We start from the raw sequence: 144,179 nt of genomic DNA on the forward strand, positions 1-144,179 counted from the left end.
GCTTTTAGGAGGCTTAAATAGAAACAAACTAAATTTTGGGAGTTTCTAAGATTCTCTTAAGGGTTCTAGAGTTTCAAAGTTTTAGAGATTTAGAAGATCAATTGGAAAGCTTGGAGGAGGCATAGAGACATGGCTTGCTTGGAGAAAAAGGCTACGACTTTGAGAGCTCTTGGAGGGGAATTTCTTCAATAGTTTTTATTCTCTTTTCTTTTCTCTTTAATTGTGAATCTTATTATTTTTAGTAATTATGGATGTTGAATTTATTTTTTCCATGAACTAATTTTCATAGCTAAAGCTATGATGTAGCCCTAATTATGAAGGTTTAATTACTTTAATATATGTTGAGTTTTATTTAATTAGTAATATGTTTTGTTAATAAATCATTGGTATGCTTAATGCTTTCATAGGCCGGAAGGAATTGATGAGTTTAATAATATTTGAGCTTGAAAAAGGATAATATTATGTATCTCCAATGATTTACATGAATGCGTAATTGATTTGAAAATAGTTATGTCTCATGCCATATTATTTGCTTAATCTATGCTTGATGAATTTGCATGATTTAATTTATAGGCCGAAGGAATAAATTAGGTTATGTGAATATTATCAATTGTGAGTGGAAACTACTTTTGATTAATTTTGTGATTAAGTGTGGTGAACAAAATTACTAGTTAATTAAATTCACATATTTAAGTAATTAAATTGGAATAGTTAGTGGTGAAATCAAATGCCCTAGTATTCATAATTATTAATTTAACTCTCTCTTTACTTGAAATTGATAAAATTTTAGTTGATTGCTTTTCTTTAATTTAGTTTATTTATTTTCAATTGCCATCTTAAATTTTAGTTTAAATATTACCAAAATCTAATTATCTTTGGTACTTAATTCTTAATCCCTTGGGTACGACAACCTTATTTTTCCACTTTATTACTTGAAATCGATTCGTGCACTTGTGAGTTGATTTTACATATCATAAATCTTAGTGAGTGGCATAGTATAATAGAAAAATAATTATTTATTTATGTGAAACTTTCTCTAAAGAACTCTTGGTCCACTCGTTTTTAAGGTTCCCCATTTAAAAATCATTTCTTAAAACCCCAACTTTTATCCCAATTCGTTGTCATACTTGTATTATACTTGTGAACCGTCAACTTTTACCGATGCTCGAATATATAAAGTGAACAATCATTATAATATTATAAAATGCCTTCATCAAGATATAAATATTGAGCATAAAATATTTTAAACACAATTTTGCAAAAATAATTATGAAAGGATAGTAATAACCACAATGTTAGAAAACCAATAATATACTCAGAACATATACAATGTACCATATGATATATAGCAAATCGTAAATCATGAGAGTCTAAATTCTTCTTTTGAAAACATTGAGGGTAAAGTAATGGTGTTGCCAAAATAGAAAGGTTATCTGTAAAAGTTATAGAACCCAGACATACCTTTGTAGACTCTTTCTTCTTCAAATCACCATTGAAAGAGAACTCCTCATCAACTTCCTTTGCTTGATCATCCTTAACTTCCTCAACTTTAGATGTCTCTTTTTCAACCACTTTTTCTTGAGAGACATTACTATAACATGTAGGTCCTTGGCACACTTTTCCACTTTTGAGTGTAATGGCCCGCATTCTCTTAGATTTGCTCCTGTATCACTTGGAAATTTACCAATGGACTTTCCCTTTATTTCATTGGCCAATTGCCCAATTTGATGTTCAATTGTCTTCATAGTCTCTCCCATAGTAGCACAATGAGTCTCAATAGAATCAAGCTTAGCCTTATCCTTGTTAAGCCTTTCTCTTGCCACCGAGACAAATGAGTTCATTGAGGTGTTTACAACCTAAGGAAGCAAGTTCATTATTAAAAATGAACTAAAATTGGTTCATATGATTGGGATGGTGGATGCCAACGTGAAAGAGAGCTTAACGCATGGACTCCTACAACATGGTGATGTGGCACATTTTGATGACATGGATGGTGATGTGGCATCATATGGTGACATAAGTCATGAATAAAGATCAGATTACAATTTTGATTCAAAGTGAGAGTGATTCTCTTGGTTTGATGTTTAGGTGATTTTTGTGATTGTTTTTTATATGGTGATATTTAGGATTGTTAGGGTCTTTGTTTTGAAGGAAGAAGAAGAAGATGAAGAAGAAGAGAAGATGTTAGAGTAGGCCACACAAAACTCTACAGCACTCTAATTCATTTTTGCTTTTGATTCGTTTGTTGAATATATAGATACAAAACTTATCTCATACATGTGAGGTGTGTGTGGGACCAAATTGAAGTCTTTAAAATTCAAAATTTACACATTTTCCACTCAAAACTATGATACATAACCTGATATGAACTTAGGACGACCTGCTCCTAAACCAGTAACAAAGATTGATTTTGATACGAACCTAGGATGACCTGCTCCTAAACCTATATTATATTAGCCCAAATCTAATTATGTTTAAGTTCTAATGGTCAGCTTGTCCCCTAACTAACCGGTGATTAGAAACCTTGGTATATAATGAAGACCCCACAATAGGTGATGGAAGGTCTATTGATAAGTCAAACTAAAACATTCATTCACTAATGGTGTTTTAAATGTTCAAAAGAACAAAGAGAATTCAATCTCACAAATAATTTTCTGTATAAAATTCAATCTTGATTTCTCATTGAAAATAAGCCTTTAAATAGGATAAGATTGCAAAGCAAAAGCCCTAAAAAATTAATTCAAAACCAAACACAAAGTGTTGAGAAAAATAGAGTAGAAAAAAAGGAAAGTGCCTAATTTTTCTTAGTTTCTTAAACTAATTTGGAATAATTAATTCTTTTATTTTGAATTAGGAATTAATTAATTTTCAATTGAAATACTAAAATAATAGCTTTCCTAAACTTATTTGTCCAGCAAATAAATAAATAAAAATCCAAATAAAATACTAATTCCAAAAACGAAAAGTCAAAATCAAATTAGGAAACTAGTTGACTGGTTTGATTACTAAGATATCTTTGACCAATCTCCAGCTTGTTTGGGCCCAAAATCAGCTTCCATATGCCATGTAGGATGCCAAATATGATTAATAATGACTCCCACACATTGCTTCTTGATTGGAATAAGTCAAACAAGAAGAAAAGTCAAAGCTAGCGACAAAACAACATATTTTCGACCAAATTGAGATACTGTCCGTACAAGTCCTTTTTAGATGCTTTTGATTGTGGCTTGGCTGGATTCCATATTCTCTTAATGATATTTATTGAGTTCACAAAGTTTGTCCTTAAATCTCTAAATTTATGATGTGTAAAATCAACCTCCAATTGTACGAATCATTTTTAAGTAATAAAATGGAAAAAATAGGGTTATCGTACCCAAAGGATTAAGAATTAAGTACCAAAGATAATTAGGTTTTGGTAATATTTGAACTAACAATTAAGATAGCAATTGAAAACTCAATAAACTTAATTGAACAAAAGCAATTAATTAAAATTAGATCAATTTCAAGTAAAAGAGAGAATTAAATAATTATGAATACTAGGGCATTTGATTTCATCACTAACTATTCCAATTTAATTACTTAAATATGTTAATTTAATTAACTAGTAATTTTATTAACCACACTTAATCACAAAATTAATCAAAAATAGTTTCCATTCACAATTGATAATATTCACATAACCTAATTTATTCCTTCCAGTTTATAAATTAAATCATGCAAATTCATCAAGCAAATAAGAAGTAAATAATATGGCATGTGATATAACTATTTTCCAATCAATTATGCATTAAGGTAAATCATTGGAGATCTACAATATTATCCTTTTCCAAGCTCAAATATTATTAAAATCATTCATTCCTTCCGACCTATGAAAGCAGTAAGCATACCAATGATTTATTAACAAAATTTATCACTAATTAAATAAAACTCAACACATATTAAAATAATTAAACATTCATAGTTAGGGTTACATCATAGCCCTAGCAATGAAATTAGTTCATGGTAAAAATATTTTCAACATCCATAAGCACATAGAAAAATACAATAATGTCCACAGTTAAAAAGAAAGAAATGAGAATAAAATCTATTGAAGAAATTCTCCTCCAAAAGCTCTCCTAGTCGTAGCCTTGTTCTCCAAGTAAGCTCACGTCTCTATGCCTCCTCCAAGCTCTCCAATTGATCACCCAAAATTCCAAAACTTTAAAACCCTGTAACCCTTATGAGAACTTAAGAAACTTCCAAAATTTAGTTTATTTCTATTAAAATTAAAGCCTTCTAAAAGCTCTTAATTAACTCTCTAAACTTGTATATCTTCCTTCAATGTGGCGGGGGCTATATATATAGAACATTGAGAACCTTTTTCTCTCTTTATTTTCAATGTGGGAGTCTTGGAAGGTACATTCTTTAGACCATGAAGAGAATTGAACGAATTTCGTGTGTAAAAAAGAAACTTGATATTACTTGCTTTCTACTACTTTCTTTTTCTCTAATTCCTCCTAAAAAAATAGTTAATTAGTCTAATTTACCCTTAATGAAGCATGTGACATGACATCTGCCTCATTAATAATAAATTAACCAATTATTGTCACTTGTCTTTATTTTGGCCCTCTAACTGCCTTGATTTCCTTTTTTAATCAATGGTGGAGATTTAACTAGAATATTCCTTTTTATAAATTCCAAACTTTGAATGACAATAACTTTTTATTCGCGCCTTGAAATTTGAAAATAATGAGACATTTCAGATTGTTAGATCGTGATGATTCATATGATATCCACTTCCACCACGAAATTCCCAACATAATCTTTATGGAATCTTTAAGGAATCTTTTCAATTCTTGGTCTATTTGATCTTTATTCTTGCTTCCCACCATAATTCAACCCAAGGAATCCATTTTTATTGTTGTTTTCTTGAAATTATTTCTCATTCACCTAGATTAAGAAAAATACATAATTGAGTATCTTTTCGCAATAAATTAACACAAACTAACAAATATGAAGCTATAAATATGGCGTAAAATTATCAATATTTTAGGCCTAACAAATACCCCCAAACTTAAGAATTTCTAGTCCCTAACAAAGAAAAAGAATAAGAAAATGAAACGTTTTAAAGAACATAAGATACTTTAATGGGTTGCCTCAAAGATTGTATAATATATGAATTTTCAAATGGTTTCAAAGTAATTATGTAACTCAATACCTTATCTTCCATCCAACATATATGGTGCTTCTAATGTGTGTGTGTGGAAATCAATTTATACACTTAATATCATGCATTTGAATAAATTTACAAGAATTAGAGATTGGTAACAAAGTATGAACTACCATATGCTTGACTTAATTATCACTCTCCACTAATATAGGTTAATGCACCACTTTAAATCTTTAGGAGTTCAGGATTTTATTGCTAAGGCTAAAAGGGTATGGCTTAACAAAAAGAAAATGATATGATATAATAAATTAATGAAAGAAAGCTAAAATTTAATATCAATGAATACATTACTTGTAAAATTTGTTTCCTTCTTAGATTTTTTTTTCTTTTAACTTCAATTTCAATATCCTTTTTCTCCTTTTTATTGCATTATTTTCTTCAAATCACACATATTGTTTTTTTTTTTTCTTTTCTTTTCCACGAAACTTCCAAACTTATTTTTCTTCTTATTACACATTCAAACCTCCAATTTGCACACATTTACGTACTACAGCCCAATTCACCATATACTTAACCTCGAAACTTCACATTTTCGTTTTTCTTTAGCACTCAAACAAACTCACAAGCATATGTTCATATTAATTCAATTACAACTCTCTTTATAGTATGTTCAAGATAGGAAAAAGCAATTTAAGGCTAAACAAAAAAAGGTAAGTAAATGTGCTTTAATGAACAAAAGGCTCTAATACATCTTTATGCATCCTAACGACTAAAATAAGGTACAAATGGAAAATAATATTTTTGGTAGGCTTGCAAGGTTCAAACTTAAACAAAGATGGCCTAAATCATGTTCTTAGTAATGCATTCACTTAGGATTTCACTTCAAGCAATAATCAAGCAAGTTCTAGAGTTCAATTAATAATAAAGTACTCTAATTCATGCAAACCTTCTTCAAAACACAATCTAAATTATGTTTAAATGTGAATATAACATCAAGTATTTAAGCATACACAAAAACAAATCCACCATCTAAAAATCAATTTATTTTCAATCATAGTCTTATCTGGGCTCATTAAAGTACTTAAGAAAACACCACAAAAGCAATTTTTGTTTTAATAATGAAAGAAAATAAAAACTAAAACTAACATGTTTGAAAACTAATAAAAACACTTAAATGACAAGATTTAAAAGATGCAAAGCATGCGTTTCACCCCCAAACTTAAAATGAACAATGTCCTCATTGTGAAAAACATAAAATAAAGCAAAAGTAAATAGAACGTAAAGAATACTCCCCTATGAAGACATGGAATGTTTCTCGTAATGTGAAAACTTAAGAAAAACCTACATGTTGCATTTCCCCTACATACCATGATACGAACCTAGACCGACCTGCCTCTAAACCCGTTACCTATATTTGAGGTAAGAACCTTGGTATAGTGAAGACGCCACGATAGGGTGCGGAATAACCTATTGATAAGTCAAATTTGAACTCCACAAACAAAGCTTGAAAAAGTTCAATATAGTTCTTAGAGAACCAAGAGAATCACTCTCACTTTGAATCGAAATTGTAATCCCCTCTTTATTCATGACTTATGTGCCTTTAAATAGGCAAACAAATTACAAAGCTTTCCTAAATTTGCTAAAAGTAAAGGTGGAATAATAATGGATGAAAATTAGGTTTAGGAAACCTAATTTTGATAGGTTTAGGAGACCTAATGTGATTAGGTTTAGGAAACCTAATTTTGATAGGTTTAGGAGACCTAATGTGATTAGGTTTAGGAAACCTAATTTGGTTACGTTTAGGAAACCTAATGTGGTTAGGTTTAGGAAACCTAATTTAGCTTCTAATTTCCTAATTTGAATGGTTTGTAATTCTTTGACCAATTCAACTCTAATAAATTAGGAAAGTAATTTAAAAACCTAATAAAAACTAAATTAGGAAAGTAAATAGGCAACATGCCAAATTCCAATCAAAACATAAATAAAAATTAACATTTTCCTAATTATAAACTTTAGCCAATGCCATGTAGGTGCATATCATCCTCCACGTGGCAAAAGTGCCATGTCACCATATGATGCCACGTCACCATCCATGTCATCAAATCGTGCCACATCACCATATTGTTGGATTCCATACGTTAGGCTTTCTTTCATGTTGGCATCCTCTGTTCCAATCATATGGACCAATTTTGGTTCATTTTCAGTAATGACCTTGCTTCCTTGGGTTGTGAACACCTCTTGGATTAAACCATTTAGTGCTTCTTTAAATCTTTTTGCTCTTCCCTGGTTATTGGTCCCGTAGAGATTTGCAGTGGCTCTGGACCCCATCTTTGGGTGCTCCTAGTCATGTCCTCATCATTCCCCTCCTCTTGAAAAGGATTTTTCCTCAAATCATCACCTGCACAAAAAGGAGACAAATCAGCGACATTAAAGGTAGCTCTTACATTGCACTCACCTGGAAGATCTGATTTATAAGCGTTGTCATCAATCCGCACTAGAACTCGAAAATGTTGATCCCCACGTGACATAAATTTTGAATTTTGTAGCTCTAGAAACCTCTTCTTTCTCAACTGCAACAAAACCCAATCTCCTGGGTCAAACACTATCACAACAATTCCTAGACATACACGCTCATTTTGACAAAAATCACACTTTTTAATATTTGCAAATAATCTTTCTTTCCTAAGCATATCTAAAACTAATCTAAGATGCCCTACATGCTCTTCTAAACTCCTACTATGTACAAGGATATTATCAAAGTACACAACCACAAATTTTCCAATGTATGCACGCAAAACATGATTCATAAGTCTCATGAAAGTACTAAGGGCATTAGTTAACCCAAATGGCATAACCAACCACTCATACAAACCATACTTTATTTTAAATGGTTTTTTCCATTCATCACCCTCCTTCATGCGAATTTGATGATAACCACTCTTAAAATCAATTTTTGAAAACACGCATGCACCATACAATTCATCAAGCATATCATCTAACCTAAGAATAGGGTGATGATATTTGATAGTTATATTGTTAATAGTCGTACAATCTACACACATTCTCCATGTTCCATCTTTCTTAGGGACTAATAACACAGGGACAGCACATGGACTCATGCTCTCTCTAACATACCTCTTTTCAAGCAATTCACTTACCTGCCTTTGAAGTTCCTTTGTCTCCTCTCGATTACTCCTATAAGCCGGCCGGTTTGGAATTGTTGATCCTGGAAAAAAAAATCAATTTGATGTTCGATCCCTCTAATTGGTGGTAATCCACTTGGAATTTCCTCGGGAAAGACATCATCGAACTGCTGCAAAAGAAAAACAATTGAACTAGGAAAAACAGATTCATCAGGGTTAGTTAAATGATTCATATATGCTTCTTCGTACATCATTACAATCATAGGCTTTCTAAAATAAAAAAGCTTTTTCAACTCACTTTGTTTTGCATAAAAAATCTCTTTTTTCTTCCCACTCTTTTTCTTTTCCTTTTCACTCACACTCTCATCCTCACCACTCTTTTTCTTCTCTTGGTGGTTGGATACAATTTGATTGTGTTGTTGTTCAGCTTCTCTTCACCTTTGTAAAGCCAATTGATCATCAAAAACTTGTTTAGGAGTCATCGGCATAAGCTTCACTAGTTCACCCTTGAAATTGAAGACAACCTTATTAGTTCGATCATGATGATTAGTATCTCTATCAAATTGCCACGGACGTCCTAAAAGCAAATGACCAGCTTACATTGGTACCACATCACAAATAACCTCATCTTTATAATCACCAATAGAGAATGCAATCTTCACTTATCTATCCACCTTCAACTCTCCACAATCATTAAGCCATTGTAGCTTATATGATTCTGGATGCTTCATAGTGGGTAAACCTAGCTTTTCAACCATAGTAACACTAGCAACATTGGTACAACTTCCTCCATCAATAATCATACTACATACCTTATCCTTGACTTTGCACCTGGTATGAAAGATGTTCTCTCGTTGCACTTCCTTCTCATCTTTATACATAGTTAAAGCTCTTCTAGCAACCAATGACAAGTACCCTCCAACTGGATACTTATAATCTTCTTCATCTTCATCACCAATGTCCTCCAATGGTGGCATGGATTCATTGTCCGACTCTTCTTCTTCAGTTTCAATGTCTCCACTTTCCCGAATCACCACGACCCTCTTATTAGGACATTGACTTGCAATATGACCCCTGCCTTAACATGTGAAGCACATGATATCTTGATTTCTAGTTGAAGATGAATCGGATTACTTGCTTGCTTAGATGAGGATGGTTCGACCTTAATTTTAAATTTAGGCCGTGTGGTGGCTTTATCTTCAAACTTGGGCTGATTTGGTTTCCATGTGGATGGGCTTGCTTTCCAAGTATGTTGAGTAATACTAGGTCTTGTGGTACCCCTCCTCTTGAGTTGTTTCTCTACTTTGATGGCCATGTGCAGCATCTCCTCAATCTCCACAAAATGGTGCAAGTCCACTTGATTTGCTATTTCCATATTCAAACCACCCAAGAAACGTGCCATTGTAGCCTTCCTATCCTCCTCAACATTAGCCCTCATCATAAGGGTTTCCATCTCCTTATAATAGTCCTCCACACTTCTATTTCCTTGAGATAAGATTTGTAATTTCTGAAAAATGCTCCTATAGTAATGGCTAGGTACAAAACGCTTCCTCATCAAAGCCTTCATCTCCTCCCATGTATCTATAGGTCTTTGTCCTGCTCGCCTCCTAGAAATTGACTCTTTGTCCCACCATCCGACAGCATAGTCCATGAATTCAACAGCGGCTAATTTCACCTTTTTTGCCTCCGAGTAATTCTGACAATCAAATACCATCCCAATCCTCTTCTCCCACTCGAGATATGCTTCTGGATCACTTTTACCTTGGAATAATGGTATTTTAATCTTAATTCCTCCATAGTGACTGCCTCGGTCTAACCTTTCTCTCCCATGGAGTTGGTTGGTTCCCAAACCAATGTCCATGAACAAACTTTTGTGGAGGTTGTGGCTGCGGTGTTTGGATTGATGATTCCATCCTATCCAACCTATCATGGATCTACCCCATCTCCAATCGTAGTGAAGTTCTCCCACCATGGCTTGAATGTATAACTTCGGATCAACCACACCTGGAGCTTCATCCATGCTTTCTTTGCTTTTGTCTTGTGACATGATTTTTCTGCAAAATTTGTTAGTAAAAAAGAAAGGCCTCACAACACTCCCTCACGTGTCTCACTCAAATTCAAGGTCACTCGTGTTTGTACTCTAGTTATAGTTCGGCTTTTACCCTCTATAATTCTCACCTCTCTTGCCTTTTACCTCTCTAGTAATTCTGTTTGGTTTTTTGTAAACTAATTTCAAACTAAAACAAACTAGCAAGTAACGATCCAATTAGTCCTACCAAATAGTTATGAAAATAAGGCTACAAGACAAATAGAATGAAAAGTAACAAGAAAAAAGACAACGATGAAAGCTCAACAAGAAATTTAGCGAGAACAAAAGAAACTAGAATGTGAGGAACAAATTGGAATGAGATTTACAAAATGGAATTAGTGAATATTCAACAAACCTTATCTTCGGTATTGATTTTGGCTTGTTTTTTATGCTCCTCAAATCAGCTAAAAAGAAAAATTTCACTACCTGGTTTCTCTTGAAATCTCAATAATTCAATGCCACAAACCACAAGAACAATATTTTTTATTTTTTATTTTTTTTATTTTTTCTTTTTTCACTCATAAAACATAAAACAATTGCAATAGCAAAGATCAATACCAAAAATCACAATTCCACGCCAAACACGTGGCCTCCAACAAAAACAAAAGTGCAGTTTTTTTTTTTTTTTTTTTTTAAGATGCAAACCATGTATGATGATAGAAGCAACCTCAACCTAATGCTAAGACTGTAGAATAATAATAAAAAAAAACCAAGAAAAACAATGAAAAAAAAGAAAAGAAATAGATAGATCAAACCTGTAATTAGAAACTATCTCTTATACCAAATTGATACGAACCTAGAACGACCTGCCTCTAAACTCGTAACAAAGATTGAATTAGACCGTCTAATTACAAGTTATCAATGGAAGACCTCGATCCGTTACCTATGTTTGAGGTAAGAACCTTAGTATGGTGAAGATGCCACAATTGGGTGCAGAATAACCTATTGATAAGTCGAATTTGAACTCCACAAACAAAGTTTGAAAAAGTTCGATATAGTTCTTAGAGAACCAAGAGAATCACTCACTTTGGATCAAAATTGTAATCTCCCCTTTATTCATGACTTATGTGCCTTTAAATCGGCAAACTAAATTATAAAGCTTTCCTAAATTTGCTAGAAGTAAAGGTGGAATAATAATGGATGAAAATTAGGTGTACGAAACCTAATTTTGATAGGTTTAGGAAACCTAATGTGATTAGGTTTAGAAAACCTAATTTGGTTAGGTTTAGAAAACCTAATGTGGTTAGGTTTAGGAAACCTTAGCTCCTAGTTTCCTAATTTGAATGGCCTTTAATTCTTTGACCAATTCAACTCTAATAAAATAAAGAAAGTAATTTAAAAACCTAATAAAAACTAAATTAGGATAGTAAATAGGCAACATACAAAATCCAATTAAAACATAAATAAAAATTAACATTTTCCTAATTATAAAATTTGGCCAATGCCATGTAGGCGCATGTCATTGTTAGGTCTAAAATATTGATGATTTTATTATACCATATTTATAGCTTAATATTTGTTAATTTGTGTTAATTTGTTATGGAAAGATACTTAATTATGTATTTTTCTTAATCTAGGTAAAAGAAGAAGAATTTTAAGAAAACAACCATAAAAATGGATTTCTTGGGTCGAATTATGGTGGGAAACAAGATTTCAGCTCGAACGGACTAAGCATTAAAAAGATTCCAAAAAGATACCTTGAAGATTCCATAAAGATTCTATCGAGAATTTCATGGTGGAAGTGGATGTCATATGAATCATCAAGATCTGAGGATTTCAAATGTCTCGTTAGTTTTGGATTTCGAGGTACGAGCAAAGAGTTATCATCATTTAAAGTTTGGAATTTATAAAAAGGAATATTCTAGTTAAATCTCCACCATTGATCAAAAGAGGGAATCAAGGCAATTTGAGGGCCAAGATAAAAACAAGTGGTAATAATTGATTAATTTATCATTAATGAGGCACATGTCATGTCACATGCTTCATTAAGGGTAAATTATACTAATTAACTATTTTTTTCGGAGGAATTAGATAAAAGGAAAGTAGTAGAGAGCAAGTAATATCAAGTTTCCTTTTTACACATGAAATTCGTCCAACCCTTTTCATGGCCTAAAAAAGGTATCTTCCAAGACTCCCACATTGAAAATAAAGAGAGAAAAAGATTCCCAAGGTCCTATATATATAGCCCCCACCACATTGAAGGAAGATATACAAGTTTAGAGAATTATTTAAGAGCTTTTAGGAGGCTTAAATAGAAACAAACCAAATTTTGGGAGTTTCTAAGATTCTCTTAAGAGTTTTAAAGTTTTAGAGTTTTAGAAGATCAATTAGAGAGCTTGGAGGAGGCAGAGAGACGTGGGCTTGCTTGGAGAAGAAGGCTACGACTTTGAGAGCTCTTGGAGGAGAATTTCTTCAATAGTTTTTATTCTCTTTTCCTTTCTCTTTAATTGTGAATCTTATTATTTTTAATAATTATGGATGTTGAAATTATTTTTACCATGAGCTAATTTTCATAGCTAGGGCTATGATGTAGCCCTAACTATGAAGGTTTAATTATTTTAATATATGTTGAGTTTTATTTAATTAGTAATATGTTTTGTTAATAAATCATTGGTATACTTAATGCTTTCATAGGCCGGAAGGAATGAATGATTTTAATAATATTTGAGCTTGGAAAAGGATAATATTATGGATCTCCAATGATTTACATGAATGCATAATTGATTGGAAAATATGAATTTGCATGATTTAATTTATAGGTCGGAAGGAATAAATTAGGTTATGTGAATATTATCAATTGTGAGTGGAAACTACTTTTGATTAATTTTGTGATTAAATGTGGTCAACAAAATTACTAGTTAATTAAATTCACATATTTAAGTAATTAAATTGGAAGAGTTAGTGGTGAAATCAAATACCCTAGTATTCATAATTATTCTCTCTCTTACTTGAAATTGATCTAATTTTAATTGATTGCTTTTGTTTAATTTAGTTTATTTAGTTTTCAATTGCCATCTTAAATTTTAGTTCAAATATTGTCAAAACCTAATTATCTTTGGTACTTAATACTTAATCCCTTGGGTACGACAACCCTATTTTTCCACTTTATTACTTGAAAACGATTCGTGCACTTGCGAGTTGATTTTACACATCAGTCATCCTTCATGTGGCGAAAGTGCGATGGCGCCATATGATGCCACGTCACCATCCATGTCATCAACTCGTGCCACATCACCATATTGTTGGATTCCATGGGTTAGGCTTTCTTTCATGTTGGCATCCTCTGTTCCGATCATATGGACCAATTTTTGTTCATCTTCAGTAATGAACTTGCTTCCTTGGGATGCGAACACCTCTTGGATTAAACCATTTAGTGCTTCTTTAAATTTCTTTGCTGTTGCCCTGGTTATTGGTCTCGTAGAGATTTGAAGTGGCTTTGGACTCCATCTTTGGGTGCTCCTAGTCATGTCCTCATCATCCAAACTGGGTGGCATAACATTAGTAACCAAATAATTAACAATGTCAGCATACCAAGGTACAACAAACACATCATCAACCCTAAACATTCTCTCATCTGAAAAAGACTCTTCCATGTCTCTTTCTTCTTTTTCCTCACTCCATTCCAACCTAGACAAGTGATCGGCTACTTGTTTTTCTACTCCTTTTTTATCCAAAATTTTTAAATCAAACTCTTGAAGTGACAAAACCCATCTAATTAACCTAGGTTTAGACTTTTTTACTCATAAGGTACTTAATTGCACTATGATCGGTATAGACAATGATCTTAGAACTTAACAAATATGCTCTAAACTTATCAAAAGCAAAGACAGTGGCAAGCGTATCTTTCTCAGTAGTTGATACGAATACGCCCGAACCTGCTCAACCGACAACCTGCTAGGATGCCGACCCGATACAGATGAAGACCGAGCCAATCACTAGAGCTCAAGCTAAGAAGTTTAAGGACAGTATTGCTGCTTTTATCCAGGGAATAATTCATACGCAAAAGAGCTTGTCCATATCCGAAGAGCCAGGACCTATCCTAAGCATACAAGTGATGGAGGCCGATATGGATCCATGTAGTGATTTTGGTACAAATATGCACACCGAGCAGCATGAAATGCTTCCAACTCTTTATGGATTCAATACATATGTCTAAGAGGATATGGAATCAAGTCAAGCCAGCTTCAAAGGCATTCAAAAAGGGTTTGTACAGACAGCTTCAAATTTGGCTTGTTTTTACTATATTTTGTGCTATCTTTACTGTATATTGCTGAGTTGGCTTTTTCTCTTTCCTCCAAGTAAGGGCAATGTGTGGGACTCTATAATAAGCTTATTTGGCATCCTAAAAAGCATATAGAAGCTGATTTGGAACTCAAAGAGGTTAAAGATTGGTCAAAGTCAACTTAATCAAAAAGCTAGTATTTTAGTTTCCTAATTTGATTCTACATTTTGTTTTAGGAAATTAGTCTTTTATTTTGATTTTTATTTATTTATTTTTTGGAAAATAAGTTTAGGAAAGTTATTATTTTAGTATTTCAGCTGTAAATTAATTAATTCCTAATTCAAAATAAAGGAATTAATTAATCCAAATTAGTTTAGGAAACTAGGAAAAATTAGGCACTTTCCTTTTCTCTACTTTCTCTTTCTCCACACTTTGAGTCTGGTTTTGAATTAATTTTTTTAGGGTTTTTGCTTTGTAATCTTAGCCTATTTAAAGGCTTATTTTCAATGAGAAATTAAGCTTGAATTTTATACAGAAAATTATTTGTGAAATTGAATTCTCTTTGTTCTTTTGAACACCTAAAATACCATTATTGAATTCTCTTCCACCAGCTATTGTGGCGTCTTCATTATATATCAAGGTTTCTAATTACAGCTTGGTTAGGGGTCAAAATAACCATTAGAACTTGAGCATATTTAAATCTGGGTTAATATAATACTCGTTTAGGAGCAGGTCGTCCTAGGTTCATATCAGTAGTAGCATAATATGCAGTTTTTTTTGTCTTTCTTTTGTCCCCAAACAACTCATATATCACAATCACTAGGATCGTACATAATTTCAAAAGGTAGATTCCAATTAGGAGCACACATAATGGGAGGACATATTAATTTTTCTTTTAAAAGATTAAAAGCATGCATGCATTCATCAGCAAAAACAAAGGGAACATCTTTATTCAACAAGTTACAAAGAAAACTCCTAATACCTTTTATTGAAGTTGGTGGAGGCAATTTCTCTATAACTTCTATTTTAGCTTTACCTACCTCAATTCCCCTTTTAAAAATCTTATGACCTAAAACTATGCCCTCTTGAACCACAAAGTGACATTCTTCCCAATTAAACACAAGATTAGTTTCTTTACTCCTTAGGAGAACCCTAGACAAATTTTTCAAGCAAGAAGTAAAAGAATCACCAAACACACTAAAATCATCCATAAAAATTTCAATGATATCTTTTACCATATTCGAAAAAATGGACATCATACACCTTTGAAAGGTCGCAGGTGCATTGCATAAACCAAAAGGCATCCTTCTATAGGCAAAAGTTCCATAGGGACAAGTAAAAGTAGTCTTTTCTTAATTGTCGGGGGCAATAGCTATTTGATTGTAACCGTTATAACCATCTAGAAAACAATAATATTCCTTACCAGCTAACCTTTCTAACATTTGATCAATGAATGGCAAAGGAAAATGGTCTTTTCTAGTGGCCTTATTAAGCTTCCTGTAATCAATACACACTCTCCACCCAGTAACTAACCTAATTGGAATAACCTCACTCTTATCATTCTCCTGCATAGTCATCCCACCTTTCTTAGGAACTACTTTAATAGGACTTACCCAATTACTATCCGAAATACAATAGATAATCCCGGCATCTAAAAGTTTTAAATCTCACCACGAACAACTTCCTTAAGAATAGGATTAAGTCTTCGTTGATGTTTTACAGTTGGTTTATGATCTTTCTCCATAAGTATTTTGTACATACAAATAGATGGGCTAATTGATGAGGACATGACCAAGAGCCCTTCAAAATGGAGCCTAGATCCACTTCAAATGTCTATAGGACCCATAACCCGAGCACGAGCAAAGAGATTGAAAGAGGCACTAAATGGTTTAATCTAGGAGGTGTTAACAACCCAAGGAAGCAAGTTCATTAGTGAAGATGAACTAACATTGGTCCATATGATTGGGATGGTGGATGCCAACATGAAAGAGAGTTTAACGCATGGACTTCTACAACATGGTGCTGTGGCATCATATGGTGACATGGCATCCAACTAAGCTTGGCCAAATTTTATATTTAGGAAAATATTAATTTTTATTTATGTTTTGATTGGATTTTGGCATGTTGCCTATTTACTTTCCTAATTTAGTTTTTATTAGGTTTTTAAATTACTTTCCTAATTTTATTGGAGTTGAATTGGTCAAAGAATTAAAGACCATTCAAATTAGAAAACTAGGAGCTAAATTAGGTTTCTTAAACCTAATCACATAAGGTTTCCTTTCCTAATTTAGTTTTTATTAGGTTTTTAAATTAATTTCCTAATTTTATTAGAGTTGAATTGGTCAAAGAATTAAAGGCCATTCAAATTAGGAAACTAGGAGCTAAATTAGGTTTCCTAAACCTAACCACATTAGGTTTCCTAAACCTAACCACATTTGGTTTCCTAAACCTAATTACATTATGTTTCCTAAACCTATCAAAATTAGGTGTCCTAAACCTATCAAAATTAGGTTTCCTAAACCTAATTTTTGTCCATTATTATTCCACCTTTACTTTTAGCAAATTTAGGAAAGCTTTGTAATTTATTTTGCCTATTTATAGACACATAAGTCATGAATAAAGAGGGGATTACCATTTCTATTCAAAGTAAGAGTGATTCTCTTGGTTCTCTAAGAACTATATCGAACTTTTTCAAGCTTTGCTTGTGGAGTTCAAATTCAACGTATCAATAGGTTATTCCGCATCCTATTGTGGCGTCTTCACTATACCAAGATTCTTACCTCAAATATAGGTAACGGGTCGAGGTCTTCAATTGATAGCTTGTAATTAGACGGTCCTAATTCCATCTTTGTTACGGGTTTAGAGGCAGGTGGCTCTAGGTTCGTATCAATTTGGTATCAAAGTTAGTTTATAATTATAGGTTTGATCTATCTATCTTTATTGTCATTATTTTGTTCTTTGTTCTTCGTTTTCTTTTATTTTTAGTTTTTTTGTTGTCTCATCCATTTGGTCATTGCGTTCTTCTTTGCATCTTTTCTTTTGTTTGTTCTTCTTCATTCTTCACTCAGCTGATCATACCAAACCGAACGGTCATAAAAAAAAAATTAAAAAAAAAGGCGAATTCGTTTTTGACCCTTGAGGGCAACGAATTGGTCTATTCTCATTGAAGTTTTGTGTGATTGAGGTTTCTTTAGTTTATAAAGCTAGTTATTTTTATTGAACATAAAAAAAAACAAAAAAAAAATTATTGTTCTTGTGGTTTGTGGCACTGAATTATTGAGATTTCAAGAGAAACCAAGCAGTGAAATTTTTTTTTTGGTTGATTTGAGGAGCACCAAAAACAAGCCAACATATTGTATCAAAGATAAGGTTTGTTGAATATTTACTAATTCCATTTTGCAAATCTCATTCCAATTTGTTCCTCACATTCTAGTTTCTTTTGTTCTTGCTAAATTTCTTGTTGAACTTTCATCATTGCCTTTTTTTTTTTGTTACTTTTCATTCTATTTGTCTTTTTAGCCTTATTTTCATAACTATTTGGTAGGTCTATTTGGATTGTTGCTTGCTAGCTTGTTTTAGTTTGAAATTAGTTTGCAAAGAATCAAATAGAATTACTAGAGTGGTAAAAGGCAAGAAAGGTGAGAGTTATAGAGGGTACAAGCCGAACTATAACTAGAGTACAAACATGAGTGACCTTGAATTTGAGCGAGACACGTGAGGGAGTGTTGTGAGCCCTTTCTTTTTTACTAACAAATTTTGCAGAAAAATCATGTCACAAGACAAAAGCAAAGAAAGCATGGATGAAGCTCTAGGTGTGGCTAATCCGAAGTTATACATTCAAGCTATGGTGGGAGAACTTCAAAGAGCACTACGGTTGGAGATGGGGCAGATCCATGATAGGCTGGATAGGATGGAACCATCAATCCAAACATTAGTTCGGGAACCAACCAATTCTGTGGGAGAGAGAGGTTAAACCGAGGCAGTGACTATGGAAGAATTAAGATGAAAATACCATCATTCCAAGGTAAAAGTGATCCAGAAGCACATCTCGAGTAGGAGAAGAGGATTGAGATGGTATTTTATTGTCAGAACTACACCAAGGCAAAAAAGGTGAAATTAGCCGCTGTTGAATTCACGGACTATGCTATTGGATGGTGGGACAAAGGGACACTTTCTAGGAGGCGAGGAGGATAGAGACCTATAGATACATGGGAGGAGATCAAGGCTTTGATGAGGAAGCGTTTTGTACCTAGCCATTAATATAGGAGCATTGTTCAGAAATTACAAAGCTTGTCTCAAGGAAATAGAAGTGTGAAGGACTATTATAAGGAGATGGAAATCCTTATGATGAGGGCTAATGTTGAGGAGGACAGGGAGGCTACAATGGCATGCTTCTTGGCTGGTTTGAATATGGAAATAGATTGGCAATTTGGGTCATGACATAGCGACATGACTCGAAAACGACACGGAATAAATGGGTTTGGGTTTATTATAAATGGGGTCGGGTCATAATTAGGTCAACCTGTTTAACACGAATATTAATCGTGTCATTTTTGGGTTGACCTGTTTAACTCGAAATTGACCCGTTACGACCCATTTATTAAACTTGTCAGTTTCAACCCGACACGATTATACACTTATTACAACCCATTTAAATTTAGTTTTAAATTAATATTTTATCACCAATATAATATTTAATTACTAAAAAATATTATAAATTAAAAATTTTATAAAAATAATTTTCTATTACTAATTTTTTAAAAACAAAAAATACATCTTTAATTAAAAAAAACATAAAAATAAAAAAAAAAAATTTTCGAGTTAATAGGTTAATTTTCGGGTTAACGGGTTAATAGGTTAGTTTTCGGGTTAATAGGTCAATTTCAGGTTAACGGGTTAATAGGTCAACACGACCCGTTAAAATAATCGTGTTAAACGGGTCGTGTCGTGTTGACCTTTTATAAACAGGTCGGGTTAGTGTTTTAGGTACCTGACACGATTAATAAATGGGTAGTGTTCGGGTTAGGTATTTTTGACACGATTATTAAAGGGGTTGACACGAACACTACCCACGAACACGAATTGCCAGGTCTATAAGGAAATAGCAAATCAAGTGGACTTGCACCATTATGTGGAGATTGAGGAGATTACAATTTTGATTCAAAGTGAGAGTGATTCTCATGGTTCTTTGAGGACTATATCAAACTTTTTCAAGCTTTGTTTGTGGAGTTCAAATTCGACTTATCAATAGGTTATTCCGCACCCCATTGTGGCGTCTTCACTATACCAAGGTTCTTACCTCAAATAGAGGTAACGGGTCGAGGTCTTCCATTGATCACTTGTAATTAGACGGTCCTAATTCAATCTTTGTTACGGGTTTAGAGGCAAGTCGCTCTAGGTTCGTATCAATTTGGTATCGGAGATGCTACACAAGGCCATCAAGGTAGAGCAACAACTCAAGAGGAGGGGTACCGCAAGATCTAGTATTGCTCAACACACTTGGAAAGCAAGCCCATCCACATGGAAACCAAATCAGCCCAAGTTTGAAGATAAAGCCACCACACGGCCTAAATTCGAAATTAAGGCCGAACAATCCTCATATAAGCAAGTAAGTAAATCTGATTCATCTTCAACTAGAAATCAAGATATCATGTGCTTTAAATGTCAAGGTAGGGGTCATATTACAAGTCAATGTCCTAATAAGTGGGTGATGGTGATTCAGGAAAGTGGAGACATTGAAGGTGAATAGGCAAGTGAAGATTGCATTCTCTATTGATGATTATGAAGATGAGGTTATTTGTGATGTGGTACCAATGCAAGTTGGTCATTTGGTTTTAGGATGTCCATGGCAATTTGATAGAGAAACTAATAGAGTTGTCTTCAATTTCAAGGGTAAACGAGTGGTGTCTTTGCCGATGACTCCTAAACAAGTTTTTGATGATCAATTGGCTTTACAAAGGCGGAGAGAATCTGAACAACAACACAATCAAACTGTATCCAACCACCAAGAGAAGAAAAAGAGTGGTGAGGATGAGAGTGTGAGTGAAAAAGAAAAGAAAAAGAGTGGAAAGAAAAAAGAGAGTTTTTATGCAAAATCGAGTGACAGGAAGAAGTTTTTTTGTTGTAGAAAGCCTATGATTGTAATGATGTACAAAGAAGCATATATGAATCATTTAACTAACCCTGATAAATCTGTTTTTCCTAGTTCTCTTGTTTCTTTTTTGTAGCAGTTCGATGATATCTTTCTTGAGGAGATTCCAAATGGGTTACCACCGATTAGAGGGATCGAACATCAAATTGATTTTGTTCTAGGATCAACAATTCCAAACCGACTGGCTTATAGGAGTAATCCAGAGGAGACAAAGGAACTTCAAAGACAGGTAAGTGAATTACTTGAAAAGGGGTATGTTAGAGAGAGCATGAGTCCATGTACTGTACGTATGTTATTAGTTCCTAAGAAAGATGGAACATGCAGAATGTGTATAGATTGTAGGACTATTAACAATATAACTATCAAATATCGTCACCCTATTCCTAGGTTAGATGATATGCTTGATGAATTGTATGGTGCATGCGTGTTTTCAAAAATTGATCTTAAGAGTGGTTATCATCAAATTAACATGAAGGAGAGTGATGAATGGAAAATAACATTTAAAACAAAGCATGGTTTGTGTGAGTGGTTGGTTATGCCATTTGGGTTAACTAATGCCCCTAGTACTTTCATGAGACTTATGAACCATGTTTTGCGTGCTTACATTGGAAAATTTGTGGTTATGTACTTTGATGATATTTTTGTATATAGTAGGAGTTTAGAAGAGCATGTAGGGCATCTTAGGTTAGTTTTAGATGTTCTTAAGAAACAAAAATTTTATGCCAATCTTAAAAAGTGACTTTTGTAGGCTTTGTGATTAGTGCTGCAGGTATCAAAGTTGATCAAGAGAAGGTGAAAGCCATTCAAGAGTGGCCCATGCCAACTAGTATCACCCAAGTTAGAAGCTTCCATGGTTTGACTAGTTTCTATTGAAGGTTTATTAAAGATTTTAGTATTATTGCTGCACCTTTGACAGAGGTTATTAAGAAGAGTGTAAGTTTTAAATGGGGAAAAGCTCAAGAAAGGTCTTTTAACTTGTTAAAAGAAAAATTAACAAATGCTACTTTACTGGTGTTGCCTAACTTTTCTGATGAGGACATGACCAAAAGCCCTTCAAGATGAAGCCCAGATCCACTTCAAATGTCTACAGGACCCATAATCCGAGCACGAGCAAAGAGATTGAAAGAGGCACTAAATGGTTTAATCCAAGAGGTGTTTTCAACCCAAGGAAGCAAGTTCATTAGTGAAGATGAACTAAAATTGGTCTATATGATTGGGATGGTGGATGCCAACGTGAGAGAGTTTAACGCATGGACTTCTACAACATGGTGATGTGGCATCATATGGTGACATGGCATCCAACTAAGCTTGGCCAAATTTTATAATTAGGAAAATATTAATTTTTATTTATGTTTTGATTGGATTTTGGCATGTTGCCTATTTACTTTCCTAATTTAGTTTTTATTAGGATTTTAAATTACTTTTCTAATTTTATTAGAGTTGAACTAGTCAAAAAATTAAAGGCCATTCAAATTAGGAAACTAGGAGCTAAATTAGGTTTCCTAAACCTAACCACATTAGATTTCCTAAACCTAATCACATTAGGTTTCCTAAACCTATCAAAATTAGGTTTCCTAAACCTAATTTTCGTCCATTATTATTCCACCTTTACTTTTAGCAAATTTAGGAAAGCTTTGTAATTTATTTTGCCTATTTAAAGGCACATAAGTCATGAATAAAGGGGAGATTACAATTTTGATTCAAAGTGATAGTGATTCTCTTGGTTCTCTAAGAACTATATCGAACTTTTTCAAGCTTTTTTTGTAGAGTTCAAATTTGATTTATCAATAGGTTATTCCGCACCCTATTATGGCGTCTTCACCATACCACGGTTCTTACCTTAAATATAGGTAACGGGTCGAGGTCTTCCATTGATAACTTGTAATTAGACAGTCTAATTCAATCTTTGTTACGGGTTTAGAGTCAGGCCGGTCTAGGTTTGTATCATTTTCCAAAACTTTTGAGATTGAATGTGATGCATCGGGAATAGGTGTAGGTGCTGTTTTGATGCAGGAGGGAAAACCAGCTTCTTATTTTAGTGAAAAGCTACATGGGGCCGCCTTAAACTACCCAACTTATGATATAGAGCCATATGCATTGGTTAGAGCATTGGAGACATGGCAGCACTACTTACAGCCTAAAGAGTTTGTGATTCACACAAATCATGAGTCCTTGAAGCACATAAAGAGACAAGGAAAGCTTAATAGGCGCCATGGCAAGTGGATGGAATTTATTGAAACATTTCCCTATGTTATTCACTACAAGCAAGGTAAGAAAAATATTGTAGCTGATGCATTATCCCGCATGTATGTATTACTTTCTACTTTGGATGCTAAATTACTTGGTTTTGAGCAAATTAAAGAATTATATGCTTTTAATCATGACTTTGGTGAAATTTACAAACTTTATGAAAGGCATGCTGAGGGAAAGTTTTATAGATTTGTAGGATTCTTGTTTAGGGAAAATAAACTTTGTGTGCCAAGTTGTTCTTTGCGTGATAGTGATTCTCTTGGTTCTCTAAGAACTATATCGAACTTTTTCAAGCTTTTTTTGTAGAGTTCAAATTTGATTTATCAATAGGTTATTCCGCACCCTATTGTGGCGTCTTCACTATGCCAAGGTTCTTACCTCAAATATAGATAACGGGTCAAGGTCTTCCATTAATAACTTGTAACTAGACGGTCCTAATTTAAACTTTGTTACGGGTTTAGAGGCAGGTCGCTCTAGGTTCGTATCATTTATTCTCTTATCTTTCTCTTTAATTGTGAATATCATTGTTTTGTCTTTGTAATAATGGATGTTGAAATTATTTTTCCCATGAAATAATATATGCTTAATGAATTTGCAAGATTTAATTTATAGGCCGGAAGGAATAAATTAGGTTATGTCAATATTATCAATTGTGGGTAGAACCTACTTTTGATTAATTTGGTGATTAAGTGTGGTTAACGAAATTACTAGTTAATTAAATTCACATATTTAAGTAATTAAATTGGAATAGTTAATGGTGAAATCAAATGCCCTAGTATTCATAATTATTCAATTCTCTCTCTTATTTGAAATTGATCTAATTTTAATTGATTCCTTTTGTTTAATTTAGTTTATTTAGTTTTCAATTGCCATCTTAATTGTTAGTTCAAATATTACCTAAACCTAATTATCTTTGGTACTAAATTATTAATCCCTTTGGTACGACAACCCTATTTTTCCACTTTATTACTTGAAAATGATTCGTGTACTTGCGAGTTGATTTTACACATCAAGGTTCAATAATGACCTTTATGCAAAAACAAAAATTAATAAAATCATGCATATATTTATATATGGACATCCATAATAAGTAAATAATTAATAAATAAAATGGGATTTGCCCAAAAATAATAATACACACAAAGACATATATATATATATAGTCAATATCAAGTAAGGTCAGCCCCTCTAATAATACACACAGACTATATTAGATTATAGTCTGTCTTTGATGACCATTGAATCACAATAAAGTTAGGATTTAAAATTTAAAAAGTGATGACATACCAAAACTTTATGTAGGAAAAATAAACTTTATCAGGACTTGGTTATTAATAAATGTAATTTTAAATTTTAGCCCTTGACATGATCCAAAGTTGAAAAGAGGAAGACTTTATGTTAGTCCTCATACAAAGAACATTATTTGAACTTGACTATATTTGTATTTGGTTGCATTGAAATTTAAAAAAAAAAATTATCTAGATTAAATCACATATGATTAAAAATGTGATTGCTGTGCAAAATTTTAGTATCTTCTAAAATGGCTTCAAATTAATGGTAGATTAATGCATCTTCAAGCTTTTGAAAATTCATGTCTAGAATTGATATCCATAAACGTGAATCAATAAAGTTCAATAAAAATCATATCTTCAAAAATTTGTTGAAAAAATGTAATTTTGGTGTAAACAATCCACCTTTAGTATTTTATATCTAAAAATGTGGAAAATACTAAATCAATTATGTTTGAGAGGATGATGAGAATCCACTCGTACCCATACAACCGACTATCCGCTAGGATGCTGATCTTGTACAAATGAAGACGGGACCAATCACTAGGGCACAAGCTAGGAAATTCAACGACAATTTTGTTAGCTTCGTCCAATGAGTGATTCAAACTTAAGAGGGCATGCAATACCAAAAGATTCAAAGTCCGTCTTATGCATCCAAGTTATGAAGGTTGACATGGACTCGACAAGCTGTTTTGGTGCATCTATGATGAGCATGTGCTCGAACCCCTGCAACCGACTACCTGCTGAGGTGCTAGCTCGATACGGATGAAGATCGGGCCAATCATTAGAGCTCAAGCTAAGAGATTTAAGGACAACCTACCTGCCTTTATACAGGGAGTAATTCACTCCCAAAAGAGTTTGTCAATACCCGAAGATACAAAGACTTTTTTAAGCATCCAAGTGGTAGAGGTTGATATGGACCTGGATAGTTGTATTAGCACAAATATTGACATCGGGCAGCAAGGAATGGATCCAACACTTCATGGGTTCAATGAATATCTTTAAGAGGTCGTGAAATCAAGACAAGGTAGAACTAAAGGCAAATAACAAGGGGTTGTGTGTATAGGGGAAAGACATGGCCGGTTTTGTTGACTTTACTATTTTCTGCTGGGTTGACATTTTCTCTCTATTCCAATCAAAGGCAATGTGTGGAACTCAATGATTATCTTATTTGGCATCCTCCAAGGCATATGGAAGCTGATTTGGAGCTTAAATTGGTCAAAGATAGCTTAGTTAGAAAGATAGTCATTTAGTTTCCTAATTTGGTTTTGACTTTTTGTTTTAGGAAATTAGTCTTTTATTTGGTTTTAATTTATTTATTTGCTAGACAAATCAACTTAACAATGTTTATATTTTATTATTTTCATTGTAAATTAATTAATTCCTAATTCCAAAATAAAGGAATTAAATAATCAAATTTAGTTTAGGAAAGAGTAAGAAATTCGGCCCACAAGTTTCTTAATCACTTTGGTGGCCGGTTTTTGTCTTAGCTTTTAGGGTTTATTGTTTTGTGACTCTAGCCTATTTAAGAGCTTAATTTTGAGGAAGAACACACCTTTAATAATAATTAGAAATTATTTTGTGAGAAAAATTCTCTTTGTTATCTTTGAACACCTAAAACACCATTAGAGAGTGTGTGTTTTAGTTTGACTTATCAATAGGGCATCCATAACATATTGTGGTGTCTTCATTATACTAAGATTTCTAATCATAGGTTGGTTAAGGGTTGAGGGTTTTCCATAAGAACTTGAATTTAATTGAGATCTGGGTTGACATAATACGGGTTTAGGCATGAGTCAATCTAAGTTTGGATCATTTGGTATCAGAGCCAAGATTTTGTTCAGGTTTGATCTATCTTATTTTCTTTATTTTGTTTTGTGTTAATCTTCAATTTTAGCCTTAGGTTAAGGTTTCTTCTATCATCATACACATTCCGCATATTAAAAAAAAAAAATAAAAAATTTCCTTGTTTTACTGTATTTTTGCTTCATATTTTGTTGGTTGTTTTTTTCAACATTGTTCTTGTTAATTTGGTTTATTGTTGTTAAACTTTACTGTTTTAATATTAACTAGTTGCATTCATATATTAAAAAAAAAAAAGAAGTGTGTTTGCGTCAACAAATATAAAATTCATAAATTTTGCAAACTTTGCATTGTGTGGTCTTGGGTTTTGTAGTTATTTGGAGTTGGAATTGCAATTTAGTTGTTAATTCCTCCTACTGCAGTTGTGATCTTATTTCATGAAAAAAAAAGAAGAAGAAAAGCCGAATAAAAAAAAAGGCCAGTTTCGTTAAATTTGGAGTTTGAATTTGTTCGCTTTCATTTTTTATTCAATATTTGGAGTTGCTAGAAATTCATTCTTGCTGCTGTATATTTGAATATTGGATGCTAAAACTATTGGATTAAAATTAGTTAAAGGATTTTATACAAAAACTTGAATTACAAAGAACAACTAATACGAACCTAGGTCAGCATGCACCTAAACCTGTATTATATTAGCCTGGATCATGATTAAATTCAGGTTTTAATGGAAGACCTCAACCCCTAACGAAACCTTGATATAATGTGGAAGCCACAATAGGAGATGAATGTCTTATTGATAAGTCAAAACTAAAACACTCAATCAATAATGGTGTTTTAGGTGTTCAAAAGAATAAAGAGAAATTCAATCTCACAAAATAAAGTTCTGAATATTATTAATGGTGTGTTCTTCCTAAAAAAAAAGCCCTTATATAGGCTATAAGAGAAAATAAAATAAACCCTAATTACAATAGGTAAAACCGACCATGCAATGAAGATTCATATTATGGCTGAAAGTCACCTCCTTTCCTAATCTAATTTAGATCAATTAATTTCTTTATTTTGAATTAGAAATTAATTAATTTACAATGAAAATAGTAAAAAATAACTTTTCTAAACTTATTTGTCCAGCAAATAAATAAATAAAAACCAAAAGTAAAGGTAATTTCCTAAAACAAAAAGTAGAAATCAAATTAGAAAACTAAAATACTATCTTTTGATTTAAGTTGACTTTGACCAAGTCAGCTCCAAATCAGCTTCCATATGCTTTGTAGGATGCCAAATAGGATTATCATGGAGTCCCACATGTTGTCCTTGATTGGAGCAAAGAGAAAAAGCTAACTCAGCAAAATACAGTAAAGTCAACAAGAAAAACAGTAAAAAGCGGCCAATTTCTCTCTCCTGTCCACAAGCCTCAAATGACCAACTTAGCTTTGATCTTGACTAGTTTCCATGACTTCCTAATGATATCAAGTGAATTCAAGAAGATTTGAAACTATTTCCTACTGCTTGGAATCCATAAATGCACCAAAAATAATATCCGAGTCCATATTGACTTCTACAACTTGTATCCTCAAAACAGGTTTTGTATTTTCTGGTATGGAAAAGCACTTTTGAGAATGAATTACCCCCTCAATAAAGGAAACAAGGTTATCCCTAAACCTCTTAGCTTGAGCCCTAGTGATCGACCCAGTCTTCATCCATATTGGGTTAACACCTAAGTGAGTTGTTGGTTGTGTGGTCACGGGTAGATTCTCATCATTCTCTTCCTCTTGAAAAGGATTTGCCCTCAAATCAAAGTCATCACCTGCAATAAAAAGAGATAAATCAACAACATTAAATGTAGCACTAACATTATACTCACCTAGCAAATCAAGTTTGAAAGCATTGTTATTTATCCGCACCAAAACTTGAAAAAGTCCATCTCCACGCGGCATAAGCTTGGACTTCCTTTGCTCGGGAAACCTATCATCTCTTAGGTGCAACCAAACCCAAGATTAGCACGCTCATTTAAAGGTAAAGGTGTTAAATCTAACGGAAGCAAAGGATTAAACCCATAAACAATTTCAAAAGGTGTGTATTTAGTCTTTGAATGCAAAGACCTATTATAAGCAAATTCAACATGTGGCAAACATTCCTCCCAAGTTCTTAAATTTCTACTAATTAATGCTCTCAAACAATGCAGACAAAGTCCTATTCACTACTTCAGTTTGTGGATGACAACTAGTTGAAAATAAAAATTTAGTACCTAACTTAGCCCACAAAGTTTTTCAAAAATAACTTAAGAACTTAGCATCTCTATCCAAAACAATAGTCCTAGGCATTCCATGTAATCTCACAATTTCTTTAAAAAATAAGATAGCAACGTTAGATGCATCATCAATTTTATTATATGCAATAAAATGTGTCATCTTAGAAAATATATCCACAACAACGAATATTGAATCCTAACCTGTCCTTGACCTAGGGAAACCAAAAATAAAATCCATAGATAAATCCACCCAAGGAAAGGAAGGAATCAGTAATTGATGGTACAACCCATGCGGTTTCAATGTGGACTTGGTCTTTCGCATTTTAAGTACCTTTCACATATTCTTTCAACATCTCTCTTCATGTTATGCCAATAAAAATGTTCTTGCAGCAAGGATAAAAGTTTTAAAAACTCCAAAATGACCCATTAAACCACCCCATGACCTTCGTGAACTAGTAACTCCCTATTACTACAATTAAGCACACAAAGTTTGGTCTCCCTAAACATACACCCAAAATATGTAAAATTTATTAAATTCATGTTTCAAACAGGTTCTTAATTGATGCGGACATGGCCAGGAGCACCCCAAAATGGAGTCCAAAGCCACTTCAAATCTCCACGGGACCAATAAATAGGACAAGAGCGAAAAAGCTTAAAGAAGCACTAAATGGTTTAATCCAAAAGGTGTTCACATCCTAAGGAAGCAAGTTCATTACTGAAGATGAACCAAAATTGGTCCATATGATTGGAACAGAGGATGCCAACATGAAAGAAAGCCTAACACATGGAATCCAACAATATGCTGATGTGGCATGATTTGATGACATGGATGGTGATGTGGCATCATATGGTGACATGGCACTGTTGCCACGTGGAGGATGATATGCCCCTACATGGCATTGGCTGAACTTTATAATTAGCAAATATTAGCTTTTATTTTATGTCTTGATTGGATTTTAACACGTTGCCTATTTTATTTTCTGAATTTAGTTTTATTTGGTTTTTAAATTACTTTCCTATTCTTATTAGGAAACTAGGAGATAAATTAGGTTTCCTAAACCTAACCAAATTAGGTTTCCTAAACCTAATCACATTAAGTTTCCTAAACCTAATGTTAGGTCTAAAATATTAATGATTTTATACCATATATATAGCTTAATATTTGTTAGTTTGTGCTAATTTGTTATGGAAAGATATTTAATTATGTATTTTTCTTAATCTAGGTCAAAGAGGAAGAATTTTAAGAAAACAACCATAAAAATGGATTCCTTGGGTCAAGTTATGGTGGGAAGCAAGATTTGAACTCGAGCGAACTACGCATTAAAAAGATTCCAAAAAGATACCTTAAAGATTCCATAAAGATTCTATCGGGAATTTCATGATGGAAATGGATGTCATATGAATCATCACGATCTGAGGATTTCAAATGTCTCGTTATTTTTGGATTTCGAGGTGCGAGCAAAGAGTTATCATCATTTAAAGTTTGGAATTTATAAAAAGGAATCAAGGCAATTTGAGGGCCAAGATAAAAACAAGTGGCAATAATTGGTTAATTTATCATTAATGAGGCAAATGTCATTTTACATGCTTCATTAAGGGTAAATTAGACTAATTAACTATTTTTTTTCAGGAGGAATTAGATAAAAGGAAAGTATTGGAAAGCAAGTAATATCAAGTTTCCTTTTTCCCATGAAATTCGTCCAACCCTCTTCATGGCCTAAAAAAGTTATCTTACAAGACTCCCACATTGAAGGAAGATATACAAGTTTAGAGAGTTATTTAATAGCTTTTAGGAGGCTTAAATAGAAACAAACCAACTTTTGGGAGTTTCTAAAATTCTCTTTAGGGTTCTAGAGTTTTAAAGTTTTAGAGTTTTAGAAGATCAATTGGGGAGCTTGGAGGAGGCATAGAGACGTGGGCTTGCTTGGAGAAGAAGGCAACGACTTTGAGAGCTCTTGAAGGAGAATTTCTTCAATAGTTTTTATTCTCTTTTCCTTTCTCTTTAATTGTGAATCTGATTATTTTTAATAATTATGGATATTGAATTTATTTTTTCTATGAACTAATTTTCATAACCAGGGCTATGATGTAGCCCTAATTATGATGGTTTAATTACTTTAATATATGTTGAGTTTTATTTAATTAGTAATATGTTTTGTTAATAAATCATTCGTATGCTTAATGCTTTCATAGGCCGGAAGGAATGAATGATTTTAATAATATTTGAGCTTGGAAAATGATAATATTGTGGATCTCCAATGATTTACATGAATGCATAATTGATTGGAAAATAGTTATGTCTCATGCCATATTATTTGCTTAATCTATGCTTGATGAATTTGCATGATTTAATTTATAGGCCGGAAGGAATAAATTAGGTTATGTGAATATTATCAATTGTGAGTGTAAACCACTTATGATTAATTTTGTGATTAACAAAATTACTAGTTAATTAAATTCGCATATTTAAGTAATTAAATTGGAATAGTTAGTGGTGAAATCAAATGCCCTAGTATTCATAATTATTAATTTAACTCTCTCTTTACTCGAAATTGATCTAATTTTAGTTGATTGCTTTTCTTTAACTTAGTTTATTTATTTTCAATTGCCATCTTAAATTTTAGTTCAAATATTATCAAAACCTAATTATCTTTGATACTTAATTCTTAATCCTTTGGGTACGACAACCCTATTTTTCCACTTTATTACTTGAAAACGATTCGTGCACTTGCGAGTTGATTTTACACATCACCTAACCACATTAGGTTTCCTAAACCTGTCAAAATTAGGTTTCCTAAACCTAATTAAATTAGGTTTCCTAAACTTAATCACATTAGGCTTCCTAAAACTAACCACATTAGGTTCCCTAAACATATCAAAATTAGGTTTCCTAAACCTAATTTTCGTCCATAATTATTCCATAATTATTTTTAGCAAATTGAAAGCTTTGTAATTTATTTTCCCTATTTAAAGGCACACAAGTCATGAATAAAAGGGAGATTGCAATTTTGATTCAAAGTGAGAGTGATTCTCTTGGTTCTCTAAGAACTATATCGAACTTTTCAGGCTTTGTTTGTGGAGTTCAAATTTGACTTATCAATAGGTTATTCCGCACCCTATTGTGGCGTCTTTGTTGCGGGTTTAGGAGCAGGTCATCCTAGATTCGTATCATAAATATTTCTCCAAGGCTACTATCATGCTCATAAAGTTCTTTTAATTATTCAAATCCAATCAATGTAGCATCCTTGGTAGAAAATAGTACATACCTTTGGGATAATGCATGGGCACCCACATTTTCCTTACCTTTCTTGTACGGATCACATATAGGAAGGTCTCAATGAATTCAATCCACTTGGCATGCCTTCAGTTGAGCTTTCTTTGACCTTTAATGTGCTTCAAATAAGGCAAATAAAGATATATCAAACCTGAACAAAATTTGGCTCTGACACCAAATAATACGAACCTTGGACGACCTGCTCCTAAACCCGTATTATATTAGCCCAGATCTAATTATGTTCAAGTTCTAATGGTCACCTTGATCCCTAACCAACCTGTGACAAGAAACTTTGGTATACAATGAAGACGCCACAATAGGTGATGGAAGGCCTATTGATAAGTCAAACTAAAACACTCATTCACTAATGGTGTTTTAGGTGTTCAAAATAACAAAGAGAATTCAATCTCACAAATAATTTTCTGTGTAAAATTCAAACTTCCTTCTCATTAATAAATAAGCCCTTAAATAGGCTAAGATTACAAAGCAAAAACCCTAAAAAAATAAATTCAAAACTGGTCTCAAAGTGTGGAGAAAAAGAAAATAGAGAAAAGGAAAGTGCCTAATTTTTTCTAGTTTCCTAAACTAATTTGGATTAATTAATTCCTTTATTTTGAATTAGGAATTAATTAATTTACAATTGAAATACTAAAATAATAACTTTCCTAAACATATTTTTTTGAAAAATAAATAAAAATCAAAATAAATGACTAATTTCCTAAAAAAAAAAGTAGAATTAAATTAGGAAACTAAAATACTAGCTTTTTGACTAAGTTGATTTTGACCAATCTTTGACCAATTTGAACTTTAAATCAGCTTCAATATGCTTTGTAGGATGCCAAATAAGCTGAATATGAAGTCCCACACGTTGCCCATGCTTGGAAGAGGAAGAAAAAGCCAACTCAGCAAAATACAGTAAAACCAGCACAAAATACAGTAAAAAACAGGCCAAATTTGAAGCTGTCCGTACAACCCCTTCTTGAATGCCTTTGAAGTTGCTTTGACTTGATTCCATATCCTATTAGAAATATGTATTGAATCCATAAAGAGTTGGAACCATTTCATGCTGCTCGGTGTCCATATTTGCACCAAAACCGCTACCCGGGTTCATATCGGCTTCCACCACTTGGATGCTTAGAATAAGCTCTGTACCTTCTAGTATGGACAAGCACTATTGAGAATTGATTACCCCATGTATAAATACTCCCAGGTTATCCTTAAATCTTTTAATTGGAGGTCTTCTGATTGGCCCGATCTTTATCCATGTCGTGTCAGCACCCAAGTAGGTTATCGGTTGAGCAGGCTCGGGCGGAATCACATCATTCCCCTCCTCTTGAAAAAGATTTGTTCTCAAATCTAGATCATCACCTGCAGAAAAAGGGAACAAATTAGCAACATTAACTACAGCATCACTTGTAGGCATTCTTGTTATTCGGCTCCAAAACTTGAAAAGATCCATCCACATGTGGCATAGGCTTGGACCTTTTTTTTTGTTTGGGGAACCTCTCATTTCTTGGTTGAAACCATAACCAATTTCCTGGGTCAAACACTATCAAAAAAAATACTAGAAATACAAGTTCATCACACTTTTTAATTTTAGTAAATAATCTCTCCCAAATTTTCAAATTTCCACTAAGTAAAGCTTAATAATGCAGATAAAGTTCTATGCAACAAAAACATCTTTAAATAAGTATCTTTAATATTCATGACCAGCAATGATTTCTTATTCATAATTACTTTATTAACATCACCAAAGCTAAGATAAAAATTTCTATTTTTCTTTTCTTTTCTTTCTATTCCTTTCTCACTCACGGATTCATTGAATTTTGCATCACTCTCGGCTTTTGCTCCAATTTTCTCACTCTTGAATTTGTTTAAATTTTTCCACTTAACCTAGGTTTTAGAGGACTTACTTTGGACAGCAAGCTCGGATTTACGTTCTTGGATGGATGGTGAAGCCGTTAATGCCATACTAGCCTTCTCCTTGAGTGTTTCGACCTCCCTTCTTTGTTGGATTTGTAATTGGTCGCTATATACTTCCTTTGGAGTTAATGGCTCTAACTTAACCTTCTTGCCTTTGAATCTAAAAACAATACAATTCTCTCGACCAAAATGAGTAGCATCTTTATCATATTGCCATGGTCTACCTAATAGAATATGTCCGGCATGCATAGGCACAACAACGCACAAAACAACATCCACATATTTATCTATGTTAAATTCTACCTTGGCTTATTTATTCACTTTTATTTCACCACTATCATTAAGCCATTGTAATCTATAAGGTTCTGGATGTTTACTAGTGGTTAAGCCTAATTTATCAACTGTAAGATTACTAATTACATTTGTACAACTTCCACTATCAATAATCATACTACAAATCTTACCTTGAATTTTACATCAGGTGTGGAAGATGTTCTCTCTATGAATTTCATCCTCATCTTTGTATGCAGCAAGTACTCTCCTAGCAACCAAGTTTAATTCATCCTCCAAGTCCTCTTTTTGCTTGGCTTTGTCCTTACTTTTTTCACTTTCTGACTCTAGCTCACCATTGCCTTTTAACACCATGATCCTTCTATTTGGGCATTGGTTAGCGATGTATCCTCATCCCTAGCACTTAAAATAAAAAATTCCCTTTGATCTTGAAGGTTTAGAATTAGATTTTACCTCATTTTTATGTGCTTGGACAGATTCAGCTTTAGGCTTCCTTTTTGGCCGATTGGTGCTTTCGTCCCCCACCTTCGGCTTTGGCTTGGTTTCATTGATGGGATTGTTTCTCCAGCCACTTAGAATTAATCTTCCGCTGTTGGAAACTCCTCCAAACCATGGGCTTACACCCCTCCTCTTGAATTGATGCTCTAATTTAATAGCCACATGCAATGTCTCCTACAATTCCACATATTGTTGCAATTTTAGTTGGTTGGCTATCTCACGATTCAAACCACCAAGAAATCTTGCCATGATTGCTTCTCTATCCTCATTCATGTTTAACCTCATCATGAGCATCTCCATCTCCTTGTAATAGTCCTCCATGGACCTACTTCCTTGAGATAGGGATTGAAGCCTTTGATGCAGCAACCTATGATAATGTGATGGTATGAACTGCTTTCTCATGGCTTATTTCATTTGTCGCCATGTAGTGATCAAGTCATCCCCCACTCTCCTTGGTCCACCATTAGATTGCATAATGACCAAACTCCATTGATGCCATCTTCACCTTCTTGGCCTCCGAATAACGATGACAATCGAAAATCATCTCCATTCTCTCTTCCCATTCCAAATATGCTTTCGGATCACTTTTACCCATGAATGGTGGGATGTTTACCTTGATGTTGCCAAGATCATCATCTTCATTCCTTGCTGGTCTCCCATGGATTAGCCTTTCTTGAGGTTCAAAAATTTCATCAAACCCTTCATCCAAGGCATCTCCATAGTTACTTCCCCCGAATTCCTCTCTTGGTCGCCCTCGGCCTCCTCGACCTCGACCTCCATGAGCATCTAACCTTATACTGGGCACTCCTTAGGATGTTTCTAACCTGTCCATCTTTTGATTTAAATGGTCAAATCGGGCATTCATCCGCTGTAATTGCTCCAATATAGCCCTTATGTCCGTTTGTTCACCACTCCCTGTAGCTCAGAAATCACCTTTAAATCCTACGGACTCCTCTTCATTAATTCTCAAAGGTGGATCTCCTCTTCTCACCCTTGAATCTGCCATGTTAGTATGAATAATGCAAAAATAAAATAAATTCTCACCAGGTTCACTCCCTCATGTGTTTCACTCAATATAAGAACTTTACACTCGTGTTTGCACACTAATTTCGATATTTAACCCTCTTTTGTGCTCACACTCTCTTGCATTTTTTCTCTTAATGAATTATCTCAAAGTTCTAATTAAAATACCCACAAAACAAGAATTAGATCACAAGTATGTTTTAATTAAACTTACCAATAAAATAGTAGCTAAAAAAAAAAAAAAAAAAAGAGGCAATACCAAAGAATTCTACAAAACCTAGTTTTCGGCTTTTCTAGGCAAAATAAAGCAAATTAATGAGAAAAGTTTGGAATTTTGAAGAACTGGAACAGATGGTAATAGATTATTAGTCCAACAAAAAAATTCTAGAAAAAGAAATTCAAATACAAACAAGAATCAAATTGAACAAAAATATAGAATAGTGTTGGTTCAACTTCTTGTAATTCAAGTTTTGGATCAAATTCTTTAACTAATTTTAATCTAATAATTTAAGCACCCAAAAAAAAAAAAAAACAGAAGTGCAATTTTTTTTCCGGTATATATGTTGCTGCAAACTCTTCTTCTTCTTTTTTTCTTTCCTTCTTTTTTTTAATATATGAATGCAAATATTTAAGACTAAAACAGCAAAGAAAAATCAACAAAAACCAAAATTAACAAGAACAATGATAAAAGACAACCAACAAACTAGGAAACAAAAATACGGTAGAACAAGGAAAACCTAATTCAACTAGGAATGAATTTTTTTTTTTGTTTTTTAAAGATGCAGAATGTGTGTGGGATGGATGCAACCTTAACCTAATGCTAAAATTGCAGAATAAAACAAAAACAAATAAAGCAAATAAAGATAGATCAATCCTGAACAAAATTTGGCTCTGATACCAAATGATACGAACCTGGGACGACCTGCTCCTAAACCCGTAATCTAATTATGTTCAAGTTCTAATGGTCACCTTATCCCCTAACCAACTTGTGATTAGAAACCTTGGTATATAAAAAAGATGCCACAATAGGTGATGGAAGGCCTATTGATAAGTCAAACTAAAACACTCATTCACTAATGGTGTTTTAGGTATTCAAAAGAACAAAGAGAATTCAATGTCACAAATAATTTTCAGTATAAAATTCAAGCTTCCTTCTCATTAATAAATAAGCCCTTAAATAGGCTAAGATTACAAAGCAAAAACCCTAAAAAAATAAATTCAAAACCGTACTCAAAGTGTGGAGAAAAAGAAAGTAGAGAAAAGGAAAGTGCCTAATTTTTTCTAGTTTCCTAAACTAATTTGGATTAATTAATTCCTTTATTTTGAATTAGGAATTAATTAATTTACAATTGAAATACTAAAACAATAACTTTCCTAAACTTATTTTTCCAAAAAATAAATAAATAAAAATCAAACTAAAAGACTTATTTCCTAAAACAAAAAGTAGAATCAAATTAGGAAATTAAAATACTAGCTTTTTGACTAAGTTGACTTTGACCAATTTTTGACTAATTTGAACTCCAAATCAGCTTCAATATGCTTTGTAGGATGCCAAACAGGCCAAATTTGAAGTTGTCCGTCCAACCCCTTTTTGAATGCTTTTAAAGCTGCCTTGACTTGATTCCATATCCTACTAGACATATGTATTGAATCCATAAAGAGTTGGAACCATTTCATGCTGGTCGGTGTCCATATTCGCACCAAAATCGCTACCCTGGTCTGTATCGACTTCCACCACTTGGATGCTTAGAATAGGCTCTATACCTTCTAGTATGGACAAGCTCTGTTGAGAATTAATCACCCCATGTATAAATACTCCTAGGTTATCCTTAAATCTCTTAATTTGAGCTCTTGTAATTGGCCCGATCTTTATCTATGTCGGGTCAGCATCCGAGAGGGTTATCAGTTGAGCGGGCTCGGGTGGAATCACATCAAAAGAGGAGATCGACCTTTAAGAATTAATGAAGAAGAGTCCATAGGATTCCATGGTGGTTCCCAAGCTTTGGGGAGTGGTGAGTAAACAGACATGAGGGCTGTCTTGGAGCAACTATAGCGGATAAATAATCAATTTGACCATTTAAATCAAAGGATGGATAGGTTAGAAACATCCCACGAAGTGCCGAATATAAGGCTGGATGCACATGGAGGATGAGGTCGAGGAGCCCGAGGGCGACCAAGAGAGGATTTTGGGGGAAGTAACTGTGGAGATGACTTTGAAGAAGGAATGGATGAAACACTTGCTGTCCAAAAGAGGCTAGGCCATTGGAGGCATAGGAGAGAGTATGTAGATGATAATCTTGGTAACATCAAGGTAAACACCCCACCATTCCTAGGTAAAAGTGATCCGGAAGCATATTTGGAATGGGAAAAGAGAATGGAGATTATCTTTGATTGTCATAATTTTTCAGACTCCAAGAAGGTGAAATTGGCAGCAATGGAGTTTGGTCATTATGCACTCCAATGGTCCAATGAGCAAAACACCCGAAGAAGAGTTGGTGATGACTTGATCACTACATGGCGAAAAATGACAGGAGCCATGAGTAAGTGATTCGTACCATCCCACTATCATAGGTTGCTACATCACAGGCTTCAATCTTTATCTCAAGGAAGTAGGTCCATGGAGGATTACTACAAGGAGATGGAGATGCTTTTTGTTAGGTCTAAAATATTGATGATTTTATGCCATATTTATAGCTTAATATTTGTTAGTTTGTGTTAATTTGTTATGGAAAGATACTTAATTATGTATTTTTCTTAATCTAGGTAAAAGAGGAAGAATTTTAAGAAAACAACCATAAAAATGGATTCCTTGGGTCGAATTATGGTGGAAAGCAAGATTTGAGCTCGAACGGACTAAGCATTAAAAAGATTCCAAAAAGATACCTTAAAGATTTCATAAAGATTCTATCAGGAATTTCATGATGGAAGTGGATGTCATATGAATCATCACGATCTGAGGATTTCAAATGTCTCGTTATTTTTGGATTTCGAGGTGCGAGCAAAACGTTATCATCATTTAAAGTTTGGAATTTATAAAAAGAATATTCTAGTTAAATCTCCACTATTGATTAAAAGAGAGAATCAAGCCAATTTGAGGGCCAAGATAAAAACAAGTGGCAATAATTGGTTAATTTATCATTAATGAGGCACATGTCATGTCACATGCTTCATTAAGGATAAATTAGACTAATTAACTATTTTTTTAGGAGGAATTACATAAAAGGAAAGCAGTAGAGCAAGTAATATCAAGTTTCCTTTTTACAAATGAAATTCGTCCAACCATTTTCATGGCCTAAAAAAGGTATCTTCCAAGACTCCCACATTGAAAATAAAGAGAGAAAAAGATTCCCAAGGTCCTATATATATAGCCCCTACCACATTGAAGGAAGATATACAAGTTTAGAGAGTTATTTAAGAACTTTTAGGAGGCTTAAATAGAAACAAACCAAATTTTGGGAGTTTCTAAGATTCTCTTAAGGGTTTTAGGGTTTTAAAGTTTTAGAGTTTTAGAAGATCAATTGGAGAGCTTGGAGGAGGCAGAGAGACGTGGGCTTGCTTGGAGAAGAAGGCTACGACTTTGAGAGCTCTTGGAGGAGAATTTATTCAATAGTTTTTATTCTCTTTTCCTTTCTCTTTAATTGTGAATCTTATTATTTTTAATAATTATGGATGTTGAAATTATTTTTACCATGAACTAATTTTCATAGCTAGGGCTATGATGTAGCCCTAACTATGAAGGTTTAATTATTTTAATATATGTTGAGTTTTATTTAATTAGTAATATGTTTTGTTAATAAACCATTGGTATACTTAATGCTTTCATAGGCCGGAAGGAATGAATGATTTTAATAATATTTGAGCTTGGAAAAGGATAATATTATGGATCTCCAATGATTTACATGAATGCATAATTGATTGGAAAATAGTTATGTTTCATGCCATATTATTTGCTTAATCTATGCTTGATGAATTTGCATGATTTAAGTTATAGGCCGGAAGGAATAAATTAGGTTATGTGAATATTATCAATTGTGAGTGGAAACTACTTTTGATTAATTTTGTGATTAAGTGTGGTTAACAAAATTACTAGTTAATTAAATTCACATATTTAAGTAATTAAATTGGAATAGTTAGTGGTGAAATCAAATGCCCTAGTATTCATAATTATTCAATTCTCTCTCTTACTTGAAATTGATCTAATTTTAATTGATTGCTTTTGTTTAATTTAGTTTATTTAGTTTTCAATTGTCATCTTAAATTTTAGTTCAAATATTATCAAAGCCTAATTATCTTTGGTACTTAATACTTAATCCCTTGGGTACGACAACCCTATTTTTCCACTTTATTACTTGAAAATGATTCGTGCACTTGCGAGTTGATTTTACAGATCACTTATGATGAGGCTAAGCATGAATGAGGATAGAAAAGCAACTATGACAAGGTTCTTTGGCAGTTTGAATCATGAGATAGCCAATCAACTCGAATTGCAACAATATGTGGAATTTGAGGAGATGTCGCATGTGTCTATTAAGCTTGAGCATCAATTCAAGAGGAGGAGTGTAAGCTCACGGTTTAGGGGAGTTTCCAACAGCGGAAGATCAATTCCAAGTGGCTGGAGAAGCAATCCTACCTATGAAAGCAAGCCCAAGCCGAAGGTGGGAAAAGAAAGCACCAACCAGCCAAAAATGGAGCGTAAAGTCGAATCTGTCCAAGCACATAAAAATGAGTTAAAATCTGATCCTAAACCTTTAAGATCAAGGGAAATATTTTGTTTAAGTGCCAGGGACGAGGACACATTGCTAACCAATGCCCAAATCCAAGAATCATGATGTTAAAGGACAATGGTGAGTTAGAGTCCGATAGTGATGAAGCTAAAATTGAGACCATGCATGAAGAGGAAGGAATTGACGATGATGCCGAAACCGTAAAGGTTTCCAATTCTGAATTGGGCTTTATTTCTAGGAGAGTGCTGGCTACTTATAAAGGTGAGGATGAAATTCAAAGAGAGAACATCTTCCACACCCGATGTGAAATTCAAAGTAAGATTTGTAGCATGATTATTGATAATGGAAGTTGTACTAATGTAATTAGTAACATTGTAGTTGATAAATTAGGCTTAACAACTATTAAACATCCATAACCATATAGATTACAATGACTAAATGATAGTGGTGAGATGAACGTAAATAAACAAGCCAAAGTAAAATTCAGTATTGATAATTATGTGGATGTGGTTTTGTGTGATGTTATGCCTTTGCATGTGGGACATATTTTACTTGGCCTTGGCAATTTGATAGAGATGCTATTCATTATGGTAGAGAGAATAGTATTGTTTTTAGATTTGAAGGTAAAAAGGTCATGCTAGAGGCATTAACTCCTAAAGAGGTGTATAAAGATCAAATTCAAATACAATAAAGGACGATGGCCGGACAACTCAAAGGAAGGACTAGTATAGCCCCCACGGCAACAACACCCATCCAAGGAGTCCAAGCTGTGCAAGGCCAACCAGGTAAGGGTTCCAAAACCCAACTTGAATGGAAAAACCAAGAGAAGGCTGAAATTGGAATGAAAAAAAAAATGAGAAACCCGAGCGCTATAGTAAGAAACCCGTGAGTGAGGAAAAGTGTTTTATGGCCGAGAGAGAGAGAGATGGAAAGAAAGGAAAGAAAGAAAGAATAAAAATATTTATTTGAGTTTTGGGGATATAAATAAAGCTATCTTGAGTAAGAAACCATTGCTGGTTTGACCCAGGAAGCTATCTTATTATTTGTTGTGATAGTGTTTGCCCCAGGAGATTGGTTTTGGTCTCAACGAAGGAAGAAAAGGTTTCCCGAACAAAGAAAGTCCAACCTTATGTCGTGAGGAGATGGATCTTTTCATGTTTTGGAAAGGATCAATGAAAATGCCTACAGGCTTGATTTATCGGGTGAGTATAATATGAGTGCTACATTTAAAGATGCTAATTTGTTTCCTTTTGCTGCAGCTGATGAACTAGATTTGAAGACAAATCCTTTTCAAGAGGAGGGGAATGATGTGATTCCTCCTAAGCCTGCACAACCGACAATCCGCTGGAGTGCTGATCCGATTCGGATGAAGACCGGGCCAATCACTAGAGCTCAAGTTAAGAGCTTTAGGGATCACCTTGTTGCATTTATCTAGGGCATAATCCATTCTCAAGTGGGTGTAGACATTCGTAAAGAATCAAGACCTGTTTTGTGCAATTATGGAGGCCAAGAAGCATGAAATGGTTCCAATGTTTCACGGATTCAATACATATGTCTACGATGATATGGAATCAAGTCAAATCAGCTTCAAAGTCGTCCAAAAAGGGGTTGTACGGACAGTTAGTAAATTTGGCCCTTTTTCACTGTATTTTGTGCTGGCTTTACTGTATTCTGCTGAGTTGGCTTTTTCTCTTTCTTCCAAGCAAGGGAAACATGTGGGATTTTATGATAAACTTATTTGGTATCCTACAAAGCATATTGAATCTGATTTAGAGCCCAAATTGGTCAAAAAATGGTCAAAGTCAACTTAGTCAAAATGCTAGTGTTTTTGTTTTCTAATTTGATTCTACTTTTTGTTTTAGGAAATTACCATTCCTTTTTGGTTTTTATTTATTTATTTGCTGGACAAATAATTTTAGGAAATTTATTATTTTATTATTTTCATTGTAAATTAATTAATTCCTAATTCAGAATAAAGGAATTAATTAATCCAAATTAGATTAGGAAAGGAGTGAGAATTTCGGCCACCATAGGAAACTACTTTGTATGGCCAGTCTTCCCTTTGTTTTTTAGGGTTTATTTCGTGACTTTGTAGCCTATTTAAAGGCTTGTTTTTCAATAAGAATTAAGCTTGAATTTTATGCAGAAAATTATTTGTGAGATTGAATTCTCTTTGTTCTTTTGAACACCTAAAACATCATTAGTGAATGAGTGTTTTAGTTTGACTTATCAATAGGCCTTCCATTACCTATTGTGGTGCCTTCATTATATACTAAGGTTTCTAATTATAGGTTGGTTAGCGGTCAAGGTGACCATTAGAACTTGAACATAATTTGATCCGGGCTAATATAATACGGGGTTTAGGAGCAGGTTATCTTAGGTTTGTATCACTTTTTCCCATGAAAGGTGTGATGCACATCACACTTCCAACAATCCTTTTCAGCTGCCTCAAGGCCTAATTACTTGAAGTAGAGCCAAAAGATTCAAGGAGGCCATATTTGCATTCATGAAGGATCTTGATGTGTTTAAAGAGGAAGACATTACCAAACCCACTTTTGAGAATTCCAAGTTGAAGAATAACTATTTGACAGCCCAAGATCAAGTGTTTTTAGCTTGGAGAGTAAGCCAAAATTAAAGGGGGACGTTTTGGGCTTGGAGAATTATAAAATGGGCTTAAGTAAATTGCAAAATGGGCTGTTTTGGTGCTATTTTAGGAGACCAAGTATTTTAGAATATCCGGGCCATGTAATGTGATGCTCGCTAGGCCCAACTAGGTTAAATTAAGCATTTAATTTTATCCTAGTAATTTTGGACGTGTAATAACTATATAAGGTAATTCTAGCTAGTTCAAAATAAGTCAAAATAATCTTTAATGCTTTGTCTAGGGTTTCTAAAGAGTCTTAGACTCTATTTAAGGATTTTATTTTTCCATTTGTAAGGAGATTGGTTTTTTTAAATGAAATTTTCTCTCATTGAGAATTGGTTTTTCACCATTATTCTTGGACCTCCTCCAGGTTACTCACTTGAGTGTCTTTATACTTATGGTTCTTATCTTCCATAGATAAAGGGTCATAAGTCAATACCATAAGTTCCTACCTCTAAATAAGTAGTGGGTCTTGATTGGATATATTTTATTTTATTTCAATTTTTTATTTCTTTTATTTCTTCTGTTTTTAAGTTCCTTGCAATTGTTTTTCATCCCATCTCCATATCCAATCACCATCTGGTTATTCACTTTCATTTCATTGACTCAAAATCATCAAATCATTACCATGCACGCATCCGTGAGTGTATCAAGGTGGTATGTTGACCTTAATATTCCCAAGATCGTCATCTTCATTCCTTGCTGGTCTCCCACGGATTAGCCTTCCTGGAGGTGCAAAAATTTCATCATACCCCTCATCCAAGTCATCTCCAAAATTGTCTTCCCCAAATTCTTCTCTAAGTCGTCCACAGCCTCCTCGATCTCAACATCAATCTCGACCTCCATGGACCTGTTGCCTCAAATTCAGTCCACCATGAGATGTTTTTATTCTATCCATCATTTAATTGATGCGATCAAATTGAGCAATCATTCGCTATAATTGTTCCAAGACAGCCTTCATGTCGATTTTCTCACCATTCCTCGCACCATGAGAATCACCATGGAATCCTACGTATTCTACTTCATTAATTCTTAGTGGTGGATCTCCTTTCCTCAACCTTGAATCTACCGTGTAGTATAAATAATGCAAAGAAAAATAAATTCTCACCAAAAATCACTCCCTCACGTGTTTCACTCAATCAATGTCTCAACGTTTGTGTTTTCCAACTAGTTTTGGCTTTTACCCTTTTTTAAGCTCACATACTCTTATCTTTTTCCACTCAAAGAATTATCTCAAAGTTTTAATTAAAACATCCACAAAACAACAATTAGATCACAAGTCTGTTTTAATTTAAGCTTATCAACAAAACAATATGTTTTAATTTAAGCTTATCAACTAAACAGTAGCAAAAGCAAGCAATATTAAGTGAATCAGCAAAACCTAGTTATCGGCTTCTATAGGCAAAACCTAGTTATCGGCTTCAGAATCAATAAGATCTAGACCAGATGGTAAGAAATTAAGGATTTAAGAATAAAAATTTCATAAAATAATTTCAAACACAAACAAAATTAAAGAATAGTGTTGGTTGTTGAACTTGTAATTTTAGTTTTGTATCAAATCCTTTAACCAATTTTAATTCAATTAATTTAAGCACCCAAAATCCAAATATCCAGCAACAAAAATAATTCTCTAGTAAATTCAAATATTGAAAAAATAATCAACAAATCAGCAACTCCAATAAATTTCCAGAAACAAATTTCAATACCAGGTTCAACAAACCGGTTTTTTTTTTTTTTAATATTTGGCTTTTTCTTCTTCTTTTTTGTTTTTTATTTTTTATTTTTTATTTTTACTCACAGAACAGAAGACAACAGTAGTAGCAAGAATCAACAACAAAATTGCAATTCCAACCCCAAATAGTCACCAAACTCGTGCCCTCCAACAACAAAATGCAAATTTGTAATTTTTTTTGTAAATTTGTATATGTTGCCGCAAACCCTCTCTTTTTTTCCTTTTTTTTTTTTTTTTGAACACATGAATGTAGATATTTAATGAAACGAACCTAGGAGTGGCACCTAAACCCATATTATATTCGCCTGGATCTAATTATGTTTAAGTTCTAATGGTAACCTCAACCCCTAACCAACTTGTAATTAGAAATCTTGGTATAATGAAGACGTCATAGTAGGTGATGGATATCCTATTAATAAGTAAACTAAAACACTCATTCACTAATGGTGTTTTAAGTGTTCAAAGAGAGCAATGAGAATTCAATCTCACAAATAATTTTGATGTGTAAAATCAACTCGCAAGTCCACGAATTGTTTTCAGGTAATAAAGTGGAAAAATAAGGTTGTCGTACCCAAAGGATTAAGAATTAAGTACTAAACATAATTAGGTTTTGGTAATATTTGAACTGACAATTAAGATGGCAATTGAAAATCAAGTAAACTAAATTAAACAAAAACACGAAATTAAAATTAGATCAATTTCAAGTAAGGGAGTGAGTTTAATAATTATGAATACTAGGGCACTTGATTTCACCACTAACTATTCTAATTTAATTACTTAAATATGTGAATTTAATTTGCTAGTGATTTTGTCAACCACACTTAATCCCAAAATTAATCAAAAGTAGCTTCCACTCACAATTGATAATATTCACATAACCTAATTTATTCCTTCCGGTCTATAAATTAAATCATGCAAATTCATTAAGCATAGATTAAGCAAATAATATGGCATGTGACATGACATGTGCCTCATTAATGATAAATTAACCAATTATTGCCACTTGGCTTTATCTTGACCCTCAAATTGCCTTGATTTCCTCTTTTGATTAATGGTGGAGATTTAACTAGAATATTCCTTTTTATAAATTCCAAACTTTAAATGACGATAACTCTTTGCTTGCACCTCGAAATCCAAAAATAACAAGACATTTGAAATCCTTAGATTGTGATGATTCATGTGACATCCACTTCCATCAAGAAATTCCCGATAGAATCTTTATGGAATCTTTAAGGTATCTTTTTGAAATCTTTTTAATTCTTACTCCGTTCGAACTTAAATCTTGCTTCCCACCATTTTTCGACCCAAGAAATCCATTTTTATGGTTGTTTTCTTAAAATTCTTCCTCTTTCACCTAGATTAAGTGATGTGATTCTGCCCGAGCCCGCACAACCGACAACCCATAGGGGTGCTGAATCGATATGGATGAAGACCGGGCCGATCACTAGAGCTCAAGCTAAGAAGTTTAAGGACAGTTGCTGCTTTTATCCAGGGAATAATTCATAATCAAAAGGGCTTGTCCATGTTCGAAGAGCCAAGACCTATCCTAAGCATACAAGTGATGGAGGCCGGTATGGACCCGAGTAGCAGTTTTGGTGCAAATATGGACAATGGGCAGCATGAAATGGTTCCAACTCTTTATGGATTCAGTACAGATGTCTAAGAGGATATGGAATCAAGTTAAGTCAGCTTGAAAGGCATTCAAAAAGGGGTTGTACAGACAGCTTCAAATTTGGCCTGTCTTTTACTGTATTTTGTGCTGGCTTTACTGTATTTTGCTGAGTTGGCTTTTTCTTCCTCTTCCAAGCATGGGGCAACGTGTGGGACTTCATATTCAGATTATTTGGCATCCTAAAAAGCATATTGAAGCTGATTTGGAGTTCAAATTGGTCAAATATAGGTCAAAGTCAACTTAGTCGAAAAGCTAGTATTTTGGTTTCCTAATTTGATTTTAACTTTTTGTTTTAGGAAATTAGTCTTTTATTTTTATTTTTATTTATTTATTTGCTAGACAAATAAGTTTAGGAAAGTTCTTATTTTAGTATTTCAATTGTAAATTAATTAATTGCTAATTCAAAATAAAAGAATTAATTAATCCAAATTAGTTTAAGAAACTAGGAAAAATTGGGCACTTTCCTTTTCTCTACGTTCTTTTTCTCCACACTTTAAGTCCGGTTTTGAATTAATTTTTTTTAGGGTTTTTGCTTTGTAATCTAGGCCTATTTAAAGGCTTATTTTCAATCAGAAATCAAGCTTGAATTTTATACAAAAAATTATTTGTGAGATTGAATTCTCCTTGTTCTTTTGAACACCTAAAACACCATTAGTGAATGAGTGTTTTAGTTTGACTTATCAATAGGCCTTTCCATCACCTATTGTGGCATCTTCAATATACCGAGGCTTCTAATCATAGGTTGGTTAGGGGTTGAGGTGACCACTGAAACTTGAACACAATTAGATCCGGGCTAATATAATACAGGTTTAGGAGCAGGTCGTCCTAGGTTCGTATCATTCGGTATCAGAGACAAATTTTGTTCAAGTTTGATCTATCTTTATTTGCTTTATTGTTTTTTTGTTATTCTACAATTTTAACATTAGGTTGAGGCTGCGTCCATCCCATACACTTTCTGCATCTTAAAAAAAAAAAAAATTTCATTCCTAATTGAATTAGGATTTCCTAGTTTTATCGTATTTTTGTTTCCTAGTTTGTTGGTTGTTTTTCATCATTGTTCTTGTTAATTTTGGTTTTTGTTTATTTTCCTTTGCTGTTTTAGTCTTAAATATGTGCATTCATATATTAAAAAAAAAGAAAAAAAGAAATTATTCTTTTTTGGTTCTTGCAGCAACATATAAAGTTTGGTGTTTGTTTTGGAGTTGGAATTGAAATTTTGGTAATTATTCTTGCTACTGCAGTTGTTTTTGTTCTGTGAGTGACAAAAAAAAAAAAAAAAAAGAGGTAAAGCCGAATAAAAAAAATTCGGATTTGTTGAATTTGGTGTTGAAATTTGAGTTTGGGAACTCGTTTGATTTGGAGATTACAATTTTGATTCAAAGTGAGAGTGATTCTCTTGGTTCTCTAAGAACTATATCGAACTTTTTCAAGCTTTGTTTGTGGAGTTCAAATTCGACTTATCAATAGGTTATTCTGCACCCTATTGTGGCATCTTCACTATATCAAGGTTCTTACCTCAAATATCGGTAATGGGTCAAGGTCTTCCATTGATAACTTGTAATTAGACAGTCCTAATTCAATCATTGTTATGGGTTTAGAGACAGGTCGCTCTAGGTTCATATCACTTTTCTTCTTGTTTGACTTATTCCAATAGAGGGGCAACATGTGGTGATGAGGACATGACCAGGAGCACCCCAAGATGGAGTCTAGAGCCATTTCAAATCTCTATGGGACCAATAACCAGGGCAAGAGCAAAGAGGTTTAAAGAAGCACTAAATGGTTTAATCCAAGAGGTGTTGACATACCAAGGAAGCAAGTTTATAACTGAAGATGAACCAAAATTGGATACTTGTACCTAGTATGAAATATGTTCTCTCGTCGCACCTAGTATGAAATATGTTCTCTCGTTGCATTTCCTTCTCTTTTTTATACACAGTTAAACCTCTTCTAGCAACCAATGACAGGTCCCCTCCAACTGGATACTTGTAATCTTCTTCATCTTCATCACCAACGTCCTCCAATGTTGGCATGGATTTATTATCCGACTCTTCTTCTTCAGTTTCAATGTCTCCACTTTCCTAAATCACCATGACCCTCTTATTAGAACATTGACTTGCAATATGACCCCTGCCTTGACATTTAAAGCACATGATATCTCGATTTCTAGTTGAAGATGAATCAGATTTACTTACTTACTTAGATGAGGATGGTTCGGCCTTAACTTCAAATTTAGGCCATCTTCAAACTTGGGCTTATTTGGTTTCCATGTGGATGGGCTTGCTTTCCAAGTGTGTTGAGCAATACTAGGTCTTGTGGTACCCCTCCTCTTGAGTTGTTACTCTACTTTGATGGCCATGTGCAGCATCTCCTCAATCTCCACATAATGGTGCAAGTCTGCTTGATTTGCTATTTGCCTATTCAAACCAGCCAAGAAACGTGCCATTGTAGCCTCCCTATCCACCTCAACATTAGCCTTCATCATAAGGATTTCCATCTCCTTATAATAGTCCTCCACACTTCTATTTCCTTGAGACAAGCTTTGTAATTTCTGAAAAATGCTCCTATAGTAATGGTTAGGTACAAAACGCTTCCTCATCAAAGCCATCATCTCCTCCCATGTATCCATAGGTCTTTGTCCTGCTCACCTCCTAGAAAGTGTCTCTTTGTCCCACCATCAAATAGCATAGTTCGTAAATTCAACAGCGGCTAATTTCACCTTTTTTGCCTCGGAGTAGTTCTGACAATCAAATACCATCTCAATCCCCTTCTCCCACTCGAGATATGCTTCTGGATCACTTTTACCTTGGAATGATGGTATTTACATCTTAATTCCTCCATAGTCACTGCCTCGGTCTAACCTCTCTCTCCCACGGAATTGGTTGGTTCTCGAACCAATGTCTTCTTCTTCTTCCTCATAATCATCTCCCACACGTTCCCATTCTTCCCTTCTTGGATTGATGATTCCATCCTATCTGGCCTATCATGGATCTGCCCCATCTCCAACCGTAGTGCTCTTTGAAGTTCTCCCACCATGACTTGAATGTATAACTTCGGATCAGCCACACCTGGAGTTTCATCCATGCTTTCTTTGCCTTCGTCTTATGACATGATTTTTCTGCAAAATTTGTTAGTAAAAAAGAATGGCCTCACAACACTCCCTCACGTGGCTCGCTCAAATTCAAGGTCACTCGTGTTTGTACTCTAGTTATAGTTCGGCTTTTACCCTCTATAATTCTCACCTTTCTTGCCTTTTACCACTCTACTAATTCTATTTGGTTTTTTGTAAACTAATTTCAAAGTAGCAAGTAACGATCCAAATAGATCTCCCAAAAAGTTATAAAAATAAGGCTAAAAAGACAAATAGAATGAAAAGTAATAAGAAAAAGGCAACAATGAAAGCTCAACAAGAAATTTAGCAAGAACAAAAGAAACTAGAATGTGAGGAATAAATTGGAATAAGATTTGCAAAGTGGAATTAGTGAATATTCAACAAATCTTATCTTCGGTATTGATTTTGGCTTGTTTTTGGTGCTCCTCAAATCAGCTAAAAAATTTCACTACCTGGTTTCTCTTGAAATCTCAATAATTCAATGCCACAAACCACAAGAACAATATATATATATATATATATTTTTTTTTTGCATTCAACAAAAAGAACAAGCTTTATAAAATGAAAGAAACCTCAATCGCACAAAACTTCAATGAGAATAGACCAATTCGTTGTCCTCAAGGGTTTGAAAACAAATTCGGCTTTTTTTTTTTTTTTTTATGACCGTCCAGTTTGGTATGATTGGATGAGTGAAGAATGAAGAAGAATAAACAAAAGAAAAGATGCAAAGAAGAACGCAATGACCAAACAGATGGGACAAAAAAAAAACAAAAATCAATGAAAACAAAGAACAAAGAACAAAATCAAACAACAAAGATAGATAGATCGAACCTGTAATTAGAAACTAGCTCTGCCTCTAAACTCGTAACAAAGATTGAATTAGGATCGTCTAATTACAAATTATCAATGGAAAACCTCGACCCATTACCTATATATGAGGTAGGAACCTTGGTATAGTGAAGACGCCACAATAGGGTGTGGAATAACCTATTGATAAGTCGAATTTGAACTCCACAAACAAAGCTTGAAAAAGTTCGATATAGTTCTTAGAGAACCAAGATAATCACTCTCATTTGAATCAAAATTGTAATCTCCTATTTATTCATGACTTATGTGCCTTTAAACAGGCAAAATAAATTACAAAGCTTTCCTAAATTTGCTAAAAGTAAAGGTAGAATAATAATGGACGAAAATTAGGTTTAGGAAACCTAATGTGATTAGATTTAGGAAACCTAATGTGTTTAGGTTTAGGAAACCTAATGTGGTTAGGTTTAGGAAACCTAATGTGGTTAGGTTTAGGAAACCTAATTTAGCTCCTAGTTTCCTAATTTGAATGATCTTTAATTCTTTGACCAATTCAACTCTAATAAAATTAGGAAAGTCATTTAAAAACCTAATAAAAACTAAATTAGGAAAGTAAATAGGCAACATGCCAAAATCCAATCAAAACATAAATAAAAATTAATATTTTCCTAATTATAAAATTTGGCCAAGCTTAGTTGGATGCCTTGTCACCATATGATGCCACATCATCATGTTGTAGAAGTCCATGCATTAAAACACCCATAAAAGAGTAATTAGATCACAAGTATGCTTTAATTTAAGCTTATCAATGAAACAATAGGAAAAGCAAGCAATACTGAGTGAATCGGCGAAGCCTAGTTGTCGGCTTTTCTAGGCAAAATGAGGCAAATTAAAACGGAAGATTTCAGAATCAATAAGAACTGGACCAGATGGTAAGAAATTAAGGATTTAAGAATAAAAATTTAGAAAAATAATTTTAAACACCAATTTGAACAAAATTACATAATAGTGTTGGTTGTTGTTCTTGTAATTCTAGTTTTGTATCAAATCCTTTAACCGATTTTAATTCAATTAATTTAAGCACCCAAAATCCAAATATCCAAGAACAAAAATAATTCTCTAGTAACTTCAAATATTGAATAAATAATCAACAAATCAGCGGCTTCAATAAATTTCCAGAAACAAATTTCAATACCAAATTCAACAAACCGGTTTTTTTTTTAAAAAAATATTTGGCTTTTTCTTCTTCTTTTATATTTTATATTTTTTATTTTTACTCACATAACAGAAGATGACTGCAGTAGCAAGAATCAACACCAAAATTGCAATTCCAACACCGAATAGTCACCAAACTCGTGGCCTCCAACAACAAAATGCGAGTTTGTAATTTTTTTGTAAATTTGTATATGTTGCCGCAAACCCTCTCTTTTTTTCCTTTTTTTTTTTTCTGAATATATGAATGCAAATATTTAATGATACGAACCTAGAATGACCTGTGCCTAAACCCATATTATATTAGGCCAGATTTGATTATGTTCAAGTTCTAATGGTCACCTCAACCCCTAACCAACCTGTAATTAGAAACCTTGGTATAATGAAGATGCCATAGTAGGTGATGGATATCCTATTGATAAATCAACCTAAAACACTCATTCGCTAATGGTATTTTAGGTGTTCAAAGAGAACAAAAAGAAATCAATCTCACAAATAATTTTCTATATGAATAATGTACTGAATATTATTGATAAAACAAACTTTTAAATAGGCTAAAAAGTTACAAAATAAAATCCTAATTAACTAGGTAAAACTGGCCATGCAATGAAGATTCCTATTATGTGATGCAAATCCGTCCGTGTCCGCACAACCGACAACCCATTAGGTTGCTGACCCGATACGAATGAAGAGCGAGCCGATCACTAGAGCTCAAGTTAAAAAGTTTAGGGACAACTTTGCTGCCTTTATCCAGGGGTAATTCATTCTCAATAGCACTTGTCCATACCCAAAGATCCAAGACCTGTTAGGATTCTTCATTGCATGGCCATATTAGGATTCTTCATTGCATAGCCGATTTTTCCTTTTTGTTTTAGGATTTTATTTTGTTTTTCTCTTAGCCTATAAAAGGCTTGTTTTTTAGGAAGAACACACGATTAATTATATTCATAATTTATTTTGTGAGATTGAATTTTCCTTTGTTATTTTGTGAGTATTTTAGTTTGACTTATCAATAGAACTTCCATCACCTATTGTGGTATTTTGATTATATACCAAGGTTTCTAATCACAGGTTGGTTAGGGGTCAAGGTGACCATTAGAACTTGAACATAATTAGATCTGGGCTAATATAATAGGGGTTTAGGAGTAGGTCGTCCTAGGTTCGTATGATTATGGCCGAAATTCTTCTCCTTTCCTAATCTAATTTGGATTAATTAATTCCTTTATTTGGAATTAGGAATTAATTAATTTACAATGAAAATAATAAAATAATAACTTTCCTAAGTTGATTTTTCCAGCAAATAAATAATAGAAACCAAATAAAAGACTAGTTTCCTAAAACAAAAAGTCAAAATCAAATTAGGAAACTAGTTGACTAATATGACTACTAAGGTATATTTGACCAATCTTCAGCTTGTTTGGGCTCCAAATCAGCTTCCATATGCCATGTAGGATGCCAGATATGATTAATAATGATTCCCACATGTTGCCTCTTGATTGGAATAAGTCAAACAAGAAGAAAAGTCAAAGCTAGTGGCAAAACAGCAAATTTTCGGCCAAATCGACATGTTGTCCGTACAAGTCATTTTTTGGTGCCTTTTATTCAGCCTTGGCTAGATTCCATGTCCTCTTAATGATATTAATTGAGTTTATGAAGTGTTGGAACCATTCCTTGCTATCCGGAGTTCAAATTTGCACGAGAACAGCGACTCAGGTTTGTATCGGCTTCCACCACTCGGATGCTTAAAACAGACTTTGTATCTTTGGGTATGGACAAGATTTTTTGAGAATTAAATACTCTCTATATAAATGCTCCCAAGTTGTACTTAAACATTTTTGCTTTAGCTATAATGATCGGCCCAGTCTTCATCCGTATTAGGTCGGCACCCTAGCGGGTAATTGGTTGTATGGGTATGGATAGATTCTCATCATTCCCCTCCTCTTGAAAAGGATTTGTCCTTAAATCAAGATCATCATCTGCATCAAAAGAAGATAAATCAGCAACATTAAACATGACATTAACATTATACTCACTAGTTAAATTAAGTTTGTTGGTATTCTCGTTAATCCGCTCCAAAACTTGAAAATGTCCATCTCCATGTGGCATAAGCTTTGATTTTCTTTGCTTTGGAAATCTTTCCTTTTGTAAGTGCAACCAAACCAAATCTTCTAGGTCAAATACTATCACAATAAAATCTAGAAATACATGCTCATTATGGCAAAAATTACACTTTTTTAGGTTAGCAAATAATTTCTTCCAAATTTTCAAATTTTCACAAGTTAAAGCTTTCAACAAGGCAGATAAAGTTCTACACAAAAAAAGCATTTTTAAATAAGGATCTTTATAATTCATGACTAACAACGGTTTCTTGCTCAAGATGACTCTGTTAACATCCCCAAAACTAAGATAAATTTTTTTATTTTTCCTTTCTTTTCTTTCTTTTCCTTCCTTTCTCTTGGTTTGGCCCTCACTCTTGGGTTTTGAAGCCTTAGTCACACTCTCACGTTTCTCTTCGTCTGTCACTCCACTCTCAGCCTTTTCGTGGTTTTTCCATTCAATTTGAGTCTTAGAATCCTTACCTTGAACAGCAAGCTTGGACTTACCTTCTTGGAATAATGGTGAAGCTGTAAGTGCCATACTAGCTTTCTCTTTAAGCTTTTGAGCCTCCCTCCTTTGTTTATATTTGTAATTAATCTCTATATACCTTACCTCCTTGGGGGTCAATGGCTCCATCTTGACCTTCTTTCCCTTAAACTTAAAAACAATACAATTATCTCAACCATAATGAGTAGCATCTTTATCAAAATTGCCATGGCCCCCCAACAATATATGACCAGCTTGCATAGACACAACATCACACAACACAACATCCATATATTTATCTATCTTGAATTTTACTTTGACTTGTTTATTTACTTTCATCTCTCCACTATCATTAAGCCATTGTAATCTATATGGTCCTGGATGTTTAATAGTTGTTAAGCCTAATTTATCAACCATAATGTTAGTAATTACATTTGTACAACTTCCATTATCAATAATCATACTACAAATCTTACCTTCGATTTCACATCAAGTGTGGAAGATGTTTTCCCTTTGAACTTGATCGTCATCCTTGTATATAGCCAGCACTCTCTTAAAAACCAAGTTTAATTCAGCATTGGATGCATGCAAGGTTTCGACTTCATCCTCAAAGTCTTCCTCTTCTTTTTTGGACTCAATTTCAGCTTCATCACTATTGGACACCATCTCACCATTGTCCTTCAACACCATAATTCTCCTATTTGGGCATTGGCTAACGATATGTCCTCATCCTTGGCACTTAAAACACACAATATCGTGAGTTCTAGAAGGTTTAGGACTAAATTTACCTTCATTTTTTGGTGCTTGGACAAACTCGGCTTTGGACTCTTTCTTTAGCTAATTGTAGCTTTCTTCATCTAGTTTTGATTTTGGCTTGTAGTCAAGTGTTGGATTGCTTCTCCAAGCACTTGAATTTGATCTTCTACTGTTTGAAACTCCCCTAAACTGTGAGCTTACATACCTTCTCTTGAATTAATGCTCAACTTTACTAGCCACATGCAACATCTCCTCCAATTCCACATATTGTTGCAATTCTAGTTGATTGGCTATCTCACGATTCAAACCACCTAAAAATCATGCCATGGTTGCTTCTCTATCTTCATTCATGCACCTATTCATAAGCATCTCCATCTCCTTCTAATAATCCTCCACAGACCTATTTCCTTAAGATAAAGATTGAAGTTTTTGATGCAGCAACCTATGATAGTGCGATGATACAAATTACTTCCTCGTGGCTCCTTTCATTTGTCTTCGTGAAGTAATCAAGTCATCTCCTACTCTTATTAAGGTTCCTTGCTCATTGGTCCACCATTAGAGTGCATAGTGTCCAAATTCCATTGCTGCCAATTTAACTTTCTTGGCCTCCGAATAGTTGTGATAGTAAAATATCATCTCCATTCGCTCCTCCCATTCCAAATAAGCTTCCGGGTCACTTTGTCCCATGAAAGGTGGGATGTTTACCTTGATATTCCTAAGATAATCATCTTTATTCCTTGCTGGTCTCCCACGATTTTGCCTCCCTTGGAGTGCAAAATTTTCATCAAACTCCTCCTCCAAGTCATCTTCAAAGTCACCTTCCCAAAATTCCTCTCTAGGTCGCCCTTGGCCTCCATTAAACATCAAACTTTGTATTCAGCATTCCTTGGGATGTTTCTAATCTGTCAATCCTTTGATTTATATGATCAAATTAGCCCTCATGTCCGTTTGGTCACCACTCCTCGTAGCTCGGGAAACACCATGAAATTCGATGGTTTCTTCTTCATTAATTCTTAGTGGTGGATCCCCTCTTCTCAACCTTGAATCTACCATGTTAGTATAAATAATGCAAAACAAAATAAATTCTCACCAAAAATCACTCCCTCACATGTTTCACTCATTCAAGGTCTCGACATTCGTTTTTTCACAGTATCTTGCTTTTTTCCACTCAAAGAATTATGTCAAAGTTCTAATTAAAATATCCACAAAATAGCAATTAGATCACAAGTATATTTTAATTAAACTTATCAATAAAACACTAGCAAAAAAGTAAGCAATACCGAGTGAATTTTTAAATACCTAATTCTTAGCTTTTCTAAGCAAAAATAAGGCAATTTAATAAAGGAATTTTGCGAATCAATAAGAATCGGACCAGATGGTAGAAAATTAAGAGTTCAAGAACAAAATTTAGGAAAAGAAATTCAAATATGAACAAGAATCAAATCGAACAAAAATATGAGATAGTTGTTGATTGTTGTTCTTTGTAATTCAAGTTTTTATATCAAATCCTTTAACTAATTTTAATCCAAATAATTATAGCACTCACAAATACAAATTTCCAGTAGCAAATAAAGTCCCAGCAACCCCAAATATTGAATAAAAACGCAACAATTCAACAGCTCCAACAATTTTTCTAGCAAGCAAATCAAACTCCAAATTCAACAAACTGTAGTTTTTTTTATATATGTTCGGCTCTACTTCTTCTCCTTTTCTTTTTTTTTCTTTTTTTTACTCACAGAATGTAAAACAACCCCAGTAGAAAAGATCAACACCAAAAATAGCAATTCTAACACAAAAAACTACCAAACCGGTGACCACCAACAACAAAAATACAAATTTGCAATTTTTTTTGTAAATTTATATATATTGTCGCAAACACTCTTTTTTTTTTTTTTGAATATGTGAATGCAAATATTTAAGATCAAAAAGAGCAAAGAAAAATCAACAATAACTAAATTACTAAGAACAAGGATGAAAAGCAACCAATAAACTAAATGCCCAATTTGACCATTTAAATCAAAAGATGGACAGGTTAGAAACATCTCAAGGAGTGCCCAATATAAGGTTAGATGCTCATGGAGGTCGAGGTCGAGGAGGCCGTGGGCGGCTAAGAGAGGAGTTTGAGGAGGAAAATGTCGGAGATGATTTTAAAGAAGGAATGGATGAAACACCTACTGTCCAAGAGAGGCTACGCTGTGGGAGGCATAGGAGAGAGGATGTAGATGATGATCTTGGCAACATCAAGGTAAACATCCTGCCATTCATGGGTAAAAGTGATCCGAAAGCATATTTGGAATGGGAAGAGAGAATGGAGATGATTTTTGAATGTCATCATTATTCGGAGGCCAAGAAGGTGAAGATGGCAGCAATGGAGTTTGGTCATTACGCACTCCAATGGTGGACAAATGAGCAAAATACCCAAAGAACAGTTGGTGTTGATTTGATCATTAGATGGCGACAAGTGAAAGGAGCCATGAGGAAGCGATTTGTACCATCACACTATCATAGGTTGCTGCATCAATGGCTTCAATCTTTATCTCAAGGAAGTAGGTCCGTGGAGGATTATTACAAGGAGATGGAGATGCTTATGATGAGGTTAAGCATGAATGAGGATCGAGAGGCAACCATGGCAAGGTTTTTGGGTGGTTTGAATCGTGAGATAGCCAACCAATTGGAACTTCAACAATATGTAGAATTGGAGGAGATGCTTCATGTGGCCATGAAAATTGAAAATCAATTTAAGAGAAGGGGTACAAGCTCACGGTTTGGAGGAGATTCAAGCAGCGGGAGGACCAATCAAAGTGTTTGGAGAAGCAATCCCATCTTTGACAACAAGCCAAAACCGAAACTTGAAGAAGATAACTGTTCAATTCGGCCAAAAAGAGAAGCTAAAGCCGAAGTTGTCTAAGCACACAAATATGAAGGTAAATCTGATCATAAACATTCAAGAACTCATGAAATTGTGCGTCTTAAGTGCCAAGGAAGAGGACATATTGCCAATCAATGCCCGAATAGAAAAATCATGGTGCTGAAAGGTAATGGTGAACTAGAATCTGAAAGCGAGGAAAGTGGGGGAGAGGCCGAATTGGATGATGAAGAATGTGGAAAGGATGAACATGAGGAAACCGAAACACTCCAACCTTCAAGGGCTGACTTGAGCTTAGTTACAAGACGAGTCCTTGCTGTATACAAAGATGAGGAACAAATCCAAAGAGAGAACATCTTCCACACCCGATGTGAAATTCAAGGTAAGATTTGTAGTATAATTATTGATAGTGGGAGTTGTACAAATGTAATTAGTAACATTGTCGTGGATAAATTAGGCTTAATAACTATTAAACATGTAGAATCTTATAGATTACAATGGCTTAATGATAGTGGTGAAATAAAAGTGAATAAACAAGCCAAGGTAAAATTTAGTATAGCTAAATATGTGGATGTTGTACCTATGCATGCTAATGATATTTTATTAGGGAGGCCATGGGGATTTGATAAGAATGCCATACACTATGGGAGAGAGAATTCCATTGTATTTAAATTTAATGAGAAGAAGGTCAAGCTGGAGCCATTAACTCCAAAGGAGGTATTTAGAGACCAACTTCAAATGCAACAAAGGAGGAAAGCCGAGAAGCTCAAAGAGAAGGCTAGTACGGCACCAATGGTTACAACACCTACCCATGAGGTCAAGACTGAACTTGTTGTCCAAGGTAAGTATTCTAAACTCAATGGTGAGGGGAAAGACAAACACAAAACCGAAAGAGAGAAAGTAAGAGAAAAAGCCGGAAGTGATGATAAAAAAAGTTGTCCGAAAGAGAGAAAGGAAAAGAAAAAAAAAGAAATTTTTTTTTTTTTTTGAGTTTTGGGGATGTTAATAAGGCTATCCTGGGTAAGAAACCATTGCTCGTTATGAATTATAAAGTTGGTAACTTAAAAATGCCTTTCTTGTATAGAACTTTATCTGCATTATTAAAAGCTGTACTTAGTGGAAATTTGAAAATTTGGGAGATATTATTTGCTAATATTAAAAAGTGTGATGAACTTGTTTTTCTAGTATTTGTTGTGATAGTGTTTGACCTAGGAAATTTGGTTTGGCTGCCCTCAAGAAAGAAGAGGTTCCCCGAACAAAAAAAGTCCAAGCCTATGCCACATGTGGACGGATCTTTTCAAGTTTTGGAGCCTAATAATAAGAATGCTACGAGCTTGATTTATTGGGTAAGTATAACATGAGTGCTACATTTAATATTGCTGATTTAACTCATTTTGCTGCAGGTGATGATCTTGATTTGAGGACAAATCCTTTTCAAAAGGAGGGAAATTTGTTTGTAATGATGTACAAAGAAGCATATATGAATCATTTAACTAACCCTGATGAATCTGTTTTGCCTAGTTCTATTGCTGCTCTTTGGTAGCAGTTCGTTGATGTCTTTCCCGAGGAGATTCAAAGTGGGTTACCACCGATTAGAGGGATCAAACAACAAATTGATTTTGTTCCAGGATCAACAATTCCAAACCGGCTGGCTTACAAAAGTAATCTAGAGGAGACAAAGGAACTTCAAAGGCAGGTAAGTGAATTGCTTGAAAATGGGTATGTTAGTGAGAGCATGAGTCCATGTGTTGTACCTGTGTTATTATTAATCCCTAAGAAAGATGGAACATGGAGAATGTGTGTAGATTGTAGGGCTATTAACAATATAGTCAAATATCGTCACCCTATTCCTAGGTTAGATGATATGTTTGATGAATTGTATGGTGCATGCATGTTTTCAAAAATTGATCTTAAAAGTGGTTATCATCAAATTAGCATAAAGGAGAGGTTTTTGGAGCTACAAAATTAGAAGTTTATGTCATGTGGGGACGGACCTTTTTCAAGTTCTAGCACAGATTGATGACAACAATTACAAATCAGATCTCCCAGGTGAGTATAATGTAAGTGCTACCTTTAATGTTGCTGATTTATCTCCTTTTTGTGCAGGTGATGATTTGAGAACAAATCCTTTTCAAAGGAGGGGAATGATGAGGACATGACCAGGAGCACCCCAAGATGGAGTCTAGCGCCACTTCAAATCTCTGCGAGACCAATAACCTGGGCAAGAGCAAAGAGGTTTAAAGAAGCACTAAATGGTTTAGTCCAAGAAGTGTTTACATCCCAAGAAAGCAAGTTCATTAGTGAATATGAACAAAAATTGGTCCATATGATTGGAACGGAGGATGCCAACATGAAAGAAAGCCTAATGCATGGAATCTAACAATATGGTGATGTGGCACGATTTGATGACATGCATGGTAACATGATATCATATGGTGACATGGCATTGGCGAAATTTTATAATTAGGAAAATATTAATTTTTATTTATGTTTTGATTGGATTTTGGCATGTTGCCTATTTACTTTCCTAATTTACTTTTTATTAGGTTTTTAAATTACTTTCCTAATTTGATTAGAGTTGAATTGGTCAAAGAATTAAAGGCCATTCAAATTAGGAAACTAGGAGCTCAATTAGGTTTCCTAAACCTAACCACATTAGGTTTCCCAAACCTATCAAAATTAGGTTTCCTAAACCTAATTTTCGTCCATTATTATTCCACCTTTACTTTTAGCAAATTCCGGAAAGCTTTGTAATTTATTTTCCCTATTTAAAGGCACATAAGTCATGAATAAAGAGGAGATTACAATTTTGATTCAAAGTGAGAGTGATTCTCTTGGTTCTTTAAGAACTATATCGAACTTTTTCAAGCTTTGTTTGTGGAGTTCAAATTCGACTTATCAATAGGTTATTCCGTACCGTATTGTGGCGTCTTCACTATGCCAAGGTTCTTACCTCAAATATAGGTAACGGGTCGAGGTCCTCCATTGATAACTTGCAATTAGACGGTCCTAATTTTATCTTTGTTACGGGTTTAGAGGCAAGTCGCTCTAGGTTCGTATAATCCTAAACCCGTATTATATTAGCCCGGATCTAATTATGTTCAAGTTCTAATGATCACCTTGACCCCTAACCAACTTGTGATTAGAAACCTTGGTATATAATGAAAACGCCAAATAGGTGATGGAAGGCCTATTGATAAGTCAAACTAATACACTCATTCACTAATGGTGTTTTAGGTATTCAAAAGAACAAAGCGAATTCAATCTCACAAATAATTTTCCATACAAAATTCAAGCTTCATTCTTATTGAAAAATAAGCCTTTATATAGGTTAAGATTACAAAGCAAAAACCCTAAAAAAGTTAGTTCAAAACTGAACTCAAAGTGTGGAGGAAAAGAAAGTAGAGAAAAGGAAAGTGCCTAATTTTTCCTAGTTTCTTAAACTAATTTGGATTAATTAATTACTTTATTTTGAATTAGGAATTAATTAATTTACAATTGAAATACTAAAATAATAGCTTTCCTAAACTTATTTGTCCAGCAAATAAATAAATAAAAATCAAAATAAAAGACTAATTTCCTAAAACAAAAAGTCAAAATCAACTTAGGAAACTAGTTGACTAGTTTGATTACTAAGGTATCTTTGACCAATCTCCAGCTTGTTTGGGCTCCAAATCAGCTTTCATATGCCATGTAGGATGCCAAATATGATTAATAATGATTCCCACACGTTGTCCCTTGATTGGAATAAATCAAACAAGAAGAAAAGTCAAAGTCAGCACCAAAACAGCACATTTTCGGCCAAATTGAGATGCTGTCCATACAAGTCCTTCTCAGATGCTTTTGATTCTGCTTTGGCTGGATTCCATGTCCTTTTAATGATATTATTTGAGTTCATGAAGTGTTAGAACCATTCCTAGCTGTCCAGACTCGATAAATGCACCAAAACCGCTACACGGGTCCGTATTGGCTTCCACCACTTGTATGCCCAAAATAGATCTTAGATATTCGGGTATGGACAAGTTTTTCCCTGGATAAAATCAACAAATTTGTCCCTAAACATCTTAGCTTAAGCCCTAGTGATTGGTCTGGTCTTCATTAGTATCGAGTTAGCACCCCAACGGGTTGTCGGTTGTACGAGCTCGGGTGGAATCACATCATTCCCCTCCTCTGGAAATGGATTTGTTCTCAAATCTAGTGCATCACCTGCAGCAAAAGGAAACAAATTAGCATCTTTGGATGTAGCACTCATATTATACTCACCCCAGGAAATCAAGCATGTAGGTGTTTTCATTCATCCTTTGTAAAACTTGAAAAGATTCTTCTCCTCGCGGTATAAGCTTGGTCTTTCTTTGTTTGGGAAACCTCTCCTTCCTTGGTTGAAACCAAAACTAATCTCCTAGGTCAAACACTATCACAACAAATACTAGAAATACAATTTTGTCACACTTTTTAATTTTAGCAAATAATTTTTCCCAAATTTTCAAATTTCACTAAGTAAAGCTTTCAATAATGCAGATAAAGTTCTATGCAAGAAAAACATCTTTAAATTAAGTATCTTTAATATTCACGACCAGCAATGATTTCTTATTCATAATTACTTCATTAACATCACCAAAGCTAAGATAAAAATTTCTATTTTTCCCCTCTTTTCTTTCTTTTCCTTCCTCACTCACAGATTCATTGAATTTTGCATCATTCTCGACTTTTGCTCCAATTTTCTAACTCTAGGATTTGTTTAAATTTTTCCACTCAATGTGGGTTTTAGAGGACCTACCTTGGACAGTAAGCTCACATTTCCCCTCTTGAATGGATGGTGGAACCCTTGGTACCAACTAGCCTTCTCTTTGAGCCTTTCGACTTCCCTCCTTTGTTGCATTTGTAGTCGATCTCTAAAAACCTCCTTTGGGGTCAATGGCTCCAGCTTGACCTTCTTACCTTTAAATTTAAAAATAATACAACTCTCTCGACCATAATGAGTAGCATCTTTATCAAATTTCCATGGTCTACCTAATAGAATATGTCTGACATGCATAGGCACAAAATCACACAAAACAACATCCACATATTTATCTATGCTAATTTTTACCTTGGCTTGTTTATTCACTTTTATTTCACCACTATCATTAAGCCATTGTAATCTATATGGTTCTGGATGTTTAATAGTTGTTAAGCCTAATTTATCAACCACAATGTTACTAATTATATTTGTACAACTCCCACTATCTTTAAACATGGTCTTCATCCTTGTATACAGCAAGTAATCTTTTAGAAACCAAGTTTAATTCAGCATTGGATGCATTCAAAGTTTCGGCCTCATCCTTTAAGTCCTTCTCTTACTCGGCTTCATCTTCACTTTTCTTACTTTCCAATTCTAGCTTATCATTGCCTTTCAACACCATGATCCTTCTATTCGGGCATTAGCTAGTGATGTGTCCTTGTCCCTGGCACTTAAAACAACTAATTTCTCTAGATCTCGAAGGTTTAGGATCAGATTTTACCTCATGTTTAGGTGCTTGGATAGATTCAGCTTTGGACACCCTTTTTGGCCGAATGGAGCTTTCTTCACCTAGTTTTTGTTTTTGTCTTGCTTCAAATGAGGGATTACTTCTCCAACCACTTGGATTTGATCTTCTGATGTTAGAAACTCCTCCAAACTGTGAGCCTACACCCCTCCTCTTCAATTAATGCTCCAATTTAATAGCTACATGCAACATCTTCTCCAATTTCACATATTGTTGCAATTCTAGTTGGTTGGTTATCTCACGATTCAAACCACCAAGAAATCTTGCCATGGTTGCTTCTCTATCCTCATTCATGTTTAACCTCATCATGAGCATCTCCATCTCCTTGTAATAATCCTCCATGGACCTATTTCCTTGAGATAGGGATTGAAGCCTTTGATGCAGCAACCTATGATAATGTGATGGTACGAACTGCTTCCTCATGGCTCCTTTCATTTGCTGCCATGTCGTGATCAAGTCATCACCAACTCTTCTTCGGGTATTTTGTTCATTGGTCCACAATTGGAGTGCATAATGGACAAATTCCATTCTTGCCAATTTCACCTTCTTAGCTTCTGAATAGTTCTGACAATCGAAAATCATCCCCATTCTCTCCTCCCATTCCAAATATGCTTCCGGATCACTTTTTCCCATGAAAGGTGGAATGTTTACCTTGATATTCTCAAGATCATCATCTTCATTCCTTGCTAGTCTCCCACAGATTGGCCTTTCTTGAGGTTCAAACATTTCATCAAACCCCTCCTCAGAGTCATCTCCATAGTTACTTCACCCGAATTCCTCTTCCCGTCGCCCTCAGCCTCCTCGACCTCGACCTCATCCTCCATGAGCATCTATCCTTATATTTGACACTCCTTGGGAGGTTTCTAACCTGTCCGTCCTTTAATTTAAATGGTCAAATTGAGTATTCATCTGCTGTAGTTGCTCTAAGACAACCCTCATGTTCGTTTGCTCCCCACTACCCGAAGCTCGGGAACCGCCATGGAATCCTACGGACTCTTCTTCATTAATCCTTAAAGGTGGATCTCCTCTTCTCACCCTTGAATCTGCCATGTTAGTATAAATAATGCAAAATAAAATAAATTCTCACCAAAAGTCACTCCCTCACGTGTTTCGCTCAATCAAGGTGTCGACACTCATGTTTTCACACTAGTTTCGGCTTGTACCCTCTTTTAATCTCACACTCTTGCCTTTTTCTTCTCAATGAATTATCTCAAAGTTCTAATTAAAACACCCACAAAATAGCAATTAAATCACAAGTATGTTTTAATTAAATTTATCAACAAAATAGTAGCTAAAAGTAGGCTATTATACCAAGAATTCAACAAAACCTAGTTTTCAGCTTTTCTTGGCAAAATAAAGCAAATTCAGGAGAAAATTTTGGAATTTTTAAGAACTAGATTAGATGGTAAGAGATTATGGATTCAAGAATAAATTTTAGGAAAAATAATTTCAAACTCAAACAAGAATCAATTCGAACAAAATTAAACAATGGTGTTGGTTGTTCTTGTAATTCAAGTTTTGTATCAAGTCGTTTAACGAATTTTAATCCAATAATTTAAGCACCCAAAATTCCAAATATCTAGCAGTAAAAATAATTCTCTAAAAACTCAAATACCGAACAAATAATCAACAAACCAGCAGCTCCAACAAATTTCCAGCAAACAAATCAAACTTCAACAAACCGAAATTTTTTTTTTATTTGGCTTTTTCTTCTTCCTTTTTTTTATTTTTTATTTACTCACTGATGATAAAACAACTACAGTAGCAAAGATCAACACTAAAAATTGCAATTCCACAACAAAAATCTACAAAACCCGTGGCCTCCGAAGAAAAAAACAAAAGTGCATTTTTATATATATATATATATATGTTGCCGCAAACCCTTCTCTTTTTTTTTTTTTTTTTTTGAATATATGAATGCAAATATTTAAGACTAAAACAGCAAAGAAAAATAAACAAAAACCAAAATTAATAAGAACAATGATGAAAAACAACCAACAAACTAGGAAACAAAAAATACGATAAAACTAGTAAATCCTAATTCAACTAGGGATGAATTTTTTTTTTTTTTTTTTTAGGGTGCAGAACATGTATGGGATGGATGAAACCTTAATCTAATGCTAAAATTGCAGAATAAAAGAAAAACAAACAAAGCAAATAAAGATAGATCAAACCTGAACAAAATTTGGCTCTAATACCAAATAATACGAACCTAGGATGACCTGCTCTTAAACCACGTATTATATTAGCCCAGATCTAATTATGTTCAAGTTCTAATGGTCACCTTGAACCTTAACCAACATGTGATTAAAAATCTTGATATGTAATGAAAACGCCACAACAGGTGATGGAAGGCCTATTAATAAGTCAAACTAAAATATTCATTCACTAATGGTGTTTTAGGTGTTTAAAAGAACAAGGAGAATTCAATCTCACAAATAATATTCTATATAAAATTCAAGTTTCATTCTTATTGAAAAATAAGCCTAAATAGGCTAAGATTACAAATCAAAAACCCTAAAAAAGTTAGTTCAAAATCGGACTCAAAATGTGGAGAAAAAGAAAGTAGTGAAAAGGAAAGTGCCTAATTTTTGCTGGTTTCTTAAACTAATTTGTATTAATTAATTTTTTCATTTTGAATTAGGAATTAATTAATTTACAATTGAAATACTAAATGCACCAAAACAGCTATCCGGGTCCGTATCGGCTTCCACCACTTGTATGCCCAAAACAGATCTTGGATATTCGGGTATGGAGAAATGTTCTTGGGAACGAATTACCCCTGGACAAAAGCAACAAATTTGTCCCTAAACATCTTAACTTGAGCCCTAGTGATTCGTCTGGTCTTCATTCGTATCGAGTCAGCACCCCAGCGGGTTGTCGGTTGTACGGGCTCGGGCGGACTCAAATCATTCCCCTCCTCTTGAAAAGGATTTGTCCTCAAATCTAGTTCATCACCTGCAGCAAAAGGAAACAAATCAGCATCTTTGCATGTAGCACTCATATTATACTCACTCGGGAAATCAAGTGTGTAGGTGTTTTCATTGATCCTTTCCAAAACTTGAAAAGATCCATCTCCTCACAAGATAAGCTTGGACTTTCTTTGTTCGGGAAACCTCTCCTTCCTTGGTTGAAACCAAAACCAATCTTCTGGATCAAACACTATCACAACAAATACTAGAAATACAAGTTCATCACACTTTTTTATTTTAGCAAATAATCTTTCCCAAATTTGTTGGAGTTGTTGGTTAATCCTTTAACTCCATTGGGCTTAACACTTACCTTTGAGTGAACGTACTAATTTAGATGGGAAAAAGAAAGCTGATTTTGTTAGGCAACTACATGAGAAGACCAAAGCTAATATTGAGATGAGAACCAAACAATACATGAAGCAAGTAAACAAAGGGCACCAACAAGTTGTTTTTTAGCCCAGAGATTGGGTTTGGTTGCATTTGAGAAAGGAAAGATGTTCGGCACAACGAAAGTCTAACCTCATGCCACGTGGAGATGGTCCCTTCCAAGTATTGGAGAGACTTAATGACAATGCCTACAAATTGGATCTTACAGGTGAGTATAATGTAAATGCTACCTTTAATGTGGCTGATTTATCTCCTTTTTATGCAGTTGATGATTTGAGGACAAATCCTTTTTAAGAGGAGGGGAATATGAGGACATGACTAAGAGCACTTCAAGATGGAGTTGAGATCCACTTCAAATCTTTACAAGACCAACAACCAGAGCACGAGCAAAGAGATTTAAAGAGGCACTAAATGGTTTAATCCAGGAGGTGTTTACAACCCATGGAAGCAAGTTCAGTACTGAAAATGAACTAAAATTGGTCCATATGATTAGGATGGTGGATGCCTTGGGGTATGACAACCCTATTTTTCCATATGATTGGGATGGTGGATGCCTTGCATGATTGGTTCAAATATTACCAAAACCTAATTATCTTTGGTACTTAATTCTTAATCCCTTGGGGTATGACAACCTTATTTCTCCATTTTATTACTTGAAAATGATTCATGCACTTGCAAGTTGATTTTACACATCAAGTTTTTGGCGTCATTGCATAAGATGTGCTATGGAACTTCAGGTATTATTTTGCGCTCTTAAGATTGAATCACTCCTTAGATGAAGCTAACCAGATTGTCCTTTAATTTCCTAGCTTGTGCTTTAGTGATTGGTCCCGTCTTCATTTGTATAGGTCCAACACCCTACCGGGTAGTTGGTTGTACAAACTTTGAGATAACACTTGAATGGAAAAAGGCAATAGAGTGTGAGCTAATATGGTTGACATGCCAAAACTAGTGTGAAACATGAGTGAACGACACCTTGTTTGAGTGAAACGTGTGAGGGAGTGAACTTGGTGAGATTTTCTTGCATTATTTCACTAACATGATAGATTCAAGAATAAGAAGAGGAGATGACTCAATAAGGGAACTTGGAGAAGATTTTGTGGGGTTCAATTGATACGAACCTAGGTCGACTTATTCCAAAACCTGTATTATGAAAGCCCTGATTGAAAATTAAGTTCAGATTTTTAATGGTCGCCTTAATCCCTAATCTACTTGTGATTAGAAACCCTAGTATATGATGAAGATACCACAATAGGTGATAGATGTCCTATTGATAAGTCAAACTAAAACATTTGATTTCTATTAAGTGTTTTAGGTGTTCAAAGAGTACAAAGAGAATTATTTCTCACAAATAAATTTCTAAATAATATCTAAGCTGATTTCTCATTGAAAACAAGCCCTTTAATAATAAGATTTGAAAACAAGTGTTGGCCGAATTTCACATACTTTCCTAAATCTATTTATATTAATTAATTCCCTTATTTTGAATTAGGAATTAATTAATTTACAATTGAGATAATAAAATAATAATTTTGCTATGTTAATTTATCTAGCAATTAATAAAATAAAAGTAAAAATAAAAGATAATTTCCTAAAACAAAAAGTCAAATTCAAATTAGGAAACTAGTTGACTAGTTTGACAACTAAACTAACTTTGACCAATTTCCAGTGTTTAAAGGCTCCAAATCAGCTCCCATATGGCACGTAGGATGCCAAAGAGGATTAATTATGATTCCCATACGTTGCTCTTGATTGGAATGAGCAGAAAATGCCAAATCAACAAAATACAGCAAAGCCTGTGCCAATGTGATACATTTTTCAGCCAAATACAAGTGTTGTGCGCACAAGCTGAATTTAGATGCTTTTGCTTCTGTGTTGACATGATTCCATGGCTACTTGATGATATCAATTGAATTCATAAAGTTATGATTCCATTCCTTGCGGCCTAGAATCCAAAAATGAACTAAAACAGCTATTCGGGTCCATATCGACCTCCACGACCTGGATGCTTTGATACGAACCTAGAGCGACTTGTATCTAAACTCGTAACAAAGATTGAATTAGGACCGTTTAATTACAAGTTATAAATGGAAGACCTCGACCCGTTACCTATATTTGAGGTAAGAATCTTGGTATAGTGAAAACGCCACAATAGGATGCGGAATATCCTATTGATAAATCGAATTTGAACTCCACAAACAAAGCTTGAAAAGGTTCGATATAGTTCTTAGAGAACCAAGAAATGGACTCTCACTTTGAATCAAAATTGTAAACTCTTCCCTTTATTCATGACTTATGTGCCTTTAAATAGGCAAAATAAATTACAAGCTTTTCTAAATTTTCTAAAAGTAAAGGTGGAATAATAATGGACGAAAATTAGGTTTAGGAAACCTAATTTTGATAGGTTTAGGAAACCTAATTTTTATAGGCTTAGGAAACCTAATTTTTATAGGCTTAGGAAACCTAATTTGGTTAGGTTTAGGAAACCTAATGTGGTTATGTTTAGGAAACCTAATTTAGCTCGTAGTTTCCTAATTTGAATGGCCTTTAATTCTTTGACCAATTCAACTCTAGTAAAATTAGAAAAGTAATTTAAAAACCTAATAAAAACTAAATTAGGAAAGTAAATAGGCAACATGCCAAAATCCAATCAAAACATAAATAAAAATTAATATTTTCCTAATTATAAAAATTGGCCAAGCTTAGTTGGATGCCATGTCACCATATGATACCACATCACCATGTTGTAGAAGTCCATGCGTTAAACTCTCTTTCACGTTGGCATCCACTATCCCAATCATATGGACCAATTTTAGTTCATTTTCACTAATGAACTTGCTTCCTTAGGTTGAAAACACCTCTTGGATTAAGCCATTTAATGCCTCTTTCAAAGTCTTTGCTTGTGCTCGGGTTATGGGTCCTGTAGACATGTGATGTGGATTTGGGCTCCATCTTGAAGGGCTCTTGGTCATGTCCTTATCATTCCCCTCCTCTTGAAAAGGATTTGTCGTCAAATCGTCACCTGCACAAAAAGGAGATAAATCAGCGACATTAAAAGTTGCACTTACATTATACTCACCTGGGAGATCTGATTTGTAAGTGTTGTCATTAATCTGTGCTAGAACTTGAAAAGGTCCATCTCCACGTGACATAAACTTCGAATTTTGTAGCTCCGGAAACCTGTCCTTTCTTAAGTGCAACCAAACCCAATCTCCTGGGTCAAACACTATCACAACAAGTCCTAGACATACAAGCTCATTTCGACAAAAATTCCATTTTTCAATATTTGCAAATAATCTTTCTTTCATAAGCACATCTAAAACTAATCTAAGATTCCCTACATGCTCTTCTAAACTCCTACTATATACAAGGATATCATCAAAGTACACAACCACAAATTTTCCAATGTAAGCACACAAAACATGATTCATAAGTCTCATTGAAGTACTAGGGGCATTAGTTAACCCAAATGGCATAACCAACCACTCATACAAACCATGCTTTATTTTAAATGCTGTTTTTCTTTCATCACCTTCCTTCATGCAAATTTGATGATAATCACTCTTAAGATCAATTTTTGAAAACATGCATGCACCATACAATTCATCAAGCATATCATTTAACGTAAGAATAGGGTGATGATATTTGATAGCTATACTATTAATAGCCCTACAATCTACACACATTCTCCATGTTCCATTTTTCTTAACGACTAAAAATACAGGTACAGCACATGGACTCATGCTCTCTCTAACATACCATTTTTCAAGCAATTCACTTACCTGCCTTTGAAGTTCCTTTGTCTCCTCTGGATTATTCCTAGAAGCTGGCCAGTTTGGAATTGTTGATGCCGGAACAAAATCAATTTGATGTTCGATCCCTCTAATCGGTGGTAACCCACTTGGAATGTCCTCAAGAAAGACATCATCGAACTGCTACAAAAGAGAAACAATAGAACTAGGCAAAACAGATTCATCAGGGTTAAATGATTCATATATGCTTCTTTGTATATTATTACAATCATAGGCTTTCTACAACAAAAAAGCTTCTTCATCTCACTCTGTTTTGCATAAAAATTCTCTTTTTTCCTTCCACTCTTTTTCTTTTCTTTTTCACTCACACTCTCATCCTCACCACTCTTTTTCTTCTCTTGGTGGTTGGATATAGTTTGATTGTGTTGTTGTTCAGCTTCTGAGGACGCCTTTGTAAAGCCAATTGATCATAAAAAACCTTTTTTAGAAGTCATCGGCATAAGCACCACTCGTTTACCCTTGAAATTGAGGACAACCTTATTAGTTCGACCATGACGATTAGTATCTCTATCAAATTGCCACAGATGTCCTAAAAGCAAATGACCAACTTGCGTTGGTACCACATCACAAATAACCTCATCTTCATAATCACCAATAGAGAATGTAATCTTCACTTGCCTATTCACCTTCAACTCTCCACAATCATTAAGCCATTATAGCTTATATGGTTTCTAATGCTTCATAGTGGGTAAACCTAGCTTTTCAACCATAGTAAGACTAGCAACATTAGTACAACTTCCTCCATCAATAATCATACTACATACCTTATCCTTGACTTTGGACCTAGTATGAAAGATGTTCTTTCGTTGCACTTCCTTCTGATCTTTATACATAGTTAAAGCTCTTCTAACAACCAATGAGAAGTCCCCTCCAATTGGATACTTGTAATCTTCTTCATCTTCATCACCAACCTCCTCCAATGGTGGCATGGATTCATTGTCCAACTCTTCATAGTCAGTTTCAATGTCTCCACTTTCCCGAATCACCATGACCCTCTTATTAGGACATTGACTAGCAATATGACCCCTGCCTTGACATTTAAAGCACATGATATCTCGATTTCTAGTTGAAGATGAATCGGATTTACTTACTTGCTTAGATGAGGATGGCTCGGCCTTAACTTCGAATTTAGGCCATGTGGTGGCTTTATCTTCAAACTTGGGCTGATTTGGTTTTAATGTGGATGGGCTTGCTTTCCAAGTGTGTTGAGCAATACTAGGTCTTGTGGTAACCCTCCTCTTGAGCTGTTGCTCTACTTTGAGGCCATGTGTACCATCTCCTCAATCTCCACATAATGGTGCAAGTCCACTTGATTTGCTATTTCCCTCTTCAAACCAGCCAAGAAATGTGTCATTGTAGCCTCCCTATCCTCCTCAACATTAACCCTCATCATAAGGATTTCCATCTCCTTATAATAGTCCTCCACACTTCTATTTCCTTTAGACAAGCTTTGTAATATTTGAAAAATGCTCCTATAGTAATGGCTAGGTACAAAAAGCTTCCTCATCAAGGCCTTCATCTCCTCCCATGTATCTATAGGTCTTTGTCCTGCTCGACTTCTAGAAAGTGTCTCTTTGTCCCACAATCCAATAGCATAGTCCGTGAATTCAACAGCAGCTAATTTCACCTTTTTTGCCTCGAAGTAGTTCTAAATTAGACCATCTAATTACAAGTTATCAATGGAAGACCTCGACCCGTTACTTATGTTTGAGGTAATAACCTTAGTATGGTGAAGACGCCACAATTGGGTGCAGAATAACCTATTGATTGCTTAGAATGTTAGGAAGTTTAGGGAAATGAAGCACCTTGATGACATGGAAAGCACCTTGGTGACAAAGATGGTGACATGGAAGCTACTTGGTAATGAGGCAACAACACTTGTTAATAAACCATGAAGTATGTGGCAAAGTTACTTTACATATGTGTTTTGCTTCACCATGAAGGACTTGTTTTGTATTGAGTTTAAAACCGGCCATGGTGTGCTTTCACACCTATTTTGTATGCTATAAGTATGTATTACATCTTAATGAATTAAATGTATTAAATTTTGGAAAAAATACGTTAGTTTCCATTTTGAACCCAAGAGAAACATAAATCGGCCAAAACTGAAAGTTTTTCTAGCAGCTTAACCAAAGCAGACTCAGAACATCTAAACTCCAAATCAATTTCCAAACCTTTCAAAACCTTGTTCTCTTTAGATTAATCTTGCCCTAAACCTTTCACTTCTATATAGTAGGAGTTTAGAAAAGCATGTAGGGCAGGTTAGTTTTAGATGTTCTTAGGAAAGAAAGACTTTATGCCAATCTTAAAAAGTGACTTTTGTAAACATAGGCTTGTGTTTCTAGGCTTTGTGATTAGTGCTGCAGGTATCAAAGTTGATCAAAAGAAAGTGAAAACCATTCAGGAGTGGTCCACGCCAACTAGCATCACCCTTGAAAAAGCTTCCACAGTTTGGCTAGTTTCTATCGAAGGTTTGCTAAAAATTTTAGTATTATTGCTGCATCTTTGACAGAGGTTATTAAGAACAGTTTTCAATGGGGAGAAGCTTAAAAAATATCTTTTAATTTATTAAAAGAAAAACCAATCTAAAACTTTTGAGATTGAATGTGATGCATCAGGAATAGGTATAGGTGTTGTTTTGATGCAGGAGGGAAAACCAATTGCTTATTTCAGTAAAAAGCTAAGTGGGGCCACCTTAAACTATCCAACTTATGATAAAGAGCTATATGCATTGGTTAGATCATTGGAGACATGGCAACACTACTTATGGCCTAAAGAGTTTGTGATTCACATTGATAATGAGTCCTTGACGCACATAAAGGGACAAGGAAAGCTCAATAGGCACCATGGCAAGTGGATGGAATTCCTTGAGACGTTTCCCTATGTCATTCGCTACAAGCAAGGTAAGGAAGATATTGTAGCTAATGCATTATCTCGCAAGTATGTATTACTTTTAGTTTGGATGCTAAATTACTTGGTTTTGAACAAATTAAAGAATTATATGCGTTAGATCATGACATTCGTGAAATCTACAAACTTTGTGAAAAGCATGCTGAGGGAAAGTTTTGTAGATTTGAGGGATTCTTGTTTAGGGAAAATAAACTTTATGTGCCAAGTTATTCTTTGCATGATTTACTTGTTAGAGAATCTCATGGTGGGGGCTTAACGGGACATTTTGGAATAGCTAAAACCTTGACTGTTCTATAAGAGCATTTTTATTGGCCACATATGAAAAGAGATGTAGAAAGAATTTGTGATAGATGCATTAAATATAAGCAATCTAAATCACGGCTGCAACTATATGGGTTGTACATGCCACTTCTTATGCCTAACCACCCTTGGGTAGACATTTCTATCGAATTTGTTTTAGGGTTGCCTAGAACAAGGAAAGGTAGGGATTCAATTTTGTTGGTTCTTGATAGGTTTTCTAAAATGAAATATTTTATTACATGTCATAAAACCGATGACGCATGTCATATTACTGATTTATTCTTTAAAGAAATTGTTAGGATGCATGGAATGCCTAGAACAATAGTGTCTGATAGAGATGCAAAAGTCAACTTAGTCAAAAAGATAGTATTTTAGTTTCCTAATTTGATTTGTACTCTTTTTTTTTGTTTTTAGGAAATTACATTTACTTTTGGATTTTATGTATTATTTGCAAGACAAATAAGTTTAGAAAAGTTATTATTTTATTATTTACATTGTGATGAGGACATGACTAGGAGCACCCAAAGATGGAGTCCAGAGCCACTTCAAATCTCTACGGGACCAATAACCAGGGCAAGACCAAAGAGATTTAAAGAAGCACTAAATGGTTTAATCCAAAAGATGTTCACATCCCAAGGAAGCAAGTTGATTACTGAAGATAAACCAAAATTGGTCCATATGATTGGAACGGAGGATGCCAACATGAAAGAAAAGCCTAACGCATGGAATCCAACAATATGGTGATGTGGCACAATTTGATGACATGGATGGTGACGTGGCATCATATGGTGACATGGCACTTTTGCCACGTGGAGGATGATATGCGCCTACATGGCATTGGCCAAATTTTATAATTAGGAAAATATTAATTTTTATTTATGTTTTAATTCGATTTTGGCATGTTGCCTATTTACTTTCCTAATTTATTAAAGTTGAATTGGTCAAAGAATTAAAGGCCATTCAAATTAGGAAACTAGGAACTAAATTAGGTTTCCTAAACCTAACCAAATTAGGTTTCCTAGACCTAATCACATTAGATTTCCTAAACCTATCAAAATTAGGTTTAGGAAACCTAATTTTCGTTCATTATTATTCCACCTTTACTTTTAGCAAATTTAGGAAAGCTTTTTGATTTATTTTGCCTATTTAAAGGCATATAAGTCATGAATAAAGGGGGGATTACAATTTTGATTCAAAGTGAGAGTGATTCTCTTGGTTCTCTAAGAACTATATCGAACTTTTTCAAGCTTTGTTTGTGGAGTTCAAATTCGGCTTATCAATAGGTTATTCCGCACCCTAGTGTTGCGTCTTCACTATACCAAGATTCTTACCTCAAATATAGGTAACGGGTCGAGGTCTTCCAATGATAACCTGTAATTAGACGGTCCTAACTCAATCTTTGTTACGGGTTTAAAGGTAGGTCGCTCTAGGTTCGTATCACCAGCGGGTACGAATTTGTTCTCAAATCAAGATCATCACCAATAGTAAGAGGAGATAATTCAGCAACGTTAAATGTGGCACTAACATTGTACATACCTAGTAAGTAAAGTTTTTCGGCATTAATTCAGCAACATAAACTTTGACTTTTGTTGCTTCTAAAACCTTTCCTTTCTTAAGTGCAATCAAATCCAATCTGCTAGGTCAAACACTAACACAACAAAATCTAAAAATACATGCTCATTATGGCAAAATTTACACTTTTTAAAGTTAGTAAATAATCTCTTGCAAATTTTTAAATTTTCATAAAGTAAAGCTCTCAACAAGACAGATAAAGTTCTATACAAGAAAATCATTTTTAAATAAGCATCTATATAATTCATGACCAGCAATGGTTTCTTACTCAAGATGGCTTTATTAACATCACCAAAACTCAAATAAAATTTTTTATTTTTCCTTTCCTTTCTTTCCTTTTCTTTCTTCCCCTCGGTTTGGGTCTCACTCTCAGCTTTTCTCACCTCTCTCACACTCTTGGGTTTCTTTCCCCCTCTCTCCTCACTTTCGACTTTTTCATGAGTTTTCCACTCAATTTGAGTCTTAGAGCATAAGCCTAGTTGGTCTTGCAGGGCTTGAACTCCTTGAGTGGGTTTTGTTGCCATGGGGGCATGCTAGTCCTTTCCTTGAGTTTTTCGGCCACCCTTCTTTGTTGTATTTGTATTTGATCTTTGTAAACCTCTTTCGGAGATAATGTCTCCAGCTTGACCTTGTTGCCTTTAAATCTAAAAACAATACTATTCTCTCTACCATAATGAATAGCATCTTTATCAAATTGACAAAGTCTACCAAGTAAAATATGTCCTGCATGCATAGGCACAATATCACACAAAACCACACTTACATATTTATCAATGCTGAATTTTACTTTTGCTTGTATTAACTTTCATCTCACTACCATCATTAAGCCATTGTAACCTATAAAATTCTGGACTTTAATTGTCGTCAAACCTAATTTATCTACCACAAGATTACTAATTACATTGGTACAACATCCATACCAATAATCATACAACAAATCTTACCTTGGATTTCACATCGGGTGTGGAAGATGTTTTCTCTTTGAATTTCATCCTCATCTTTGTATACAGCCAGTACTCTCCTAGAAACCAAGCTTAATTCAGCATGGGAAGCATTCAAATTTTCTGCGTCACCTTCAAGCTCTTCTTCCGCCTCTTGCTCAGTTCCATCACCACTTTTCTCACTTTCCGATTCTAGCTCACCAATACCCTTCAGCATTGGCTAGCGATGTGTCCTGTCCTTGACACTTAAAACAAATAATTTCTCTTAATCTTGAAGGTTTAGTATCAGATTTTAACTTATTCTTTGGTACTTGGACATATTCAGTTTTGGACTCCTTTTTTGGCCGATTGGAACTTTCTTCACTAAGTTTTGTATTGGCTTATACTCAAAGGTAGGATTGTTTCTCCAGCCACTTGGATTTGATCTTCCACTATTGGAAACTCCTCCAAACCGTGAGCCTACACCCCTCCTCTTGAATTGATGCTCTAATTTAATAGCCACATGAAACATATCCTCCAATTCCACATATTGTTGCAATTCTAGTTGATTGGCTATCTCTCGATTCAAACCACCAAGGAATCTTGCCATGGTTGCTTCTCTATCCTCACTCATGCTTAACCTCATCATAAGCATTGATGTGTAAAATCAACTCGCAAGTGCACGATTCGTTTTCAAGTAATAATATGGAAAAATAGGGTTGTCGTACTCAAGGAATTAAGAATCAAGTACCAAAGATAATTAGGTTTTAGTAATGTTTGAACTAACAATTAAGATGGCAATTGAAAACTAAATAAACTAAATTAAACAAAAGCAATCAATTAAAATTAGATCAATTTCAAGTAAAAGAGAGAATTGAAATAGTATGAATACTAGGGCATTTGATTTCACCACTAACTATTCCAATTTAATTACTTAAATATGTGAATTTAATTAACTAGTAATTTTGTTAACCACACTTAATCACAAAATTAATCCAAAGTAGTTTTTACTCACAATTAATAATATTCACATAACCTAATTTATTCCTTCCGGTCTATAAATTAAATCATACAAATTCATTATGCATAGATTAAGCAAATAATATGGCATGAGACATAACTATTTTCCAATTAATTATGCATTCAAGTAAATCATTGGAGGTCCATAATATTATCCTTTTTCAAGCTCAAATATTATTAAAATCATTCATTCCTTCCAGCCTATGAAAGCATTAAGCATACCAATGATTTATTAACAAAACATATTACTAATTAAATAAAACTCAACATATATTAAAGTAATTAAACCTTCATAATTAGGGCTACATCATAGCCCTAGCTATGAAAAGTACTTCATGGAAAAAATAAATTCAATATCCATAATTATTAAAAATAATAAGATTCACAATTAAAGAGAAAGGAAAATAGAATAAAAACTATTGAAGAAATTCTCCTCCAAGAGCTCTCAAAGTTATAGCCTTCTTCTTCAAGCAAGCCCACTTCCCTATGCCTCCTCCAAGCTCTGCAATTGATCTTCTAAAACTCTAAAACTTTAAAACTCTAGAACCCTTTAGAGAATCTTAGAAGCTTCCAAAATTCGGTTTGTTTCTATCCTAAAAGCTCTTAAATAACTCTCTAAACTTGTATATCTTCCTTCAATGTGGTGGGGGCTATATATATAGGACCTTAGGAACCGTTTTCGCTCTTTATTTTCAATGCGGGAGCTTGTACGATACCTTTTTTAGGCCATGAAGAGGGTTGGACGAAGTTCTTGCGTAAAAAGGAAACTTTATATTACTTGCTCTCTACTACTTTCCTTTTATCTAATTCCTCCTAAAAAAATAAATTAACCAATTATTGCCACTTGTTTTTATTTTGGCCCTCAAATTGCCTTGATTCCCTCTTTTGATCAATGGTGGAGATTTAACTAGAATATTCTTTTTTATAAATTCCAAACTTTAAATGATTATAACTCCTTGCTCGCACCTCAAAATTCAAAAATAACGAGACATTTGAAATCCTCAGATCGTGATGATTCATATGACATCCACTTCCACCATGAAATTCCCGATAGAATATTTATGGAATCTTCAAGGCATCTTTTTGGAATCTTTTTAATGCTTAGTCCGTTCAAGCTCAATCTTACTTCCCACCATAATTCGACCCAATGAATCTATCTGGTTGATTTCTTAAAATTCTTCCTTTTTCACCTAGATTAAGAAAAATACATTATTAAGTATCTTTCCATAACAAATTAATGCAAACTAACAAATATTAAGCTACAAATATGGCATAAAATCATCAATATTTTAAACCTAACAAGCATCTCCATCTCTTTGTAATAATCATCAACGGAACTACTTTCTTGGGATAAAGATTGAAGCCTTTGATGCAGCAACCTCATGGATCCTTTCAATTGTCACCATGTAGTAATTAAGTCATCACCAACTCTCCTTTGGGTTTTTTGTTCATTGGTCCACCATTGGAGTACATAATGACCAAACTCCATTTCTGCCAACTTCACTTTCTTGGCCTCCAAATAATTATGACAATAAAAAATTATCTCCATTCCCTTCTCCCATTCCAAATATGCCTCCGGATCACTTTTTCCCATGAAAGGTGGAATGTTTATCTTGATATTTTTTAGATCATCATCTTCATTCCTTGCTGGTCTCCCATGGATTGTCCTTTCTTGAGGTTCAAAAATTTACGCATACCCCTCATCCAAATCATCTCCAAAGTTACTTCCCGGAACTCTTGGTCACCCTAGGCCTCCTCGACCTCGATCCCGACCTCCATGAAAGACCTCGACTCATTACTTATATTTTGAGATAAGAACCTTGGTATAGTGAAGTCGCCACAATAGGGTGTGGAATAACCTATTGATAAGTCGAATTTGAACAACAAAGAAAAATCAACAATAAACTAAATTACCAAGAACAATAATAAAAAGCTGATACGAACCTAGGATGACCTGCTCCTAAACCTATATTATATTAGCCCGGATCTAATTATGTTCAAGTTCTAATGGTCACCTTGATCCCTAACCAACTTGTGATTAGAAACCTTGGTAGATAATTAAGACGCCACAATAGGTTATGGAGGGCCTATTGATAAGTCAAATTAAAATACTTATTCACTAATGGTGTTTTAGGTGTTCGAAAGAACAAAAAGAATTCAATCTTACAAATAATTTTCTGTATAAGATTCAAGCTTGATTTCTCATTGAAAATAAGCCTTTAAATGGGCTTTGAATGAACAAAATAAAACCCTAAAAGGACTAGGAAATTTCGGCCAACATAGAATCCAATTAGGAAATTACCTAATGTCACACCCTTTCCTAATCTAATTTGGATTAATTAATTTCCTTATTTTGAATTATGTATCAATTAATTTACAATGAAAATAATAAAATAATATCTTTCCTAAACTTATTTATCCAGCAAATAAATAAATAAAAACCAAAAGCAAAGGTAATTTCCTAAAACAAAAAGTAGAAATCAAATTAGAAAACTAAAATACTAGCTTTTTGACTAAGTTGACTTTGACCAATCTTTCACCAATTTGAGCTCCAAATCAGCTTCTATATCCTTTGTAGAATGCCAAATAGGATTATTATGGAGTGCCACATATTTCCCTTTCTTGGAGAAAAGAGAACAAGCCAACTCAGCAAAATACGGTAAAGCTAGCAAGCAATATAGCAATTTTCGGCCAAATTTTAAAGCTGGTCATACAAGTCCGTACAAGTTGGTTTTACTTCTGCCTTGACTTGTTTCCATGATGTCTTAGTGATATTTATTGAATCTAATAAAGAGTTGGAACCATTTCTTGCTGCTCGAAATCCATAAATGCACCAAAACCGCTACCCGGGTCCATATCGGCTTTCAACAATTGTATGCTCAAAACAGGCCTTGTATCTTTGGGTACAGACAAGCCCTTTGAGAATGAATTACCCCCTGGATAAAAGGTAGCATGTTTGTCCTTAAACCTCTTAGCTTGAGCCCTAGTGATCAGCCTAGGCTTCATCCATACCGAGTCAACACCCCAGCGGGTTGTCGGTTGTGCCGGTTTGGGCGGATTCGCATCAAAAGCAACCAATAAACTAGGAAGCAAAAATACGGTAAAACAAAAAAATCCTAATTTAACAAGGAATGAGATTTTTTTTTTGTTTTTTTTTAAAGATGCAAAATGTGTATGATGATAGAAGTAACCTTAACCTAATGGTAAAATTGCAGATTAATATCAAACAAATAAAGCAAATAAAGATAGATCAAACCTGAACAAAATTATGTTGATAAGTTTAATTAAAACATACTTGCAATCTAACTGCTATTTTGTGGGTGTTTTAATAAGAACTTTGAGATGATTCTTTGAGTGGAAAAAGGCAAGAATATGTGAGCTTCAAAGAGGGTAAAAGCCGAAACTAGTGTGCAAACACGAGTGTCGAAACCTTGATTGAGTGAAACATGTATGGGAGTGATTTCGATGACGTTCTATTTTATTTTTGTGTTATTCATACTAACATGGCATATTCAACGGCGAGAAAAGGAGATCCACCATTGAGAATTAATGAAGAAGAGTCCATAGGATTCAAAGGAGATTCCCGAGCTTCGGGGAGTGGAGATGAGCGCATGAACATTAGAGCCATCTTGGAGCAATTACAAAGGATGAGTGCTCAATTTGACCACATAAATCAAAGGATGGACACGTTAAAAACATCATAAGGAGGGCCGAATACAAGGTTTGATGCTCATGGAGGCCGAGGACGATTTAGAGAAGAATTCGGGAAAGGCAATTTTGGAGATGACTTTGGATGGGGGGTTTGATGAAATTTTTGAACCTCAAGGAAGGCCAATCCTTGGGATACCAGCAAGAAATGAAGATGATGATCTTGGGAATATCAAATAAACATACAACCTTCATAGGAAAATGTGATCCAGAGGCTTACTTAGAATGGGAGGAGCATATGGAGTTGATTTTTTTATTGTCACAATTATTCAGAGGCCAAGAATGTTAAATTGGCAGCAATGGAGTTTGGACATTATGCACTCCAATGGTGGACCAATAAGCAAAATATTAGAAGAACAGTAGGTGATGAATTGATTAATACTTGGCGACAAATGAAAGGAGCCATGAGGAAGGTTACAATCCTTATCACAAGGTAGTAGATCTGTAGAGGATTATTACAAGGAGATGAAGATGCTCATGATGATAGTGAGCATGAATGAAGATAGAGAAGCAATCATGGCAAGGTTTCTAGGTGGTTTGAATCGTGATATAGCCAACCAAGTGGAGCTTCAACAATATGTAGAATTGGAGGAGATGCTCCATGTGGCCACCAAAATTGAAAATCAATTCAAAAGGAAGGGAAGCTCGTGGTTTGGAGGAGTTACAAACAGCGGGAGGTCGAATCCAAGTGCTTGGAGAAGCAATCCCATCTATGAATCAAAGCCAAAACTGAAGTAAGGTGAGGAGAGCACCAATCGGCCAAGGAGAGATGATAAGGTCGAACCTACTCATGCACATAAAAATGAAGGTAAATCTAATCCTAAACCTTCTAAAACTCATGATATTATGTATTTTAAGTGCCAGGGATGAGGATACATAGCTAGCCAATGCCCAAATAGAAGAATCATGGAGTTGGAATCCGATAGTGATGAAGCTAAAATTAAGACCAAGCATTAAGAGGAAGAAATTAAAGATGAAGCTGAAACCCTAAAAGCTTCTAATTCCAAATTGAGCTTGGTGTTGAGGAGAGTGTTGAGTGTATACAAGGATGAAAATCAAGTCCAAAGAGAAAACATCTTCCACACCCAATGTGAAATCCAAGGTAAGATTTGTAGTACAATTATTGATAATGGAAGTTGTACAAATGTAATTAGTAACATTGTGGTTTATAAATTAGGCTTAACAACTATTAAACATCTAGAATCATATAGATTACAATGGCTTAATGATAGCGGTGAGATGAAATTGAATAAACAAGCCAAGGTAAAATTTAGCTTAGATAAATATGTGGATGTTGTTTTGTGTGATGTTATGCCTATGCATGCCAGACATATTCTCTTAGGTAGACCATGGCAATTTGATAAAGATGCTACTCATTATGGTCAAGAGAATTGTATTATTTTTAGATTTAAAGGTAAAAAGGTAAAGCTAGAGCCATTAGTTCCCAATGAGGTGTATAGAGATCAACTACAAATACAACAAAATAGGGAGGCCAAAAAGCTCAAGGAGAAAGCTAGTATGGCACCTACGGCTTCACCAACCATCCAACAAGGTAAGCTCGAGCTTGCTATTCAAGGTAAGCATTCTAAGACTCAAATAGAGTGGAAAAACCATGAGAAAATTGAAAGTGTGGTGAGGAAGGGAGGGAATCCCGAGAGGGAAGAAAAACCTAAAAAAGCCGAGAGTGAGGGAAAAAAAATGGAGTTTGTGAGAAAGGAAGAAAAAGAAAGAAAAGAAAAGAAAAACAAAAATTTTTATCTTAACTTTGGTGATGTTAATAAAGGCATTTTGAATAAGAAACCATTACTGGTTATGATTAATAAATGTGCTTATATAAAGATGTTTTTGTTGTATAGAACTTTATCTGCATTGTTGAGAGCTTTACTTAGAGGGAATTTACAAATTTGGAAAAGATTATTTGCTAACTTTAAAAAGTGTGATTTCTGTGAAGATAAATTGGCATTTCTAGGATTTGTTGTGATAGTGTTTGACCCAGGAGATTGTGTTTGGTTGCATTTGAGAAAGGAGAGGTTTACAAAGAAAGTTGAAGCTTATGCCACGTGGAGATGGACCTTTTTAAGTTTTGGGAGCGAATTAATGAAAATGCTTACAAACTTGATTTACCAGATGAGTATAATGTTAGTGTTACATTTAATGTTACTAATTTATCTCCTTTTGCTGTAGGTGATGATCTTGATTTGAGAATAAATCCTTTTCAAGGGGAGGAGAATGATGAGAATCCGCCCACGCCCCCACAAATGACACTCTGCTGGGGTGCTGACCCGATACGGATTAAAACTGGGCCGATCACAAGGGCTTAAGTTAAGAGGTTTAAGGACAAACTTGCTGCCTTTATATAGGGGGTAATTTATTCTCAATAGGGCTTGTCCATACCCAAAGATACGAAACCCATTTTAAGCATACAAATAGTGGAGGCCGATACGGAACCAAATAGCTATTTTCGTGCAAATATGGACTCCGGGCAGCAAGGAATGGTTTCAACACTTCATGAACTCAACGAATATCATTAAGAGGACATGGAATCCAACCAAGGTAGAATCAAAAGCATCTAAAAGAGGACTTGTAAGGATAGCATCTCAATTTGGATGAAAATGTGATGTTTTGTTTTAGGAAATTAGTCTTTTATTTTGTTTCTATTTATTTATTTGCTGGACAAATCAACTTAGGAAAGTTATTATTTTATTATTTTCATTGTAAATTAATTAATTCCTAATTCAAAATAAAAGAATTAATTAATCCAAATTAGATTAGGAAAAAGGATGTTAATTTCGGCCAAGTTAGGTTTCCTATTCTTTGGTGGCTGGTTTTACTTAGATAATTAGAGTTTTATTTTATAACTTTTAGCCTATTTAAAGGCTTGTTTTGTCAATAATATTCAATATATTATTCGTACAGAAAATTATTTGTGAGATTGAATTTTATATGTTCTCTTTGAACACCTAAAACACCATGAGTGAATGAGTGTTTTAGTTTGACTTATTAATATTATATCCATCACTTATTATACCAAAGTTTTAATCACAGGTTGGTTAGGGGTTTAGGTGACCATTAGAACTTGAACAGAATTAGATCCGGGTTAATTTGATACAAGTTTAGGTACAAGTCATACTAGGTTCATACCAGTTGTGGCAATCGAAGATCATCTCCATATGCTCCTTCCATTCCAAATAAGCTTCTGGGTCAATTTTTCCCATGAAAGGTGGAATGTTTACCCTAATATTTGCAAGATCATCATCTTCATTCCTTGCCAGTTTCCCACAGTTTTCCCTTCCTTGGAGTGCAAGATTTCATCAAACTCTTCATTCAAGTTATCTTCTATGTTACCTTCCTAAAATTCCTCTCTAGGTCTCCCCCGGCCTCCTCGACCTCGACCTCAACCTCAACCTCGATCTCGACCTCCATTAGAATCAAACCTTGTGTTCGGCATTCCTTGGGATGTCTCTAATCTATCCATCCTTTGATTTATATGGTCCAATTGAGTATTCATCCACTGTAATTGCTCCAAGACAGCCCTCATGTTCGTTTCCTCATCACTCCCCCTAGCTTGGGAATAGCCTTTAAATTCTACAGACTCCTCTTCATTAATTCTTAGTGGTGGATCTCCCTTTCTTAAGCTTGAATATACCATGTTAGTATGAATAACACAAAAATAAAATAAGACCTCACCAAATTCACTCCCGCACGTGTTTCACTCAAATAAGGACTCGACATTCATATTTGCACACTAGTTTCGGCTTTTACCCTCTTTTAAGCACACACACTCTTGCCTTTTCCACTCAAAGAATTAACTCAAAATTCTAATTAAAATACACACAAAATAGCAATTAGATCACAAGTATGTTTTAATTAAACTTATTAACAAAACAGAAGCAAAAAGCAAACAATACTAAATGAATTTTTAAACACCTAATTCTCGGCTTTTCTAAACAAAAATAGGGCAATTTAGTATAGCAAATTTTGGAATAAATAAGAACTTGACCAAATGGTAAGAGATTAGGAATCCAAAAATAAAAATTTTGAAAAAGAAATTCAAAAACGAACAACAATCAATTTGGACAAAAATAAGGAATAGTTGTTTATTGTTGTCCTTTGTAATTCAAGTTTTTATATAAAATCCTTTAACTAATTTTAATCCAATATTTTTAGCATGCAAAGTTCTAATATCTAGCAGTAAAAATAAATTCCTAACAACTCCAAAATTTACAATTTTCAACAAACAAAATTCCAAACTCCAAATTTAACAACCAGCCTTTTTGTGCAGTTTTTTCTTTTTTAATTTTTTTTTATTGACAGAATGTAAAACAACTCTAGTAGCACAATCAACACCAAAAAAGTGCACTTTTAACACCAAAAACTACCAAACCCGTGACCACCAAACAACAAGATACAAATTTACAATTTTTTATTTTTTTTAATTTATATATGTTGCCGCAAACACACTTCCTCTCTCTTTTTTTTTTTTTTTTTTTTTGGAATATATGAATGCAAATATTTAAGACCAAAATAGCAAAGAAAAATCAACAATAAACTAAATTACCAAGAACAATAATGAAGAACAACCAACAAACTAGGAAACAAAAAATACAGTAAAACTAGGAAAACCTAATTTAACTAGGAATGAGTTTTTTTTTTTTTTTTTTAATGCAGAATGTGTATGATGATAGAAGCAACCTTAACCTAATGCTAAAATTGTAGATTAGTGCAAAAGAAATAAAGCAAATAAAGATAGATCAAGCCTGAACAAAATTTGGCTCAGATATCAATTGATACAAATCTAGGAAGAACTGCACCTAAGCTCGTATTATATTAGCCCAGATATAATTATGTTCAAGTTCTAATAGTCACCTCAACCCCTAATGATATGAACCTAGGATGACCTGCGCCTAAATCCGTATTATATTAGCCTGAATCTAATGATGTTCAAGTTCTAATGGTCACCTCAACCCTTAACGAACCTATGAATAGAAATCTTGGTATAATATAATAAAGACGCCACAATAGGTGATGGATATCCTATTGATAAGTCAAACTAAAACACTCACTCACTGATGGTGTTTTAGGTGTTCAAAGAGAATACAAAGAATTTAATCTCACAAATAAATTTCTATATAAATAATGTACTGAATATTATTGATAAAACAAGCCCTTAAATAGCCAGAAAAGTTACAAAATAGGACCTTTATTATCTAGGTAAAAATGGCCATCAAAGAATAGGAAACCTAGCTTTGTCGAAATTCACCTTATTTCCTAATCTAATTTGGATTAATTAATTTCTTTATTTTGAATTAGTAATTAATTAATTTACAATGAAAGACTAATTTGATTTGTCCAGCAAGTAGATAAATAGAAATCAAATAAAAGACTAATTTCATAAAATAAAAAGTCAAATCAATTAGGAAACTAGTTGACTAGTTTGACTACTAAAGTATCTTTTGACCAATCTCTAGCTTGTTTGGGCTCTAAATCAGCTTCCATATGCCATGTAGGATGCTAAATAATGATTCTCACATAATGCCCCTTGATTGGAATAAGTCAAACAAGAAGAAAAGTCAAAGTCAGTCTCTAAACAACACATTTTCGGGCAAATTGAGATGCTGTCCGTACAAGTCATTTTTAGATGCTTTTGATTCTTCCTTGGCTGGATTCCATGTCCTCTTAATGATATTCATTGAGTTGATGAAGTGTTTAAACCATTCCTTGCTGTCCGGTGTCCAAATTTACACGAAAATAGCTACCCAAGTCCGTATTAACTTCCACCATTCTAATGCTTAGAACAGACTTTGTATATTTTGGTATGGACAATCTCTTTTGAGAATTAACTACTCCCTGTATAAATACTCCCATGTTGTGCGGGCTTAGACGGATTCTCATCACCTAACCAATCTATGATTAGAAATCTTGGTATAATGAAGACACCACAATAGGTGATGGATATCCTATTGATAAGTCAAAACTCAAACATTCACTCTCTAATGGTATTTTAGGTATTCAAAGAGAAAAAGGAGAATTTTTACTCACAAATAATTTTTTGAATATTATTAAAGGTGTGTTCTTCCTAAAAAACAAGCCCTTATATAAGCTAAAAGAAAACAAAATAAAACCCTAAAAACTAAAGCAAAAATCGGCCATGCCTTGTTATTTCCTAATGTGGTCGAATTTTCTCTCTCCTATCCTACTAATTTTGATTAATTAATTTCTTTTTTTTGAAATAAGAATTAATTAATTTATAGTGAAAATAATAAAATAATAACTTTTCTAAACTTACTTGTCCAGCAAATAAATAAATAAAGACCAAATAAAGGGCTAATTTTCTAAAACAAAAAGTCAAATCAAATGGGAAAACTTAAAATACTATCTTTTTGACTAAGCTATCTTTGACCAATTTAAACTCCAAATCAGCTTCCATATGCCTTGTTGGATACCAAATGGGATTATCATGAAGTCCCACATGTTGCCTTTGCTTGGATCAAAAAGAAACAAACCAACTCAGCAATAAACAGTAAGCTAGCAAGAAAAATGGCAAAATCGACCAAGTGTCCATTCCATGTGCACAACCCCTTTTTAATTGCCTTTGAAGCTTTGTTGACTTGATTCCATGACCTCTTAGACATATGTATTGAATCCATGAAGAAGCATTGGAACCATTTCATGCTGTGCAGACTCCATAAATGCACCAAAACTACTATCCGGGTCCGTATCAGCTTCCACCACTTGTATGCTCAAAACAGGTCTTAGATCTTTAGATATGGACAAGCCCTTTTGAGAATGAATTATTCCCTGGATAAAGGCAGCAAGATTTTCCTTAAACTTCTTAGCTTTAGCTCTAGTGATAGGCCTGATCTCAACTCTATCGGGTCAGCACCCCAGTGGGTTGTCAGTTGTACAGGCATTAGCGGATTCTCATCATAGTGAATAGGACTTTGTCTACATTGTTGAGAGTAATAATTAGTAGAAATTTGAGAACTTTGGAACAATGTTTTCCACATATTGATACGAACCTAGAGCGACCTGCCTCTAAACCCCGTAACAAAGATTGAATTAGACCATCTAATTACAAGTATCAATGAAAGACCTCGACCTGTTAGGTTTAAGGTAAGAACATTGGTATGGTGAAGACGCCACAATAGGGTGCGGAATAACCTATTGATAAGTCAAATTTGAACTCCATAAACAAAGCTTAAAAAAGTTCGACATAGTTCTTAGAGAACTAAGAGAATCACTTTTACTTTGAATCAAAATTGTAATCTCCTCTTTATTCATGACTTATGTGCCTTTAAATAGGCAAAATAAATTACAAAGTTTTCCTAAATTTGCTAAAAGTAAAGGTGGAATAATAATGGACGAAATTAGGTTTAGGAAACCTAATTTAGATAGGTTTAGGAAACTTAATGTGATTAGCTTTAAGAAACCTAATTTGGTTAGGTTTAGGAAACCTAATGTGGTTAGGTTTAGGAAACCTAATTTAGCTCCTAGTTTCCTAATTTGAATGGCCTTTAATTCTTTGATCAATTCAACTATAATAAAATTAGGAAAGTAATTTAAAAACCTAATAACACAGGTACAACACATGGACTCATGCTCTCCCTAACATACCCCTTTTCAAGCAATTCACTTACCTGCCCTTAAAGTTCCTTTGCCTCCGTGGATTACTCCTATAAGTCGACCGGATTAGAATTGTTGATCTCGGAACAAAATCAATTTGATGTTCGATCCCTCTAATTGGTGGTAACCCACTTGGAATCTCCTTGGGAAAGATATCATCGAATCACTGTAAAAGAGAAACAATAGAACTAGGCAAAACAGATTCATCAGAGTTAGTTAAATGATCCATATATGCTTCTTTGTACATCATTACTATCATAGGCTTTCTACAACAAAAAAGCTCCTTCATCTCACTCTGTTTTGCATAAGAACTCTCTTTTTTCTTTCCACTCTTTTTCTTTTCCTTTTCACTCACACTCATCCACACCACTCTTTTTCTTCTCTTGGTGGTTGGATACAGTTTGATTGTGTTGTTGTTCAGCTTCTCTCCACCTTTGTAAAGCCAATTGATCATCAAAAACTTGTTTAGGAGTTATCGGCATAAGCACCACTCGTTTACCCTTGAAATTGAAGACAACCTTATTAGTTCGACCATGATGATTAGTATCTCTATAAAATTGCCACAGACGTCCTAAAAGCAAATGACCAGCTTGCATTGATACCACATCCCAAATAACCTCATCTTCATAATCACCAATAGAGAATGCAATCATCACTTGCCTATTCACCTTCAACTCTCCACAATCATTAAGCCATTGTAGCTTATATGGTTCTGAATGCTTCATAGTGTGTAAACCTAGCTTTTCAACCATAGTAAGACTAGCAACATTAGTACAACTTTCTCCATCAATAATCATACTACATACCTTATCCTTGACTTTGGAACTAGTATGAAAGATGTTCTCTCGTTGCACTTCTCATGGATTCATTGTACATAGTTAAAGCTCTTCTAGCAACCAATAACAAGTCCCCTCCAATTGGATACTTGTAATCTTCTTCATCTTCATCACCAACGTCCTCCAATGGTGGCATGGATTCATTGTACGACTCTTCTTCTTCAGTTTCAATGTCTCCACTTTCCCGAATCACCATGACCCTCTTATTAGGATATTGACTTGCTATATGACCCCTACCTTGACATTTAAAGCACATGATATCTCGATTTCTAGTTGAAGATAAATCAGATTTACTTACTTGCTTAGATGAGGATGATTCGGCCTTAACTTCGAATTTAGGCTGTGTGGTGGCTTTATCTTCAAACTTGGGCTGATTTGGTTTCCATGTGGATGGACTTACTTTCCAAATGTGTTGAGCAATACTAGGTCTTGTGGTACCCCTCATCTTGAGTTGTTGCTCTACTTTGATGGCCATGTGCAGCATCTACTCAATCTCCACATAATGGTGCAAGTCCACTATTTGCTATTTCCCTATTCAGACCAGCCAAGAAATGTGCCATTGTAGCCTCCCTATCCTCCTCAACATTAGCCCTCATCATAAGGATTTCCATCTCCTTATAATAGTCCTCCACACTTCTACTTCCTTGAGACAAGCTTTGTAATTTCTGAAAAATGCTCCTATAGTAATGACTAGGTACAAAACGCTTCCTCATCAAAGCCTTCATCTCCTCCCATGTATCTATAGGTCTTTGTCCTGCTCGCCTCCTAGAAATTGTTCTTTGTCCCACCATCAAATAGCATAGTCCGTGAATTCAACAGCGGCTAATTTCATCTTTTTTGCCTCGGAGTAGTTCTGACAATCAAATACCATCTCAATCCTCTTCTCCCACTTGAGATATGCTTCTGGATCACTTTTACCTTGGAATGATGGTATTTTCATCTTAATTTCTCCATAGTCACTACCTCGGTCTAACCTCTCTCTCCCACGGAGTTGGTTGGTTCTCGAACCAATGTCTTCCTCTTCTTCCTCATAGTCATCTCCCACACGTTCCCATTCTTCCCTTCTTGGAGTATTTCTTCCTCTACCACGTCCATGAACAAACCTTTGTGAAGGTTGTGGCTACGGTGTTTGGATTGATGATTCCATCCTATCCAACCTATCATGGATCTGCCCCATCTCCAATTGTAGTGCTCTTTGAAGTTCTCCCACCGTGGCTTGAACTTCGGATCAGCCACACCTGGAGTTTCATCCATGCTTTCTTTGCTTTTGTCTTTTGACATGATTTTTTTTTTTTTGCAAAAGTTGTTAGTAAAAAAGAAAGGCCTCACAACACTCCCTCACGTGTCTCACTCAAATTCAAGGTCACTCGTGTTTGTACTCTAGTTATAGTTCGGCTTTTACCTTCTATAATTCTCACCTCTCTCGCCTTTTACCACTCTAGTAATTCTATTTGGTTCTTTGTAAACTAATTTCAAACTAAAACAAACTAGCAAGTAACAATCCAAATAGACCTGCCAAACAGTTATGAAAATAAGGCTACAAGACAAATAGAATGAAAAGTAACAAGAAAAAGGCAACGATGAAAGCTCAACAAGAAATTTAGCGAGAATAAAAGAAACTAGAATGTGAGGAACAAATTGGAATGAGATTTACAAAATGGAATTAGTGAATATTCAACAAACCTTATCTTCAGTATTGATTTTGGCTTGTTTTTGGTTCTACTCAAATCAGCTAAAAAATTTCACTACCTGATTTCTCTTGAAATCTCAATAATTCAATGCCACAAACCACAAGAACAATATTTTTTTTTTTTCTCTCACACAACATAAAACAACTGCAGTAGCAAAGATCAACACCAAAAATCAAAATTCCACACCAAAAATCCACCAAACACGTGGCCTCCAACAAAAACAAAAGTGCAGTTTTTTTTTTTTTTTTTTTTTAAGATGCAGAATGTGTATGTGTATGATGATAGAAGCAATCTCAACCCAATGCTAAGATTGCAGAAAAAAAAAAACCAAGAAAACGATGAAACAAAAGAAAGGAAATAGATAGATCAAACTTGTAATTAGAAACATAATTTTGATAGGTTTAGGAAACTTAATGTGATTAGGTTTAAGAAACCTAATTTGGTTAGGTTTAGGAAACCTAATGTGGTTAAGTTTAGGAAATCTAATTTAGCTCCTAGTTTCCTAATTTGAATGGCCTTTAATTCTTTGACCAATTCAACTCTAATAAAATTAGGAAAGAATTTAAAAACCTAATAAAAACTAAATTAGAAAAGTAAATAGGCAACATGCCAAAATCCAATCAAAACATAAATAAAAATTAATATTTTCCTAATTATAAAATTTGGCCAAGCTTAGTTGGATGCCATGTCATCATATGATGCCACATCACCATGTTGTAGAAGTCCATGCGTTAAACTCTCTTTCACGTTGGCATCCACCATCCCAATCATATGGACCAATTTTAGTTCATCTTCACTAATGAACTTGCTTCCTTGGGTTGTAAACACCTCCTAAATTAAACTAGTTAGTGCCTCTTTCAATCTCTTTGCTCGTGCTCGGGTTATGGGTCATGTAGACATTTGAAGTGGATCTAGGCTCCATCTTGAAGCGCTCTTGGTCATGTCCTCGTCACATATTGAATTTGCTTATAATAGGACTTTTCATTCAGCGACTAAATATACACCTTTTGAAATTATTTATTGGTTTTAATCCTTTAACTCCATTAGATTTAACAAATTTACCTTTAAATGAGTGTGTTAATATGCAAGAAGTACTAATCAAGGCTAAAAATAAGTTCTCTTTGAATCTGGAGATTGGGTTTGGTTGCACTTAAGGAGAGGTTTCCCAAATAGTGGAAGTCCAAGTTAATGCCATGAGGAGATGGACCGTTTCAAGTCTTGGAGCGAGTCAATGAAAATGCTTACAAGCTTGACCTATGAGGTGAGTAGGGTGTTAGTGCTATATTTAATGTTGCTGATTTATCTCCTTTTTTTGCAGGTGATGACTTCACTTGAGGCCAAATCCTTTTCAGTTTAGGAAAGTTATTATTCCATTATTTTCATTGTCAATTAGTTAATTCCTAATTCAAATAAGAGAAATTTTGGTCACACTTGATGTTTCCTAATGTAGGCCGAAATTCAACCTTTGTTTTTAGGGTTTATTTTGTTTTTTCTTAGCCTATTTAAGGGCTTATTTTTTAGAAAGAACACACCTTTAATAATATTCAAAAAATTAATTTGTGAGATTGAATTTCTCTTTATTCTCTTTGAACACCTAAAACACTATTAGTGAGTGAGTGTTTTAGTTTTGACTTATCAATAAGATATCCATCACTTACTGTGGCGTCTTCATTCTAGCAAGGTTTCTAATCATAGGTCGGTTAAGGGTTAAGGTTTTTCTATGAGGACCTGAACTTAATTGAGATCCGACTAATATAAAACGGGTTTAGAGGTGAGTTGACCTAGGTTTGTATCAAAATGTCAAATCAACAAAATACAATAAAGTCAGCAACAGTTACAGCAAATGTTAGGTCTAAAATATTGATGATTTTATGCCATATTTATAGCTTAATATATGTTAGTTTGTGTTAATTTGTTATGGAAAGATACTTAATTATGTATTTTTCTTAATCTAGGTAAAAGAGGAAGAATTTTAAGAAAACAATCATAAAAATGGATTCCTTGGGTCGAATTATGGTGGGAAGCAAGATTTGAGCTCGAACGGACTAAGCATTAAAAAGATTCCAAAAAGATACCTTGAAGATTTCATAAAGATTCTATCGGGAATTTCATGATGGAAGTGGATGTCATATGAATCATCACGATCTGAGGATTTCAAATGTCTCGTTATTTTTGGATTTCGAGGTGCGAGCAAAGAGTTATCATCATTTAAAGTTTAGAATTTATAAAAAATAATATTCTAGTTAAATCTCCACCATTGATCAAAAGAGATTCAAGGCAATTTGAGCGTCAAGATAAAAACAAGTGGCAATAATTGGTTAATTTATCATTAATGAGGCACATGTCATGTCACATGCTTCATTAAGAGTAAATTAGACTAACTAACTATTTTTTTAGGAGGAATTAGATAAAAGGAAAGTAGTAGAGAGCAAGTAATATTAAGTTTCCTTTTTACGTATGAAATTCGTCCAACCCTTTTCATGGCCTAAAAAAGGTATCTTCTAAGACTCCTACATTGAAAATTAAGAGAGAAAAAGATTCCCAAGATCCTATATATATAGCCCCCACCACATTGAAGGAAGATATACAAGTTTAGAGAGTTATTTAAGAGCTTTTAGGAGGCTTAAATAGAAACAAACCAAATTTTGGGAGTTTCTAAGATTCTCTTAAGGGTTCTAGAGTTTTAAAGTTTTAGAAGATCAATTGGAGAGCTTGGAGGAGGCATAGAGACGTGGGCTTGCTTGGAGAAGAAGGCTACGACTTTGAGAGCTCTTGGAGGAGAATTTCTTCAATAGTTTTTATTCTCTTTTCCTTTCTCTTTAATTGTGAATCTTATTATTTTTAATAATTATGGATGTTGAATTTATTTTTTCCATGAACTAATTTTCATAGCTAGGGCTATGATGTAGCCCTAATTATGAAGGTTTAATTACTTTAATATATGTTGAGTTTTATTTAATTAGTAATATGTTTTGTTAATAAATCATTGGTATGCTTAATGCTTTCATAAGACGGAAGGAATGAATGATTTTAATAATATTTGAGCTTGGAAAATGATAATATTATGGATCTCTAATGATTTACATGAATGCATAATTGATTGGAAAATAATTATGTCTTATGCCATATTATTTGCTTAATCTATGCTTAATGAATTTGCATGATTTAATTTATAGGCCGGAAGGAATAAATTAGGTTATGTGAATATTATCAATTGTGAATGAATTTGCATGATTTGTATATATACTTATAGTTTTTTATTTTATCTGAGGCATCAATTGACTTAAAAAACACTGATGACCCTTTGCAATAGACCATAAAATTCAATATGGACAGCTTAGTTGGTCCTGTCCATCCATTGCACATAATTGTACAACCATATGTCTTCCAACTTTCTTTAAACTTTTCAATATGCTGTTGCAGTTCTTTATATTCCATGTCTAGATATTTTTCCTTAATTTCATATGGAGATGGAATTTGAACTCCCATACTTGATTGTTGAGCACCAACGATCATGTTTTTGAAATGGTGCGATTTTACCTTTTCAAGCGGAACATTATCATAAATAAAGAACTTTTCTATTAGTCTTCCCAATGTGTTTTTCATACCACCTTTTGTCAATACATCTTTTATATTTTTTTGTTTTGCACTGGATGACTTATATAACGAAGGTGCAAGTGCAACTGAAGAAAATTGTTGAGATTGTTGTCTACGAATGGGCTCCCTTACACTTGTTGCACGAAGAAATTGAGCACATGGTTGACTACCACCCTCTTAAGAAGATCCTGATCCTTGACCTCTAGGGTTAATAAAGTTCCTTCCTTGTTCTTCTTCCCATCTGTTTTGTTTAGATGCACGGACTGCAGCTTTATATGAGTCTCTTTCATCAGGATGCATATCTACTGGATATATACATATATCATCATCATCATCACCATCATCATAATTACTCCGAGATGGAGCTAAGTTACCCCATAATTCATTACGAATATCTTCCTCTATTGTCTTTTTTTTTTCAATTTTGCATGTTCTTTCTTCTTTAAATAATGGTAAATTTCTTTCTTCACTTCTGAAGGTACATTGGGGCACTTTTTGACATTATTTTTTGGATCAAAATGTGCTAAACGATACTTTAATCTTGTTATTCTACCACTTTGCATTTTATGGTTACAATATTTACAAATTGTACCATACTTGTTACCTTATTGGAATACAATGTGACCAAGCTGGATCTACTTTTCTGTTACTAGTTTCCATTTTTCCTTTTAATATTATACATAATTATTAAGTTAATACTAATATTAAGAACAACAATAAGAATAAGAAAAATAATAATAATAATAACAAGTAAAAAAATAATAAAAGTAATAATAATTTCAATAATAATAAGAATAACAATAATAACAATATTAATAAACAACAATAATAACAATATTAATAATAATAATAACAACATTAATAATAATAACGATAACAAGTATAATAAGAATAATAATTAGAAGAAGAATAACAATCATAATAATATTAATAATAATAATAAACAACAATAATAACAACATTAATAATAATATTAATAATAGAAATAATAATGACTACATTAATAAAAATAATAACATCAACAATAATAACAATCATGATAATAATAGCAACAACAACAATATTAATAATAATATAAATAATGACAACATGATAATAATAATAATAATAATAACAATAGTAAGAAGAAGAATAATAACCATAATAACAATATTAATAATAATAATAACAACATTTATAGTAATAACGATAATAAATATAATAACAATAATAATTAGAAGAAGAATAACAATAATAATAATATTAATAATAATAATAATAAACAAAAATAATAATAACATTAATAATAGAAATAATAATATTAACATCAACAATAATAACAATATTAATAACAATCATGATAATAATAACAATAATAACAATATTAATAATAATATAAATAATGACAACATGATAATAATAATAATAACGATAGTAAGAAGAAGAATAATAACCATAATAACAATATTAATAATAATAATAACAACATTAATAATAATAACGATAATAAATATAATAACAATAATAATAATATTATTAATAATAATAAATAACAACAATAACAATATTAATAATAGAAATAACAACGACTACATTAATAAAAATAATAACATCAACAATAATACCAATATTAATAACAATCATGATAATAATAACAATAATAACAATATTAATAATAATATAAATAATGACAACATGATAATAATAATAATAACAATAGTAAGAAGAAGAATAATAACCATAATAATAATATTAATAATAATATAAATAATGACAACATGATAATAATAATAATAACAATAGTAGGAAGAAGAATAATAACCATAATAACAATATTAATAATAATAATAACAACATTAATAATAATAACGATAATAAATATAATAACAATAATAATTAGAAGAAAAATAACAATAATAATAATAAATAACAATAATAACAACATTAATAATAATATTAATAATAGAAATAATAATGACTACATTAATAATAATAATAACATCAACAATAATAACAATATTAATAACAATCATGATAATAATAATAATAATAATAATAACAATATTAATAATAATATAAATAATAACAATATTAATAAGAATAATAACAATAATAATTAGAAATTGTTAAATAATAAACACAATTTTAACAATATTTATTATTGAAATGCTTACTTTTGAGGATCTAGGAATTGTGAATTGAAACTTTTTTTTCTAACGTGGATCTTTCAAAATTTCTTTCTTTTATGAATATAAATGTTGAATAAAGAAATAAAAGAAGATTAAAAACTAATTATTTCAGTGAAAACTTCGCGTGCACTCAATTTCATTTTTCTAAAATTTTATGTTTACTCTCTCTATGATTTATGCTGAAATAGAAGGATTCAAAACATCAAAATATGGCTGAGCTGCTATACACGTATTTTTATACTACACTCATTTTCTTACCTCTTCAAAATATAGTTGTCTCGTGAATGTTTGTACTTTTAAAGTTAAAAAGAAAACAAAAAAGACAGTAACGTACTTGCCTATAATAATATTATTTTATTATTTCTCCCCATAATTGTCTCATTGTGTTATTTGTTTATGCAATTTTCTTGTAATTTTTTCTTTCCATTATTTTACTTTTTCAGTCGAACATGTGAATTCACAGCTGTAAACTTATTATTTTTTTCATTTCAAATTTTTTTCCTATACTTTCGGTATCCTACTTGATTAATATTTTGAGAAAAAAAAATCAAACAATCAATCATTTCTGCACATTCATTCATGCATTATCATTCCCATTATATTTCCTCAATTTCGGTTCTCATCCTCTCATTCAATTTTTTTTAAGCCAATAACAACCAAAAAAAAAAAAAAAAAAAACCAAAATTCCCAATTTCGGCCCTCTCCTTTCTCTTCTCTTCTCTCTGTGTATCCCCCCATCTCTTCCCCCTTCAGTTCTCCCTTCCGACCGGCCCTCTCTTTCCCCTCTTCTCTTTTCTCGACCGGCCATCTCTTCAAACTTCTCCATTCTCTTGGCCGATCTCAACCATCACAGTTTCATTTTTTTTTTCAAGCCAATAACACAAAAAAAAAAAAAAAAACAACAACAACAACAAAATTCCCCCCTTCAGTTCTTCTCCTCGCCGATTACCACAACAAACCAAACACACACCAAACACACACACAAATCAACACAAACACACCCAACCAGTCCGGTCGACATATCCCAGAAATTTCCACCTTCTCCCGTTGACAACTGGTCGATCTTTCCACCTTATCCACCCAAAACCTGAAATCTTTATTGACAATTGATGATTCCGTCGACTTCCATTGATTCCGGTGACAAGTCGACGACACGCGTGCAAGAAACTTCTTCCCCTCCCCCCGGTCGGTGTCGGACGGGGTCGACAACGGAAACTGTCGCCGACATTTCCACCGTCTCGACGATATTTGCTTCCCTGCATGGGTCCATATCGGCTTCCATCACTTAGACGCTTAAAACAGACTTTGTATTTAAGAGTATGGACAAACCCTTTTGAGAATTGATAACTTCCTGTATAAAGGAAGCTAGGTTGTCCTTAAATCTCTTATCTTGAGCCCTAGCGATCAGCCCAGACTTCATCCATATGGAATCAGCACCCCAGCGGGTAGTCGGTTGTGTGAGCACCGGCGGATTCTCATCATTCTCCTCCTCTTGAAAGGGATTTTCCCTCAAATCAAAAGCAACACCTACAGCAAAAGGAGATAAGTCAGCAACATTAAATGTAGCTCGAACATTATACGTACCTAGTAAGTCAAGTTTATAAGCATTTTCATTAATCCGCTCCAAAACTTGAAAAGGTCCATCTCCACACATCATAAGCTTTGGCTTATTTTGTTTGGGAAACCTTTCTTTTAAATGTAACCAAATGCAATCTTCTAGGTGAAATACCAATTTATCTTTATAGAAATCACACTTCTTAAAGTTAACAAATAATCTTTCCCGAATTTTCAAATTTCCACTAAATGAACAATACAGATAAAGTTCTATACAACAAAAGCATATTTAAATAAGCACCTTTATAAATCATGACCAGCATTGGTTTCTTATTCAAAATTGCTTTATTAACATCACTAAAGCTAAGATAACAATTTTTATTTTTCTTCTCTTTCCTTTCTTTTGCTTTCTCTCTCATAGATATGGCTTTCTTTCCTTCACTCTCGGGTTTCTCATTATGCCTATCAGTTTTCTCAAGTTTCTTCTCACTCTTAGGTATGCTTTGATTTTTTCACTCAATTTAGGTTCTAGAAATCTTACCTGGTTGGTCTTGCATGGCATTGCCCTCTTGAATTGGTGTTGTTGCCATGGGTGCCATACTAGTCCTTTCTTTGAATCTTTCGACCTCCCTCCTTTGTTACATATGAAGTTGATCTCTAAATACTTCATTTGAAGTTAATGGCTCCAGCTTAAACTTTTTCCCTTTATATTTAAAAGCAATGGAATTCTCTCGTCCATAATATATGGCATCCTTATCAAATTGCCATGGCCTACCTAATAACATATGACTCACATGCATAAGCACAACATCACATAATACATCATCCACAAGTATATCAATGCTGAATTTTACTTTGGCTTGTTTATTTACTTTCATCTCCCCATTATCATTAAGCCATTGTAATTTATATGGTTTTGGATGTGCAGCAATTGCTAACCCTAATTTATCAACTACCAAATTACTAATTATATTTGCACAACTTCCACTATCAACTATCATACTACAAATGTTATCTTGAATTTCATATCGGGTGTGGAAGATGTTCTCTCTTTGTATTTGATCCTCATCTTTGTACACGGTTAGAACCCTCCTTGCTACCAGACTGAATTCAGCCCTAGATGCTTTGAGTGTTTCATATTCATCATGCCGTTCATCTCCAACTTCTTCATCATCAAATTTGACTAGAACCCTTACTTTCTTCACTTTTGGATTCTAGCTCACCATTACCTTTCAACACTATGATTCTCCTATTCGGGCATTGACTAGTGATGTGTCCTCATCCTGACACTTAAAACACATAATTCCCCTATTCGGGCATTGACTAGTGATGTGTCCTCATCCTTGACACTTAAAACACATAATTTTCCTATGCGGGCATTGACTAGTGATGTGTCCTCATCCCTGACACTGACATAATATCATGAGTTTGAGAAGATTTAGGATCATATTAACTTTCATTCCTTGGTTCTTGGACAGATTCGGTTTTAGCCTCCCTTTCTAGTCGATTGGTGCTTTCATCACCTAGCTTCGATTTTGGCTTGTTGTGATACAAACCTAGATTGACTCGCACATAAACCTGTATTATATTAGCCCAGATCTCAATTAAGTTCAAGTTCTTATGGGAAAACCTTAACCCCTAACCAACCTGTAATTAGAAACATTTGTATAATGAAGACGCCACAATAGGTGATGGATATCCTATTAATAAGTCAAAACTAAAACACTCACCCTCTAATGGTGTTTTAGGTGTTCAAAGAGAAAAGAGAGAATTCTATATCATAATTAATTTTTTGAATATTATTGAAGGTGTGTTCTTCCTAAAAAATATGTCCTTAAATAGGCTAGAGTGACAAAACAATAAACTCTAAAAACCTAGGACAAAACTGGCCATGTAGATTAGGAAACAAACTTGGCCAAATTTTCTTTCTCCTTTCCTAAACTAATATTGATTAATTAATTCATTTATTTTGAATTATAAATTAATTAATTTACAATAAAAATAATAAAATAATAACTTTCCTAAGTTGATTTGTCTAACAAATAATTAAATAAAAACCAAATAAAACACTGATTTCCTAAAACAAAAAGTCAAAATCAAATTAAGAAACTAATTAACTATTTTTTTGACTAAGTTATCTTTGACCAATCTTTGACCAATTTAAGCTCCAAATCAACTTCCATATGCTTTGTAGGATGCCAAATAAGATTATCATTGAGTTCCACATGTTGCCTTTACTTGGAACAAAGAGAAAATACCAACTCAACAAAATACAGTAAAGCCAGCAAATAATATAGCAAAACCAGCCAACTTTCTCTCCCATGTGCACTAGCCCTATTGATTCCATGACCTCTTTGAAATATGTATTGAATCCATGAAGTGTTGGAACCATTTCTTGTTGCCTGGAGTCCATATTTGCACGAAAATATCTACTCGAATTCATATCGGTCGCTACCACTTGGATGCTTAAAAAGGGCTTTGTATCTTTGGGTATTTTCAAGCCCTTTTGAGAATTAATTACTCCTTATATAAAGGCAGTCAGGTTATCCTTAAATCTCTTGGCTCAGGCTCTAATGATTGGCCCATTCTTCATCCTTACTAGATCAGCACTCTAGCAGGTTGTCGATTGTGCGGGTTCAGGCGGATTCTCATCATTCCCCTCCTTTTGAAGAGGATTTGCCCTCAAATCAAAGCTATCACCTGTAGCAAAAGGAGATAAGTCAGCAACATTAAATATGGCACTAACATTATACTCACCTGGCAAATCAAGTTTGTAAGCATTGTCATTTATCTACTCCGAAACTTGAAAAGGTTCATCTCCACGGGACATAAGCTTGGACTTCCTTTGTACGGAAAAACTCTCCTTTCTTAGGTGCAACCATACCCAATCTCCAGGTTCAATGACAACTTGTTTTTGGCCTTGATTAGCACTCCTTGAACATTACTCGGTCCTCCTCTCAATATTTGCCTTTGGCTTCCATCTAGATTAGCAAGTTCACTTAAAGGTAAAAGTGTTAAATCTGATGTAGTCAAAGGATTAAAACCATAAACAATTCCAAATGGTGAATATTTATTGGCTGAATGCAAAGATCTATTATAAGCAAATTTAACATGTGGCAAACATTCTTCCCATGTTCTTAAGTTTCTACTAATTAAAGCCCGTAACAATGCAAACAAAGTTCTATTTACTACTTCGGTTTGTCTATCAATTTGTGGATAACAAGTAGTTGAAAATAGAAGTTTAGTTCCTAACTTAGCCCAAAAAGTTTTCTAAAAATAACTGAAAAACTTAGCATCCCTATCCAAAACAATTGTTCTAGGCATACCATGCAATCTTACAATTTTCATAAAGAACAAATTAGCAACCTTAGATGCATCATTAGTTTTGTTACATGCAACAAAATGTGCCATCATAGAAAGTTTATCCAACAACAACAAAATTGAATTCTTACCTGTCTTTGATCTAGGTAAACCAAGAATAAAATTCATAGGTGAATCTGACCAAGGAAAAGAAGGAATCGACAATGGGAGGTACAAACCGTGTGGCTTCAACTTGGATTTGGTTTTCCAGCACTTCAAGCATCTTTCACATATTTTCTCTACATCTCTCCTCATGTTAGGCTAATAAAAGTGTTCTTGCAGCAAGGATAAAGTTTTTAAAATACTAAAATGACCCATTAAACCACCACCATGACCTTCCTTCACTAACAATTCCCTAATGCTACAATTAGGCACACAAAGTTTGCTTTCCCTAAACAAATACACCTCAAAGATGTAAAATTTATTAAAACCATGTTTTGAACAGGTCCTAAATATTTCCCCAAAGTCACTATCATGCTCATAATGTTCTTTTAATTGTTCAAATCTAAGCAATCTAGCATCTAAGATAGAGAACAATACATACCTTTGGGATAACGTATCGGCGATCACATTTTTTTTTACCTTTTTTGTAGTGAATGACACAAGGAAATGTTTCAATGAAATCAACCCACTTAGCATGCCTTCAATTAAGCTTCCCTTGGCCTTTAATGTACTTTAAAGATTCATGATTCGAATGAATCACAAATTCTTTTGGCACTAAATAGTGCTGCCACATTTCCAAAGCTCTCACCAAAGCATACATCTCTTTGTCATAGGTCGGGTAGTTTAGTGCAGTTCCATTGAATTTCTCACTAAAGTAGGCTATCAGCCTTCTTGCATTAAAACAGTTCCAATACTTACATCTGAAGCATCACATTCAATTTCAAAAATTTTATCAAAATTAGGGAAAACTAGTAAATGCGCATTAGATAATTTTTCTTTCAACAAATTAAAAGATTTATCTTGTGCTTCTCCCTATTTAAAGCCAACATTCTTCTTCACAACTTCTATCAAAGGTGCTGCGATGATGATAAAGTGCTCGACAAATCTTCAGTAAAAATTAGCCAAACCATGAAAGCTCCTCACTTGGGTAATGGAGGTGGATTTTGGCCACTCTTGAATTGCTTTCACCTTGGATTGATCAACTTTAATTCCTGTAGCACTTACAACAAACCCTAGAAAAACCAATTCACTTTACAAAAATCACACTATTTCATGTTAGCAAACAACTTTTCCTTCCTAAGAATATTTAAAACTTGCCTCAGATGTCCTACATGCTCATCTAGATGCCTACTCTATACAAGGATATCATCAAAATAAACATCAACAAATTTACCAATAAATGGACGCATGACATGATTCATTAATCTCATGAAAGTACTAGGTGCATTAGTTAAACCAAAAGATATTACTGGTTACTCATACAATCCATACTTAGTTTTAAATGCGGTTTTCCATTCATCACCCTCTTTCATTCTAATTTGATGATATCCATATCAACTTCTAAGATCAATTTTTGGAAACATAAATGCACCATGTAATTCATCTAACATGTCATCTAACCTATGAATGGGATGTCTATATTTAATGGCATTATTATTAATAGCCCTACAATCTACACACATGTGCCATGAACCATCTTTCTTAGGAATAGCACATAGACTCATACTCTTACAAATGTAACCTTTTTCAAGCAACTCACTTACCTACCTTTGTAGCTCATTTGTCTCTTCGGGATTACTTCTATATGCAGGCCTATTTAGAATTGTAGCTCCTGACACAAAATCCATTTGATGTTTAATCCCTCAGGTAGGTGGTAAACCATTAGGAATTTCCTCTGGAAAGATATTATCAAATTCTTGCAAAAGAAAAGAAGTAGAACTTGGGAATTTAAGTTCTTTGGGATTAGCTTGATCATTTAAAAATGTATCTTTATAAATCATGACAGCAATGGTTTCTTACTCAAGATGATCAGCACATCACGCTTCCTACGATCCCTTTCAGCTACCTCTAGGCCCATTTGCATTCATGAAGGATCTTGATGTGTTTAAAGAGGAGGACATTACCAAACCCACTTTTAAGAATTCCAAGCTCATGAACAACTATTTGAGAGCCGAAGATCAAGTGTTTTTGGTTTGGAAAGTAAGCCAAAATTAAAGGGGGACGTTTTGGGCTTGAAGAATTATAAAATGGGCTTGAGGAAATTGCAAACTGGGCTGTTTGGGTGCTATTTTAAGAGACCAAGTATTTTAGAACGTCCGGGCCATGTAATTTGATGCTAACTGGGCCCAATTAGGTTAAATTAAGCATTTAATTTTGTCTTGGTAATTGTGGACGTGTAATAACTATATAAAGTAATTCTAGCTGGTTCAAAATATTATTATCAAGAGTTATACCGAAAAATTCAAGGTTTAACTCAAGGCAATATGAGTGTAGAAGAGTACTCAAAGGAAATGGAGGTTGCTATGATTAGGGCTAATGTTATGGAGGACCGAGAAGCGAAGCTACAATTTCTGGGTTTATTGAAGGGCTTAATAAGGATATGGCAAATGTGGTGGAGCTGCAACCATATGTGGAATTGGAGGATGTGATTCATTTGGCAACCAAGGTGGAGAAACAACTTAAGAAAAGGAATTCTTCTTTCAAAAAAAACTCCATTAGCACCTTTGGAAAGGGAGGAAATACTTGGAAAGGTGGGAATTCAAATTGGAAGAAGAATGACAAACCATACAGCGGTAAATTCAACAACTTAAAAGGAGAAGTTTCTAAGGAAAGGGACAAAGGGGAAAGCTAAAGAAGAAAAACCAAAAAGGAATAGGGACATCCAATGCTTCAAATGCTTAGGAAAAGGACATATTGCCTCTCAATGTCCGAACCGCAGAACCATGGTGATGAGGAGTGGAGGAATCGAGTTCAAAAGCGAAAATGAAGAATCAAAGTTGGAAGAAAGTGAATGTTAATATGCAGAAGAAGGAAAATCTTTGGGGGTGAGGTGAGCTCTAAATGCACAAGCCAAGGAAGAAGAAAAGGACCAAAGGGAGAACATTTTCCATACAAGATGTCAAGTCCAAGGAAGGGTTGCAATCTGATAATCGATGAAGGGAGTTGTACAAATGTGACAAGTGAAGAATTGGTGAAGAAGTTAAAGCTAAGGACAACCAAGCATCCTCGCCCATACAAGCTGCAATGGTTGAATGATTGTGGGGAAATCAAAGTTACTAAGCTGCTGCGGCTCACCATTGGAAGATATCAAGATGAAGTGGAGTGCAATGTGGTTCCAATGCAAGCCAGTCACATTCTTTTAGGAAGGCCTTGGCAGTACGATAGGAAGGTTATCCATGATGGATACACCAAAAAATACACCTTCAACAAGGAGGGAAGAAAAACAACTCTTGCTCCTATAACTCCACATCAAATCTGGGAAGTACAAATGAAAGATAAAAGAGAGAAAAGTGAGAAAAATGAAGAAAAAGAAAAAGGTGAGAAAAAGAGTGAAAAGAGTGAAGATGCAAAAGAAAAGAAAGTGATAGAAGAAAAAGAGAAATAAATGGAGAGAAAAGGGAATGACTACGAAGAAAAAGAGAGTGGTGAAAAGAGAGAAAACAAAAGAGTTTTTATGCAAAAAATGAGTGACCTGAAGAGTGCATTTATAACTCAAAAACCCATTTTTCTTATGTTGCACAAGGATGAGAACCTTGATATTAATAATACCTTACCTAGTGCAATGGTATCTCTTTTGCAGGAATATGAAGATATATTTCCCGAGGAGGTTCCAAGTGGATTACAACCACTAAGAGGGATTGAGCACCAAATAGATTTCATTCCGGGAGTTACAATACCAAATCGTCTAGCATATAAATGCACCTAGTACAATCATGAGGTTAATGAACCATGTCCTACTTGCATTTATAGGAAAGTTTTGTAGTTGTGTATTTTGATGACATTCTCATATAAAGTAAGAGTTTAGAAGAGCATATAGATGATGAGGACATGACCAAGAGCCCTTCAAGATGGAGCCCAGATCCATTTCAAATGTCTACAAGACCCATAACCCGAGCACGAGCAAAGAGATTGAAAGAGGCATTAAATGGTTTAATCCAGAAAGTGTTTACAACCCAAGGAAGCAAGTTCATTGGTGAAGATGAACTAAAATTGGTCCATATGATTGGGATGGTGGATGCCAATGTGAAAGAGAGTTTAACGCATGGACTTCTACAACATGGTGATGTAGCATCATATGGTGACATGGCATCCAACTAAGCTTGGCCAAATTTTATAATTAGGAAAATATTAATTTTTATTTATGTTTTGATTGGATTTTGGCATGTTGCCTACTTACTTTCCTAATTTAGTTTTTATTAGGTTTTTAAATTACTTTCCTAATTTTATTAGAGTTGAATTGGTCAAAGAATTAAAGGCCATTCAAATTAGGAAACTAGGAGCTAAATTAGGTTTCCTAAACCTAACCACATTAGGTTTCCTAAACCTAACCACATTAGGTTTCCTAAACCTAATCACATTAGGTTTCTTATACCTATCAAAATTAGGTTTCCTAAACCTAATTTTCGTCCATTATTATTCCACCTTTACTTTTAGCAAATTTAGGAAAGCTTTGTAATTTATTTTGCCTATTTAAAGGCACATAAGTCATGAATAAAAGAAAAGATTACAATTTTGTTTCAAAGTGAGAGTGATTTTCTTGGTTCTCTAAGAATTATATCAAACTTTTTCAAGCTTTGTTTGTGGAGTTCAAATTCGACTTATCAATAGGTTATTCCGAACCCTATTGTAGTGTCTTCACTATACCAAGGTTCTTACCTCAAATATAGGAAACGGGTCGAGGTCTTCCATTGATAACTTGTAATTACACGGTCCTAATTCAATCTTTATTATGGGTTTAGAGGTAGGTCGCTCTAGGTTCGTATCAATAGAGCATATTGGGAATGTGCTAGATGTTCTTAGAAGTGAAAGATTGTATGCCAATTTAAAGAAATGTTGTTTTTGCATGAATGAAGTTGTTTTCCTAGATTTTGTTGTTAGTTCTAATGGTGTGAAAGTTGATGAGTCAAAGGTCCAAACCATTAAAGAGTGGCCAACACCTAAAAGTGCAAGTGAGGTTAGGAGTTTTCATGGGTTAGCTAGCTTTTATAGGAGGTTTGTGAAGGACTTTAGCACCATTGCTACACCTTTAAATCAGCTTGTTAAGAAAAATGTAATTTTCAAATGGGGAGAAGAACAAGAGAGAGCTTTTAATACTCTTAAAAATAAGCTAACAAATGCACATGTTCTTGCTTAACCTAATTTTGCTAAAACTTTTGAAATAGAATGTTATACTTCTGGTCTTGGCATAGGAGGTGTTTTGATGCAGGACAAGAGGCCCATAACTTACTTTAGTGAAAAACTTGGCGGAGCTGCTTTGAATTACACGGTGTACGATAAGGAATTATATGCTTTATACAACACTTCGGAGACTTGGCAGCCTTATCTTTGGCCCAAGGAGTTCGTCATCCATACGGATCATGATTCTTTAAGATATATCAAATGGCAAAGCAAGTTGCAAAGAAGACATGCCAAGTGGATGGAGTTCATAAACTTGTTCTCGTACATCATCACGTACAACCATGGAAAGAAGAACATAGTGGCAGAAGCATTGTCAAGGAGGTACACTCTAATCTCAACCTTGAATGCTAAGATGTTAGGATTTGAACAAATTAAATGATACGAACCTAGGATGACTTGCTCTCAAACCCGTATTATATTAGCTCGGATCTAATTATGTTCAAGTTCTAATGGTCACCTTGACCCCTAACCAACCTATGATTAGAATCCTTGGTATATAAGGAAGACGCCACAATAGATTATGGAAGGCCTATTGATAAGTCAAACTAAAACACTCATTCACTAATGGTGTTTCAGGTGTTCAAAAGAACAAAGAGAATTCAATCTCACAAATAATTTTCTGTATAAATAATGTACTGATTATTATTGATAAAACAAGCCTTTAAATAGGCTGGAAAAGTCACACAATATACCCTAGAAGACATAAGGAAAACTGGCCATACAATAACTGTTCCTAAAGTGGCCGAATTTCCTACTTTCCTAAATCTAAATTCTAATTAATTAATTCCTTTATTTTGGATTAGAAAATAATTAATTTATAATGAAAATAATAAAATAAGAACTTTCCTAAACTTATTTGTCCAGAAAATAAATAAATAAAAACAAAAAAGTAATGGTAATGTCCTAAAACAAAGAGTAGAATCAAATTAGGAAACTAAAATACTAGCTTTTTGACTAAGTTGACTTTGACCATTTTTTGACCAATTTGAGCTCCAAATCAACTTCAATATGCTTTTTAGGATGCCAAATAAGCTAATCATGAAGTCCCACATGTTTTCGATGCTTGGAAGAGAAAGAAAAAGCCAACTTAGCAAAATGCAGTAAAACCAGCACAAAATATCGTAAAAAACAGGCCATATTTGAAGCTACCTCTTTTTGAATGCCTTTGAAGCTACCTTAAATTGATTCCATATCCTCTTAGACATATGTATTGAATCGATAAAGGGTTGGAACCATTTCATGCTGCCCGTTGTCCATATTTACACCAAAACTGCTACCCAGGTCCATATCGGCTTCCACCACTTGGGTGCTTAGAATAGACTTTGTATCTGCAAGTATGGACAAGCTCTATTTAGAATTGATTACCCCCTGTATAAATGCTCTTAGGTTGTCCTTAAATCTCTTAATTTCAGCTCTTGTGATTGGCCTGGTCTTCATCCGTGTTGGATAGCACCGCAGCGTGTTATCGATTGAGCGGGCTCGGGTGGACTCACATCATTAAAGAATTGTATGCAAAAGACCCTGACTTTGGAAATGTGTTTGCTGCATGTGACAAGATTGCTTTTGATATGTTTTATAGAAATGATGGATATTTGTTGAAGGAAAACAAACTTTGTGTGCCATAATGTTCACTTAGGGAATTCCTAGTTAGAGAGTCACATGAGGGTGGCCTTATGGGGCATTTTGGTGTTGTTAAAACATTAGACATCTTAGGTGAGCACTTCTTTTGGCCACACAAGAGAAAGGGTGTGGAGAGGGTTTGCCAACGATGGATTACTTGCAAAATGGCCAAATCCAAAGTACAACCACATGGTTTGTACACTCCATTACCTATTCCATATGCCCCTTGGATAGACATTTCAATGGATTTTGGTTTAGGTTTGCCATGATCTAGCAAAGGAAAGGATTCTATCTTTGTGGTAGTAGATAGATTTTCATAGATTTTCAAAAATGGCTCATTTCATTCCTTGTAACAAGACAAATGATACTACACATGTTGTTGACTTTTTCTTTAGGGAGATAGTTAGACTACATGGCATTCCCAAAACCATTGTTTCGGATAGGGATGTTAAGTTTTTAAATCATTTTTCAAAAACACTTTGGGGAAAGTTAGGAACAAAGCTGTTGTTTTCATCCAGTTGTCATCCATAAATGGATGGACAAACTAAAGTGGCTAATAGAACTTTAGGAACTTTGTTGAGAGCTTTGATTAAAAGGAATTTGAAAAATTGGGAGGATTGTTTGCCACACATCGAATTTGCCTACAATAGGACATTGCATTCATCCACCACCAATTGTTCACCATTTGAAATTGTTTATGGTTTTAATCCCCTTACACCATTGGATTTGCTGCCTTTATCCTACTAATGAAATTGTTTCCATGGATGGCAAAGCAAAAGTAAAGTTTGTGCAAGACTTACACACCAAGATGAAAGAGCACATTGAGAAGAAAATTAAAATCTATCAAAAGAAGGCTAATAAAGGAAGGAAGCAAGTGATTTTTGAACTAGGAGATTGGGTTTGGGTGCACATGAGAAAGGAGAGATTTTCCGAAAGGAGGAAGACGAAGTTGCATCCAAGAGCGGTCCATTTCAAGTCTTAGAGAAAATTAATGAAAATGCTTACAAAATTGACTTGCCTGGTGAGTACAATGTGAGTTCCACATTCAATGTTAGTGATTTATCTCTCTTTGATGCACGTGAAGATTCGAGGATAAATCTCTTCAAAGAAGGGGGGAATGATGCACATCACACTTCCAACGATCCCTTTCAGCTAGCTCAAGGCCCAATTACTCGGAGTAAAGCCAAAAGATTCAAGGAGACCTTATTTGCATTCATGAAGGATCTTGATGTGTTTAAAGAGGAGGACATTACCAAACCCATTTTTGAGAATTCCAAGTTCATGAACAACTATTTGATAGCCCAAGATCAAGTGTTTTTGGTTTAGAAAGTAAGCCAAAATTAAAGAGGGACGTTTTAGGCTTGAAGAATTATAAAATGGGCTTAAGGAAATTGCAAAATGGGCTGTTTGGGTGCTATTTTAAGAGACCAAGTATTTTAGAACGTCTGGGCCATGTAATTTGATGCTAGCTAGGCCCAACTAGGTTAAATTAAGCATTTAATTTTGTCTTGGTAATTTTAGACGTGTAATAACTATATAAGGTAATTCTAGCTGGTTCAAAATAAGTCAAAATAATCTTTAATGTTTTGTCTAGGGTTTCTAAAGAGAAACTCTATTTAAGGATTTTATTTTTCCATTTGTTAAGAGATTGGTTTTTTTTTTTTAATGAAATTTTTTCTCATTGAGAATTTGTTTTTCACCATTATTCATGGACCTTCAGGTTACTTGCTTGAAAGTGTCTTTATACTTATGGTTCTTATCTTCCATAGATAAAGGGTCATAAGTCAATACTATAGGGTCCTACCTCTAAATAGATAATGGGTCTTGGTCGGATATATTTTATTTTATTTTAATTTTAATTTTATGTTTTAAGTTCCTTGCAATTGTTTTTCTTTCCATATCCATATCCAATCATCCTTTGGTTATTCACTTTTCATTTCATTGGATTCAAAATCATCATCTCACTATCATACACGCATCTGTGAGTGTATCAAGATGGCTTTATTACCATCCCCAAAACTAAGATAATTTTTTTTATTTTTCCTTTCTTTTCTTTCTTTTCCTTTCTCACTCACGGATTGCCTTTTCTTTACCGTCTCGGCTTTTTTAGGTTGTTCTTCACTCTCGACTTTTTCAACTTTTCTCACTCCACTTTTGGCTTTCTCATGATTTTCCACTCATTTGAGTTTTAGAATGCTTACTTTGGACAGTAGGTTTGAACCTACCTTCTTGGGTAGATGATGAAGCTGTGGGTGCTATACTAACCTTTTCTTCAAGCTTTTCGGCCTCCCTCTTTTGTTGCATTTGTAGTTGGCCTCTAAATACTTCCTTTGTAGTTAATGGTTCCAGCTTAATCTTTTTTCCTATAAATTTAAATACAATGGAGTTCTCTCTCCCATAATGTATGGCATCCTTATCAAGTTGTCATGGCCTACCCAACAAAATATGACTCGCATGCATAGGAATAACATCACACAATACAGCATCCACATATTTATCAATGGTGAATTTTACTTTGGCTTGTTTATTTTCAAAAATATCACCACTATCATGAAGCTATTGTAATCTATATAGTTATGGATGTTTAATGCTTGCTAACCCCAATTTATCAACTACCAAATTACTAATTGTATTTGCACAACTTCAACTATCAACTATTATACTATAAATGTTACCTTGAATTTCACGAGTGTGGAAGATATAGTTGAAAAGGTGGTAATTTTGCCACCTTGTGCAAGCCAAAGTTCACCAAGGTTTGCACCCTTTTTCTTTCTTTACAAGAAATATTTTGTTAAATGTCTTAAAGCAATATTTATGTCTATGTTTTATGTTCCTTTCAATATCTTCTGAATGCCTAAGTTTTGTTGTATTTAGCTTAGGAATTATCTTTTCGTTGGGTATTGATTTTGTTTTGTAAAATGACTATGTGCTGTAAATTGTGTTTCTGGGTTATTAAAACCAAGTTATGGTTTTTGCATATCTTGTAATAGACATGTAAAAGAAAATATGGCAAAAAGAATGACTAAAAAAGGACTAGGGAAGCCCAAGATATGCATGTTGCAAGTTGGCATAATTGCTGAGATTTCCAACAGTTATGGCCCATGGGTTTGAGATGAATTGGAGGCCTTACCTAATTTTTTTGGACCGGCTCTCCTCCAGATTTCATCCTTAATATTTCAACATGCCACATGTCAAAATTTAAGCAATTTGGATGAAAATATCCTAGCCTTTCATCAAGTCAAAGTAGGATTACTTGATTCGGTGGAGATAGTCTTTTGAAGTTCAAAATGTTACCAACCTTTGCCATATTTGTGCACTCACATGTGTGCTGGCATTTGAATGTTTTGTAGGTAGAAAATTTGTATTTTTAAAATTTTAAAGACTTCTATTTGGTCTCATATACATTTCACATGTGTGAGATAAATTTTGTACTAATATAATACAACAATGAAATGAAAAACAAGATGCAATTGTACTGTCTAGTTTATGTGCCTTACTTTAGCATCTTCTCTTCTTCTTCATCTTCATCTTCTTCCTTCCAAACTAAAACCCTAAAAGACCTCAATATCGACGTACAAAAAACAAACATAGAAATAACCTAAATACCAAACTGAAAAACCATATTAAAGGTTGTGCACAAGAATAACACCTTCTATACAACACTTGATGAGAATCCACTTGAACCCGCACAACCAACAACCTGCTGGGGTGCTAACTCGGTATGGATGAAGATCGGGCCGATCACTAGGGCTCAAGCTAAAAGATTTAAGGATAACCTTGCTGCCTTTATCAAGGGAGTAATTCATTCTCAAGAAGGCTTATCCCTACCCAAAAATACAAGGCCTGTTTTGAGCATACAAGTGGTGAAAGCCGATACGGACTCGGATAGTTGTTTTCATGCAAATATGGACTCCAGGCATCATGAAATGGTTCCAATGCTTCATGGATTCAATGAATATCTCTAAGAGGTCATGGAATCAAGTCAAGGAAGTATCAAAGGCAAACAAAATGGGCTTGTGCGCATAAGGAGTCTGGGCCGGTTTTATTGTATTTTGTTGTTGACTGCTGAGTTGGATTTTTCTCTTAACATGTGGTAATCCTATTTGGCATCTTACAAAGCATATGAAAGCTGATTTGGAGCTTAAATTGGTCAAAGATTGATCAAAGTAAACTTAGTTAAAAATATAGTATTTTAGTTTCCTAATTTGATTTCTAGTTTTTGGTTTAGGAAGTTACCTTTACTTTTGGTTTTTATTTGTTTATTTGCTGGACAAATAACTTTAGGAAAGTTAGAATTTTATAATTTTGATTGTTAATTAATTAATTCCTAATTCAAAATAAAAAAAATTAATTAATCAAATTAAGATTAGGAAAGGTTGCAAATTTCGACCAACACTTTAGTTTCCTAATGCTGGCCGATTTTGTTTTATTTTCTAGGATTTTATTTTATAACTTTTCCAGCCTATTTAAGGGTTTGTTTTATCAATAATATTTAGTACCTTATTCATACTGAACATTTTATGTGAGATTGAATTCTCTTTGTTCTCCTCGAACACCTAAAACACCGTTAATGAATTGAGTGTTTTAGTTTGACTTTTCAATTGGAAATCCACCACCTATTGTGGCATCTTCATCATATCAAGATTTCTAATCACAGGTTGGTTTGGGGTAAAGGTGACCATTAGAACTTGAACATAATTAGATCGGGCTAATATAATACGGGCTTAGGCACAGGTCATCCTAGGCTCTTATGATTTGGCATTAGAGCTGATTTTTGTTCAGGCTTGATCTATCTTCATTTGATTTATTTGTTTTTGTGTTATTCTAAAACTTTAGCATTAGGTAAAGGTTGCATGCACCCGATACACATTATGCATATTGAGAAAAAAACGAAAACTCATTCCTAGTTTAAATTAGGTTTTCCTAATTTTATTGTATTTTTTTTCCTAGTTTGTTGGTTGTTCTTCATTATTGTTCTTGGTAATTTAGTTTATTTTTTATTTTTTCTCTGCTATTTTGATCTTAAATATTTACCTTCATATATTCAAAAAGAAAAAGTGCTTTTGCAGCAACATATATAGATTTACCAAAAAAAAAAAAACAAAAATTGCAAATTGTATTTTGTTGTTGGAGGTAACGGGTTTGGTGGATTTTTGGTGGAACTACTATTTTTAGTGTTGATTTTTCTATTGGAGTTGTTTTACATACTGTGAGCTAAAAAAAAGAAAAAAAAGAAAGAAGAAAAGCCGAAAAAAGTCGGTTTGTTGAATTTGGTGTTTACTAGAATTTTCTTTGAACTGCTGAATTGTTGACTATTTATTCAATATTTGGAGTTGCTGGAGATTTGTTTTTGCTGCTGGATATTTGAATTTTGGGTGCTAAAAATATTGGATTAAAATTAGTTAAAGGATTTGATACAAAAACTTAAATTACAAAGGACAAGAACCAACAACTATCCCTCATTTTTGACCAAATTGATTCTTGTTCATGTTTTAACTTCTTTTTCTAAATTTTTATTCTTGAATTCTTAATTTCTTACCATCTGGTCCAGTTCTTATTTTTTCCAAAATTACTTTGCTAACATGCCTTATTTTTGTGTAGAAAAAGCCGAGAATTATGTGTTTAAAAATTCACTTGGTATTGTTTGCTTTTTGCTAATGTTTTTGTTGGTGGTTTAATTAAAACATAATTGTGATCTAATTGCTGTTTTGTGGGTGTTTTAATTAGAACTTTGAGTTAATTCTTTGAGTAGAAAAAGGCAAGAGACTGCGAGCTCAAAAGAAGGATAAAAGCCAAAATTAGTGTGTAAACACGAGTGTAGAGACCTTGTTTGAATGAAACATGTAAGTGAATTTGGTGAGGTTTCATTTTATTTTTGTGTTATTTGTACTAACATGGCAGATTCAAGGGTGAGAAGAGGAGATCCACCATTAAGAATTAATGAAGAAGATTTCGTAGGATTCAAAGGAGATTCCCGAGCTTTAGGGAGTGGGGATGAGCACACAGACATGAAGGCCATCTTGGAGCAATTGTAGTGGATGAATGCTCAATTTGACCATATAAATCAAAGGATGGAAAGATTAGAAACATCCCAAGAATGCTGAATGCAAGGTTTGATGCTGCTCATGGAGGTTGAGGGTGACTTAGAGAAGAATTCGGGGAAGGCAATTTTGGAAATGACTTAGATGAGGGATATCATGAAATTTTTTAACCTCAAGGAAGGCAAAACCATGGGAGACCAACAAGGAATGAAGATGATGATCTTGGGAATATCAAGGTAAACATTCCACCTTTCATGAGAAAAAGTGACCCAAAAGCTTATTTGGAATGGGAGCAGCGAAGGGAGATGATTTTTTACTGTCACAAGTATTCGGAGGCTAAAAAAGTTAAGTTGGCAGCAATGGAATTCAGACGTTATGTACTCCGATGGTGAACTAATGAGCAAAACACCCGAAGAAGAATTGGTGATGACTTCATTACTACATGGCGATAAATGAAAGGAGCCATGAGGAAGCGATTTGTACCATCATACTATCATAGGTTGCTACAACAAAGACTTCCATCTTTATCTCAAGGAAATAGGTTCGTGGAGGATTATTACAAGGAGATGGAGATGCTTATGATGAGGTTAAGCATAAATGAAGATAGAGAAGTAACCATAGTAAGGTTTTTAGGTGGTTTGAATCGTGAGATAGCCAATCAACTAGAATTGCAACAATATGTGAAACTGGGGGAGATGTTGCATGTGACTATTAAAATTAAGCATCAATTCAAGAGGATGGGTGTAAGTTCATGGTTTGGAGGGGTTTCCAACAGCGGGAGGTCAAATCTAAGTGCTTGGAGAAGCAATCCCACCTTTGAAGCAAGACAAAAACCAAAGCTAGGTGAGAGATCTCCAATCGGCCAAGGAAAGGATGTAAAAGCCGAATCTGTCCAAGCACCAAAGAATGAGGTAATATCTAATCCTAAACCTTCAAGATCTAGAGAAATTGTTTGTTTTAAGTGTCAGGGACGAGGACACATTGCTAGCCAATACCCAAATAGAAGAATTATGGTGTTAAAGAGTAATGGAGAGCTAGAATCGAAAAGTGAGGAAAGTGGAGATGAAGCTGAGCAAGAGGAGGAAGACTTTGAGGATGAAGCCAAAACCTTGCATGCATCTAATGCTGAATTAAACTTGGTTTCTAGGAGAGTGCTAGCTGTATACAAAGAAGAGGATCAAGTTCAAAGAGAAAACATCTTCCATACCCAATGTAAAATCCAAGGTAAGATTTATAGTATAATAATTGATAGTGGAAGTTATACAAATGTGATTAGTAACATTGTGGCTAAAAATTACGCTTAACAACTATTAAACATCTAGAACCGCATAGATTACAATGGTTTAACGATAGTGGTGAGATGAAAGTGAATAAACAAGCCAATGTAAAATTTAGCATAGATAAATATGTGGATGTTGTTTTGTGTGATACAAACCTATGCATGTCGGACATATTCTATTAGGTAGACCATGGCAATTTGATAAAGATGCTACTCATTGTGGACGAGAAAATTGTATTGTTTTTAGATTTAAAGATAAGAAGCTCAAGCTGGAGCCATTGACTCCCAAGGAAGTATATAGAGACTAATTACAAATACAACAAAGGAGGAAGGCCAAAAAACTCCAGGAGAAAGCTAGTATGGGACCTATGGCTTCACCATCCCTCAGAGAAGGTAAGTCCGAGCTTGCTGTCTAAGGTAAGCATTCTAAGACTCAAATTGAGTGGAAAAACCATGAGAAAGCCAAAAGTGTGGTGAGGATGGGAGAAAAATCCAAGAGGGAAGAAGAACCAGCAAAACCCGAGATTGATTCAAAAATCCTTGGATTCGTGAGTGAGAAAGGAAAAAAAAAGAAAAGAGAGGAAAAATAAAAATTTTTATTCGATTTTTGGGGATGTTAATAAAGCTATCTTGAGTAAGAAACCATTTTTGCACATGATTTATAAAGATAATTATTTGAATGATCAAGCTAAAGCCGTAGAACATGAATTGCCAAGGTCTTTTTCTTCTCTTTTGCAGGAATTCGTTGATGTTTTTCCAGATGAAAATCCAAATTGATTACCACCTATTAGAGGAATTGAACATCAAATTAAATTTGTTCCATAGGCTGCCATACCAAATAGACCTGCATATAGAAGTAATCTTGAAGAGACAAAGGCAGGCAAGTGAGTTGCTTGAAAAAGGTTACATTCGTGATAGTATGAGTCCATATGCTGCACTTGTTTTGTAAGAGCCTAAAAAAGATGGTTCATGGAGAATGTATGTTGATTGTAGGGCTTTAAATAATATCACCATTAAATATAGACATCCAATTCCTAGATTAAATGATACGCTTGATGAATTGCATGGTGCTTGCACATTTTCCAAAATTGATCTTAGGAGTGGATACCATCAAATTATGATGAAATAATGTGATGATTAGAAGACTGCATTTAAGACTAAATATGGGCTGTGTGAATGGTTAGTCATGCCTTTTGGCTTAACTAATGCACCTAGTACTTTTATGAGGCTTATGAATCATGTTATGCGTCCATTTATTGGTAAATTTGTGGTTGTGTATTTTGATGATATTTTAGTGTATAGCCAAAATCTTGATGAACATGTGGGGCATCTAAGGCAAGTTTTAAATATTCTTATGAAGGAAAGATTATTTGCTAACATGAAAAAATGTGATTTTTATAGAGATGAACTTGTTTTCCTAGGATTTGTAATAAGTGCTGCAGGTGTAAAAGTTGATCAATCTAAAGTTCAAGCCACCTAAGGTTGGCCGACACCAACATCTATCATATAAGTGAGGAGCTTTCATGGTTTGGCTAGTTTCTATCGAAGAATTATCAAGGACTTTAGCACCATCGCAGCAACTTTGAATGAAGTTGTAAAGAAGGATATGGCTTTAAATGGGGGAAAGTACAAGAAAAATCTTTTAATTTGTTGAAAGAAAAATTATGTAATGCACCTTTACTAGTTTTGCAAAATTTTTCTAAGACTTTTGAAATTGAATATGATGCTTTGGACGTAGGTATTGGAGCTGTTTTAATGCAAAAAGGAAGACCCATAGCCTACTTTAGTGAGAAATTAAATGGAGCTGCACTAAACTACCCGACTTATGACAAGAAGATATATGCTTTAGTGAGGGCTTTGGAAACATGGCAGCACTATTTCATGCCAAAAGAGTTTGTGATTCATACAAATCATGAATCTTTGAAGCACATTAAAGGTCAAGGAAAGCTCAACCAAAGGCATACCAAGTGGATTGAATTTGAGACCTTTCCATATGTGATCCCCCGCAAAAAAGATAAGGAAAATATGGTCGCCGATGCATTATCCGAAGGTATGTATTGTTTTATACCTTAGACGCTAGATTGCTTGGATTTGAACAATTAAAGAAACTACATGAGCATTATAATCACTTTGGAGAAATATTTAGAACCTGTTTGAAACATTGATTTAATAAATTTCACATATTTGAAGTGTATTTGTTTAGGGAAAACAAACTTTGTGTGCCTAATTGATACGAACCTAGAGCGACTTGCCTCTAAACCCGTAACAAAGATTGATTAGGACCATCTAATTACAAAACGCCATAATAAGGAGCGAAATAACCTATTGATTAATCAAATTTGAACGTCACAACCAAAGCTTGAAAAGTTCAATATAATTCTTAGAGAACCAAGAGAATCGCTCTCACTTTGAATCAAAATTATAATCTAATTTTTATTCATGACTTTTGTGCTTTTTTAAATAGGCAAAATAAATTACAAAACTTTCCTAAATTTACTAAAAATAAAGATGGACGAAAATTAGGCTTAGGAAACTTCATTTGTTTAGGTTTAGGAAACCTAATTTGGCTCCTAGTTTCCTAATTTTAATGGCCTTTAATACTTTGACCAATTCAACTCTAATAAAATGAGAAAAGTAATTTAAAAACCTAATAAAAACTAAATTAGGAAAGTAAATATGCAACATGCCAAAATCCAATCAAGACATAAATAAAAGTTAATGTTTTGCTAATTATAAAATTCAGCTAAGTTTAGTTGGAAGCCATGTAAGCGCATATCACCCTCCATGCTGCAAAAGTGCCTTGTCACCATCGGATGCCACATCACCATATTGTAGGATTCCTTATGTTAAGCTCTCTTTCATGTTGGTATCTATCGTTCCAATCATATGGACCAATTTTGGTTAATTTTCAGTAATGAACCTGCTTCCTTGAGATGTGAACAACTTTTGGATTAAACCATTTAATGCTTCTTTAAACCGCTTTGCTCTAGCTCTGGTTATTGGTCCCGTAGAGATTTGAAGTGGTTCTCAACTCCATCTTAAGGTGCTCCTAATCATGTCCTCATCATTCCCCTCCTCTTGAAACGAATTTGTCCTCAAATCATCACCTGGACAAAAAGGAGATAAATCAACAAATTTAAAGGTAGCACTTACATTATACTCACCTGGTAAATCAAGTTTGTAAACATTTTCTTTAACGTGCTCCAAAACTTAAAAAGGTCCATCCCCAAGCGGCGTAAGCTTCGACTTTTGTTGCTCTAGAAACCTCTCTTTTCTTAGGTGCAACCAAACCAAATCTCTTGGGTCAAACACTATCACAACAAATCCTAAAAATACAAGCTCATGTCGGCAAAAATCACACTTTTTAATATTAGCAAATAATCTCTCCCAAATTTTTAAATTTCCACTAAGTAAAGCCCTCAGCAATGCAGATAAAGTTCTGTACAACAAAAACTCATTGAATAAGCATCTTTATAAATCATGTTCAGCATAGGTTTATTACTCACAAATGCCTTTTTAAGCTCACCTAAGCTAACATAAAAATTTTCGTTTTTCTCTTATTTCCTCCCTCACACTTTCAGTCTCACCACTCTTTTTCTTCTCTTGATTGTTGGACACAACTTGATTTTGTTGTTGTGAAGCTTCTCTCCTCCTTTGTAATGCCAATTGATCATCAAAATCCTGTTTAGGAGTCATTGGCATAAGCACTGTTAGGCCTAAAATATTGATAATTTTATGCCATATTTATAGCTTAATATTTGTTAGTTTGTGATAATTTGTTACGGAAAGATACACAATTATATATTTTTCTTAATCTAGGTGAAGGAGGTAGAATTTCAAGAAAACAACCATAAAAATGGATTCTTTGGGTCGAATTATGATGGTAAGCAAGAATAGAGCTCAAATAGAAAAACCATTGAAAAGATTCTTTAAAGATTCCATAAAGATTCTGTTGGGAATTTCATGGTGGAAGTGGATGTCATATGAATTCTGATACGAACCTAGAGCGACCTTCCTCTAAACCCGTAACAAAGATTGAATTAGGACCGTCTAATTACAAGTTATCAATGGAAGACCCCAACCCGTTATCTATATTTGAGGTAAGAACCTTGGTATTGTGAAGAAGCCACAACAGGGAGCGGAATAACCTATTGATAAGTCGAATTTGAACTTCACAGACAAAGCTTGAAAAAGTTCAATATAGTTCTTAGAGAACCAAGAAAATCACTTTCATTTTGAAACAAAATTGTAATCTCCTCCTTATTCATGACTTATGTGTCTTTAAATAGGCAAAATAAATTACAAAGCTTTCCTAAATTTGCTAAAAGTAAAGGTGGAATAATAATAGACGAAAATTAGGTTTAGAAAACCTAAGTTTTATAGGTTTAGGAAACCTAATGTGATAGGTTTAGGAAACCTAATGTGGTTAGGTTTAGGAAACCTAATTTAGCTCCTAGTTTCCTAATTTGAATGGCCTTTAATTGTTTGACCAATTCAACTCTAATAAAATTAGAAAAGTAATTTAAAAACCTAGTAAAAACTAAATTAGGAAAATAAATAGGCAACATGCCAAAATCCAATCAAAACATAAATAAAAATTAATATTTTCCTAATTATAAAATTTGGCCTAACTTAGTTGGATGCCATGTCACGATATGATGCCACATCACCATGTTGTAGAAGTCCATGCGTTAAACTCTCTTTCACGTTGGCATCCACCATCCCAATCATATGGACCAATTTTTTAGTTCATCTTCACTAATAAACTTGCTTCCTTGGGTTGTAAACACCTCCTGGATTAAATCATTTAATGCCTCTTTCAATCTCTTTGCTCGTGCTTGGGTTATGTGTCCTGTAGACATTTGAAGTGGATCCGGGCTCCATCTTGAGGGGCTCTTGGTCATGTCCTCATCATTCCCCTCCTCTTGAAAAGGATTTGTCCTTAAATCATCACCTGCACAGAAAGGAGATAAATCAGCGACATAAAATTAGCACTTACATTATACTCACCTGGAAGATCTAATTTTAAGCATTGTCATTAAGTCTCTCTAATACTTGGAAGGGACCATCTCCACGTGGCATGAGTTTAGACTTTCGTTGTACCAAAAATCTTTCCTTTCTCAAATGTAACCAAACCCAATCTCCAGGCTCATAAACAACTTGTTGGCGCCCTTTGTTTGTTTGTTTCATGTATTGTTCGGTTCTCCACTCAATGTTAGCTTTGGCCTTCTCATGTAGTTGCCTAACAAAATCAGCTTTCTTTTTGCCATCTAAATTGGCACACTTAGCCAAAGGGTAAAAGTGTTAAATCCAATGGAGTTAAAGGATTAAAACCACATACAATTTCAAAAGGTGAAAATTTAGTGGCTGAATGTATAGATCTATTGTAAGCAAATTCAACATGAGGTAAACATTCTTCCCAAGTTTTGATATTCTTACTTATCAATGCATGCAACAAAGTAGATAAAGGTCTATTTACTATGCAACAAAGTAGATAAAGGTCTATTTACTATCTCTGTTTGTCCGTCAGTTTGTGGATGATAAGTAGTAAAAAACAACAATTTAGTACCCAATTTAGCTCACAATGTTTTCCAAAAGTAACTTAAGAATTTTGCGTCTCTATCAGACACTATTGTTTTAGGCATTCCATGCAACCTAACAATTTCTTGAAAGAACAAATCGACAATATGAGATGCATAATCGGTTTTATGACATGCAATAAAATGTGCCATTTTAGAAAACCTATCCACAACCCAAAAAATCGAATCCCTGCCTTTCCTTGTTCTAGGCAACTCTAAAACGAAGTCTATAGAAATATCTACCTTGGTTAGGTATAGGAAGTGGCATGTACAACCCATGTGGTTGCAGCCGTAATTTCGATTGCTTACATTTAATGCATCTATCACAAATTCTTTCTACATCTCTTTTCATATGTGGCCAATAAAAATGCTCTTGTAGAACAACTAAGGTTTTAGTTATCCCAAAGTGTCCCATTAATTCCCCACCATGAGATTCTCTAACAAGTAAATCACACAAAGACCAACTTGGCATATAAAATTTATTTTCCCTAAATAAGAATCCTTCAAATCTATAAAACTTTCCCTCAGCATGCCCTTCACAAAGTTTGTAAATTTCACCAAAGTCATGATCTAAAGCACATAATTCTTTAATTTGTTCAAAACCAAGTAATTTAGCATCCAAAGTAGAAATTAATACATACCTTCGATAAAAACTAGCCAAACCATGGAAGCCTCTAACTTGGGTGATACTAGTTGGCATGGCCACTTTTGAATGGCTTTCACCTTGTCTTGATCAACTTTGATACCTGCAGCACTAATCACAAAGCCTAGAAACATAAGCTCAGATTTACAAAAGTCACACTTTTTAAGATTGGCATAAAGTCTTTCTTTCCTAAGAACATCTAAAACTAACCTAAGATGCCCTACATGCTCTTCTAAACTCCTACTATATACAAGGATATCATCAAAGTACACAACCACAAATTTTCCAATGTAAGCACGCAAAACATGATTCATAAGTCTCATGAAAGTACTAGGGGCATTAGTTAACCAAAATGGCATAACCAACCATTCATACAAACCATGCTTTGTTTTAAATGCTGTTTTCCATTCATCACCTTCCTTCATGCGAACTTCATGATAACCATTCTTAAGATTAATTTTTGAAAACATGCATGCACCATACAATTCATCAAGCATATCATCTAACCTAGGAATAGGGTGACGATATTTGACAGTTATATTGTTAATAGCCCTCAATCTACACACATTCTCCGTGTTCCATCTTTCTTAGGGACTAATAACACAGGTATAGCACATGGACTCTTGCTCTCTTTAACATACCCCTTTTAAAGCAATTCACGTACCTGCCTTTCAAGTTCCTTTGTCTCCTCTGGATTACTTCTATAAGCCGGTCGGTTTGAAATTGTTGATCCTGGAACAAAATCAATTTGATGGTCGATCCTTCTAATCGGTGGTAACCCACTTGGAATCTCTTCGGGAAAGATATAATCGAACTGCTGCAAAAGAGAAACAATAGAAAAAGGTAAAATAGATTCATCAGGGTTAGTTAAATGATTCATATATGCTTCTTTGTACATCATTACAATCATAGGCTTTCTACAACAAACAAGCTTCTTCATCTCACTCTACTTTGCATAAAAACTCTCTTTTTCTTTCCACTCTTTTTCTTTTCTTTCACACACACTCTCATCCTCACCACTCTTTTTCTTCTCTTGGTGGTTGGATACAGTTTGATTGTGTTGTTGTTCACCTTCTCTCCACCTTTGTAAAGCCAATTGATCATCAAAAACTTGTTTAAGAGTCATCGGCATAAGCACCACTCGTTTACCCTTGAAATTGAAGACAACCTTATTAGTTCAACCATGATGAATAGTATCTCTATCAAATTGCGACGGACGTCCTAAAAGCAAATGACCAGCTTGCATTGGTACCACATCACAAATAACCTCATCTTCATAATCAGCAATAGAGAATGTAATCTTCACCTACCTATTCACCTTCAACTCTCCACAATCATTAAGCCATTGTAGCTTATATGGTTCTGGATGCTTCATAGTGGGTAAACCTAGCTTTTCAACCATAGTAAGACTAGCAACATTAGTACAACTTCCTCCATCAATAATCATACTGCATACCTTATCCTTGACTTTGCACCTAGTATGAAAGATGTTCTCTCGTTGCACTTTCTTCTCATCTTTATACACATTTAAAGCTCTTCTAGCAACCAATGATAAGTTCCCTCCAATTGGATACTTGTAATCTTCTTCATCTTCATCACCAGTGTCCTCCAATGGTGGCATGGATTCATTGTCCGACTCTTCTTCTTCGGTTTCAATGTCTCCACTTTCTCGAATCACCATGACCCTTTTATTAGGACATCGACTTGCAATATGACCGCTACCTTGACATTTAAAGCATATGATATCTCGATTTCTAGTTGAAGATGAATCGGATTTACTTACTTGCTTAGATGAGGATGGTTCGGCCTTAACTTCGAATTTAGGCCGTGTGGTGGCTTTATCTTCAAATTTAGGCTGATTTGCTTTCCATGTGGATGGGCTTGCTTTCTAGGTGTGTTGAGCAATACTAGGTCTTATGGTACCCCTCCTCTTGAGTTGTTCCTCTACTTTGAAGGCTATGTGCAGCATCTCCTCAATAGTCCTCCACACTTCAATTTCCTTGAGATAAGCTTTGTAATTTCTAAAAAATGCTCCTATAGTAATGGCTAGGTACAAAATGTTTCCTCATCAAAGCCTTCATCTCCTACCATGTATCTATAGGTTTTTGTCCTGCTCGTCTCCTTGAAGGTGTCTCTTTGTCCCACCATCTAGTAGCATAGTCCATGAATTCAACAGCAGCTAATTTCACCTTTTTTTTGGCTCAGAGTAGTTCTAACAATCAAATACCATCTCAATCCTCCATAGTCACTGCCTCGGTCTAACCTCTCTCTCCCACGGAATTGGTTGGTTCCCGAACCAATGTCTTCCTCTTCTTCCTCATAGTCATCTCCCACACGTTCCCATTCTTCCCTTCTTGGAGTATTTCTTCCTTTACTACGTCCATGAGCAAACCTTTATGGAGGTTGTGGCTGCGGTGTTTGGATTGATGATTCCATCCTATCCAACCTATCATGGATCTATCCCATCTCCAACCGTAGTGCTCTTTGAAGTTCTCCCACCGTGGCTTGAATGTATAACTTCCGATTAGCCACACCTGGAGTTTCATCCATGCTTTCTTTGCTTTTGTCTTGTGACATGATTTTTCTACAAAATTTGTTAGTAAAAAGGAAAGGCCTTACAACACTCCCTCACGTGTCTCGCTCAAATTCAAGGTCACTCGTGTTTGTACTCTAGTTATAGTTCGGCTTTTACCCTCTATAATTCTCACCTTTCTTGCCTTTTACCACTCTAGGAATTCTATTTGATTCTTTGCAAACTAATTTCAAACTAAAAAAAACTAGCAAGTAACAATCCAAATAGACCTACCAAACAATTATGAAAATAAGGCTAAAAAGACAAATAGAATTAAAAGTAACAAGAAAAAAGCAACAATGAAAGCTCAACAAGAAATTTAGCAAGAACAAAAGAAACTAGAATGTGAGGAACAAATTGGAATGAGACTTGCAAAATGGAATTAGTGAATATTCAACAAACCTTATCTTCAGTATTAATTTTGGCTTGTTTTTGGCGCTCCTCAAATCAGCAAAAAATTTTCACTACTTGGTTTCTCTTGAAATCTCAATAATTCAATGCCACAAACCACAAGAACAATATATATGTATATATATATATATTTTAATGACCGTTCGGTTTGGTATGATTGGATGAGTGAAGAATGAAGAAGAACAAACAAAAAAAAAGATGCAAAGAAGAACGCAATGACCAAACATATGATACAAAAAAAAAAAAAAAAAACAAAGAAAATGAAGAACAAAGAACAAAATCAGACAACAAAGATAGATGGATCAAACCTATAATAAGAAACTAGCTCTGATACCAAATTGATACTAACCTAGAGCGACATGCCTCTAAACCCATAACAAAGATTGAATTAGGACTGTCTAATTACAAGTTATTAATGGAAGACCTCGACCCGTTATCTATATTTGAAGTAAGAACCTTGGTACAGTGAAGACGCCACTATAGGGTGCGGAATAACCTATTGATAAATCGAATTTGAACTCCACAAACAAAGCTTGAAAAGTTCGATATAATTCTCAGAGAACCAAGAGAATCACTCTCACTTTGAATCAAAATTGTAATCTCCTCTTTATTCATGACTTATGTGCCTTTAGATAGGCAAAATATATTACAAAGCTTTCCTAAATTTACTACAAGTAAAGGTGGAATAATAATGGACGAAATTTAGGTTTAGGAAACCTAATTTTGATAGGTTTAGGAAACCTAATGTGATTAGGTTTAGGAAACCTAATTTGGTTAGGTTTAGGAAGCCTAATGTTGTTTTAGGAAACCTAATTTAGCTCCTAGTTTTCTAATTTGAATGGTCTTTAATTCTTTGACCAATTCAACTCTAATAAAATTAGGAAAGTAATTTAAAAACCTAATAAAAACTAAATTAGGAAAGTAAATAGGCAACATGCCAAAATCCAATCAAAACATAAATAAAAATTAATATTTTCCTAATTATAAAATTTAGCCAATGCCATGTAAACGCATATCATCCTCCATGTGTCAAAAGTGCCATGTCACGATATGATGCCACATCACCATGTTGTAGAAGTCCATTCGTTAAACTCTCTTTCACATTGGCATCCACCATCCCAATCATATGGACCAATTTTAGTTCTTCTTCACTAATGAACTTACTTCCTTGCGTTGTAAACACCTCCTAGATTAAACCATTTAGTGCGTCTTTCAATCTCTTTGCTCGTGCTCGGGTTATAGGTCCTGTAGACATTTGAAGTGGATCTGGACTCCATCTTGAAAGGCTCTTGGTCATGTCCTCATCAGACAGCATCTCGATTTGGCCGAAAATGTGCTGTTTTAGCGCTGGCTTTTGACTTTTATTCTTGTTTGACTTATTCCAATCAAGAAGCAACGTGTGGGAATCATTATTAATCATATTTGGCATCCTACATGGCATATGTCAGCTGATTTGGAGCCCAAACAAGTTGGAGATTGGCCAAAGATACCTTGGTAGTCAAATAGTCAACTAGTTTCCTAATTTGATTTTGACTTTTTGTTTTAGGAAATTGATCTTTTATTTTTATTTTTATTTATTTATTTGCTGGAAAAATAAGTTTAGGAAAGTTATTATTTTAGTATTTCAATTGTAAATTAATTAATTCTTTATAGAAAATAAAGGAATTAATTAATCTAAATTAGTTTAGGAAACTTGGAAAAATTAGGCACTTTCCTTTTCTCTACTTTCTTTTTCTCCACACTTTTAGTCTAGTTTTGAATTAATTTTTTTAGGGTTTTTGCTTTGTAATTTTAGCCTATTTAAAGGCTTATTTTCAATGAAAAATCAAGCTTGAATTTTATACAGAAAATTATTTGTGAGATTAAATTTTCTTTATTCTTTTGAACACCTAAAACACCATTAGTGAATAAGTATTTTAGTTTTGACTTATCAATAGGACATCCATCACCTATTGTGGTATCTTCGATATACCAAGATTTCTAATCATAGGTTGGTTAGGGGTTGAGGTGACCATTAGAACTTGAACATAATTAGATCTGGGCTAATATAATACGGGTTTAGGAGCAGGTTGTCCTAGGTTCATATCAAATTTATCACTACTTGGCGACAAATAAAAGGAGCCACGCGAAAGAGATTTGTACTAAGTCATTACCATAGGTTGCTGCATCAAAAACTCCAATCATTATCATAAGGAAGTAGGTCCATTGAGGATTATTACAAGGAGATGGAGATGTTGATGATGAGATTGAGCATGAATTAAGATAGAGAAGCAATCGTGGCACGGTTTCTGGGTGGGTTGAATTGAGAGATAGCCAATCAATTGGAATTAAAACAAAATGTGGAATTAGAAGAGATGTTGCATGTGGCTATGAAACTAGAGAATCAATTCAAGAGGAGGGGTAGAAGCTCATGGTTTGGAGGAGTTACAATCAGCCAAAAAGGGAGTCTAAAGTTGAACCTATCCAAGCACCAAATAATGAAGGTAAATATGATCCTAAACCTTCTAGAACTCATGATATTGTGTGTTTTAAGCACCAGGGATGAGGACACATCGCTTGCCAATGAATTATGGTGTTGAAAGGTAATGGTAAGCTAGAATCCGAAAGTGATGGAAGTGATGCTGAAACTAAAATTGATGGTGAAGAAGTTGGAGGTGAAGAACTTAAGGAATCCGAAACACTTAAGGCATCTAGGGATGAATTGAGCTTGATGAGTAGGAAAGTCTTGACTGAGTACAAAGATAAAGAGCAATTTCAAAGAGAGAACATCTTCCACACTCGTTGTGAAATCCAGGGTATGAGTTGTAGTATGATAATTAATAGTAGAAGTTGTGCACATATAATTAGTAATGTCGTGGTGGAAAAATTAGGCTTAGCAATAATTAAACATCCCGAACCATATAGATTACAATGGTTTAATGATAGTGGTGAGATGACAATAAATAAACAAACCAAATTAAAATTCAGCATAGATATATATGTGGATGTTGTTTTGTGTGATGTTATGCCTATCCATGCCGGACATATTTTATTAGGTAGACCATGACAATTTGGAAAAAATGCTATACATTATGGTCGAGAGAATGCTATTGTTTTTAGATTTAAAGGTAAAAAGTCAAGCTGGAACCATTGACTCCAAATGAGGTATTTAGAGATCAACTTCAAATACAACAAAGGAGGGAGGTTGAAAAGTTCAAGGAAAGAACTAGTGTGGTACCCAAGGCTTTAACACCTATCCAAGGGGGCAAAGCTGAACATGACCAGCCAGGTAAGTTTTCTAAACTCAACTTTGAATAAGAAATCATTGCTGGTCATGATTTATAAAGATGCTTATTTGAAGATGTTTTTATTATATAGAACTTTATCTGCATTGTTGAGAGCTTTACTTAGTGGAAATTTGAAAATTTGGGAGAGATTATTTGCTAATATTAAAAAGTGTGATTTTTATCGAAACAAACTTGTATTTTTAGTATTTTTTGTGATGGTGTTTGACCCAGGAGATTTGGTTTGGTTGCACTTAAGAAATGAGAGGTTTCCCGAACAAAGAAAGTCGAAGCTTATGTTGGGTGGAGATAGACTTTTTTAAGTTTTGAAGCAGATTAATGACAATGCTTACAAACTTGATTTATCGAGTGAATATAATGTTAGTGTTACATTTGATGTTGCTGACTTATCTCCATTTGCTGCAGGTGATGATTTCAATTTGAGGAAAAATCCTTTTCAAGAGAAGGAGAATGCTGAGAATCCGCCCACACAACCGATAACCCGCTAGAGTGCTAATCCGATATGGATAAAGACCAGATCGATCACTAGAGCTCAAGCCAAAAGGTTTAAGGATGACCTAGCTGCTTTTATATAGGGAGTAATCAATTCTTAAAAGGGCTTGTCCATACCCGAAGATATAAAATATATTTTAAGCATCCAAGCGGTGGAGGCTGTTACAGGCCCAAGTAGCTGTTTTAGTGCAAATATGGACACCGGGCACCAACAAATGGATCCAACACTTCTTGGAATCAATGGACATCACCAAGAGGCCATGGAATCATGTTAAAGTAGAATCAAAAGCACCTAAAATCAGCCTGTACAGACAACATCTCAATTTGGCTAAAAATGTGCTACTTAGCTGCTGACTTTGAATTTTCTTCTTGTTCAAGCAAGTTTGAATTATTCCAATCAAGGAAAATGTGTGGGAATCATTATTAATCATATTTGGCATCGTACATGACATATGGGAGCTGATTTGCAGCTCAAACAAGATGGACATTAGTCAAAGATACCTTAGTAGTCAAACTAGTCAACTAGTTTCCTAACTTGATTTTGACTTGTTGTTTTAGAAAATTAGTCTTATATTTGGTTTCTATTTATTTTTTACTGGAGAAATCAATTTAGAAAAGTAATTATTTTATTGTTTTTATTGTAAATTAATTAATTTCTATTTCAAAATAAAGGAATTAATTAATGCAAATCAGTTTAAGAAAGTAGGTGAATCTTGGCTAACATGTTTCCTTTTCTCTTTGGTGGTCGATTTCAACCTAAATTTTTAAGGTTTATTGTTTTGTGATTCTAGCTTATTTAAGGGCTTGATTTTAAGGAAGAACAGACCTTTAATAATATTCAGAAATTATTTTATGAGATACAATTCTCTTTGTTCTCTTTAAACACCTAAAACACCATTAGAGAGTGAATGTTTTTGTTTTGACTTATCAATAGGACATCTATCACCTATGATGTGTAAAATCAACTCGCAACTGCACGAATCGTTTTCAAGTAATAAAGTGGAAAAATATGATTGTTGTACCCAAGGGATTAAGAATTAAGTACCAAGGATAATTAGGTTTTGGTAATATTTGAACTAACAATTAAGATGGCAATTGAAAACTAAATAAACTAAATTAAACAAAAGCAATCAATTAAAATTAGATCAACTTCAAGTAAGAGAGAGAATTGAATAATTATGAATACTAGGGCAGCTGATTTCACCACTAACTATTCCAATTTAATTACTTAAATATGTGAATTTAATTAACTAGTAATTTTGTTAACCATACTTAATCACAAAATTAATAAAAAGTAGTTTCCACTCACAATTAGTAATATTCACATAACCTAATTTATTCCTTCCGGCCTATAAATTAAATCATGCAAATTCGTTGAGCATAAATTAAGCAAATAATATGGCATGAGATATAACTATTTTCCAATCAATTATGCATTCATGTAAATCATTGGAAATCCATAATATTATCCTTTTTCAAGCTAAAATATTATTAAAATCATTCATTCCTTCCGGCCTATGAAACCATTAAGCATACCAATTAGTTATTAATAAAACATATTACTAATTAAATAAAACTCAACATATATTATAATAATTAGACCGTCATTGTTAGGACTACATCATAACCCTAGCTATGAAATTATTTCATTGCAAAAATAATTTCAACATCCATAATTATAAAGAAAAAACAATAATGTTCACAATTAAAGAGAAAGAGAAGAGAATAAAAACTATTAACGAAATCCTCCTCCAAAAGCTCTCCCAGTCATAGCCTTCTTCTCCAAGCAAGCCCACGTCTCTATGCCCCTTAAGACAACCTTAGGAACTCCCAAAATTTGGTTTGTTTCTATTTAAGCCTCCTAAAAGCTCTTAAATAACTCTCTAAACTTGTATCTCTCCCTTCAATGTGGTGGGGGCTATATATATAGCACCTTGGGAACCTTTTTCTCTCTTTATTTTCAATGTGGGAGTCTTGGAAGATACCTTTTTGAGGCCACGAAGAGAGTTGGACGAATTTCATGTGTAAAAAGAAAACTTGATATTATTTGCTCTCTATTACTTTCCTTTTATCTAATTCCTACTAAAAAAAAATAGTTAATTAGTCTAATTTATCCTTAATGAAGCATGTGACATGACATGTGCCTCATTAATGATAAATTAACCAATTATTGCCACTTGTCTTTATCTTGACCCTCAAATTGCCTTGATTCTTTTTTTTTTTTATCAATGATAGAGATTTAACTAAAATATTCTTTTTTATAAATTCCAAACTTTAAATAACAATAACTCTTTGCTCGCACCTCGAAATTTAAAAATAATGAGACATTTGAAATCCTCAGATCGTGATGATTCATATGACATCCACTTCCATCATGAAATTCTCGATAGAATCTCTATGGAATCTTTAAGGTATCTTTTTGGAATCTTTTTAATACTTAGTCCGTTCAAGCTCAAATCTTGCTTCCTACCATAATTTGACCCAAGGAATCAATTTTTATGGTTGTTTTCTTAAATATCTTTCCTTAACAAATTAGCACAAACTAACAAATATTAAACTATAAATATGGCATAAAAACATCAATCTTTTAGACCTAACAAATACCCCCAAACTTAAGATTTGCTAGTCCCTAGCAAAGAAGACGGATAAGAAAAATCAATCTTTTAAAGAACATAAGATCCTTTAATGAGGTGCCTCAAAGATTGTATTGTATAACATATGAATTTTCAAATGGTTTCAAAGTAATTATGTAACTCAATACCTTATCTTCCATCCAACAGATATGATACTTCCAATGTGTGTGTGTGGAAATCAATTTATACACTTAATATCATGCATTTGAATAAATTTACAAGAATAAAGATTAATAATAAAGTATGAAGTATCATATGCTTAACTTAATTATTACTCTCCACTAATGTAGGCTATTGCACCACCTTAAATCATTAGGACTTCATGGTTTCTATTATTAAGGCTAATGGATATGGCTAAAGAAAGAAAAGGATAGAATATAATAAATCAAAAAAAAAAAGCTAAAATTAAATGTCAATGAATAAATTACTTGTAAAATTTGTTTATTTCTGAGAACTTCTTTTCTTCTTTTAACTTCAATTTCAATATCCTTTTTCTCCTTTTTATTGTATTATTTTCTTCAAATCATACATATTCTTTATTTATTTATTTATTTATTTTTTTCCACGAAACCCCCAAACTTATTTTTCTTCTTATTGCACATTCAAACCTCCAACTTACACAAAAATACATACTAAAGCCAAATTCACCAAATACTTAACCTCCAAACTTTATTTTTTTTCCTTTTTCTTCAACACTCCCACTAACTCATAAGCATATATTCAAATCAAATTAATTAAAGCTCTCTTTGTAGCATGTTCAAAGTAGGAAAAAGAAATTTAAGGCTGAAAAAGGGTAAGTAAATGTGGTTTAATGAACAAAAGGCTCTAATACATCTTTATGTAGGCTCAAATAAGGTGCTAGTGTAAGATAATGTTTTAGGTAGGCTTGAAAGGCTCAAACTTAAACAAAGATGGCCTAAATCATGTTCTTAGTAATGCATTTACGTAGGATTTCACCTCAAACAATAATCAAGCAAGTTCTAGAGTTCAATTAATAATAAATTACTCTAATTCATGCAAACCTTCTTCAAAACACAATCTAAATCATGCATTATTAATTATGTGCTCAAAATCAGTTAAAAGTAACAATATGTGAATATAGCTTCAAGTATTTAAGCATACACAAAAACAAATCCACCATCCAAAGCTAAGAGATTTAAGGACAACCTGGCTGCTTTTATATAGGGAGTAATTAATTCTCAAATAGCCTTGTCAATACCCGATGATACAAAGCCTGTTTTAAGCATCAAAGTAGTGGAAGCTGTTATTGACCCGAGTAGCTATTCTAGTGCAAATATGGACTATGGGCAGCAACAAATGGATCCAACACTTCTTGGATTCAATGGATGTCACCAAGAGGCCATGGAATCATGTCAAGGTAGAATTAAAAGCATCTAAAACCAGCTTGTATAGATAACAACTGAATTTGACCGAAAATGTGCTATTGAACCGCTTACTTTGACTTTTCTTCTTGGTCAAGCAAGTTTGACTTATTCCAATCAAGGGGCAGCATGTGGGAATCATTATTAATCATATTTGGCATCCTACATGGCATATGGAAGCTGATTTGAAGCTCAAACAAACTGGACATTGGTTAAAGATACCTTAGCAATCAAACTAGTCAACTAGTTTCCTAATTTGATTTTGACTTTTTGTTTTAGAAAATTAGTCTTATGTTTGGTTTCTATTTATTTATTTTCTAGACAAATCAACTTAGGAAATTTATTATTTTATTATTTTCACTATAAATTAATTAATTCCTAATTCAAAATAAAGGAATTAATTAATTCAAATTAGTTTAGGAAAGTAGTTGAATTTCGGCCAACATATTTCCTTTTCTCTTTGGTGGCCGATTTTAACCTAAATTTTTAGAGTTTACTCTAGCCTATTTAAGGGCTTGATTTTAAGGAAGAACACTCCTTCAATATTAGTCAGAAAATTAATTGCGAAATAGAATTCTCTTTGTTCTCTTTGAACACCTAAGGCACTGTTAGAGAGTGAGTGTTTTAGTTTTACCTTATCAATAGGACTTCCATAACCTATTGTGGTGTCTTCATTATACCAAGGTTTCTAATCACAGGTTGGTTAGGGGTTAAGGTTTTTCCATAGGAACTTGAACTTAATTGAGATCTGGGCTAATATAATATGGGTTTAAACGTAAGTCAACCTAGGTTCGTATCATTTGGTATCAGGGCCAAGATTTTGTTCGAGTTATATATATCTTATTTGTTTTATTTATTTTTTGTTAATCTACAATATTAGCATTAGGTTAAGGTTGCTTCTATCATCATACACATTCTCCATATTATTTAAAAAAAAAAAACTCATTCCTAGTTAAGCTAGGTTTTCCTAGTTTTTACCATATTTTTTGCTTCCTAGTTTGTTGGTTGCTTGTCATCATTGTTCTTGTTAATTTTATTTTTTGTTGATAACACTTTTCTGTTTTAGTCTTAAATATTTGCATTCATATATTCAAAAAAAAAAAAAAAAAGAAGGTTTGCGGCAACATATACAAATATACAAAAAAAATTACATATTTGCATTTTGTTGTTGGAGACCATGGGTTTGGTGAGTATTTGGTGTTGGAATTGCAATTTTGGTATTGATTCTTGCTACTGTAGTTGTCTTCTATTCTGTGAGTAAAAAAAAAAAAAAGAAAAAAAGAAAAAGAAAAGAAGAAGAAAAAAGTCGAATATAAAAAATAAAAATAAAAAATCGGTTTGTTGAATTTGGTGTTGAAATTTGTTGCTGGAAATTTTTTGGAGCTGCTGATTTGTTGATTATTTATTCAATATTTGGAGTTGTTGGAGAATTTTTTTTGTTGCTGGACATTTGAATTTTGGGTGCTTAAATTATTTGGATTAAAATAAGTTAAAGAACTTGATACAAAACTAGAATCACAAGAACAACAACCAACACTAGTCTTTAATTTTGTTTGAATTGATTCTTATATGTGTTTGAAATTCTTTTTCTAAATTTTTATTCTTGAATCCTTAATTTCTTACCATCTTTGGTCCAGTTCTTATTAATTTCGAAATTTTCCTTGTTAATTTGCCTCATTTTGATTAGAAAAGCTGACAACTAGGTTGAAAAAGTTGAAGATAGTGTGAGCTTGAATATAATTCTTGAACATGTGGGTGTTTTAAGTAGAACTTGAAGATAATTCTTTGAGTTGAAAAAGGAAAGAGTGTGTGAGCTTAAAAGAGGGTAAAAAGCTGAAACTAGGGTGCAAACACGAGTATTAAGACTTTGTTTGAATGAAACACGTAACAAAGTGAATTTGGAGAGGTTCTATTTTATTTTTGTATTATTCATACTAACATGGAAGATTCAAGGGTGAGAAAAGGAGAACGACCATTAAGAATTTATGAAGAGGAATCCATAGGATTCAAGGGTGATTTTTGAGCTTCGATAAGTGGATGAATGCTCACTTTGATCATCTAGATCAAAGGATGGACAGGTAGGAAACATCAAAAGGTGGGCCGAATTTAAGGCAAGAATTCCATGGTGGTCGAGGAGGTCACAGACGCGATAGGGAGGATTTTGAAGGAGGAAACTATCAGATAATTTGCAGGAGGATTTTAAACACATCTATGCTCTACATGGAAGGCAAATTCGTGGGAGACCAGCAAGGGAGGAGGATGATAATCTTGGAAATATTAAAGTCAACATACCACCTTTCATAGGAAAAAGTGATTCGAAGGCTTACTTGAAATAGGAAGAGCGTATAGAGATGATCTTCAATTGTCACAATGGAATTTGGATACTATGCACTCCAATGGTGGATAAATGAATAAAATACCCGAAGGAGAGTAGGTGATGTATTGATTACTACTTGGAAACAAATTAAAGGAGCCATAAGGAAGCGATTTGTACCGACTCACTACCATAAGTCACTGCATCAAAGACTCTAATCATTATCACAAGGTAGTAGGTCCATGGAGGATTATTACAAGGAGATGGAGATACTCATGATGAGATTGAGCATGAATGAAGAAAGAGAAGCAACCATGGCACGGTTTCTAGGTGGATTGAATCGTGAGAAAGCTAACCAATTGGAATTGCAACAATATGTGGAATTGGAAAAGATGTTGCATGTGGCTATCAAACTTGAGAATCAATTCAAGAGGAGGGGCACAAGTACATGGCTTGGAGGAGTTTCAAATAGCGGGAGATCAAATCCCAGTGCTTGGAGAAGCATCCCACCTTTGAAGCAAGACAAAAGCTGATGTCATTCCGCCCAAGCCTGCTCAACCAATAACCCGCTAGGGTCCTAACCCGACACAGATAAAGACCGAGCCAATCACAAGAGCTCAAATTAAGAAATTTAAGGACAAACTGGAGCATTTATATAGGGGATAATCAATTCTCAATAGAGCCTATCCATACTAGAAAATACAAAGCCTATTCCAAGCATCCAAGTGGTGGAAGCTGATACAGACCCGAGTAACGATTTTGGTGCAAATATGGACACCGAGCAGCATGAAATGGTTCCAAATATTTATGGATTCAATACATATGTCTAAGAGGATATGGAATCAATTCAAGCTAGATTCAAAGGCATTCAAAAAGGGGTTGTACGGACAGCTTCAAATTTGGCATGTTTTTACTGTATTTTGTGCTAGCTTTATTGTATTTTGCTGAGTTAGCTTTTTCTCTTTCTTCCAAGCAAGGGCAACGTGTGGGACTTCATGTTCAGCTTATTTGACATCCTACAAAGCATATTGAAGTTGATTTGGAGCTCAAATTGGTCAAAGAATAGTCAAATTCAACTTAGTCAAAAAGCTAGTATTTTGGTTTCCTAATTTGATTCTACTTTTTGTTTTAGGACTTTTTTGGTTTTTATTTATTTATTTTCTGGAAAAATAAGTTTAGGAAAGTTCTTATTTTATTATTTTCATTGTAAATTAATTATTTCCTAATCCAAAATAAAGGAATTAATTAATTAGAATTTAGATTTAGGAAGGTAGGAAATTCGGCCACTTTAGAAAAGGTTATTGTATGGCCGGTTTTCCTTATGTCTTCTAGGGTTTATTGTGTGACTTTTCCAGCCTATTTAAAGGCTTGTTTTATCAATAATAATCAGTACATTATTCATACAGAAAATTATTTGTGAGATTGAATTCTCTTTGTTCTTTTGAACATCTAAAACACCATTAGTGAATGAGTGTTTTATTTTGACTTATCAATAGGCCTTCCATCACCTATTGTGGCGTCTTAATTATATACCAAGGTTTATAATCATAGGTTGGTTAGGGGTGAAGGTGATTAGAACTTGAACATAATTAGATCCGAGCTAATATAATACGAGTTTAGGAGTAGGTCATCCTAGGTTCGTATCATTTGGTATTAGAGCCAAACTTTGTTCAAGTTTGATCTATCTTTATTTGCTTCATATGTTTTTGTGTTATTTTGAAATTTTAGCATTAGGTTAAGGTTGCACCCATCCCATACACATTCTGCATCTTAAAAAAATAAAGAAAAAAAAAATTCATTTCTAGTTGAATTAGGATTTCCTAGTTTTATCGTATTTTTGTTTCCTAGTTTGTTGGTTGTTTTTTCATCATTGTTCTTGTTAATTTTGGTTTTTGTTGATTTTTCTTTGCTGTTTTTGTATTAAATATTTGCATTCATATATTCAAATAAAAAAATTTGAAGAGTGGGGTTTTGCGGAATAAAAAAAAAAAAATCACACAATTTGAATTTTTGATTGGGAAATCACGGGTTTGGTGTTTGTTTTGGAGTTGGAATTGCAATTTTGGTAATTATTCTTTCTACTGCAGTTGTTTATGTTCTATGAGTGGGGAAAAAAAAAAAAAAGAAGAGGTAAAGCCGAATTAAAAAATTGGAAAGTTTTCTCAATAATTTGCTTTATTTCATCTAGAAAAGCCAAAAACTAGGTTTTGTTGAATTTTTCGGTATTCCTACTTTTTGCTATTCTTTTGTTGATAAGTTTAATTAAAACATACTTGTGATCTAATTGCTGTTTTGTGGGTGTTTTAATGAGAAGTTTGAGATAATTCATTGAGAGGAAAAAGGCAAGAGAGTGTGAGCACAAAAAAGGGTTAAAAGCCGAAACTAATGTGCAAACACGAGTGTCGAGTTCTTATATTGAGTGAAACACGTGAAGGATTGAACCTGGTGAGAATTTATTTTATTTTTTGTATTATTCATACTAACATGGCGGATTCAAGGGTTAGAAGAGCAGATCCACCTTTAAGAATTAATGAAAAGGAGTCCGTAGGATTTAAAGGTGATTTCTGAGCTACGGGGAGTGGTGAGCAAACAAACATGAGGGCTATATTGGAGCAATTACAGCGGATGAATGTCCAATTTGACCATTTAAATCAAAAGATTGATAGGTTAGAAACATCCCAAGGAGTGCCCAATATAAGGTTAGATGCTCATGGAGGTCGAGGTCGAGGAGGCCGTGGGCGACCAAGAAAGGAGCTTGAGGAGGAAAATTTCAGAGATGATTTTGAAGAAGGAATGGATGAAACATTTGCTGTCCAAGGGAGGCTAGGCTGTGGGAGGCATAGGAGAGAGGATGTAGATGATGATCTTGGCAACATCAAGATAAACATTCCACCATTAATGGGTAAAAGTGATCTGGAAGCTTACTTGGAGTGGGAGGAACGAATGGAGATGATCTTTGATTGCCACAACTATTCGGAAGCCAAGAAGGTGAAATTGGCAGCAATGGAATTTGGTCATTATGCACTTCAATGGTGGACTAATGAGCAAAACACCCAAAGAAGACTTGGTGATGACTTGATCACTACATGGTGCCAAATGAAGGGAGCCATGAGGAAGCGGTTCGTGCCATCACATTATCATAGGTTGCTGCATCAAAGGCTTCAATCCCTATCTTAAGGAAGTAGGTCAGTGGAGGATTATTACAAGGAGATGGAGATGCTTATGATGAGATTGAACTTGGATGAAGATAGGGCAGCAACCATGGCAAGGTTTCTTGGGGGTTTGAATCGTGAAATAGCCAATCAACTAGAATTGCAACAATATATGGAATTAGAAGAGACATTGCATGTGGCTATTAAATTAAAGCATCAATTCAAGAGGAGGGGTGTAAGCTCATGGTTTGGAGATGTTTCCAACAGTAGAAAGTCCAATTTAAATGGCTGGAGGAACAATCCCATCTATGAAAGCAAGCCAAAGCTGAAAGTCAGAGAAGAAATTTCAAGCCGGCCAAGGAAGGAGACTAGAACTGAATCTGTCCAAGCACCAAAGAATGAGGTAAAATTAGATCCTAAACCTTCTAAAACTAGTGATGTTGTGTGTTTTAAGTGCCAGGGATGAGGACACATCGCTAGCCAATGCCCGAATAGAAGAATCATGGTGTTAAAGGGTAATAGCGAGCTAGAATTAGAAAGTGAAGAAAATGAGGATGAAGCCAAGCAAGAGGAGGAGGACTCAGAGGATGAACCCGAAACCTTGCAAGCATCCAATGCTGAATTAAACTTGGTTTCTAGGAGAGTACTTGCTGCATACAAAGATGAGGATGAAATTCAAAGAGAGAACATCTTCCACACCCGATGTGAAATTCAAGGTCAGATTTGTAGTATGATTATTGATAGTGGAAGTTGTACAAATGTAAATAGTAATCTTGTAGTTGATAAATTAGGCTTAACCACTATTAAACATCTAGAACCTTATAGATTACAATGGCTTAATGATAGTGGCGAAATAAAAGTGAATAAACAAGCCAAGGTAGAATTTAACATAGATAAATATGTGAATGTTGTTTTATATGATGTTGTGCCTATGCATGCCGGACATATTTTATTAGGTAGACCATGGCAATTTGATAATGATGCTACTCATTGTATTGCTTTTAGATTCAAAGGCAAGAAGGTCAAGTTGGAGCCATTAACTCCAAAGAAAGTATATAGAGACCAATTACAAATCCAACAAAGGAGGCAGGCCGAAACACTCAAGGAGAAGGCTAGTATGGCACTAACGGCTTCACCATCCATCCAAGAAGGTAAGTCTGAGCTTGCGATCCAAGGTAAGCATTTGAAAACACAAATTGAGTGGAAAAACCATGAGAAGGCCGAAAGTGGGGTGAGAAGAATGGAGAAACCCAAGAGAAATGGTGAGAAAACCGAGAGGGAGGAAAAATGTGTGGTGGCCGAGAGAGAGAAAGGAAAAGAAAGGAAAGAAAGAAAAAGAAAAAATTTTTAGTTGAGTTTTGGGGATGTTAATAAGGCTATCTTGGGTAAGAAACCATTGCTGGTTATGAATTATAAAGATGCTAATTTAAAAATGTTTTTGTTGTATAGAACTTTATCTACATTATTAAAAGTTTTACTTAGTGGAAATTTTTGAGAATTTGGGAGATATTATTTGTTAATATTAAAAAGTGTGATGAATTTGTATTTCTAGTATTTGTTTGATAGTGTTTGACCCAGGAGATTTGGTTTTGTTGCACTCAAGAAAGGAGAGGTTCCCAGAATGAAAAAAAGGTCTAAGCCTATGTCGCATGCAGACGGATCCTTTCAAGTTTTGGAGCCGAATAACAAGAATGCCTACAAGCTTGATTTACCGGGTGAGTATAACATGAGTGCTATATTTAATGTTGCTGATTTGTTCCCTTTTGCTATAGGTGATGATCTAGATTTGAGGACAAATCCTTTTCAAGAGGAGGGGAATGATGTCATTCCGTCTGAGCCCGCTCAACCGATAACCCGCTAGGGTGCTGACCCGACACAGATAAAGACCGGGCCAATCACAAGAGCTCAAATTAAGAGATTTAAGAACAACCTGGGAGCATTTATACAGGGGTTGTACAGACAGCTTTAAATTTGGCCTGTTTTTACTGTATTTTGTGCTGGCTTTGCTGTATTTTACTGAGTTGGCTTTTCCTCTTTCTTTAAAGCAAGGGCAACGTGTGGGACTTCATGGTTAGCTTATTTGGCATCCTACAAAGCATATTGAAGTTGATTTGGAGCTCAAATTGGTCAAACAATGGTCAAATTCAACTTAGTTTCCTAATATTTTAGTTTTCTAATATCAAAATTAGGCACATAAGTCAAAAAGCTAGTATTTTGGTTTCCTAATTTGATTCTACTTTTTGTTTTAGGAAATTACCATTAATTTTTTGGTTTTTATTTATTTATTTGCTAGAAAAATAAGTTTAGGAAAGTTCTTATTATTTTCATTGTAAATTAATTATTTCCTAATCCAAAATAAAAAAATTAATTAATTAATTAGAATTTAGATTTAGGAAAGTAGGAAATTCAGCCACTTTAGAAAAGGTTATTGTATGGCCAGTTTTCCTTATGTCTTCTAGGGTTTATTGTGTGACTTTTCCAGCCTATTTAAAGGCTTGTTTTATCAATAATAATCAGTACATTATTCATACAGAAAATTATTTGTGAGATTGAATTCTCTTTGTTCTTTTGAACACCTAAAACACCATTAGTGAATGAGTGTTTTAGTTTGACTGATCAATGGGCCTTCCATCACCTATAGTGGCGTCTTCATTATATACCAAGGTTTCTAATCACAGGTTGGTTAGGGGTCAAGGTGACCATTAGAACTTGAACATAATTAGATCCGGGCTAATATAATACGGGTTTAGGAGCAGGTCATCCTAGGTTTGTATCAAAAGCCAAAACTTGGAGAAGAAAGCACCAATCGCCCAAAAAGGGAGTTCAAATACGAATCTGTCCAAGCACACAAAAGTAAAGGTAAATATGATCCCTAAACCTTCTAGAACTCATGAAATTGTGTGTTTTAAGTGCTAGGGATGAGGACACATCACTAGCCAATGCTCGAATAGAAGAAATATGGAGTGAAGGAGAAGCCGAATGTGATAATGAAGAAGTTGGAGATGAAGGGCATGATGAATCCAAAACTCTCAAGCCATCTAGGGTTGATTTAAGTCTAGTAGCAAGGAGGGTTCTAACCATATACAAAGATGAGGACCAAATTCAAAGAGAGAATATCTACCACACCCAATGTGAAATTCAAGGTCACATTTTGTTGGGTAGACCATGGCAATTTGATAAGGATGCCATACCTTATGGGAGAGAGACTTCCATTGTATTTAAATATAAAGGTTAAGGTGGAGCCATTAACTCCAAAAGAAGTATTTAGAGATCAACTTCAACTACGACAAAGGCGGGAGGCCGAAAAGCTTACATGAAAGGCTAGTATGGCACCCACAGCTTCAACAACTATTCAACGAAACAAGGCCATGCAAGAGCAACCACATAAGTGTCCTAAACTCTATGGTGAGGGGAAAAACAATGGAACCCGTGAGTGTGAAAGAAAAAGGGAGGAAAGAAAAGAAAAAGAATTTTTTTTTTTTTTTATCTTAACTTAAGTGAGCTTAAAAAGGCATTTGTGAGTAATAAACCTACGCTGGTTATGATTTATAAAGATGCTTATTTAAAGATGTTTTTGTTGTATAGAACTTTATGTGCATTGTTGAGAGCTTTACTTGGTAGAAATTTGAAAATTTGGAAGAGATTATTTGCTAACTTTAAAAACTGTAATTTTTGCCATAATGAGATTGTATTTCTAGATTTTGTTGTAATAGTGTTTGACCCAGGAGGTTTGGTTTGGTTGCACCTAAGAAATAGGTTTCCAAAAACCAAGAAAGTCAAAACGTATGGCTTGCGTGGATGAACCTTTTCAAGTTTTGGAGCGGATTAACAAGAATGCCTGCAAACTTGATTTAATAGGTGAGTACAATGTTAGTGCCACATTTAATATCGCTGATTTCAACTCTAATAAAATTAGGAAAGTAAATAGGCAACATGCCAAAATCCAATCAAAACATAAATAAAAATTAATATTTTTCTAATTATAAAATTTGGCCAATGCCATGTAGGCGCATGTCATCCTCCATGTGGCAAAAGTGCCATATCACCATATGATGCCATGTCACCATCCATGTCATCAAATCGTGCACATGACCCCTGCCTTGACATTTAAAGCACATGATATCTTAATTTCTAGTTAAAGATGAATCCGATTTACTTACTTGCTTAGATGAGGATGGTTCAGCCTTAACTTCGAATTTAGGCCGTGGGGTGGCTTTATTTACAAACTTGGGCTGATTTGGTTTCCATGTGGATGGGCTGATTTGGTTTGGCCTTAACTCCTCTTGAGTTGTTGCTCTACTTTGATGGCCATGTGCAGCATCTCCTCAATCTCCACATAATGGTGCAAGTCCACTTGATTTGCTATTCCTCTATTCAAACCAGCCAAGAAACGTGCCATTGTAGCCTCCTTATCCTCCTCAACATTAGCCCTTATCATAAGGATTTCCATCTCCTTATAATAGTCCTCCACACTTCTATTTCCTTAAGACAAGCTTTGTAATTTTTTAAAAATGCTCCTATATTAATGGCTAGGTACAAAATGCTTCCTCATCAAAGCCTTCAACTCCTCCCATGTATCTATAGGTCTTTATCCTGCTCGTCTCCTGGAAAGTGTCTCTTTGTCCCACCATCCAACAGCGTAGTCCGTGAATTCAACAGTGGCTAATTTGACCTTTTTTTGCCTTGGCGTAGTCCTGACAATCAAATACCATCTCATCCTCTTCTCCCACTCGAGATATGCTTCTGGATCACTTTTACCTTGAAATGATGGTATTTTCATCTTAATTCCTCCGTAGTCACTGCCTCAGTCTAACCTCTCTCTCCCACAGAATTGGTTGGCTCCCGAACCAATGTCTTCCTCTTCTTCCTCATAGTCATCTCCCGCACGTTCCCATTCTTCCCTTCTTGGAGTATTTCTTCCTCTACCACATCCATGAGCAAACCTTTATGGAGGTTGTGGCTGCGATGTTTGGATTGATGATTCCATCCTATCCAACCTATCATGGATCTACCCCATCTCCAACCATAGTGCTCTTTGAAGTTCTCCCACCATGACTTGAATGTATAACTTCGGATCAGCCACACCTAGAGTTTCATCCATGCTTTCTTTGCTTTTGTCTTGTGACATGATTTTTCTGCAAAAGTTGTTAGTAAAAAAGAAAGGCCTCACAACACTCCCTCACGTGTCTCGCTCAAATTCAAGGTCATCATTTTTGTACTCTAGTTATAGTTCGGCTTTTACCCTCTATGATTCTCACCTTTCATGCCTTTTACCACTCTAGTAATTCTATTTGGTTCTTTGCAAACTAATTTCAAACTAAAACAAACTAGCAAGTAACAACCCAAATAGACCTACCCAACAATTATGAAAATAAGGCTAAAAAGACAAATATAATGAAAAGTAATAAGAAAAAAGCAACGATGAAAGATTAACAAGAAATTTAGCAAGAACAAAAGAAACTAGAATGTGAGGAACAAATTGGAATGAGATTTGCAAAATGGAATTAGTGAATATTCAACAAACTTTATCTTTGGCATTGATTTTGGCTTGTTTTTGGTGCTCCTCAAATCAGTTAAAAAATTTCACTATCTGGTTTCTCTTGAAATCTCAATAATTTAATGCCACAAACCACAAAAACAATTTTTTTTTTTTTTGGCGTTCAACAAAAAGAGCAAGCTTTATAAAATGAAAGAAACCTCAATCGCACAAAACATCAATGAGAATAGACCAATTCCTTATCCTTAAGGGTTTGAAAATAAATTCGGCTTTTTTTTTTTTTTTTGTAAATGACCATTCGGTTTGGTATGATTGAATGAGTGAAGAATGAAGAAGAACAAACAAAAGAAAAGATGCAAAGAAGAACGCAATGACTAAACAGATGAGACAAAAAAAAAAATCAAAGAAAACAAAGAACAAAGAACAAAATCAGACAACAAAGATAGATGGATCAAACCTTTAATTAAAAACTAGCTTTGATACCAAATTGATACAAACCTATAGCGACCTGCCTCTAAACCCATAACAAA

Source organism: Ziziphus jujuba, chromosome 12 (assembly GCF_031755915.1).
Source record: "Ziziphus jujuba cultivar Dongzao chromosome 12, ASM3175591v1".
Classification (NCBI taxonomy): domain Eukaryota; kingdom Viridiplantae; phylum Streptophyta; class Magnoliopsida; order Rosales; family Rhamnaceae; genus Ziziphus; species Ziziphus jujuba.